This window comes from Mchenga conophoros, linkage group LG14 (assembly GCF_057382185.1).
Source record: "Mchenga conophoros isolate Kocher_MC1m ecotype Shallow Benthic linkage group LG14, M_conophoros_male_GT1.1, whole genome shotgun sequence".
Classification (NCBI taxonomy): Eukaryota; Metazoa; Chordata; class Actinopteri; order Cichliformes; family Cichlidae; genus Mchenga; species Mchenga conophoros.
Window position 1 is genome coordinate 27,467,492 of NC_140539.1, and position 124,985 is coordinate 27,592,476.

Here is a 124,985-nt window from a genome sequence, read left to right on the forward strand (position 1 = left end):
TAATGGCTGACCAAACTGACATTTCTTTTTTTCAGCATTACATATTTTGAATCAATATTCCTTCATGACTGGGGGACATAATGGAATGACTGTTTTTCAAATGGACAGCAAAACAGTTATGATGACACTGCACACAGTTACAAGCATTACAGGGATCCTTTTGCGCTTCAACAATGGAGAATCTGTATGAGGAAAAACACAAAAAACATCAGGACTTGCATTTTTATACTGAAAAATGTTGCATATTTAAAGGGAAAGAGGCCCATGGGGGGTTTGTTGGCTTTTGTCAAAGCAAAACATTACAGGTACATACAGTTAGAAGAGTGGATTTTCAGAGAAAAGGCTGCGCCCGAGGTGGTAAAGAGTAACTAAGACTATGTAGGCATGACTTCTAGACTTCTCTCGCCTCTTTTCTCAGTTCATACATCTTCAGTTCCTGTAAATCCCTCTCACCATACATGCAAATTGAGGACAAGACATAAGGAGAGAGTTGTCTTTAAAGCTGTGCCAAATAAATAAACTAATAAATAGTTTTTCAAGCCCAACTATATTTTATGATATCAAATGTGATTGGAGTTTAACAGTGTTTCTGAGAACTTGTATGTGGAGCTTCTTTTGATCATATTCACATCAAAATGTCAGGATATCGGATATCAAACCAACTTTTCCTACACCAAATCATCTTTAAAACCTAAAAAAAAAAACTGAGTACTTGTTAGCATGTCTTCTACTTCCTGTCATGGTTTTATGTCTTATCTCGTTTATGCTTCACTGTTTAAAACATAAAGGATGCACCTATACACCCTGCATTAGAGCTCTATTTCAACTGTTCTATTTTATGCAGAGGAAGAATCAAACAATATGTGGATGCGCACGGACCCTGAAGCCGAAAGCTCAGGTTAACAAAGAGACAATGCCACTGTGATGATACCTAACACTGTAGTTTTAGGTTGATCTAGTGCAAAGAAGTCCAACTAGCTTTGTAGTATGCGCCTATGATTGGTTAAGGTGGAGAAGCTGATTGGCCAGCATCTGGTACATTCAGGAAGTAATGATGTATCACCGTTACAAGTTTAGCTGTGAAGCAAACTGGCTGAAGATGATTTGCAGTTAGATATTTTCTCGAATGCTCCAGATGCAGGAGGTCAGAGTCTAAAGGAGCTGATTTGGTCAGCTAAACCAATGAGCTATTACCACAAAACACATAAAAAATGTTACTGAACTAAGGTGATACATGTGTAAATAGAGACTGTACATACACGTAAATACAGATACACATGTATATACGGTGCAGATATGAACATATGCAAACACAAGCCGGCAACAAATAAAAGACACTAATATAAAGCTTAAAAGACTTTTTAAAAGATGTTTGGTCATACAGCTTTAATACGCAGTGACACTGATTCTTAGGTATAATTCTTTGCAAGCAATTTAACACTTTTCTTTCAAAACGTATTCCTCCCATAGATGTGAAATTGCGTTGGTATTCAGTAACAAAGGACATCGCATGCATTTCCCATCATTTGATATGTGCACTACGAATGGAGGTATTGTCACCATTAGAGGTAACCACTCCCATCAGATGAGCTTTGTTTTATTTGAGGAAAAGGTCACGATTCAGAACAACATGGTACTGATTTACACTAAACGCTTCCATTTAAGACGCCAAGTGGACCAAACAATAGCAGCAAAGTGCCTCCGACAGGGCAGAGCAGAGCAAACAAAGCCCTCACTGTAGGGTTAAGGGTCTAATAGTATTCAAACATAACTTTTTCACATGTGAATAAACATACATGTAATTATTAACATTATAAACGAATGCCTGGATTTTTGTACTATTGTAACAAAAAATTTGTACAATTTTATGACATATTAAAATAAACTTGTGCAATTGGACCTTTCCCTTTCTTTTTGGTTTCAATATACTGGACCAGAGTGATTTAGTGGTTATGTTTTTTCTAAATTTGTGTTAGAAATTTCTGGTTAATTAAATGAAGTGCATCAAATTGTCCAATCAGAGCACTTTCCATGGAACAAGCTCATAACGGTTCAGAAAATATCTTCTGCTCTGTGCTCAGTTTGATGTTTGTCGTGATCTAAAAGTCCTCAACAATGAATTCATCCATTTCAATTAAACCTACATGACCATTTTATGAGTTGTGCAACTTCACACATCACATTCAACACAGATTCTTAGCATCAAAGACTGAGTCAGCTGGCAGATCTACAGAAAAATCTAAAGGAAAGAACACCAGTAATGTTAATTAACTGGTTCGTTTTAAAGCTAATTTTGCTTTTAAAAGAAAAATAAACTTTTGATCTAAAATCAAAAGAGCCAAAAACAAAACTGCAAAAAAAAGAGAAAGAAAATTAGCCTCAAAACATGCTTGAGCCTAACAATACAGGGCACACAATCTATTATAAATGTGTTAACAATGTTTTTCTTGCATTTATAAAATTCTACAACTAAAAATACATTTAAAAAATGCATTACTAAGAAAACAGAACAATTATGAAGTGAAGCAAAAATGTGTATTCAGAGGTTTTGGCCTGTTTTGAAACAGAGTGGCTATAAAGCTTTGAATTCTTGCTGTTATCGTGTAAATTTGTTAGAATTAGTTAGAATCAAAAGGATGCAACTGTGATAAGAAAACATACAGCAGCCTAACGGGTCTAAAAAATGACAATTTTTTAATTTAATTCTGACTGTTTGGAATGGATTCATAATGTGAAGCTTGAATGAATGAATCTGAATGCTCACGACTGAGCCTTCAGAGGGTTAATTTACCCCCAAAATATTGTAAATGTATATATTAACATATATAATACTGTCTATCTTCTACTTTGTTTCCTTTTATGTTTGTGCTGTTATTTACTGCCAAGTACGAAAGCATACCTATGCTACTCAACACAAGTGTCATTGCTTTCCTCCTCTGGCTTCTCACGTGGATGGCAGGTGAAGTTACTATAGTGCTCTCTGACACGTATTTGTTGACCTTTCTCTTGCACAGTCTCTCAGAAGATCCAAATTTCTGTCAAAAACATGAAAAACTGCAAAACAATCTTCAAACAGGTAATGGAAATGTTCACAGAACTGAGCAAAAGTTAAAGACATAATATTTTAAAGATCAAAGTCTATGAAGTGAACTTACAGACAGTAACGAGCGACGTTTAGACACCTCACAGAGTCTGGTGACACAAAGCAAATAGAAAGTGGAAACTGTCTCATACTCATTGTCCACCAATCTGAAGGCTTCAAAGGAGAAAAGCGCCTTTTGCGACACCCCATTGATCTCCACCATAGTTTGCGCATCCCGTGTATACCTAGTAAAATAATAAACATGTACTTGAGAAAGCTTGAAATGTGTCAGTGTGTAAATGGGTACATATTACATTTATCTCACTCACCACACAAACAGGCCATAATGGCCGCTTTGCATTGGACTTGGACTTGTTGTTGCAAAGCATCATTCCAGCAGCACATTGAACCTTTGAGAACATTGAACCTTTGAGAACAAACAGAGAGTTTTTTTTAAAAAAAGACAATTTAAAAAAAAAAAGTTATTAATGTAAATTTTAAAACTTGCCTGTCTTTTAGATTGATGGCTTTCACTTCAACATAAATCTTTGTCTTCACTTCAAGTCCTGTTTCTGGGATAGTTAAGATCTCTTGGTACTGTTTGTCCTGTTCCAGGGAAAATTAATAGAGAAAATGAAGTTTTAAAAGTATTTTTTTTTATATTCTAGTTAATTCTAAAAGATTTTAAAGATTACTTTGTAGAGCTGCAGACTCAGCATGTTGAATAATCTACCATCGTTGGATTTTATACTTGAAGTCCCACCAGATCTGCATTCAACCAAATAAACATATTATTTTAGAGTATGACAGATTCAGTTTGCAGGTATTACTCTGTGCGTCACATGGCATACTCACACACTCAGTTTGGTGTTGTTGAACAGATATTTCATCCGGTATGTGCAGGAGAAATTGTACCGGATCTGGGGCCTGTAGGTGATCATGCCCGCAACGCGGTCTATAGAAGTAACAGTGCCAAAGACAGTGACGTACTGGACATATGAGAAGTCTGAAAACTGTCCACTCCTAATATGACTGCTTATCTGCTGATGGAGAAATATGTTTTAGCATGACAGCTTTCAATAAATTTGTTAAAAAATTGAAACTGAAGTAAAAACTATTATATAGGTTACCTCAATATTATTACCGCAGAAAGAGAGAGAATTTGATTTATTGGAAAGCTGAATCTTAATCTTGGTGGGTCAACAGTGAAGTCAGCAGTCCCATAACATTTAGGATTATTTGTCTGATTATTGAGGACCACCCAGGACTCGTTGTAAAAAGCATTGTACATCGGGCAAAGGTAGATGCTCAGGTCTATGTGCTCAGGCCCGCAGGTCACAGATACATCTGAGTTCTCTGGGAGAGGAAAAATAAAAGATTTCAATCAAGTCGGTGGAAGATTGAGAATGGTTTTAAACTAGAGAACTCTCATTATGCTTGCTGCACAAAGCCTACAGTTACCTGATAAACAAACATTTAGCAGCTACAATGCCATATACTTGTTTCTGGAGTTGACAGAAACCCAAAAAGACTGTTAAAACAAAATGAATGGTGGAGTAAGTCTCTACTTTTATTTGTATTTTATGCACAAGACTTGTATCTGCTGTTCTGAGGCATCAAAATATCTGCTGTTGCTGGTCTGTGAATATACGCCGTTTTAAATGACTCTCTCAGAAACATACTCAGTATCCTTCTTCCACACTTAAAATTGTGAATGAAGCGATTTGGGAGATAATAATAATAATAACAATAGTCAGGGATATAGAAAGATGTTTAGATCTATAAGGACGACACAAATATGCAACTTGATAAATGTCAACAAGTATTTATTATTTAACATCAACATATTAGCTCCCTCTGCTGTCTGTTATGCAATAACAGGCAGCAAAAAGAAGAAAAAAACAAACAATGTAGCATGAGCAGCTACTTTTTTCACCATTCTCAACTCAAAAATCATTTAAAAGTTCATTGTCATTGATTTCAAGGTGCCATCATTCCTTATCAATAAGACTCTTGACAACCTGGTTCAAATCATTTATTTGCCATACACAGTTATTTTAAATTATTCTGAGCCCTTATCTCCCCATTAACAAACTATATGATTTATACTGAAGTTGCATGCTTAGATAACCACCGACCACCATGTAATATGTTTGTGAAATGGAAAAGCTACATAGAAATATGAAAAAGACCATGCACTGTTCCTTACTATTGTTCCCCATGACCTGTTTTATTATCTACTGTATAATGACCATGCATTGTAGATGATGAAATACTGCACTAGCAGTTTGGGAGATCGGTAAAAGGACTCCACTCTGAGTCAGAAGATATTAGAACTTTCTCTTTCTGCGCCCGATGTACATCCCAGTGTGAACGGTCAGGGCAGTGCTGAAAATATGGCGAAACACATGATGACAGCCACCAGAGGCCCATTGTAGCTGCCCCCATTATTCACACCTTTGTGAACAGGAAAAGAGAAAAGCATTAAGGTATTAAAACATTGTATATCTAATGAGTCAGCATTGCTTATTACAGACAGAATAAGTAACCCTTTCAGAATAAATTTGTACACACTAACACAGAAATGTCATACGTCAGAATTTTGATCTTCTCCTGTAAAAGTGAATCAAAAGTCATGGTCAGAAATGGATAGATTTCAAGCTTATTGTGCTGTTGAAAAAGAATTGCTTAGTTGCTTTTCTGAAAAAAGTCACACTAGAAAACTGAAAACACACTAGAAATCTCATAAACTGATGCTAGGTGCATTCAGGCTATGCAGGCAGCTTAGCATAAAGCCTGAAAACAGAGGAGAAATAACTTGGTTCAGACTCGACAGGGTAACCAAAATCTACCATCAAAGACTAAGTTTTGATAATTTTTTAAAAAATTGTGTCAGCGTTAATCTCGTTAAAATGACGTTAACGCCATAACCGCATTAACACGGCAAATCTCCGTTAGCGAGTTAGCGCGGACACGGGGCTAACTCGCTAACGGAGATTTGCCGCGTTACCGTCATTTTAACGAGATTAATGCTGACAGCACAATTTTTTTTTACATTGCGCAAAAATATTAATCTATTAATTGTAATTTAATGTAATCCTCTGTTTTCATCCACTAGCTGTATTGGCAGATTTGATCAGGTGAAAAATAATCTTTATTAAGCGGCATAAAAGGATAATAACACAAGAATACATATTTTATTGCAATTTGTTCTAAACACATACCAGTTTTCTGGTTGCCCACGACTATGATGGGAGAGGTGATTGTAGCATTGCTCGACACGGTCTCCACCTCTCTCTTTCTCCTAAGTCGGGGGGTGCCACAGTTCTATCGAAAATAAACAAAGACAAACAAAATACATTTTATTTATCTTAGTAATACAAAAAAAATGAATTCTTTCAAGATGTCTGGTAAAAACAAGTCACTTCCACTCACAGGCAGCAATGAGCTACATGTGGATGTCTCACAGAGTCTGGTGACACAGTGCAGGTAGAAAGCAGAAACTGTCCGATTTTTGTGCTCCACAAATCTGAAGGCCTCAAAGTTGAAGTTTGCAGTATGTGACACTCCGTTTTGTTCCACCACAGTCTGTGCATCCCGTGTACACCTAAAGTGAAACAAAATACATGCACTTGAGAAGGTTTCAGGGGCTCGCTTGAAATGAGTTTCAGTGTATGTCAATGATTAGATGAATTGTGGTTACATTTGTATAACTCACCCCACAAACAGATCATAAGAGGTGCTTTGCATGGGATATGGACTTGTTGTTGCAAAGCATCTGTCCAGCAGCACATTGAACCTTTGGGGACAGACAGAGATTTTTTTATGGGTCTTTTCTGTTAACGCAGCCAGTCTAATGTAAATAGTTAAAGCTTACTTCTTTGTTAGATTGGTGGCTTTCACTGAAACATAAATCTTCGTCTTCAAGTCAAGTCCTGTTTCTGGGATGGTTAAGATCTGTTGGTACTGTTGATCCTGTTCCACAGAAAAGTAACTGAGTAACTGAGTTTGAAAAGTTTTTTGGTAATCTTCCAAAAGTTTTAAAGGGTCTTACTCTGTAGAGTTGTATACTCAGTGTGCTGAGAAAGGTGCCATTGTTGTCTTTTATGGCCAGAGTCACACCAGATCTGTAGTTGATAAAAAAAAAAGACAATCATATTATGCTTTTATTTCTTTTTATTATTATTTTTAATGCTTTTAATATAACAGATACATTTGTGCACATATCTTTTGCATGTGGCATTACATACTCACACAGCCAAGTTTGTGTTGTTGAGCAGATATTGCATGGGGTATTTGCAGGAGAACTTATACAGGATCTGGGGCCTGTAGGTGATCGTGCCCGCAGCGGGGTCTATAGAAGTAACAGTGCCAGAGATGTTGACGAACTGGACATTTGAAAAGTCAGAAAACTGCCCAGTCCCAACTTGAGTGGTTATCTGTTGACAGAGAAGTAGTTTTTAGCTTGACAGCGTACAATAAATGTATTTTAAAAATGTATTATAAATCTGCAGCAAAAAGCTATTGCATAGGTTACCTCAAAATTATTATTGCAGAAAGATAGAGAGGTTGTATTTATGGGAAAGCTGAATCTTAATCTTGGTGGGACGGCAATGAAGTCAGCTGTCCCATAACATCTAGAATTGGTGATCTGATTATTGAGGACCATCAGGGACTCGTTGTAAAAAGCATTGTATATCGGGCAAAGGTAGATGCTCAAGTCCATATTCTCAGTGCCGCAGGTCACGGATATGTCAGAGTTCTCTGGGAGAGGAAAAATAAAAATATTTAGAACAAATTACTGGAAGTTTAAGAGTTTTTTTAAACTGGAGAACATGCTGCAGAAAATGATGATACAAACCTGGAGCTCTGTTTGTAGGACTTAAAGCACAAGCATCTGGTGTCTGAGCATCAGCCCTCAAAATTAGGCCAAGCTGGAATAGAAGAAGGAGCAGCTTCATTGTTCTCAGTGTGGACCTGTGAGAAAACACCAAAACAATGAGAATAAGGCATTCACCATTTTCTTTTAACAAAAAGTGTTTTTGGGAAGAAAAAAAAAAACTCTTCAAAAATGGACAGATTTCTTTTCTGTGTCAAAAACAACAGGGTAACCTCCCTCCAGGGCAAAGCTTACAGAGGTATTAGTTTCTTAAGGCTATTGTACAACACACAGTAAGCAGCCACTTGAGAGGAAAAACAGAATAAATTTTCAGTCAAGTTCATTAACATCAAATTGATAGCACATTCATAGTTGAGATGATTAAAAAGTAATTGTATTCTGCATAGACACATTCATCATGCTGTCTCAGTACAAAAACATCTCAAAATACTCACAATACACTCAATATTTCTCAGGTTTAACTTTTACAATTAATATTTTTCTCTGCTAATACATAAAAATATTTTTCCTGATGCAGACACATTAATTTGAATAATTTTCATAAATAGATTTTTTTTTTTTTTTTAATTGTGAGACTCACCGATAAGCCTTCATCTGGGGTCTTCTTCCTCTCAGCTTCCAGATTCCAGATCCTATTTATACCGTTGTCCCCACAGGGGCGGGTGATGGAAGACAATAGTGTAACCTGAACACTGAGCCTTGAACATGAATATCTTCTTTTTTTCAAATCATTTTGGCTTCTTCTTTTAAAATACATTTTGATCTTGAAGAAAATATCATCAAAGTATTTTTAGGATTGTGTAGAATTGAACATCGAGCTCTGGCTTATTTTGACAACAATAACAAATGGAATACTGCATCTTCAGGCACCATAATGTCAGACTTTTACTTCATTAGCAGTGGCACTATTGCATATTATGCTGCCCTTTAATTTAAGTTCCACATAATAAAGTTAGTCTATTAATTAAAATCATCCGATACACTTTCTTTATTAAAATGTTGACATTTATGCCAAGGAATTATAGTATCACCTATGGTATCACCTTGTGTTCTTGTTATATTAATTTGGTTATTTTATTAATTTCATCTTTTTTTTTATCTGAAGTGAAACATCATATTTAGTTTCATAGCCAAAAAACAAACTGCACTATAGGATTTGGTAGGAGTGTCAACATGTTGTATAAAGACTCATTAAACTGTGCTGTTTAACATAACGTAACATATATGATCTATTTTAAATTAATACATTTATGGATTTGAAAAACACTTAATTGCTGTCTTGGGTATAAGCGGAGTACGTGTTGCCTAGGAAACATATACAAACAAATAGCATTCTGTTTTCAAAGGTGTCTGAAAAGCCATGATCAGTGATTTGATCACAAGTTTGTGGAGATCTTATAATGTGATAAAAACAGAAGTAACTGTCGTCAGAGTTTTGTAATGGGTCGTTTTTTGTTTTGGCCTCAGGCGCTAAACTGAAAATAGAACGTTCAGCACTGTTGTGTACAGTCTCTAACTTAAAGACACACCTATCTCAGAGGAAAACCAAGGTCTTTTGTGAAGCATCAAGACACGAAAGGGACTCCCCAAAGAACACCACCATAATACAACATGAAGGGACAACCTGAGAAAGATTACTTTACAGGGATCTAATGTCAAATGCCGGTTATAATCTCTTCTTTGTTGTGAAAAAAAAAGCATTTGTCTGCAAGCAACACCATCAGTGTTACTCAAGGCATTGCTAGGTGAAAACCTGGACCCCTTGGGAAAAACTATTAACCTGGTTCAGGCCTGTGGCAGATTTGCAATAGGAACTGTCCTCAAAAATAGGTTGTTCTAAAAGAGTGCGATTGTCTGTAAGTCTGTGACACTCAAGTTGTTTCTGTAAAACGGGCTCAGTTTCAGTAATAAAAGTATGATTGCTGTGATACTTGATTATGAAACAAATCTTAATCTGTATCTGATTCTCTAAAAACTAAAAAAAAAAAATACAACAAAGGGACACACTGAAAATGAGCAAACAATATTTTCGGAAGCACAGCCAAGGGATCCCTGGCGATTAGTAACCTGAGGATACATGCTTTATGGGAAAAACAAACAAAGACACATATAGTGCGTTTAGGTGTGACGCATAGATTCTACACCTAGCTTATCATGGACGTAGCAGTGCAAGTATGCAGATCATCAGACTTTAAGCGCAGTTTGGATGAAGACCCTTTAGGTGATCACTGATTGTATGTTAGATTAAATTCTGAACAGTATTTTAGGAGTAGTGAGTCAGGTCAGATCAGTAGGATCCATATATGACAGGGTAGTACATACATTTACTAGTATTACCTGGTCAATCAGAGCCTGGGATGTTCACTGATGGTCCGCTTGTTGGTCCACACTTTACCTTTCAGCTTAAACTATGTGTTAGCTGTTGGGAACTTGACAGATTTCTAAAAATCTAAGTCAAAGTTGATTTACTTTCATTTCATATTGTCTTCTTAAATGGGTCAGCCACTATCAGATGGTAAAACTGGGTTTACCGGTGTCACACAATTGCATTTTAAGGCAAATAATACCAATTTAAATGAGCTGGTCTTGATAAAGTTGATCCCAGTGATGAAGTTCACACAGGCTTTGGTTGCAATAATCACATTTAAATTGTTGTAAAATGTGTTTACTTTATATAAGAATGCATTTATACTTCAACTTGGGCTGTAACACATTTCCATTTCCTCTAATACAAAACGTTACATTTGTCATGCTTTTCATGCTTGTTTTTGCTTTAATGGAACAAGCAAGGTATTTTTGTCCACTGGGTCCACACTAATTGTTATTTAACATTCAGATTTATGGTAAAAAATAAATAAATAAATAAATAAATTAAATGTAATGCTTATAATTACTTAGAATGTCTTTTTAACACATGGACTTTGAATTTAAAATATGTCTATGCAGATCACTAAAATATAATCATTTTTCTTTTTGTCAGTGTTATGTGTGAAGTTGTTAACCTTGTCCCAAAGAATTGTATACTGTCCCTAACAGTGCATACCTTGAATTATGTTATAGAAAATATAAGTAAAATATATATGTAACATTACCTTATTTTTGTATAGCTTCTATATCCCATGCTTGTGATACTGATGGAAGCATACGGATACACTTTGTTACAGGCATAAATTTTGTGTAGCTTGTTGCAGGATGTGCCCTAAACAGTCAATGACATACATCCTGGAGGTTATATTGTATAAATATAGAAATGGGAAAAAAAATTATATATTTTATTATGTGTCTGATTTGACATGATTTACATGATTTTCAAAATGCAAATAAATTGATTACTTCTATTTTTAATGACAGTTTCACAGTTTCTATATTTTCTTTATAATTGTAACTTTATAGGGTAAAATTAATCTAAAAGCATTGAATCGTTTAGTACCACACCTACTGACTGCAGTTACTCCCTGCTTTATTGCAAAGCCATGAATATATGCAACACCTGAGCAGTATCATAACATTTTTGTAACACAGGAGGTGTCCTTTTTTTGTTTAAAAGGTCATATCAGAGCACAGCACTACCTCATACTGTACTGGTAAACCAACCCCAGGATTTTTTTACCATTATTTTTTTATAAAGCTTGATTATCTGTGACCCACTTGTGCATTTTTAAGAACTACACCCTGATCTCAGTGTCTGTTCTCACATAAATTTTGGGTGTTGGTTCAGGTTGTGTACTTTAGAGGAAGCCTCCAGCTATGTCCTTAATACTTATTTAGCAATAGCACATAGAGGCGTGGTTAAGCGAATGCTTTCTGGTTCAGTCTGTACTTCACAGACTGCAAAGAGTAACATTCTTTCACTTTCTGATATTTACTTACTAATCGTACTTACTAATTGTACTTACTAATCGTACCACAGCATACTACAATGTTAAAAAACAAACAAAAATAAACTTCTTCCAGAAGAAAAACAAAATGTAATATTAGCATTTAGAGCACCTGGTCTTTATCATTAGTTAATTAGTTAAATACAACCTCAGATTAACATTCAAAATGCCATATTATACTGTCATTATTTTTTTAACAGAAAATAAATCAAAATGCAGAAGCAGTGAGTGGAAAACTACAAGGACACTCTTTCTGCTTCCATTAAGAGAGTCGAATTAAGACAATAAGTAGCAGCTAGATGCCGCGAATCACATGTACTTGATTAATTGAGCATGTGCAAGTACGACCACCTCTATAAAAGCAGGTGTTTTGGCACTTCTTTGGACTAAAGCATTCAGTTGTGTGTTGACTCAATATCAATGAGGAAAGACATCAGCAATGATCTTAGTTGATAACTGTTGCTTTCCATCAGTATAGGAAGAGTTATAAGGTAATTTTACAGTGAGAGACATTATTCATAAATGAAAAACTTTCAAAAAAAATGAAAATTATTCTAGAGTCAAAGGTGAGACCATGTGTCCAACAGCTAAAGCTTGAATGAAATTGAATCACAGACCAAATCTACAACAGAATGTCTGAAAAAGAAAACATCTTCACATTGCTATCAGCTGGGAATTTATCACAATTGTGGTCTTCCTCTCCTTCTTACCCACCACTGTGTCTGGTCGGTTGGAACACCAACAAATCAGAATGTAGTTTGGTTATTATTCTGGCTGATGGTGGTTCTATACACACTACTTGTGCATTTTGGATTAGGGTTTGTTAAATAAATGAATGACATGATGTTATATGTCGTGTTTTGTTTTTACCTCATTTTCAGACATGTCACTGAACCAGAACCTGGCATGTTCAATTCAAAACCTCAGAAATGAATGAGAATGGGTGTGCTTGTTTTTTTTTCTTACCATGACTGTATATACTGTTAAGAGCTGGAAGATAATGTAAAGTCACCATATGTTTTCTATGCAAATGTATAATTTGTAAACTCTACCCACCAGGTGAATATAGTTTTAAAATACTTAGTTTTATGATGATTTTTAATCAAATGATTAAATAGTACTAACTTGATGTCACCTACTTCAAAATTTGTGTGTAAAAATAAATACCTCCCCCTTAACAAACTTAAAAACGGTTACCTTTAATGAGAACTTTAAAAAACTTGAATATGAAATGACACATCACCTCAGAACTTCTTCTAGTTTCTATGTTTTCTGCTGTTTTAAGACCATCTGGTCTTGGGTCATAGTATCCACAGGGATTTTCTGCTCAGCTCACAGACTCAGAATAAAAACATTTAAGCCAAAGGTGTCCTGTGTGCACTTTACTGACAGAGTTTCTCATTGTGGTTTATTAGGAAAAGGCTTTTTGGGCAACAGGGGATTTAATAGTGTGAGTGTAAGTCAAGTGGAAAAACTGCCTGTGGAACTGAGTGACAGCTCTTTCGCTGAATCCAACATTGCAGTAGGGTGACCAGATCTGAAGACCAGATATGAGTAGTATTATTGTAGTTTATTAGTGCTTTGTATTTTACTTTAATTCAACTTCCTAACTCCCTCTTAAATACATGCAATACTTTGAAGGGTTTGTTATTTTGTTTTTGTTTTTAAGAGCTCATGCAAGACGTTAACTATTCTTAACTATTGCTAATTGCTCTTCTATCAGGTAATCAAGTTCAGGTTTCTGTGACAATCTCATCCATTAACGAGCCACATATTTTTGGCTTATGTAACTGGCTTATATAAACTAGATACAGGACACTGTGTTGTTATGTGGGCAAAGTGGACACATGCCCAGGACCCTGGAGACAATAAGGCCCTCTGATAAGCTGTGCACTCCTCCTGTTCAGATAAGGACTCCAGCACTGAGACCAAACTTATTCTAGTTAAGTAAAACTAAACTAAAACAAGGAGAATGGTCCTCTTGAAATGTTCAAGATGACAGGAAAATAATTAAGGACAACATTTTAAGGGGCACCTGTCACTTATGGACATTGAAACTGAACTATGTGGCAGCTGGACTTTAGGAACTATTATATTTTAATTATTAAAAATTCTTGCTATGCACATGCATACTATTTACATAAAATACCACAACCACAGCCTAGACTCCTAAAACAAATGCTTTCAAAAGCTTGGAAAAAAAGACAGTCAAGGTTGATGTATTTCTGAGGTCACTTGGGAAATCATTCCAGAATCTTGGTGCAAGGTCAGCAAAGATGCCCCTTTTGAAATAAGCTTGGGCTGCAGGTCTAGAATGATTGGGAAGCAGACTTTAATGATCCTGTGGCAGCAGGTGCAAAACCAATTAAAACTTTAAATACAGTGCCAAAAAGACGCCAAAAGATTTTTAAAATGTATTTGACTCCTTCAGGTTTACGTAATGTTCTGATTCTAAATGTATATATATATAATAAACATTATGAGCTGCAAGCATAATCGTATTACTGTATTGTGTAATTGTACTGGTGTATGTATAGGTTGCATTGTGTTGCATGTTCTGTGTCTGTGGTTATGAGAGGGGAAAGAAATGTTGCCCTTGTCATGTAGCATATATACACATTGTACTTTGGGGGAAAATTTGTCCCCCAAAGTTGACATTGAGTGATGATGAGCAGGTATTGATGTTTCTAAACAGGAAAATTAAGAAAAAGAGAATGCAGCAGCAGGGGAAATTCATTGTTTCATCCAGGAGTTGAAGCTGTATCACAGCAGATTTCATACATATATCAGTATGCCAGTGGGGTAGTTTGAACTCTTGGTGGCAGAGTGGGGACCACATCTGAGGAGGCAGAAATAACTTCAGAGCGCCTATTCATCTGGAGCAGTACAGGTGGATGGATTGATCAATTGTCAATATTGTTGTTATTTAGTGGTCATTAAAATGTCTATAGAATCTAAAAAACTGATGATGATTCATTTCATAAGTCATGACACATTGTTCTCTACATAAGCTACTTTTATAAGTTAGAAGTATCCGTATTGGTATTGGCAATACTGGCCAAGTATTCGCTTAGTATCAGATCGCAGTAGCGCACCACTACAGAGCAGTGCCTAGCTGTGCGTCTGAGGTAAAATGGTAGTATTTCACAATTTGTGTATATAGTACTGGTGTGCTTTTTGAGCAACAAGTGCACTTGTTGCCTAATGTCTAATAAACTATGCTTCCTATGATGTAACTGGAAACTCCTTTTAACCCTTTGCTGTAACCTTCCACACAACCTGAAGAGTACCTACTCATGAGTCAATGACAGCTTTCCTTGAGAAGTCTAAATCAAGTTTAATGCAATGGTCTGGTCAGATCTGTTTTTTAGGATCTAAAAATTAAGCTTGCTTTGAAAAGTTAAATGCTGCAAAATCAACCAGTGAAATTAAGCAGTGAAATTAAGCAGTTGGTGTGAATGGCTGAATTAGGTATAACTGAATCCAAGAAATATTTGTAACGCCGAAAGATTTTATAATGACACAAAGACTACAGATAGCAAGTTTGTGTGCTTAAATCTAGCAAATTTTCCACAATGAACAAAGAGGGAAAAGCTGCCTACAAGGTCACTTTTGCCCAGGTCGCCATATCAGGTAACTCACTCAATCAAAATAACTCCTTCAGGAGTACCTGAGGCGGGAACCTGTGGAATAATCCAGAAACTGTTTGGCACTGCTGGATCATTCTCCTCAGTGAGTTTGCTAGTAATTGCTAGAAACGAAACTTCAACTTTAGTTTTTTTTTTTTCATTCTCTGTATTTTCCTGATAGCAACTGCTTTGGAAATCTGCTGACGGTATTTTTAATTGGACCGCTGGTCGAGGCAGTTGAAACTGACGGGAGAGGATTGGCCAGCATCGCTCCTCCTGTGTTCTAGAGAGTTCGGAGTGGGAATGATATTGAGGAGGTCCGGCCGCTCCCACACACATACACACACACTACTGACTGATACCGGGGATCAGGACCCGTCACACCCAGTCACTCAGGGCAAAGGCAACCTGCGCCACAGTAGGAAAACAACAGAGGTGAGTATAGAGAGGAGAAGCGTGTGGCATGCTGACGTCAAGTGGTTAGCGTCACGTTAACATCATTAACGGCTGCAGTGTTTTAAGGTAACATCTAAGCTAGTTGGTGCTTTTTTTTGCTGTTGTTTTGTTATTAGGTTTATCTTACTGCCACACATCCTTAAGTATGCATGTTAAGTGTAGCTTAACCGATAAGATGCTTGACAGTTAAAATGACAAACAACAGGTAGAAACTGCTACTGCTGCTGCATGTTCCGTCTTACTCAAAACGGTCGGGATGAAGTTTCTAATATGCGTTAAAGTTACATAAAGTGGGAAGAAAGATCCAGAAAGTTCGCAGGCTTCTGAAGAATGAAAGGGCACGCCCACTCGCACTGCTGCTGATAGACTGGCATGTACTTGCTGCTGCACAGTCACTCTTTCCCATCATCACTCCCAAAACAAATGCAATGCAGTGTCCATAAACAGTGTTAGCGAAGCACATCAGTATAAACAAGAGTCAGTGCAATTTGCAAATAAAGTTGCTTTGCATTATCCAAAGCAAGCACCTGTATAAGTTGTCATATTTTGCAAATTAAGAATGCAAGCTAAAACCTACCCGTCATTATCTTTATCAATATAGGAATGTTCATGCGGACTGTAATAAAGCATAGCTAAAATCAACCCACTGTTAACCACAGTCCAAATATATTTATATATCAATCAGCTCTACTTTTTGCTAACCCAAGCCATAAAGCCCTGGCTCTTATCAAACTGCCAGTCTCCACATTTCTGCTGCACCACAACTGGCAGCATGCCCCACAGGAGGAACCCAGCCACCCACTGGCATGAAAAGTTTGTTATAATGACCTCCCATGTGGTTTAAGATTAGGGTATCATTACAGTGTGTTGGTAATCTGCTACTGTAGCAACAGTAAACATGGCTTTTCCTATTTAGCTGTTTTCCCAACATTTTCCACATAGTTTCACTCAGAAATGTATTGATAGAGAATCCCTTTTGTAGTTTATATTTTTGAGATTATAAAACAGAATATAGAATATTAGTGTCTTGTAATGGCCACTAGAGGTGATTTTGGATGGCGCATTCTTGTTAGACCAACAGCAGTCTGCACACTAAAAACACAGAGATAAAAATTTTGATTTTGATTATAGGTGTCCAAATACCTTATTCTTGGAAGAGGCCCATGCTTCCCTGTCGTTCCTTGTTAATGTAATAAAGGCACTTAATACCAAGTTCTCAGAAAGGAGGAGGCCTAGTAACAGGTGTGGTGGACTTAACTTTCACTGAAACCATTTGTTTGAACAGCTCAGACTCTGATAATAGCCTCATTACCCCATACTACAAGAGTGCATCATGGTATCCCCACCCCACCAGTGCTTAGAGCTGAAGTTACTCATCTGCCACATATCCACACTGTCACTTTAGTGCCAGTCTGTGATTAACAACTATAAATAATGATCTTATTCTCAGGAACCATGTCCAAGGGACCAGCAGTTGGTATTGACCTGGGCACTACCTACTCCTGTGTTGGAGTTTTTCAGCATGGCAAAGTGGAAATCATTGCCAATGACCAGGGAAACAGGACTACACCCAGCTATGTTGCATTCACTGACACAGAGAGGCTGATTGGGGATGCAGCCAAGAACCAAGTGGCCTTGAACCCAAACAACACAATATTTGGTATGCTTTTTTCCCCCTAGAAAATTCAAGAATAGAAGATGAGCTTTGATGTTTCTGCGTATTAATCCTTTATTGCTTCCCAGATGCCAAACGTCTCATTGGACGCCGGTTTGATGACAGCGTTGTCCAGTCAGACATGAAACATTGGCCCTTTACAGTGATCAATGATGCTTCACGACCCAAAGTAAAGGTGGAATACAAGGGTGAGGCCAAGACGTTTTACCCAGAGGAGATCTCCTCCATGGTGCTGCTTAAAATGAAGGAGATTGCAGAAGCATACCTTGGCAAGGTACTTCTGAGCAAAAAGATTTATAATCTTTTATTTTAAGTCTCTCTTTCCCAGCAAGACACAGAAATGTCAACAGCAGACTTCACTGCTTGTGTCATGTTTACTTTTACAGCCTAGATACCTCCTGGTTTAAAATCAACTAAAAAAAACCTGCTCATCACAGTTCTCATTGATAGTCTTATTAAAATTTCCAGACGGTAACAAGTGTCGTAGTGACTGTGCCTGCCTACTTCAACGACTCTCAGCGCCAGGCCACCAAAGATGCAGGGACCATTTCTGGGCTTAATGTCCTTCGTATCATCAATGAGCCCACCGCTGCTGCCATTGCCTATGGCCTGGACAAAAAGGTATGCTAGAGTTTTTTGATGTTGTGTAGAAAGCCCTAAAGTTTGTCTGAATAAAAAAAATAAAAATGTAGTAAATCCACAATCTACAAATTACGATTAAATGCTACATTTTTAGGTTGGATCAGAGAGAAATGTTCTCATCTTCGATCTGGGCGGCGGCACATTTGACGTCTCGATCCTGACAATTGAAGACGGCATCTTTGAAGTGAAGTCCACAGCGGGTGACACTCACTTGGGCGGTGAAGACTTTGACAACCGCATGGTGAACCACTTCATCTCCGAGTTCAAACGCAAGTACAAAAAAGACATTAGCGACAACAAGAGGGCGGTGCGTCGTCTGCGCACGGCATGTGAGAGGGCCAAGCGCACCCTGTCATCCAGCACTCAGGCTAGCATTGAAATTGACTCTCTGTACGAGGGCATCGATTTCTACACCTCCATCACCAGAGCCCGGTTTGAGGAGCTGAACGCAGATCTGTTCCGAGGAACCCTGGAGCCTGTGGAAAAGGCTCTCCGTGATGCCAAGATGGATAAGGCCCAAATCCATGACATTGTGCTAGTGGGGGGTTCTACTCGTATTCCTAAGATCCAGAAGCTCTTGCAAGATTTCTTCAATGGGAAGGAACTCAATAAGAGCATTAACCCTGATGAGGCAGTGGCCTACGGTGCAGGTATGGCCCCTGTGTGCTTAGAAATAGAACAACAACTGTCTTGCACTACAGAGCTACTAATGAGCAACATTTTAAAACTTGATTTCACTTTTCTTTTTTCTTTTTTTTTCTGCAGCTGTGCAGGCAGCCATCTTGGCAGGTGACAAATCTGAGAATGTGCAGGATCTCCTGCTGCTGGATGTGACCCCCTTGTCTCTGGGCATCGAGACTGCTGGAGGAGTCATGACTGTGCTGATCAAGAGAAACACCACAATCCCCACAAAGCAGACCCAAACCTTTACCACCTATTCAGACAACCAGCCTGGTGTGCTCATTCAGGTAAAACTACAACCTCAGTCCCCTCTTCCATTTGTTTACTAAAATGTAAGACTGAAACATTGAAAATGCTTTTTTGATGTTTTGTCATCAGGTGTTTGAGGGTGAAAGAGCGATGACAAAAGACAACAACCTCTTGGGGAAATTTGAGCTCACCGGAATCCCGCCAGCCCCACGTGGGGTTCCACAGATTGAGGTGACATTCGATATCGACGCCAACGGCATTATGAATGTGTCTGCAGTCGACAAGAGCACCGGCAAGGAGAACAAGATCACAATCACCAATGACAAAGGTAACTAGGAAGTGAACTGTATCCAGATTGTGAAAATCGAGTTCTTTGCATTTAAGCCATCTTATTGCTCTGCTACTCAGGTCGCTTGAGCAAAGAGGACATCGAGCGCATGGTCCAGGAAGCTGAGAAGTACAAAGCTGAGGACGACGTGCAAAGACAGAAGGTCTCTGCCAAGAACGGTCTGGAGTCTTACGCCTTCAACATGAAGTCCGCTGTGGAGGATGAGAAGCTAAAGGGCAAGATCAGCGACGAAGACAAACAGAAGATTTTGGATAAATGTAACGAGGTCATCAGCTGGCTGGATAGAAACCAGGTATGAGTTTGTGCTGAACTGTGATTAGAAACCTTGAAAACAAATGCTCAGAATAAACTTGCATTTGACTCCCTCTTGTTACTTCTCTACAGACGGCAGAAAAAGATGAGTTTGAACATCAGCAGAAAGAGCTGGAGAAGCTGTGCAACCCCATCATGACCAAGCTGTACCAAAGTGCAGGTGGGGTTCCAGGGGGCATGCCCGGCGGCTTCCCCGGGGGTGGTGCTGCTCCTGGAGGAGGAGGATCCTCCGGCCCCACCATTGAGGAGGTCGACTAAGCCGCAGCTTGAACAGATGTGCATGAGCCTGTTCCCTTTGTTCTTGAAACGTTCGTGTGAGAGTAACACCATTCATGTTATCGCAGTATTATGTAAATACTCAAAACCATTAACTTCCATTCTCTGTTGACTGTTTTGACTTTTTTCTTCTTCTTTTTTTTTTAACTTTGTTTTGTATGCCAGGCTTAAGGCTGTATCTGCACTGTGACTTTATTGATTAACAGTTTCTCTTGGAAGTGAAGTTCCTTTGAGTTTAGTTCACATTTGCATTCCCAGTGTTTTTCTGGGTTGATATATGAAGCTAAAACTGTTGTTTATTGCACAACGATTAGCTAAATTAAACCAAATGAAATATTTTCATGATTTCCGAGTCATTTATTTATTGCCTCAAAGCTTTTCTGTGAAATTGAGCAGCACTATGGAGTGTTTTCTCAGGCATGGCTTTCAGCCTGCACGTTTAAATCTGAAACTGCATCAAAGCCGATGACTAAGCAGACATGCTTGTAGTTTTTCAAGGCTTCCTTTGTGTTTTTGTGGGTAGTTTACCATCAAAGTTTATTTGCTGGTCCTGATAGTGTGCACAATAATAGAGCAGAGACAAGACAGGCAACAACATTTTTCTCATTTATTTTGCTTAGTCGTGACTACTTAAGATGTTGGAAAGTTCATGGGGGTGTATTGGTTCCTCTTGGTCGCAGGTTATGGACCATTGCTGGTACACGTGTGAGAACATATGTTGAAGTGTTCGGCAGGTCAGCGCGAGTTAGAGTTTCTTGGGCATTCGTGCATCCGGTAGGCACACATGTAGAAGATACCTGAAACAGGGTAGGGTAAATAGTTCAGTTAAAAATAAAAAACACATAACACTTAAAGCATCATGAGATCCAAACCTGAGAAGAACGTGAGCACCACTGCCACCCAGCCCATTATATAGGACCAGGAGAATCGCCAGCTGCCATAACGTTTGCCGTAGTAGTTCACCGTCACCCCTGTGTACACAGCCATCGCCAGCAACACAAAGAAGCCTGCACAAAAAGATAGCGTAAGTACCGGAGGTGCTAATTCTCTGCTATACCAGGAAAGCTTTTATATGACTGCATGTGAGGAGCTCACAGGAGATAAAGAAGAGGATGCCAGCTGCAAATGTCTTGTCAAACCCGTCGAAGGAGGAGTAGTGGATGAAGGCCATGACGCCAATCACAATGCCAATGAAACAAGCCAGCAGGGAAAGGATCATGAAGGCCCGGGTGGCATCCCAGTATGCTGTGAGCCAGAGCGAGACAGGCCAGACTTAATAAATGCAGACTTTAGAAGTATGTTTATTCTTTGTTACACATTCAGTTTGTGAAGTTATATGTTGCCTGTATTTGTGCTTGTCCTAATGTAGGAGACAGATCTAGCTTGCCATCTAGAGCATGTCAAAAAATGTGATGAAGTAAGAGAGAAAATGGAAAGCTGTTTTATGTTGTGTTGCTGGTGCAAATAAAAGCATATGAAGAAATCTCACACACAGGCTCCCCACCAAAAATAGATTTCCTAATAACATCTGTGCCACTAGTGTGACTCGCAACCTACTTGAGGTGGAAGCACAATTTCGCAGTCCCCCTGTATGGAGGACTGAAAGTGCCAAAGCCAGAAATAAATGAATAAATAATTCAATGCAAGCCTTTCGCGTCTTTATTATATTATTTTCAATTTTGAAATAGTTCCCTTATTTTTAATGCTCTTTTTACATCACTCCCCGCATTCCTACTTTATTACCAAACATCAAAATATGTTGTGGGTTCAGGGAGTTTTTTTATTTGTCGATCAACACTAGGTTCAGAAATGTTTGCCAACAAATAAAGCAGTTTGTCTGGACTGTGCACGCTTTTATGAGTGCACATAAAGAAGTGTAGATGTGATGTTTTCTCAGGGTGGGTTTCAAAGTCAAATAATTTTATATTTATGCAAACAGAGGTAAAAAGGAAAGGGGAAATGTTTTTAAAATGAATGTATCTATATTCATTAATAAATGTTATTAACCACTTAATTTTAGAGATAAATAATTGCTGGTGCTATTTAAAGCATAAATGTTTTGGCATTTTACAATTAGTTAATGGCTATATGTATTATTTTTTCATCTACTGTGATATTTTTTAGTCAGTGAGTCATTTATTCATTTTATTGATTAATTAATTTTTATTTTTACATTTTGGTTTTGTTTTTTTTTCAGATTGGGTTTTTAAGTTTCAGTCATCCCTACCCATGAACCTAAAGGGAGTAACCATAGTGAAAATTGGAACTAACAAAATATATTGATTAAATAACAAAGAAATTTTTTTTTTTCATCGTTTTTTGTAACACCAAAGTATATTATTTTATTTTATTTTGGAAGTTTTGGTTCTCCATACTCATAAAGAAGAGAGGGGAAGTATTCCAGTGTTGATCAAGGTTCTGGACTAATTGTGAGCCAACTAAGACGTATTAATGAGGGTAAGCCTGTCTGTAGACATGCAGTGTAAGACAACCAGCAGGTCTTACCAATACTGTCTGTATGTGTCATGCATTTCCCAGGCACACAGTACCGCCACAGGCCCTGGTGCATGTAATTGCTGGAGTGCCGATACTGCATCCAGTAGTCAGTTGCCGTGGAGACAATGAGGAGTATGTTTCCAACTCCGGCACAGAACAACCCACCTCCCATGAAGCTGTACATCCTGCCAAAAAACACTGACTGACACGTAGACAAAAAACAGGTCAAGGCCTCACCACCACATCTGAGCCCCGGCTATACCAATTAGAGCAAGTACTTCCTGTTACAGAGAGGAGTAACAGTGGGCATGAATAAAACAATATCTAAATACATTCAGCGGCATGCCACAAATGCGATGCTGGAGCTATCGACAGATCTGATTGCATATATATGAAAAAGAAAAAAAGAACTGTCTTATAAGACATGAACAAGCAGCAGGCTCAATCTGACAAATCATTAACCTCTAACTCTGCTGCATCAGGAAGTGTCTATATCTTTAAAAGCACATGCAGGGCTGATAAACATTTTTCAAAGCCAGATATATTTATGTTAAATTATACCCAAGTCTGCCAAACATGGTACAGTGAACAGTGTGTAAATGATGCACACGAGCTCGGGAATTTTATTCCATCTAGATTCAGTGGTGCATCCGTAACACATGGCATATTGTTTAAATATTTTATATAAAGTGGGCTTTTCCACTCTGTTTTAAATTTAATTGAAGTGAAATTTAAGAGAAGCAAGGATTCACCCACTGAACTTAATTCAAACAACACTAAAAAGGACTTTCTTATTCCATACAAAATACAGTTAATTGCACTGTGTTTCCATATTGATCACATACCTCTTTTTCCCCTTAGAAAAAGTCAGAGATTCCAATAATTCGGGTTGTCAAAGCACGGAGGAGCCCAATATTGCCCAGGATGGCAGGAAAGTTTTGTTTGTGCATAGGAAACCAAGCGAACAAACGGGCTGACGGAACAATGGAGCATGCTGAGCCACAACCAATCACAGAGGATGAGTTTTGTGTTTTAGGGAATCTGCTGAAAATACAAAACCGTTAAAGCGCTGCGCACATCTCGGCAATACTGATGACACAGGGCTTTTAATTCAAAATGCTCCACAACCATACACAGCAAACCCGTGGCCTGCGCTGCTCAACCATAGTACTGTTGAAAGAGAGATTATTTAACATAGTGCAAAATGTAGAAACAGAATCCTCTGCAGTGTTGAATTATGTAATGTGACTTTGGTAAATCATTTTGCCCATTATTCACATGTTAAAGTTTTGTTTTTAATAAATATTGGGCTCTTTCTCTCTTCAATATAGACTTTCATAAAATTCAAATTGTACAACTCACAAAAACTTTTATAAGGCTCATAACATAGATGATAAATCAACCATCTCATCATCATTTTAGTTCCACTAAAATGTTGAAAGTACAAATTATGATCATCTAAATAAATTTATATACACACACACACACACACACACACACACATATATATATATATATATATATATATATATATATTTATTTATTTATTTATTTAGCACTAGCGAGCCCAGAGGAATTCATTTAATTATAGATGAAATAAACAAAATAAATTGCTGGACCATATGCATGCAGTTGGCGTGAAAGCGTGATGAGTGTGGCTAATAAAACTGTATAATGTGGGTAAAGAAGCTGCAGCACAAGTGGTTTATCTTTGCTGTAGCACCTGGCAGAAAGAGCGGGCTGTAAAAGAGAGGGTTGCGTGTCAGAAATTAATATTTCATTCGGTTGCTTGATAGTGTAGCATATTCTATACGAAAAGGTGTTACTGTTGAAAGAGTCAGGACAGATGAGTTTCTAATCAGGAGCACAATCAGAGGGTCAATTATGAAGAGTTTGTTTTCCAAGAGTTTGGAATAAATAAGTAAAGCAAAGCAAAGTCATTCCAAGTCTGGCATATTTCTTGTCTTAGCTCTTCCTTTCCTGTATCGTTGATGGTGTGTTTTGACGCCTCAGTATCGAATGAAGGCCAAAAAGCAAAATAGGTCTCAGGCTTTTTCCAGTGGGTTCTCCAGTTAGGCGTAGCCACCCTTAATAACTTGTGATGCACACCGAGTCACTTTGTTCTGGAGGCAGGTCTGAAATATGACAGAAACCACTCAGTTCAGAAAAGACAAACAAGAGTTACACCTAGCAAGTGTCCAATGTGGAAAGAGTGAAGGCAGACGTTAACGTAGCACACAACTAATTATTTATTGGTACGGTTACTTAGAATAGAATAGAATAGAATAGAATAGAATTCAACTTTATTGTCATTGCACATGCACAGGTACAGGGCAACGAAATGCAGTTTGCATCCATCCAGAAGTGCTTAGTGATATAGATATATTACAATATATATTAGCAATAATATAGATATGTAAGTATATTACAGAAATGGGTCTATTATGGTATGTTATAATGTACACGGTATGAAGTATGTTGTGAATATTCTATAACTATAAGTATGTACAGGCTGTAGTGAGTACAAGCTATGTACAGGATATGGACAGGATATAAATATGAAAAACTATACAGAATATGAAATAAATAACTTTACAGGAATCTGAGATATACAGCTATACAGAAATGGGAACTATGCAAGTTGTAAACAGTTGTAGGGTTAAAAATTATCGTATGTACAGAATGATTGTTTACACAGAGCTATACAGTAGTGCAGTTAAGATAAGTGAGGGTGTGGATAATTTCTACAGAGGCTATATAAAGTGCTAGTGGTTGTGAGTGGTGGTTCACTCCATGTTATTATTGTGTGTTTGAGGGTACAGTTGTCCATTGTGTGTGTGTGTGTATGTTCAGTCCATGAGTTAACGTGGGTCAGATGTCAGGAGGCAGAGTTCTTATTCACAACACAATAAAAAAAAACAACCTTTGAACTTTTTTTATAAGGACAGGAGGGAAACTGTCACACTGTGATATGTACATGTAGATTTAGGCCCATGAGGAGACGCCTAAATTCTTAAAAACTCAGCACAATCTCTCTAACAATAAACAAGATAAAATACATAAGATAATAAAAAAGATCTAAACAATTTAACTTCCTCAAACTGAATCATATTTTATATCAATCTCAGCTCTGTCCCATCTGGTGTATCCAAATCGTGTTTAACCCCACATAACAGAGCTATAAAAACATGACAATAGTAGTTAATTAACAGTAGTTAATAGTTTGAGTCATGCTGAACAATGATGGAATTTATTTAAGTATAATGTGTAAGAAAATAAGTGGGTGGAGTTTATGTAAAGGTGGTTATTTAATTTCTTTAGTCAGAGTCACTGGCTATTTCCATAAAGGTCATTTAGAGCACACACAGGTGTACACAATGAAAATGGATTCAGCAGCCTGGTTCAGCAGCCTGGTTCAGCATTGTTCATTAGTGAGCTTGGCCTGCACAGGGCCACTGGTAGCACAAGAATAGGATAAAATCCATTTATGAAATATTTTGTTTGAGGATTGTTTGCATTTCAATCATTTTATTATGGTTTACGCAAACCCCTTTTAACATATTTATGTTTATTCAGAGCAAATTTAGGTTTTAATGCAATCTATAAAACTCAAAGGTTGAACCCATGTTAAATGTGTTGGTACTAACATGTCTGCTGCTGTGACATCTTCAATCAAGTAGCACAGCAGCAGTTATCTTCATATCCCCCTTGACAATGAGCTTCAAAGGACAACAAGCTAATATGTCTGTACTTTTAGTTGCTATAAATACAAGTGGACCTGCTCTGAATTTAATCCTAATTTCACAAAAAGCATTCACACATTTAAGTTCTCAAGCATTTACTGGGAACCATGTAAAGGAAAAGGTAAATAGTATAATAGTAACTGAGTAATAACTGAGTCAAAGGCCATCACATGCTTGACTCAGTTATTACCACTAGGTGGTGCATTTTATTTAATCTTGCACCAAACACTGACTCATTAGCTGCATTTTGACTTACAGAAATATACCAATGTGCTGTACTCTTAATTTTCTCTTAAATGCACACTAACTTACCTACCTATATTAGGTTTACATTGCAGTTTGGGTATCCAATGCTCCATACAGTAAGTAAGGTTAATGTATTAATGTCATAGTCCCGGGTCTGTGACCCAGTGTTTTGAGTTTAGTGGGTTTTCTAGTTTTGTTTGCTTATGAATCCTACGGTTGTGTAATGTGTATATTGTTTCTTGTAGTTCTCCCCTTGGTATATTTAGTCTTCTTCTGTTATACATTGTGTTAGAATAATTCCTCCCTCATTGTTCCCCATCCTCTTGTGTCTTGTTTCCTGTGTTAGTCATTGATGCCTCCCTGTGAAGTCAGTCTTGTCTCGTTGCTAAGCTGTCTTTTTCGCTCTCATCACTCAGTGTCTCTTCCCAGTCTCCTCTTGTCCTCTGCCAGATCGTTAGTTCTCCCCCAATGTGTCTCATCCATGTTCCACGTTCGCAGCTTCAGGTTTCATGTTTCACATCCTTAGTGTTTAGTTTCTTCCCAGTTTAGTGTTAGTGAAAGTCTTTGCCTTTTGTTTTGTGTTTTGTTTGATTTTGTGCAGCCTTAAAATGTGGTTTGCTTTAGCTACTGTCCGCTTTTGGGTCCTTACTTCAAATACATGATGTGCGCCTGCAGATGACAATTAATCCCACATTGATTGGATTTTTACTATTGCCCTTCACATATTAAAAATCCCCTATACAAAAAATAGTGTTCGCTATTGTTAACTAAAGCACTCTGTTGTGTACACATTGATGCATGAACAGGTCTAAACACTTAAACTGTTTTTACCTTACTCTGGGAAAGCTTCTTCAAATTCATCTTCAGTCCCTATTCAAGACGGGTTACTTTTGCTCGTACATCACAGCCACTTTTTGCTCCAATTTCCAGTTGTTCATATTATAGTTATCATGCATGTGCACTTTTTTATATAGACGAGAAGAGAGAACTACATTTCCAACAAGGGAAAGTATCGTTCTACAGCTAAAAATGACAAATCTACTGTCGACCTAATGTTGTACATTTTTAGATACATGTGAAGTGGTCTCTTTTACAAACTGAGCCTGTGTGCGTGTGGGAGGGGTCAGCAAACCACACAGACCCTAATCCACGCAACAGGGCTAAAAGCATAAATTTGTCGAACCCTTCTAAATTGCATAACCTATTCAAATTGCATCGGATTACCATTATCATCCTAGCCTGGTGGGACCCAGCGTGTATTTGCCGAAGGCAATGGAGTCCAACTCGCTTTCCACGCCATCCACTGTCTCCCTGCCAAAACACTGTAGTGCTTCCACTAATAAGATCTGCACAAAAGAGGCACATGCAGCAGCTGACGGTGCAGACACGAGGAAAAGCCTTTTATATCTCGCTGCTGTCACGTTTCAGGAGACATACAGAAAGATGAAGGCTTCCTCCGCTCATTAAACCGCATTCAAAAACAGGCATTTTCAGAATACTGCAATCCGTAGAAGGCATCAAATCACACACAGTGTAGTATTAGACATTTTACAGGGAGCATGATATAACAATATCCAAGTTCATTCAAACCTCAGGGACATTTCGCCATTTTCCTTTTTCCTCACTCTGCTCTTTAAAACCTTCTCCTGATCACATTGCTTGCATTACAAAATGGTTGTGTTTAAATTATTCAGGGTGTCTTTAATCGTTATCAATCATTATTTAAACATACAAAGTCCAAGATGATTTCTTTCAGTTTGGTTCGAATTTATTTTTATCGTTCACAAGGTCAGCCCAGCAATCTATAGACTTCCAAGGAACCTTGAGAGGACTGTTGTTATGTATTAGGTGTGTATAAACAAGGCTAAATTGAGAACAATTGAATTCAGTCAGCAAGCACTTGGCAGCAGTGGGGAGAAAGAACTGTCCTTTAACAGGAACTGACTGAATGAAGAGGTAAGAGAAGCATAAAGAGACAACATATAGCAAACAGGACAATAATGCACACCACACAACATGTTAATGACATGCAGCAGCCTCATAGGGAAAACAAAGGGAGTTAAGAAATTCTCAGTGCACTGGAGTTCCTCCAGTGGCCTGAGCCTACAGCCATAATTACTGGCCTAGTCACACTAGAGAAAAAGTAGGGCAGTAACCTCCAAGGAACTAGGAAAAGTCGGCAGGTGCTGTTGGTTACTGCATTGAATCTTTCAGCATTTTGCAAATACTTGCAGTGACCAACTGTTTACCCAGAGGCTGAGGGTGTTGCATGCTCATGGGATATCATTTTTGATTGGAGGTTGCACAGGTCGCCTGGTGGGAAGCAACCTCTGTGTAAACAATTACAGTCTAACTTGGACCGACTGCAGTTGCTCTCAGGCAGATTGGAGAAGTTTGCGACTAATTGCCATCTTATTTATAAATGCAGACGGATTGCCAACACATTCACTGAGTCAGACTATACCGATGAACATAACCTATCTGCAACGTGTCTATTGGCAATTGGGGACTTGACTCAGCTGGTCCCTAATTGGTAATATTCATAGACTACATAAAAATAAGTGGTCTGTGTTACTTTGCAGTTACATTGCTTTGCAGAATTCACATTAATGCAAATTTCTGTGCACGTAGACAGCAACAGATGTCAATTGCCATAATACCACAAACAGATTTCATGTAACTGTTAAATGGATCCCATGCAATCTTGTTGCTGTTCTGTCATCATCTTGATGCTCCACAGTTATTTAAAGGCATCAACTAAGAGTAGTCGCACAAACCTGATCCCCATTTTTCAATCAACCATTTCAAAGGCAGTGAGATCAAGTTCATTTCACACCGCTGCAATAATTTTGGTTATTGTGGTTATTGTGCTCCCAAACCTCTTTTTTTTCCACAGTGGCTGTACCAAGAATGGTTGAGAGTCCCACAATCCAGCTCCACCTATAAGTTTGATCAAAAAGGTAATCTTGAAGATAAACATTCACAAACATTCCCATATTAGCGGCTTTAAACTAAATGCAAGCGTATTGTTATTTATTGATTAGTGCATATATTACTGTTTACCACCTCAGTTTACTGTGTTAGTACTGCTGAGATGTACTAATTTAAGTAAAACACAACATACAGGTGAGGAGAAGCTTTGCAGGTGTTAATAATTTATTTTATTTGCACAAAGCCAATTCACAGCAGCAGTCTTCTCGGGATACTATTGTATCACACAGCAAAGCTCCTGCGTCCTGGAGAGAAAGAACAAAAGAAAGCACACATTTCATTCCACTTAAACATTTAGAAAATGTGTGCTGTTTAATTAATAATTTACATGCTTGATTTAGCATAGCTTTTTAACTTCATGGTAAATTTCTTGTCTCATATGAACCCCTCAGACTCGCTTGGATTTAATAAGGTTTTTATTTTGATCTTTCGCTACCAAATACTCATTATGAGTTTGGCCGTTAAACACAGTTTGGTGACTCTTTAATGATGACTGTGGATATCGTTATCGAAAAGCAAAAATACGGCATTAAATCAACGCTCACTCATGTGTGCACATAAAGAGGGCCGAGTGTGCACAGATCACCATCATTCAGTATAACTCAGAGATAGATGGAAACGTTTTTCTAACAAATGCTTTATTGGTCGGTTTAAAAATGAACACACCGGTGATCTACAGGAGTACCACGGTACACAGTCACACAAAGATTACAGAAAAAACAGTAGCACACACAAACACAACACACATGCACGCGCACGCACACCGACATGATGGGTTATTAGCACATTATCTGCCTCGTGACGTCTCCCATCAGTATGGTTTGATGGTTCAGGAGTAAACAGAAGATACATTCAATAATCAGCTGTACAACAATGTAATACTTGGATTCAACCCTACCCACCCCCACAATTTGTTAAAAATACAATATTTTCCCGCAGATCTGCAGATTTTTGTAATATATTTAACCATATCTTTTAAAAAAATTGGAAAGATGTCTATATACACAGAGGAGGAGTAACGGAAATCACAAAAAATAAAGATTAAACCAATAAAATAAGATTAAAAAAAAAAAAATAGAAATAGTTTGTGAAAAGGCAGATGGCAAGCCTCGACACGTTCCCTTTTGTCTTCAGTTTTTCAGCAGATACCATGGCAACAGATTGATGGTTCGCAAAGACGGGAAATCAGGGAGGAAAAATGGACGGTGTCACATGGCGTAATCGGCGACTGTCTACATGAGATTCTGGAAAGAAAAGACACAACAAAGATTAATGGGACAACAGTGTATGACTGCACAGATCAGCATCATTTAAATACAGTTTACAACAAGCACGAGCCTGAATGATTGAATGATCTTTTTGAAAGCTGAGGCTATATATGATATTTTAACTGCAGTTGTTTAGTGGGTAGTGCATGAAAACTGCTCATTCTTTAAAAAACTGTTTAAAAAAGACAAATTGCTAAAATTAATATACTTTGAGGAATCCCAAAAACAATAACTCAGATGACATTGTGTTTTTTTTAGATGTATTTCTTAAATATTCCCAACTATATTACATTTTATTCCCAAAGACTCTGAAAAAAAATATATACACCAGATATATTGAATCATATCTCAATAACAGGCACCAAATCATGCTCCGAAAATGAGATTTGAAAAGTGATTGTGGACATACCAGGCAGGGGGATGGCTAGAAAGTAAGAGGATTATATTTGGGCACTTCAACTTCACCACACTCCTTACAATTAAGGCCTCACTCACACAGGACTAGAGACCAGTTGGCAAACCTCTTGGTCGTTTGGGAAAAATGTGTGTCCCCTGATTCATTTCTGTTGGCCAGTGATTGCTGGCAGTCACAAAGTGAAATTAGCCACAACCAAAAACCTTCCTTGTAATTTCTTTAGTAGCTAGCAGACAGTCACACGTCTGCACACTGAGTGGCAGTGAAACTGGAAAGAAACTTGTGTTTGACCCAATGAGCAAGCAGTTTCACAGCCAGACTACTCCTCTTTGTCACATCGGTAAAAACGATAATCTCAAGGCTGACATCACTGGAGCCACATCCATCTTTTATTCTGTCTATGCAACCACGATGTTTTAAAAAAAAGTGCAACTGTAACTTTGAAGGCAAACATTCTGCATTTTTAGTTTGTGTCATGCTGTTCACAGTTAGTTAGCTATGCAAACTACGGGAGCAATCACAGAGAGGTTTTTTCCCTAGTGACCTGTGGCTGTCAGAGCTCAGTCACGCAGTCTCTAGGGCTGTGACTGAGCAAACAACAAACAGGCTAAACTTTTAAGCCTAAAGATAGCGACTTTAATTAGAAAAAGACAGATTTCAGGGAATGAGTGCGTTGCATACTCATTGGTAAAGCATAGAATTATTTCAACTGTATCTATTCACCTGTCTGTAGGTCTTTTTTAGGTTGTTTAAAAATCACCACATTTATAGATATATACTTCTACTTTGGATTCAGAGATTTTCCTGAGAAACTGCAGTACTTTTTTGAGTTTTAGATAACTATTTGTATCTCTCCTCTAAAACCTGCAGTAAACTTTTGCCATTCACTGTCTCAGCCTGCCCTCAGGTTGCTGTTGAACGGACTGTGCACCACATTATAAAGGCTATGTCTGTTCAGTGGTTTCAGCCCCAGTGTACCTCATTTCTCCTAAGACCAGCACTAGATGGTTGCTGAAACACTCCTCCACCAAGGGACCCGTAGTTTGACGTCTGGACGTTGGGCACGATGCTTGACTGTCCGTACGGGATTACATTCTCATCTGCAGATGACAAACAGATAACTCAAAGTCACAGCTGTATTTATATAGGTTAAACCCAGAGTGATGGAGCACAGTGCAAATAGACCCCCTGCTACTAAAAGCAAGGCTGCTTGACTATGGGATGATAAGTGTGCAAACATTCGGTGGCAGTTGTTTCTTTCTCAGCCCAAAGGGATTTGCATGGAGCATCACAATAACATTAATACATATCAGTTGAGGTCCAGCTGTTGAAGCTAGGCGGCATGCGATGCAAAGACAGATGTTGCTCTTTTATCTTTTTGCTGAATGATGCTCCAGGATGCTGCATTATGTGCTTACCCTGCGATAACCACTTTGTAGATCCTCTCCTCTTCTGTAGAGTGGGTGAGTCACTCCCCTCTTTGTCTGCTCGACTGCGGCTCAACACATCAGCCAAGAGCTGCAGGGAGTCATCTGTGCGGAGAGGAGCCGGTGGAGGGGGGAGCTCTGCGCATGATTGATAATTGATGATTAAAAAAATAAATAAACAGAGTATTTTGACTTTAAAGAAATAGTTTGACATTTTGGGGAAAAGACGCTTAATTGCTTTCTTGCCAAGAGTTAGATGAGAGGATACCACTGTCTGTTTATTATATATGAAGCTAAACATAGTAGTGCACACAGTAATCTTTGCACAAAGACTGGAAACAGTAGGGAATGGTTAACTTAGTGCTGCTCTAAAGCAGCAGCAGCAGTGCCTCTAAGGCTAACTGATTATATCTTGTTTGTTAAATTAGTTAACTACAAATGGCGATTTTACATGGTGCTATTAGCCAAATTCACAGAAGAGAATGCATTATTTAAAACTCTCAGGGAGTAAATTAACGATCATATTTGCCAAAAAGTTACTACTTTATAAATAAGCTTTACTAAACATTTACAAATATCAGAAAGAACAGAAATAATCCAAAGTGAATTCTTGCACTTGATTATGAAGTCTGCTGCCATGCTAGCCACTCTGGGGTGCTTTACTGGGATAAGTGCTAACACCAGAATGCTGTTATGCTCACAATAATAATGATGACCTTCCGAGGGGTCGCCAAGTATAATGTTCGAGGTATTGAAAGTCTTAAAGCAGTATATTAGCATAATGATATTTGTTAATTAACTGTAAGGTGTGATAAGTTAGATAACTTATAAAACTGAATAGACTATGGTGCCTTATATTCACCAAAGCAATTAGAATCCAGTCTCTGGGGAAAATGAAGGTCAGGAAAAAATCAAAAAAGTCAATTTGGCAGTCCAGCCAGCAGCTGTTGAGATATTTAAGTCAGTTAACTACAAAACATCACAAATTGATTACATTTGAAAGGCTGAAGTTCAGTAGGCAAAGGCATCACGTTGCATTAAAGACTATAAACTCTTTAGAAAGATGTATACAGAGGCCATAAATTAAGTGTACCCTGTTCTTTGGACTTCTATATAGCTCGTCAACCTTCAGCAGCAAAAGAGCCAAAAGAGCCATTTTAGCCCCAAATTAATTTTTTTTTTACATAATTATTTTTCAAAGCTTGTGGGAACAGCAGCTGAAGGGCTAAAGAGCCGCATGAGGCTCGTAAACCACAGGTTACCAACTTCCGTTCTCTAAAATCAGACTTCTTTTTGAACCTGTGAGACTCGCCCCCTGCTGGCCACTAGAAAGAATTCACATTTGAGCCACTTCCTCACTGGCTTCTCTTTTCAGATCTGGAGGCTACAATCATTTTTATACACAGTCTTAATTGGTGACCGAACACTCTAACAGAGCACTCCAGAGAGCCAAGCTGCCAGAGTGGTTAATATGCCTCATTCAGCCTAAAACAGAAATTAGAAGCATGCGGTGGAGCACATCATACCTGCTTCACTCTGCAGATCTCTCTTGTTTGGTCCATCCTTGGGCGTTTTCTTCTTACTCTTGGATCTGTGCGCCGGGGCTGTGGGGCTCGACTCTGCAGCTGTAACAGGAAATTGTCCTGACGGGAAAGAACACTGATGTCATCCTCAGGAACACGAACAGGGAAAACTAAGAAACGCTGAGCGCCACTCTGAATAAATGCAACATGATTTTCGTGTACAAATTCTCTCCGTTTAGTTACATCATAAACTAAATTATACATGACACTATGTGGTTGTGTGTGGATGCTGTGAAGCATTAAGCTGAATTCAAACTGACCTTTACCAAGGCTTTCCCCCTTGAAATCATCTACCCACTGGCTAGTGCGGTATACCTCACTGCCATCCTGGGCCTTCATGTTGGTAAACAGATCGGGGTTAGACTGGGAGACCAAGTGGTGACGTGCCAAGAGGTCAAAATGCTGCAGCCGTGGACTGTCATTAGGCTTGGATGCATCTTGCTGGTGGGGAGATGTCAAAGTTGCAGTGTAGGACAGCTCATCTGGTTTAGAGGGCAGGCTGGGGAGTTCCTCCCTGGAAGTGTCCATCAGGTAGGTTCTGGCTGGCAGAGGAGGACACCAGTCATCGTCCTCCTCCTCAGAGCTAAGGGACAAGAGAAGGCAGTGAGTGTGCATCTTTGAGGAAATTACCACATATAAAAACTAGCTTATAAACAACAGTCCAGATGTGAGTGAATGGCTGAACTAACCACCAATCCGTGTCATCAGTTTAAACTAATCATGTTTTACTGAATATTTTAAGTATCATACGGTTTTGTGCAAAAGTCTTGAGCCACCCTTTATCTCTTTATAATTTGCCAGGATGGTATTAGATGGTTGATAAAAGGCTGATGATAATTTTCTGTGTTCATAATTCCATCAATTTTGACAATATCTCCAACACCACTGGCTGGAATGCTCCAACCCATGACAGAGTGTCCACCATGTTTTAAAGATGGCTGTAGACACTCACTGTTGTGCCTCTCTTCTTTGGGTTCATTAGTCCATTCAAGTTCTCGTTTGAGTTGTGGCAAGCACCAAGCAACCAAAAAACGTTGCTTTGAAAGTGGTCAGGTACAAGGAGTAGTCTGAAACACGCCACGGTAAAAAACCAAAAACCTTTGAAAACCCTCCAGAAAGCCAGCACTTTAGAAAGGAAGGGTGACTCAAGACTTTTACAAAGTACCGCACAGTATTAAACAATCAGAGATGTAAAGCTACCTGCTGTGGCGACAGAAAAACAAAAGCAATGTAATGTTTTTTTACTCCCATGAACCTGCATTTTATTCACACAGACAACTAAGTTCAAACATTCGGTATGTTTGAACTTATAAGTAAAATATCAGCTCATTTAGAACTTAATGCCAGCCTTACTTTTGTTGAAGTGGGATCGTTAGAAACTGAACAAATTATGGAAAACAACATTTTTTTTTAAATTCACTGTTTACTTTTTTCCTCATAGCAGAGGCTTCACAGACCAGCATGTTGAGAAAAGAAGCTGAAATGAGCCAAGATTTTAGACTTTAAACATATAATTAGTGTTTTGCGCTTACAGCTACTACAGATGCGTGCGTTTACTTGTTGATTTTTCCGTCTATGAGGATTTTGTGATAATCTGCAAACTAAAACACACAAATGTCAAGCTGCTAGATCACACAAGCTTGTAACATGTCAAAACAAACATCTGGTGTTGAGATACTTCCAATAACTGTGCACAGAAATACCACTAACACCACTATATATGTAAAAAATATTCAAATCAATTCAGTTTTATTTATATAGCACCAAATCACAACAACAGTCACCTCAAGGCGCTTTATACTGCAACTTAAAGACCCTTCAATAATAATATATATTAAAAAAATAATAACCTAATTTCAAGTCCTTGTGGGAAAAGGGAACCAGTGTAGCATTCCCGAAGACCAGAGCCACCTCCATAATTTCTGTTGTCACTTCAATGCCGTCAGGGCTAATTTAATGAACGATGTGTCATTGAAAAGGCAAAGTACTAATCCACCCTGTCAGATGGTGGCTAATGTCGTTAGGAAAGACACGGCACAGTCAGACCAGCCCTCCGATATGTCCGCAATCTAATCTGTCAGAACTAGTTAGAATGGACGCTCCCTTCTGCAGCCCCAAAGCACGATCTACTCACTGCCCGCAGACACAGCTGTTAATGTGAAAACTCCCCAGACTCCAAACTTCACTCAAGTTTTGCTTGGCAGTCACAGCACAGTTCTAGGGCAGTTTTGATATCCATCTGCCTTAACTGCCTCTGTCATATAGGTGAAGGCAGAGGCCTCCATGCTAAAAATAAACTGACTGATCACACAAAAATAAATGCCACTGTTCTTGGAGGGGGGTAAAGAAGTGGCCTTAACAACAACCTGACATTTAACAGTGCAGTGATTTGTCTCACCTGTGCTGCTCATCTTCTTTGTGTGTTTTTGTATGGTGTCCATCTTTATTGGTGGGAAGAGGTAGAGACAAGACATCCACCCAGGTGAGAGGACCTGACTTGGATGATGTCCCAGTAGACCTCTGCTTTACCAGTTTGTCTAAAAAAAACCCAAACAATGTGTGAGCCATAATCGTTGTGTTACTCGTTTCCACACTAAAGCTCAAACTGCTTGCTAAGTAAAGGTTTTTAAATACGTCCTTTCTGTGTCCACAGCTGTTAGCGCCTCAAAGAATTTTCCTTTTACTGACCATTTTATATCTTCAAGGGCACCTTAAGCTTCTGTAGAATCACTGGATATCAAAAGGAATGAAGCACTTAACCTCCGCATACCTTTCCATTCACACAGTATGTTTCAAAGTTTCAGAGCATGGCAGGCTTATTCACAAAGCACCTTTCAATAAGCCAATTCAAAGCCCAGGATATTGGATATAAAAGGGCATTTAAGTACAGGGAGTGCAGAATTATTAGGCAAGTTGTATTTTTGAGGAATAATTTTATTATTGAACAACAACCATGTTCTCAATGAACCCAAAAAACACATTAATATCAAAGCTGAATGTTTTTGGAAGTAGGTTTTAGTTTGTTTTTAGTTTTAGCTATTTTAGGGGGATATCTGTGTGTGGAGGTGACTATTACTGTGCATAATTATTAGGCAACTTAACAAAAAACAAATATATACCCATTTCAATTACTTACTTTTACCAGTGACACCAATATAACATCTCCACATTCACAAATATACATTTCTGACATTCAAAAACAAAACAAAAACAAATCAGCGACCAATATAGCCACCTTTCTTTGCAAGGACACTCAAAAGCCTGCCATCCATGGATCCTGTCAGTGTTTTGATCTGTTCACCATCAACATTGCGTGCAGCAGCAACCACAGCCTCCCAGACACTGTTCAGAGAGGTGTACTGTTTTCCCTCCTTGTAAATCTCACATTTGATGATGGACCACAGGTTCTCAATGGGGTTCAGATCAGGTGAACAAGGAGGCCATGTCATTAGTTTTTCTTCTTTTATACCCTTTCTTGCCAGCCACGCTGTGGAGTACTTGGACGCGTGTGATGGAGCATTGCCCTGCATGAAAATCATGTTTTTCTTGAAGGATGCAGACTTCTTCCTGTACCACTGCTTGAAGAAGGTGTCTTCCAGAAACTGGCAGTAGGACTGGGAGTTGAGCTTGACTCCATCCTCAACCCGAAAAGGCCCCACAAGCTCATCTTTGATGATACCAGCCCAAACCAGTACTCCACCTCCACCTTGCTGGCGTCTGAGTCGGACTGGAGCTCTCTGCCCTTTACCAATCCAGCCACGGGCCCATCCATCTGGCCCATCAAGACTCACTCTCATTTCATCAGTGCATAAAACCTTAGAAAAACCAGTCTTGAGATATTTCTTGGCCCAGTCTTGACGTTTCAGCTTGTGTGTCTTGTTCAGTGGTGGTCGTCTTTCAGCCTTTCTTACCTTGGCCATGTCTCTGAGTATTGCACACCTTGTGCTTTTGGGCACTCCAGTGATGTTGCAGCTCTGAAATATGGCCAAACTGGTGGCAAGTGGCATCTTGGCAGCTGCACGCTTGACTTTTCTCAGTTCATGGGCAGTTATTTTGCACCTTGGTTTTTCCACACGCTTCTTGTGACCCTGTTGACTATTTTGAATGAAACGCTTGATTGTTCGATGATCACGCTTCAGAAGCTTTGCAATTTTGAGACTGCTGCATCCCTCTGCAAGATATCTCACTATTTTTGACTTTTCTGAGCCTGTCAAGTCCTTCTTTTGACCCATTTTGTCAAAGGAAAGGATGTTGCCTAATAATTATGCACACCTGATATAGGGTGTTGATGTCATTAGACCACACCCCTTCTCATTACAGAGATGCACATCACCTAATATGCTTAATTGGTAGTAGGCTTTCGAGCCTATACAGCTTGGAGTAAGACAACATGCATGAAGAGGATGATGTGGACAAAATACTCATTTGCCTAATAATTCTGCACTCCCTGTATATATCATATGTGAGTTAATGAAGCTGCCCAAGCTTTCACATGTGGGTGGAAGTATACGTGTTGTAGGTGGTTACAACACTTGCATATAAGAAAAGAGATGAAAACATTGCACTATGGCAGCCATATAAACTATCTATAAAACAAAGCACTATTGGCCAATGTCAAGCTACAGAAAAAAAAGGCAGCTCACTAATATTTCCTTTTTAAGGTTGCAGTGCTCTAATAAATGTAATTACACAAGCAACGTCTCAGATTGTTACACGTAATCACAAGTCTACACAGTTTTATGAAGTTAACTTATTACTATGGAACTGCAGTGCGTTCAGAAAATGAAAAAAGATGAATGCAGACCTTCCCGTGTAATCATGTCGTTCTATATCGTCCAAGAAAAGATCTCATTACTGTGCAATCTCGTAATTAAAACATCTTAAAAAGGTTAAGGTGGTTACAAATGATCCATTTTGAATAACAGAACAGGTGTTTTCTTTCCCGCAAAATTAAATGAATGTGTGATTTTCAAATGGTCATTAACCGTCTCAACAGATTTTCAAGAAGCATAATGATGCCATAACCACAACTACAGAAAATTATTTTTCTCATGACTGCGTATAAAGAGCCAGACAGACAACCACATTTCCAGTTAAGCTGTCCAAAGATACATTTTTAGATCTTTTCCGCTTCCACAAAATTCTCACCGTTGCTCTTCTTGCTGTACTGAAGCTTGGCGTATTCAGATCCAGAGTGACCAGACTTTATGGTCCAATGATCCAGGTCCTGCTCCAGACCTCCAAACCCACTGTTTGACAGTATTGGGTTGCTGCTGTAAGGGTCTGGACCCTGGTTGTAGGACGTGCTCGAGTAGGTGTCGTAGTACGCCAGGAGGTCGTCTTCAGCCGTTGTGTTGATGGTGCTGTAGATGGGACTGTCGTTGGACGCCGCGCTGTGCTTCTCTGACTGGTTTGGGTAGTTTATGATCCCAACAGCTGCACAGCAAATGACTATGTTACATTAACAAGGACAATCTTTTATTCAGCACTCTAGCATTTCACATCAGAGAGCTCTTACTGTTGTAATATCTCTCTGAATCCAGTTTGCCAGAGCAGCAGTTGACCGAGTCTTTGCTGTTGTGAGTCAGGTTTGGAGTGGGCCAAGAGTCTGCCAGCCAGGGGTAGTTGCCCATATTTGATCCCAACAAGCCAGGCCTGGGAAGAAAGATGAGATTATATCAATACTGCTTCTATGAAACACACAGTGACACTAATCATCTGATGAATCAAATCATAACGTAGAGTTTACCCTCCATTAATGATTCCTGATCCCTCACTGTGAGCGAAGCCAACTGCAAGAGGAAAAAAGAGCAAAGTTATAAATTTGGAAAACAGCAAAGAAGATAAAGCTTTTGCTTTAAGCCCCTTTTTTCCCAAAGAGCCACTGAAAGATAAAGATGTTTTGGACCGAATTATCATGCTCCATAACCAAATAAACAGTTTATCCCACACGGGGGTTTAAGAAAGCAGATTTGAATTGATATTTTATGAGGGTGCACTGTTGACCTACATACACCAAGAGGAACACAGCAGATCTATATAGCGTATGCCTGCAATACATAAAAATGCAGATGTCATTTTTCTGCTGCTGTATCTGGAGTTAGGGATGGTTAAAATCCATTTTTAATTAAATAAAGAAATCCATACCATAAAGTGAAAGACATACATGCAACATTATGAAATATTAATGCGAAAATTAAATTGCATATTTGCTCCTAAGGCCTTGAGCCATTATTGAGCAAATACATCTCAAAGTCAGACAAGAACTGAGAACTGATGTGCTGTGTGCTTCTGAGCCAAAGGGCATCAAGTAAAGTGTGCGCTGAGCTTTTTACATATGCTTCAGAGTGTCTCTTGAGGGTTTTTTTTTCTTTTTTTCCCTTTGCTCCTGCCATGAAGACTACCCAGTGGGAATAAATATATTTTAATTAACTGAATATGCGATTAAAGTGCAGGCATCGCTTTGCAAAGTACAAACTAAAATTGAAAACATTCATCACTGCTCCAGATATCCCCGGAGGTCTATTAAGAACTTTGTCACTGTCATTGGATGAAAACAAAATCTGATGGTTTGCGTCTTTTTTTCTCTTTTATGTCTCCGTTACATAATGAGTCGTCTGTGACAGGGTTCATCAAATCATCTCGAGTCCTGTGACGATAACCTCTCCTGCTTTTTACTTTTTTTTCTCTACCTAAAGCAGGTAAGTAAGTCATAGTTAATCCCTCCTCCCCCCCTCACCTGCTGGGGTGTATGCGAAGGATGTGGTATAGTGTCCCAGCTGCTTCCTCCTTCGGTGGCGACAGTATAGCCACCCGCTGAAGCCCATCAGCACCAACCACGCAGCCACACCCAGCCCAGCGATGAAGGCTGGCTGGCGGATGACGCTTGTGATCTGCTCTGCTATGCTGAGGTCATCGCCCTTAGTCACGGTCGTTGAAGTCTTCTCAAGCGGGGGAGCTGAAAGAGAAGCGATCCAGTTAATGGAGCCACATGATACACAGCCAAAGCAGAGAGCTGTCAGTCACTTCAGAGTAGAAAAAAAACAAGCTTTTTAAATGGTTTTGTTTCCTCACATATCATTCAGGGTGATTAAATAGTAAACTGAGTAAATTCTTCTTTTAATGGGCCAGCACAGTCGAGGGGATTAGGATCAAATTGGGGCATTAAAGCACTTGAAAACTGGTTAAACGTGAAGGAAGTTATATTGATTTTATTTGTGGACATACTTCCTGCCTGCACAGACACGCATTAGGAGATGTGCCGGAGACGCCCCAAAGGAACAACAGGTGGAAAGTTACAACTTACAAGCAGTTTATCTTAGCCATATATAATTAGTCTGCCATCTATAATCCAGTTTTGAGATCCTTTCCCAGATGCCTTAACGCCCACTCACATCCTGGGCCATTTGACCTCAGGAAATAGGGTGGGGCCAGGTTTCACAGTGGATTCACCCGAAACCTTGGCTGTCTGTGACCCACACCTGTTTTAACACCTTGGCTCGTGTGATTAGGTAGAGGATCAATAGGGGGTCCATGACCCTCTTGTCGGACACTCCCATAGGGCTTAAAATCTGTTGCTCTGGTGGAGAGTCCCAAGTTCACTACACATGGTTGCAATTATTTTAGGGTTGTAAATTATCTTTCCCTAGTTTGACTGTATCATAAAACTGTAACTTGTGTTGGTACGGATTAAACAAGACATAGAAGACATGCTAGTTTTTCCACCTTTGGTGTTTTTAGACTTTTTGATAAGCCAAGTTAGATCCAACAGAAGAAGTGAGAAGATCTCACCTAACTTTCATCAATAACTCAAATAGGTAAGTTTCCCATGTTTTCTGTAAAAGGGTTACAAGTAAAAGAAAAACATTTCAGGAAACACTGGAAGCAAAACATGTTCTTTGGAAGCAACACATCTTCTCTGACTATGTGACTAATATAGCCAAGTAAATTAAAAAGCAGAGCCACAGAGACACAAAACTAAACAAAATAAATGGCAAACTTATTATGCAATCACAACTACTGACTCAAATTCGTGACAAACACCTGCAAAAGTTAGTGTTGGTGATGCACCAGCTTTAATCGTATTCATGCAGCGCAGTCAACTCTCCACATACACATTTTACATGTGGTAAAGTCAGCTTGCAGAGTGCGTCTTGGCATATTTCGGCGTGTGTAGTAACTGTAACAGTTTGACTGACTCACTGAGAAGCAGGCTGACAGGCGGACTCTGAGCGCCCACACCCAGGCTGGTGACAGCAGCCACCATCACGGTGTAACGGACTTCAGGCAGCAGGCCCGTCAGCAGGATGGACAGGACTGCTCCATCCACGGTTCGGTTTATTTGGTTCTCCTGCTCAACGCCGCTGCCCAGACACCAGACCTGTGTGACACCAAAGTTTAAGGTCCTCACAATTTAGGCAACTCGCACATGAAAGTTGCTCTACAATGGTACAAGACTACTATCCATAGGATATAAGCAACAGGTACAAGGAGTGCTTAGTATGTAAAATCTTCCCTTCCAAGACTTCGCACCACCTCTGCCATAATCCCCACACCTGTCCACATTCATCAACACTGAGTAAACCTTTTATTTATTCTAAATCTCCTATAGAGCATTTGTGATGAAGACACTGGGAGTTACAATGAAAATGTGTCAGGTAATACTGTGCAATATTTTCTTACGTCAGCCTTTGAGGGCTTGAACAAAATATTGGGTGTATTTCTGAGAAATTGAAATATTTAAGGGGATTAAATATGATCCCTGCCTTTGGCTGATGATCCATCACACATTCAGAAGAATATGGATTCTCATGATCAGACTCATAACTGTCTACGTGTAGACACAAGACAGCGAGAGGGAATCAAAACAATAGTACTCCATGTTCTATTTTGATGTTTTTTTCCACGCTCTGCATAAGCAGCCTGATGATTAGTAATCAGTGTTGCGCTCATTCTAAGAGACAGATAATGAGAACTCTGTTTTTTTTCACAGAGCTAACAGATGACAGGGATGGTGACTGTTCAGCCGAGAATCTGATGACACAAAACCGAGCAGCATCGCAAGTACTGGCAACACATAAAAGGCAATGACTAATTACTAATTGTTCATTAAAATCTGTGTTTTTCACAAGCATCTAAACAACCAAACCTAGGAAACACTGAGTAATGCCTGCACACAGATGCAAATCGAAAGAACAATTTGCTTTACTGACGAGCTTAACAACAGAAATAAACACCAGAGAAGAAGACAAACAGTAAAATGCGGCCTCACCTTGTACTCTCTAATTATGCCGCTCTGAATATTATGAGGCGGCGGCTCCCAGGACACGCTGATACTGGTGCTGTTGGTGAGCTGCACCACTGATACAGCCTGTGGAGGGGCACACAAAACTGCAAACAGAGATAAGAAAAAATGAGATGTTACTATAGTTATTAATACATACCAGAGCTGTGATAAGACTGTGTTTACAGGTCCATAATTCCTGCACAATTTCCTGCAAATAACAGATATAATTTATAGAAACTAGAAAAACCTGAAAGAAAATAATCCTTAATTACTTATTTATAAGCATTCTATATAAGAAAATTAAACAGTGTCTTTATTTTTCAAAATTAGGAGGTTATTTCAGATTTTTTGCTAAATTAATTAGAACTCATTCATTCCTTTGTTGTCTGATAATCTAACTCCACTGGAAAAATACTGTTTTTAAAGGATTTCTTTGCCTCATCTAAAGCACTTTAAACTGTGTAACTAATAAATCCCTCCACATTGATAAATGTGACTAAATATTATAAATAAAAAATAGTTCATAATAAATGAAAGAGCTTTAATCAGTTTTGGAAGGAAACATGTTATTTTACTTTCTTGGCAGCAGTCCTTCACCTTGCTCAACAAAAGCTGGACACAAGCGGCTTGATCTAGAGATTATGGTTAAAATCATACCTCTAAAGCTCCTAAACTAACATAATACTAACCACTTTTTATTAAACCTCTATCTATGAGTTTTTGAGTCCAGGCTAACTATTGTTATTTCCAGTTTCTATGCAAAGCTAAGCTGCTGGCTGTTGCTTCACATCGACTACAAAGAAACAAAACAGGATTTAACTGGTATCTCAAATTTGTTTAAACACATATGCTACTGTCCGGAAGCCATGAGCCATTCCTAATTTTTTCAACATTTTTGCTGGGAAAATGAAAAACAGGTGCAGCAACTGAGTAAAATATAAGACAGAAACAGAGTTTGTAAAATTGTATCAAGCCTGAAAGTCAACATTTGGAATGAAGACCTTTATTCTTCAACACAGCCTGAACTCTGTTAGGCAAGATTTCTTTTAATTTCATTAAGTAGTCTTCTGATTTAATTTCCACACGATATTGATATGTAGATCAAAATCTGATGGTACTTCCATCCATGTTCATAATTCCATCAATTTTGACAAGATTCCCAACACCACTGGCTGAAATGCAGCCCCAAGTAATGACAGAGCCTCTACAGATTTCTGTCCACATTAACCTCTTTCCTGACATCCTCTGTATAAACCGATGATTTGAACAAAAAAAAAAAAAGTAAATTTGGATTCTTTGCTCCATAAGACGTCTCCGCTGGTTTTCAGTTCTTGTGTAATTTGGCACAGCTCAGCCTTTTCTCATTTTTTCTCTTCCTTAAAAATGGCATTTTGACAGCCAACCTTCCACTGAGACCATTTGGGACGAGGCTTCAGCGATCAACTGAAGGTTGAGATGCATTTTCTGGGTCCTATGTCAGGTCTGGATATTTTTTTCAGTCTCATAAGGACATAGCTTTCAGATACTCTCCCTCTGATGTAGATCTGTATAGGTTTTTGCAACAGGCCGCTAATAACCAAGTGCATGAAAATACAGTAAGTTATGGCTCATTCTTTGAGTTCAGTGCCTTTTTTATGCTTGAATGAGTCAATGAATAAGTGGCTTAATAAGCTCTGAACATGCTCAGGTACAAGGACTGGACTGAGTTAGAAAGCAGCTAATGTCCAAAGAAAAACTGTGAAAGACCTTGAGAAAGGATTATTAGTCAAGACCACTTAGAAAAAGTACAATAGAGTTTGGCTGCTGTGCAAACATAAAGAACTGTGGGGTGTCTTAAGACTTTTGCACAGTACTGTACTTGCTTACTACTAGTTAGCATTACTTGCTACTGATTAGGTTATTAATACACATTCCTTACCCTCCTCCGAGGTACGCAGGAGAACCATGAGGCTGTCATGCCCTTGTAACTCATTGAAGTAAGGCCGGATCTTGACCTCGTACTCGGTACCACTGTGCAGATCTGCTAAGATGGTACTGTAGTCAGATGTGGCCTCCACATCTTGGACCAGCCAGGAGCTGCCAATCGTTCGATAAAATATACGGTAACCCTGAACGTACCGTGACTGACGGGCAACCTAAAGAAGGTGGAAGACAAAAAGCACAAAAACATGGTCTCACATTTAAATCAGTTATCAAAAGCAGGGAAGCGTAACCAGCTGTTTCTCTACACGTTGATCTATTGGCGTCATATAATGCTGAGCAGAGTTTCTGAAGCTAATGTTTGGAGATTAGCCTGTCCTCCACACATTACAAGCTGACTTTGAAACCCATCAGTATTAATCTCACACTCCAAGAAATCTTGGCGCTCGTAGGAGACAGAACCATCGGCTTCTGCAGGTAGACAGACACCTCTCCCAGCTCTCTCTGCACCTGTCTGTGGTCCACTCCCTGTTCAGTCGGACTCCCATCTAAGACAGCAAAGAAATCTAATCAGTCCAGCCTGGCAACATGAAAACAAAACAGCTGAATAGCAGAAATTCAGCAAAAGCAGGGAACAACTTTTTGATGAAATTCAACATTGCTCCCGGCAGAAGAGCATCACACTGAGAAAGCAATTAGTTTTGAGACTGCACATGCAAAGCAAGTTTTATTTTTCCAAAGCATGTAGCACATTATCTCTGCCTCAGCTCTACATCCAGTATCTAAAATATACTGCCTCATGGAAACTGAAACCAAGACTGAACTGTGAAGAATCTAATGAAAACCATTACATCAAAAAAGGATTTTTTTGTCTTTCATCTTATGTAACTCACCCTGTGTCCTGACAGGCTCGGAGATCGGACTGGGGTCGCTGAGGCCGTACGAGTTGACTGCTCTGACGATAAAGAGATAAACGGTGTTGGGGAAGAGTCCGACAACAGTGTGCCTCTCCTGCTTCACATGGTCCGCTACGGTCTGCCAGGTACTGCCCACTGATTGGCTGCAAGACGGATAACGTCAAAGAAAACGACTATATTAAAATTGAATTTCTTGTGATGAAGATCTGACTGTCAGAGTGAACGACTGAGATCAAAACAAGAGTGTGTGAACATGACTTAAAGGGTAGGTCAAGTCTTTATCGGGAGCGTGTTTGCTGCCTGAAAGAGTTCGGATAACTGCATGTAAAGTTGGCGCGAGGACTACAATAAACAGCTTCAAGAGATGCTTCTTTTCTCTCTCGTTATCTGTCGTGTTACCATGAGATAACAAGGTAATAGGCTTGATCACAGCTCTTCTGCTCATGCCCTAATTGCACAGACAGATGAAAGTAGAGCAGCCAGGAGAGATGTCAGGAGAGATCTGAATTTTGCATACTTAGGAAATATGGCAACTGCAGTTACGGTAGTCACCCTCATTAAGGGGTAAATACATTTTTTAATCTTGCGAGCATAAGAAAATGAAGTGTGATATCTCAAAGCAAGAATAGAAATAACCCGGAGAAAGAAAGCTATAAATATGAGCCATAGCTGTTTTTTTCTCTTCTTAATTAAATGGTAAATTATTTTGTCAGAAGAAAAAAAATAACAAAAATGCAAAAAAAAAAAGTTAAATCTCTTTTAAGCAGTTTCATATCTATTTTTTTTAGATATACTTTAGATACACTTATTTTATTAAGTACACCTATTCTTAAAAATATCCAATTAGCCAATCACAAAGCAGTAAGTAAAAGCTGTTCTGCATGGAGATAAGGTCGAGATGATGTGCTAAGGTTCAAGCCAAACAAGAGAATGAGGAAGAAAGGTGATATAAGTGACCTTAAATATCGTATGCTTGTTGGTGCCAGACGAGCTGGGATTACTATTGTTTTTCAGGGAATGGTCTGAAGAAGATAAAATATCTAGTAAGCGGCAGTTCTCTACGCGAAAATATCTTGCTGATGTCAGAGATCACAGGATAACAGCCAGGGTGCCAGCACTAACTCAAATAAACACTTGTTACAACCATGCAGAAGTGCCTCTCTGAACATCGAAGCAGATTAGCTGCAGCAGCAGAAGACCACAGCAGGTTCCACTACTGCTAAAAAACAGGAAATTAAAGTGGACAAAATGAGTAGATAAGTGTTGTCTGGGGCTCAGTTTCTCCTGCAACATTTGGATGGTAGAGACAGAATTTTACATAAACATCATGACAGGACTGATCATCCTGCCTTGTACTGTATCAATGGTTCAGGCTGCTGCTGGTGGCCCCTTAGTACCAACTGAACATTGTTTAAACACCACAGCCTGCCTGAGTACTGTCACTACCCAACAGGAGATTTATTCCGCAGTGACTGTGTGACGCTATCATGTCAATAAGGACCAAAGTCTCAGAGGAATGTTCCCAGCACCGTGTTCAATCTCTGCCATGAAGAATTAAGGCAGTTCTGAAGGCAACATGGGATCTTAAGCGCATTTCTTTACAGTGCTGCAGTGGTTAGCACTGATGGCTCACAGCAAAGCGGTTCTGTGTTTGAATCTGTGTGGTTTGCATGTGCTTACTCCAGCTTCCTCCCACAGTAAAATGACACACGTGTTAGGTTAATCGGTGAATAAAACTTGGCTGCAAGTATGGCTGTGAAGGGTTGTCTGTGTCTGTATTTTAATCCTATGATAGACTACCCAGGGAGTACCCCGACTATCACCCAATGACAGCTGGGATAGGCTCCAACCCCCCTCCCTCTGTGATATTTAAAATGGAAAACAGTGAATAATTTCTTCTAATCTCCTAAAAAGAAAACTAAAATAGAAAACTGACACCACAGTCTTAATGCAAATCAGTGCTAATCTTCTTCTGGCTGCAGCCCCATATTAAATGAACAGATATCAATCTTCTCGCTTGACGCTCAGCAGGCACGTGAACAAGAAATGTTTCAGCAGCCTCTGTTGAATGAGCAAACAAATTAAAGAAATCACCAGTCGCTTCTTGGATTCACGAGTTTCTGTTCATTGGAAGAAAAAAAAAACCCTCATAGCTGCTTCTCTCAGCTTGCTAACAAAGTTTTATTCCGTCTTTAATTGCAGCAGGTTATAATGATGACTACTGAATGAGCCCGGCGAGGATACAACAGCTTTATGCTGTGCAGGTACGGGCACTATCAAGCAGCATGAGTGCAGTTTAACATTTTCCTCAACTCCATGGAGGAGGAAATGGCGAGGCAATTACATCAAGCAGGTCACAGCTTTTTCTCCTTTCTTCTGTGGCTTTTTTCTCAACAAATGTTCTCCAGAGAAACAGTTTTGCCATTTCTTTTTTTTTTTTTAACCTTTTTTTGTGGTTTTGTTTTCAGTGAAAAAGGAAAATGTAACTGCTACATTTATGTAGTAAATACTCCATCTAGACTGCCTCCCTTTTAAAATCAAAAACATAACTCTTGCTATGTTTGGTATAAAAAGGCATACTGCAATCATAAAAGTGTTTCTTTCTTTGTTCCTTCTGATCCACAAAAACAAACAACTCATTGGAGTTGGAGCGTGTAGCACTGAATGGATTTTTATCAGCTCTGTGTGCAAGTGTGCCAGACTGAGCTTTCTGCCTGCACAGAAAGAAATATATGCGTGCTCGTGTGCGTGCATGTTTGTGTCTATACACTTTTTCTGTACCCCCCGTCCTGTTTCTATAATGAGTGAACTTCCAGCTCGGCTCACATCCCCTCCTGCCATTGCCCCAGGACAGGACGGAGCTGCCAAGCTGACCACTGCAGTAATTGTCTCCTCTTTCACTCTCCCTGTCTCGCTCAGGACTCTAGTTGGTTGTTAGGGCTGCTATGGCTCTCCTCGGAAAAGCCGCGGCTAAACACTGATGTGGTGGGTTTCACTTTGCAACGTGTGGTAACAGAAGTGTCTCTCCCTCAGGCAGAGATGAGTCATTTCCAAAGTCTAATGAGTCTAAATGAAGAAGACTTCATTATCTGGGAAGAGTCAGTCAGACAGTGAGACCTTTATCAAGGGTGGAAAGTTAAGTCGAGGCTGCCTGTTTAACTTTAAGTCAGGAAGACAGTATATTACGGTAATAAATAAATTAAGTAGATAAAATTCAAAAACCAAAATAATATGTGTTCTACTGCAGCTCCTTTCAGTTTGTCCTTGTTTGTGGGTCTCTCTGCCATTGAAGAGTTTTCCATTTCTCCATTTGAATTTGCCTGAATCTGAGCACAGAGTATAGCCCTGTGTCCATCACCTGTATTCATCCTGCTACTTTGGTCAGCAGTCACATCATCAATAAACATCAGTGATCCAGTTTCACTGTTAGCCATACACGCCCATGACATTGCCTCCACTATGTTTGACAGGTGATGTCACGTCGGATCGTGACCTGTTCTCTCTTTTGCAATTTTTTTCTTTTCCCCTCATTCTGGTTCATTTGAATTTCTTAGAAAGGTTTGTAGTCTTTTTAAATATTCAGTCTAACCTCTGGCTTGAACCTTGTTGTAAACTTTGTATTTCCATTCATGAGGGCGTCTTTTGGTTGTCAGCAATGATAAAGCTACCACATCGAAAGTGTTTGTAATTTGTTTTTGTTTTTTCTTAACCATGGAAATAATTCTGTCATCACTCATTTTAGCTGTCTTTAGTGATTTGTGACAGATGGATAGCAGCAAGTGTAAAAGGGAAGGTTAACAAGATGGTAATAAGACCGTCTATGATGTATGATTTGGAGACAGGAGGCCAAGCTGGAGGTGGCATAGTTGATTTTTCTTAGGCGTGACTGGGATGACAAGTGAGTACATCAGAGGGACAGCTCGGCTCACCTCAGCGGTTGGAAGACAAAGTTAGAGGGGCAATGCTCAGATGGTTTGGACATGTGCAGAGGGGAATAATGGATATATTTGACAAAGGATGTTGCATATGGAGCTATCATGCAGGAGGAAGAGGAAGACCACAAAGAAGATTTATGCATGCAGTAAAACGGACATGCAGAGCGCTGTTGGGGACAGGGAGGGAGATTATCTGCTGTGACAACCTCGAAAGGAAGCAGCCGTAAGAAAAAGAAGTGGATTTGGGCACTCCAAAAGTTTTTGCTGTCTCTAATTGGTTTATTTTGGGTGGGTGGGGGTGGGGTTCCATCCAGTAATAGCCTTAACTTGCACTAAAATCTCTTCAGGCCTCATAATCAAAATTACAGCCAAATGTAGAAAATACAAATATAATTACACTTTTAATGAACTTCACATGACTTCATTTGCCACGAAGTAACAAGGGAACAGGCCTCACTTTGCCACGAAACTGCTCGTCAGTGCAGTTAATCGTGTGCCTCTGAAAATTGGGGACTCTATATATGAAAATGTCTGTAACTACTAAACAGTTTTTGTGAAACCTTTTGAATTAAAGCTGAAAGTCTGTATTTCTACCACTATAATCCATTATAGTGGAGTGCAGAGGCAAAGCTACCAGTATAAGGATTTAGAGCTTTAAAACACATTTCACCAGTTACACTTGTTAAAGCGTCTGGTAGCACCAGTAGTTTTTCATGGTCTTTCTTCATCTTCTATTAATGACATTCTGACTCAATATAGACCTGACCTCAGCAAGTCAACATGTGACCATTACTGGACAAAAAACCCCAACATCATCAAAAAGCATAAAAACCTTTCAGCAGTTTTTTTTTTTTCAAAGAGGACTGGGTGTGAAAAAGATTTCTGCCTTTCCTCTGATTTGAGGTTTTAGAAAATCTAACCCATGATGAGAGACTTTGGTCAGTCATGTTTCTTTTCAGACCAGATTTAGTGAAGGGTACAAATAGAGACAATGTCTGTGAGACAAGAAGAAGAAGATCTGAGAGTGGAAATGGTTAAGCAGAGGAAATTCACCATTATTAAGGGTTTAAATCTATGTACAGCAAAGCAAAAAGTTATTAATAAGCTTTACTACTATAACACATTTTTAAAAAGCTTTGTCGTGTTTTACATTTGACCAGAGCTTTGTTTTTGCATTTAGTTTAATGTGGAGGGATTGATGGATGGATGGATGGATGGATAGTTAGCCTGTATTTGCTGTGATCTAGAAATTTCAGATAAACTGAGACAAGTCCACAAAAGACTGAAAAACTAAAGTATGCTCCTGTTTTGAAAACTCACCTGAAGGCTTCGATAATGTAGGAGGTGACAGCGGCCCCGCCTTCATGGGGATTGGACTGCCAGGTGAGGGTGACTGTGTTTTTGGTCACCTCTGTTATGACAGGCTTCTGTGGAGGTCCTGGAAGCTGGATGAACTCAGAAGCTCTGGACACTGAAGAACCTCCATCTTTCATTACAGAAACACACACACACAAAAAAAACATAATTACATCATATCAGTGGGCTAAGTTTGATTAACATTTTATCTCAAACTGTACTTTGTCTTGTGGAAGCTACAGATTGTGCTCCTATGAAGAACACTGGCAGACTAAGTAGTTTCTTGGGAAAGGAGGTGTAGTTGAGGAGTGACAGAGTGTGAAGTGTAACAGACAGAGAGACTGTGGCGAGTTTCAGTCTAAGTACCTCTGACAGTCAACATCCCACTCCAGCTCGACTCTCCTGTGGTGCTGGAAACCACGCACGTGTACATACCCGAGTCCGTGTCCTGTTAAACAGCAGTCAGCATTTGAGACAGACTTGAAAAAAAATAACACAATAAATGCCACAAACACTTTCACTTTTTCAGCAATTTCTGCTAATTTTCATTTTATGCTTCTACTCCACTAGACTTTTACGACATGTCAAAAAGCAGTTTCATACATAGAAGAAGTTATATAAGGCATGAGCTAGCCATAGCATCCACCACAGCAGTAGTGAAGTAAATCAAAAATAAAGAAGCTAAGCCTGCAAGCTAGTTCAGGCAGCTTGAGTTGCACAGCTTTTCATACATCACACACCAAACTCATCCTCCCTTATTGGTTTGTTTAAGCTGTAAATGTAGCGTGTCACTGCTGCTACCCCGCATCATTACCTGCTCTTTCAACCCCTTCACCACCCCAACATCCACCTGTAAGCTCCAAGGGTGATTCATACTCATCTCTGCCCTGTTGCTACATGTAAATACTGCAGGGAGCGAGGAGCTTGCAGACAGCACGCTCTAACTGTTGCTACGGGCCTGCTGTGATTTTGACCTTGGCGCTGTGTCTTGTTCTTTCTTCAGTAGTAGATGCCACCCACTTTCGTGCAACTGACTCTACTCAGCTATTGAGCCAAAGTACTTAAGACCAGAGAGAAGAGAGCTCCAGTGCTAGAGAGGCTTTTTTGGTTTTGAAGCTCGTGAGCTGTTTGTGTTGTTGGTCATTAACCTTTTTAATTTGTGCTTTTGTTTAGTGACTCCTGGGCTTTGCTATGTTTCTCTTCTTTTGAGTTGGATAGCAGCTCGTCCATCTCTGTCTGTTTAATTATTAATCAAAAGCTTTACTTTCATATTTTGCCTTCATCTCTCTTTCATCAACACTTTTTTTGTAACTTTACCTTTTTAGGGGAATGTAACATTATAATGAAGCTTATGTGTGAGTAATATCAGTAATCACTCATCTGCCTGCTTTCCTGGGTCTATTACATCACTTCCTCTTTCCCACAGTGTCAAATTCAATGCCAGCATCGCTATAGTCCATCTAGTCCAATCATTTTCTTGCATGTCTCTTAAGAGCCAATCATGTCTCTGTCAGCGTACTTTAAATCTCAGCGATCTTCTGTCACTCTGCCTTTCAGGCCCTTGCAGCCCACCTCCTCCTCCCCCATCTCTACCTCACCCTGGTCACTCAGCGCCCCATCCACGCCTCCATCTTCATCTTCACCCTCAGCTATACTCTAGTGGAGTCCTATCATAATTCCTATCATTGTTCGGATAAACCATCCTGCTGTGATGGTTTATCAGAGTCTAATCGCCACACAGCTTGTTAATCAAATTCTGTATCTTAATAAATCATGTTCATTTTTTTCCAAGTGACCTCTCTTTATCTAACTCATCACAGCTTAAAAGGAAAGACTTAAACAGTTTTAACTTTGATGCGATTTCGAATCTAATTTACCAAATTTGAGCCAACAAAGTCAAAAATTAATCAAAAGTAACATTCAGCCACTATAAATATAGTTTTTCTTTTCATGAATAAAATGAATAAATGTAATTTTGCATTTTAATCAATAAATAGCAATGTGCTTTCCTATAATTTTCTCCTTTTTGAAAAAACCCCCCAAATAATTAGATTATTATGGTAATTATATTTTAGCAAAATGTCATTTTGTATGTTCTGGCAGACTAACTATTACAGAAACATAAAAAGAATGATTTTGATGGCATAAACCTTACACTGAACATTTTATGTCAGTAACAATCTCTCACTTGAGAAAGCATTAGTTCTTAATAGCTAATAAATCGAGAGTTTAAACAACTTTAGTTAATGTGTTGCTGTGTCTCTCTTTGGGGCCGCATCAAGACGAGCATCTGGCGGGAAAATCTGCCAAATCAAACATGCAGAATTACCCGCTGTGGCGACCCCTTACAAATGAGGGAGCAGCTGAAAGTAGCTTTAGCTTTAATTAGAACAACTTTAGCAATTAATAGTTTTGCATCACAACAAAATGATCATAAATAATGGCTACAGTGATTGTTATTGGTGTAATAGTGTTTATTTGCTTATGTGATGAAAATAGCAGTGATTAATTATATATTGCTTGTGCATTGGCTCAGTGCAGTAGCGCTTTATGCATCTGCCAACCAAGTTAAAGATCTGTGATCAGATTTTGGGCGGAGACACAAATCCTTGTGGGGAAGGGCATCTGTCATTAGAATCCGCCAAATCAAACATGCTGAGCTACCTGCTGTGATGACCCCTTGTGAATAAGGGAGCAGCCAAAAGAAGCATTATATGCTGTGTTGTGTCCGACATCAACTATTAAAAGACTGTGATTAAATTCTGATGACATCAGAATAACAAGATATCTTATGTAGGATGTATTTATTTAGGATTAATAGATGTTAGCAAGAGTTTTTACTGAGCAGTGTGATCACTGTAACTCCTACGATGTTAAATGCTGCCACATAGTCAAAACCGCTGCAGTCTTTTTTCTTCTTTGGCTTCAGTCCTGCGATACAAGCAAAGAGCTTTTAACACAAACAGTTCCTAAGTCTGATCAAGAGGATGGTGCCTAAATCTGACCAAACAGCGAACAAAAACCAAAGTGACTGAAAGCTAAACTAAAGAATGAGCGAAAACCGCAGAAACCACGGTCTCCGGGACTTCCTGGGTGACCCCAACTGCCCACTTATATGCTCTTTCAGTTGATGCAATAATTTATTGGAAATGATAGTTGCCTGACTGAAATTTCATAATGATGTCCATTCGATGCTCTGTGAAGAGCAGTTTTATAATTATACACAGAATATTAATGTCCTTGAGAGGGCTGCTTCATTTAAACCCAGATAATTATTCTTTCATTGTTAATGCTGTATTTCTCACATAATGTGCTGTTTTTCTGCGAGGTGAGCTGACCCTCCGCTGGAAATCATTACAGCAATTGTGCTAGAGTCTAATTAGTACCAAAATATAAATGCAGATCTTTCTATCAGTTGTTTTGGACATTTTTGTGAGGAAACTATTAAGTGTCTCACTTCAGCCTGCAAAAGCATTTAAATAAGAAGCGAGCAGTAAACAAATCATACGTGTCGTTATATTAGCGATGACATTATAAACGCATACAACACGCTTCTCTGTGATGTCTGCAACCATCGGTTACGTAGCACATCAACGCTTATTTGGAGGTGTCTGCCATTTGGTGCATTTTCACTGACAACGAGTGCGAGATGCTGATGAGAGCAGTGAGACGCAACCAGCACAGTTAACACAGTGAAAGACACCCAAAAAAAGATTATCTTCAGAGTTGAGTGCAGCTGCAGAATAAGGTGATAATTTTAATAAATTTCAGCTCCGTCACAAGTGCCAGCCTTTCTCACAGCACGCACAGACATTTGAATTATTGTTAAGATAAAAATACGATAATGCCGCTGACAAATTTAAAATGCTAGACCTGCTTGCAACTGTTGTTCAGCTTTAAGCTCCTACGCTTCAATAAATTACTCAAAAGGCATATTTAAAGGTTTGCTACAAAAAAGCAAAAACACGTTTTAAAAAATATTTAAAAAATGTAAAAATTGGCACTTATACCTTTAAGCTCCAGGTGAAACTGGACCCAATTAAGCAGCCATGTTTGTGCAATTAAATGCAAGCCACGCACACTCCATCCACATTAAGCAACTGTCACCGAGCGACACTACACCCCACCCGACCTTCTTTTTATGTTATGAAGTGTACAGTATGTGCCTGCATGCTTCACTGATACGCTTGCTGTTCGCTCTGGCCGTGTCCTGGCTGAGAGCCAGTCTGCTGGAACTATCCTCAGACCGTATGAGATCATCCACCGCAGTGTTGACCTCTGGCTCACAGACCGCACAGCTTGTGGGCAGGTGAACTTCTTCAGATGACTCCAACTACAGCTAAAATATTGATGGTGGGTTGGGCAGCAGCAGGGTAAATATATTTAGTCCCTCACTCATCATCTCCGTGTCCCCATTTTTCCCCCCTTTGTCAACCCCTTGATGCCACACTAATGCATCTCTTCTGTTCCATTGAGCACATTGGCATGGCAGATTTCCCCTGCCTCAGCGGTGCACCGGACCAAACCTTAATGCTCCAAGTTAGCTGAGCACCACTGCTGAGAAAAAGGATGAAGGAGGACGTGAATAAGCACATTCCAGCCAGGAGATTTAATTAAAAGCCGGTTAGATGATGAATCATCTATCGCCAGTCAATTAATGTAAATGATGCTGCCTTTGCTCTGTCCTGCACAGGCTCGCTGACCTCCAGGTGGGGTTATAGCACAAAGGGGTTTCTGACTGCTCTTCCATCAAAGCAGAACACATTAGCATTTACAAACAAGCACCTTCATTAACATTACAATTACACACCGCATGAGCACATAATTACACTGGAGAGATACGCACCGCCTTAGAGAGATTGGTCTTTTTAACTCAGACTCACTTTAATTTTACAAACAGAAATGGAATTGCTGATGGAAATGAGGAAGAAATGGGTTACTATGAGGGCTGCGGGGAAGGTGACAGACGGTCAGAGATCACACAGGTATTTTATTCTCCACAGTTTTTTTTTTATATATAATTTCCATCTTTCCGTGCACACTCCGTCTTTCCTTCCGCTCCTTCCATTTAAGAGCAACTGCCTTTCAGAAGTCGCTTGTTACGTGCCCTTTCCAACAAATGCCTCATCCGCACACACCCAAACACATACACACCTTTACGTCTGCGATTTGCAACGTGCCATTTTCCATCAAGGTCAGTCGAGGTGTATTTCCCTGAAGTCTCTCTCCGTCCTTCTCCCATGAAATCTCGACTGATGTACCTCCATTTACACGGCAATAGAGCTGTGCCGTTGCACCCCGAGATACGGTCTGATTGGCTGGGCCTTGGCGAATGATTGGCGGGATACGACCTGAAGGACCTGCCAGTTTGAGTGAAGAAGAGGCAGAGTATTATGTTAGGGGTGATATCCTTGTTCCAATTAGATCACAGTGCAGAAAAGTCAAGATGGACAGATAACATTAGGAAGGCATATAAAAGGTCTGCAGGAAGGACGGCTTTATAAAGTCGCCAGCAGCTGGAGAGCAAAGGGTAAAAATACTTAAGATGCTTAGTAAGCAGAAAACAATAGGCTGTATAAGGAGTAAAAGAAAGCTTAAATCTGGTGCTTACAAGCTGCCTGTGGGAAAACATTAAGCCTTCAATTCATTGCTCATCCAGCATGGGGTCTCTAACTGCGCACCGTCTCTGTCTGCATGAGCCTCATTGTTGTGCACCTACTAAGTAATTAATATGTTTTCCCCTCATTAGCTGATGGTGCAGAACAAAGAATCAACCCCTCAGGTTTAAAAGTAACTGTACCTATTGAGGTCTTACCTCCCTCCACCTCCAGCAGTGCCTTGGTCAGAACACTTCCTGCTACACTGATGGCCTGGCAGATATAAAAGCCCGAGTCCTCAGGGTGGACATCTGTGATGGTCAGCTCTCCATTCATGGAAACAGAGTAACGACCAGACTGGGAAGGCGGCTGGCCGGGGAACAACAACATCTAAACAGAAAAATGCATGCAGCAAAAAGTAAATCAATGTTTTTATTGTCAAATCATTTACCTCAGCTATTTGAGTAAGTTTATAGAAAAGGAAATAGGACTAGAACAATTTTAGTCGCAATTTCCTGCAGCTCAAATTGGCTGTTTGAAATGGCTGGTTGTGTCTAAGGAAAACTTTAATGTGGACCCAAATAAAACTGAAAAACAAAGCCAAAGCGTCATATTTAAAAGGCTATGTTCAGCCGCAATCACAAATTCCCAGAAATCCACTCATCAAAAGCATATGTTTTATTTTTAGATCAGTCTGTGGAAGCTTCATTCTTTCTCTTTGAGTCATGCACAAAAGCATGTACTGCAGTTCAGATTTTTCTTTTGCCAATGTTCTTCTCATACACTCCAGGACAACCTCACTAACATTGCCAAAAAAGTAAAAAAAAAAACACACACACACTGATATCCCACTCCTCACCCTGTGCACCACATTCAGGCTTGGACACATCAGGACTTATATCGCTCCACGTTTTAGATTTTGGAGAACTCTAAAAATAGCAGCACATTTGAAAGTGTCCCAGAGGTGCTGATGGAGGTGACCTTGAAGTGGAGCACTGGCCACATTTAAGTCAGGTAAGATTCAAGAGCTTCACCTTCCCATGGTCACCAAGTGTTTGCTCATAGGGGGGGTCATCGGATTGTTGGTGTTTTCTCTGTATTATTATAAGTCCTTGTTTTTTACAATATAAAGTGCCTCGAAGCCACTGTTGTTGTGAATTAACGGAATCAAATTGAATTCAAAATGAATTTATGATCCCACCTTAAACGAATAACTCATGGACTCAAGTCCCTGAAAAATATTACAGATATTCATGTGCAGCTCCAGATTAGTTATTATTATTTGGTGATCCTGTAACTTCTCATGCAACACCACCATAAGATCAAAATGAAATTTGTCGCCGTGCCTAATGAATAAAAACCTGCAAAGCTAATGACATTCCCATCAGACTCAGCTCTGCTTGTACTTTTACTGCTAATTAGTACATCTTCCATTAATTACATCCTCCCAGAGATGAGCTGTGGATCCTTACTTTTAGTTGATGAATTGTGTAAAGAATTAATAAATCATTAAAGTAAAACTGTTGTCAAATTAGTTTTGACACATTATTTTACATGTTTTCACCCGAATCCGGGGCTCAAACTATTAACTTCTAATGATAATCTCACATTTGAAAAAAGAAAAAACCCTGAAAGACTCTGGTTGTTGTGTTGTTTTTTTGGGGGGGATGATGCCTGTGAAACTGACATTTTATAGCTATCCCATCTTGTTTTCCTGTAAGTGAGATGGATGGGAACAAGGGGGAGGGATGCATCAATCCATTCAGCCATCTATTTCATTTCCTCTAAGAGGCTTAGACTCCAGTGGAGGGACCGAGGTTATAAGGCTACAGATAATCCCACATATACAGCAAAAAGCCCTACAAACAGCCAAGCAAGGCATCAACCTATCCTGCCGACTGAAGCTTATTCACAAAATCAGTAGCTCAACTTCCTGTTTGCTCTGTGGAACCTTTCCGAAAACACCTGAAGCTTCTCCTCCACTCCTGAGTCAGTGAACCCAGCTGCCATTAAGCAACATGGCATTTGTGGTCAGGAATAATGTGGAAGGAGGGCAGCATTCGTCTGCAATCCTGGCCTGAAGAAGCAATTTCCACACCTGGTGTGCTTCCTGGAAGCCCTCTTTCAGTCTCTTCTACTTTCTCTTCCCTCTCCTGTCGACTCCCCCAAAACCAGAGTGGCACGCAAACAGGAGAAAGATTTCTCGCCAACGCAATGTCTTCCAACACTTTGTCTCTGCGCATATCTCTGAGCCAAATGCAAATGTGCTGCATTATCTCGCTCGCCTCTCGCTTATTTCGCCTGGAAAAATGTGTCTTGATCAATGTGGGCAACTCTAAAAAAGAGGTGTCAGAAAAAGTAAGATTAAATCAGACAAAAAAACCTGCTCCCATTGTGGTGAGTCGTTCTCGCCTTTTAAACAAAGAAGGTGTGAAACTCTTGACTATTGATGTGATAAAGAATACTTGAAGTAAAGTTTACAAAGAATGCGCCAAGTGCTCATGAAGAGCAAGCCCGGGCTTGTTAGGGGAGCAAATGTATTTATATTCACTCATTTGGTGTCCTGGATGTCTCTGCTGCTGCAGTATTTAGCATTAGAGAGCGCCTTGTGCTTTGCTCCAGCCTCTTACCTGGCTGCCCTCTTTCTGCCAGAAGATGGCAGGTGGAGGGTTTCCCGTGGTGCCGCATTGGAAGGTGATGCTCCTCCCCTGGGTGGCAATCTGGTCTCGGGGCTTTGTAGCAATCTGAGGTGGTACTGGAAGAGAAGGAGGAGTGTGACCACCCATTAAAAGTCATACTTGTGCATGAAATGGCCTGCTTTATGAACGCTCCCTTTCTGCTGAAAAGCCAACCCAATTTTCTCCTCTATAATTTATCAGTGGGAAAGTGTTCATTTAATTTGAATGGGAAGGAACCATTCTGAATCCAATATGGCAAACCATTTTAAAGACGCCAACACTATAGCAACAATATTTCTTTACTTCCCCCTTTTCCTTAGGAATGCAAACACAGCAAAATGGTAGTTTCTTACTCTTTGTGCCATCCATAAGGGCGCATACTTGCTGATTCGCTGTATTCGGCACATTATTTTCACAGCAGCAAACAAACTGCTTCTAAGCAGTTGTAGCTGCTTGAACCAGTTTTAAATATATATTCGATTTGGAAGCCAGGATGAGAAACTGCCAAAGAGGAACTCTCTGAAGACCTAAGTTGCTTAATGAAGCAGGAAGGAAGCAAACAGTTGCCAAGTAAATGTAGTGAAGTAAAATAAAGTAATATAATAAAGTGGATCTATAAAACGTAATGATATTGAAATACTGAACGTCTCTCGGTTTAGTTATTTTCCAAAACCGCTGTTAACCCCGAGCTGGATCGATAAAGCGCTCGTTAGCTGTTAACGAGTGAGATTTAAGAGTCTTTTCTTTGACCTTCTGAGTTTTTTGATCTGTTGCTACATACTCATCATTATCACCCTCTCGTCCTTAATGAGAAAAATCACCTCCATGTCCTCTTAAAGAGAAAAATGGGGGGCGGGGGGGGATGAAAGAAAATCATGGCAGCAAAAGCCAGCGTCATTCTGATGACATTTACTGAGTTATTTTGGGAAAGGTCTGAGAAGAGCTGCCAATTTCCAGCTTGGGTCAGATCACCATGTTATCCACATCATCACATCCTCTGTAGATTTACACTGACCACTGCATTCTGCCCCCGCCTGAATAATTGGCTCTCACTTCCCACCAAATGGGAAGCTTCTCTAGCCTGGATGCATCCTCTCTACAAATCTCTGCATAGTGCATATGGTGCATATGTAGCTGCACACACAAACACACACACACACACACACTTGTATTAGGGCGCACAAATGCATATTTGGCTCAATACACAAGACAACTGAGTCATCTGTGTCGTGTCTTAATATTCTCACCGAGAGCATTTTCCCAGCCGCAGAACATCTTTTATCATTATAGTGTTGTGATGATCTTTCTGTGAAGTTTTTTTTCTCTTTCTTCAGATGTTATAATGTCTTTCAGCAGATCTGATGTGTTAGTCACATATAGCACAAGATTGCTCTCATTTATTTCATATTCACTTTGGCGCTACTTGTGGCTGTTTTTTATCATGGAGTCTTAAAGTGACTCTAAACCATTTTAAAGATTTTATGTAGATTTTGAATAAGATTTGCAATGTATATCAGTTTAATTCTGTAAGTCCTGTTTTAGTTAGAAGTCTAGCAGCTGGTGCAAAGTAGTCCGTCTGGGAGAAAGGATATTGGGAATATGAGCTCTTGGCTTTATGTCCCAATTAGAGATTTAACTGTGTGTTACTGTTGTCTAGCTGAAACATGATAGTTCAACTGGTTTAAATCTATTTTTAAATCTCCAGCACTGTGTTGCCAGCCAGCTTGTTGGTGCAAAAATTCTATTTTATGCCTGTCAGTCTTTGCTATCTTTGCCATTTTTCCTAAATTCACATAAAGACATGACAAGACGTAATGTGTTTTTGCAGCAGGTTGCAAGCAGCAAAGTGCCTAAAGATACTATTTAAAATCGGTTCTTCAAAATCTCTGTGCAGACATGTTGTTGGTTTCCTTGAGTTTGATGTCTTTTTCTGCACTTAAATGATTCATAGGTCAGTGTTAAGGTGCTTCTTTCTTGGTCAGTTCCAAGGACTGGGCTGAAAATGATTGAAAAATCAACCAGTGTCCAAAGAAAACCCTTGAATGACCTTCAGAAAGCCTGGAGAACTGATGCACAAGACCACTTTCAAAATATTACAGGAAAATCTGGCTCTTTCAAAGCTAAATATAAAGACATGAAGGGTACCTTTTGCAAGTACTGTGTGTCCTTTACTGGGGTTTTATAAAGCAGAAATAAGAAGGTGAGTTTGATCTGGACCTGATTTATTGAGAAAATAAGCCTAATGATGTCATATTGATGCCATCAGTCTTATCTTGACTAAAGGCCAAAATTAGAAGCTTACACAAAAAAACAAATTCATAAAAAAGTTGGAGTTTGAGGAGTATTGTGGGAAATGTAGGCAACACTGTTTTTGAAACTTGACCCAAATTAGGCGCTTGACAAAAGCACAATAAATATCAAGGTAATTGTGATCTTGATGGTCAAAAGCTTGATGCATCGCCACCAAACATATTGCTAGTACTAAGTCTAATGATAGAATATTAGTTTAAGTGCTCTGTAATAATGGATGAGGTCAAATACGTTGTTATTTCAGCCTCAGTTTAGTTGTAATTAAAAGCCTTTCAGCTGCATTTTGAACTCCTCCAGCTGCAAAAGAGAGAAGGATTTAGAAACTATGGTGCTACACTCTTCTCAACACAGCAGATGTGTGTTTGATAGGAGTCCTTAATCTGCTGTACATTAAGTCACTGTGTCTGGGGCTTACTTAATGCCTGACTGCAGCAACAGGCATGTTGTCAACATGTCAGTACCTAATGGAGGAACTCATTTACACCATTAGGCATTTATAGTTGCTTTTAAAAACCATTAAGAACGTCATACAGAAAATATTTTTTTCTAGACAAATGAGCAACATAAATGCCCTTCTGTGGAGAAGAATTAGATGGAAAGTGAACTCACAGAGCCGGCCGACCGGAATGATGATAGAGTTTGAAACGGAGAGAGATGGAGAATTAATGAGATGGATGAAACGCTGAGCAACTAAACGGAAAGTATAGCATGTAAAAGCACAAAGAAACAAAACAGAAAAGTGTGAACAGAAAACCGCTTGGTTCGGATTTCATTTACACTGAAAAAGGCATTAGCGGATGAAGTCGTCTGAGACTATTTAAACCAAGACACCGAGTGAGTGAAAAGGACGAGGAGGGAGGAGGGAGATAAAGAGACAGGAAGAGAGGAGGTGGGGGAGTCATGTCTTATTAATATTGAGACTGCTCTCTGGCAGTGAGTTAACCCACACATCTACCAAACATCTGTCAAATGGCGTAATCCATACGGTTTAGCATAAGCTCCTGGCAGCACCGCTGGACAGGGACTGATATAACACAGTGAGCGTTGGACATCAAGTGGGAACAGGCTTTGCATGATGCAGCTGCCATGTGACTCTACCTTATACGTGAAAATGGCCCTGAATTGAGAGCTTTTTTATGCATGTCTAAGTGTGTGAGTGTGTATATGTGTGTGTGTGAGTTTGTATACAATATGCATGATGTGCTTCTCACCGTGCACCTGCAGCATGGCTGAAGCCTCCGTCTTGCCCACACTGTTCTCTGATGTGCAGGTATACGTCCCTTCATCCTGCTCTTTCACGCGGAACAAACGGAGGTTGTTGCCGTTGCGGATTTCAAACCTGTGAATAAAAAGCGAGTTAATGAAAGATCTGGCGGATGCATAGCAAAATAAATAAATAAGTAACCATAATAATCTCCACAAAGTGAAAAATTCTGCCAGTGGTTTGGGGTAATGGAATTTCTTGTCCTTAGAAGGATTTCTTTGCTATCAGGTGGCATTATCTTGAAACCGGTGGAACAATGTGTCTTATCTGCTTTAGATATTGTCACAGGCTCCAGGAAAATGACTGAAACTGATGAAAATCAATTAGAAAGAAATGAGATTACCTCAACACATCGAAGGATTTTTCACTTGGTTTTGTACGGGCAGTAGATTAAATATAAAGACAGAGCAGAATTATTTATATTATGTACAGTGTAGCTCTCTTTGTCTACGCAAGGCGTACAATTACTGAAACACAAAGAGTAAAATCTGCTTAAATTCCATTTATTTCATGGATCAGTGAGCAACCAAAGGAAGACATGAAATGGAAAAAGATGAAAGACAGAAAGGCTCTTTGCAAACATGAAACAACAATCTTCATCATCCTGTTGCCAAGTGGACAAATAAACTCTTACACCGCAGTCACCGTGACTTTGCTTTTTGTGCAGGTTTTGCCAAAATTGTTCAGGACATACATTTAAGCATTTGGTCTCCCATTAATGGATAATACAGTATATGGACACGTTTAATGAGACGTATATGAGTAGCATTTTAAAATGTCTCTATAAAGACTCTTACACCAGGCTTATGCAGGGATCACCAAGTTTAAAGTAAGACTTCCCAATTCACAGAAAAATCACAGACCTGTCATACTTAATATGAATATTTATTCATTTATGAAATATTACCGACTATCACATTTTGCTACAATCCCCAGTGTGTGCAGGTCATGTTCAATATAAGAATATAATAATTAATAAATCAAGGGCCATATGTTTGACACAGTTTTGTGAAACTGTTGGAAAATAGTCAAAGCCAGTTAGCTTTCCCCCATTTCCAGTAACACATCCCTTTAGTGGCTGCTATCACAAGCTTCAAATTAAGCTGTAATCTGTAAAAGACTCTAACAGCAGCAGCCATTGTGGAGCAGGACTGCATTAACTCACTAAATTGAAAATAAGTAAGTAAAATTATATCTACATAAAATGTGAAAATTCTTTATGTGAAGTTCATATCTCTGCTGTTTAAGTCATTAAGCTGTTAAGTTTCAAAATAATAGAATTATTTATCAGTTTTGGCTAAAAATGATTATTATAGCGCCATTACCATAAGAAAGCATGAAACTTCTCTCCATTAAATTCTTGCAGTCTTTTCATTTTTTATGAAGTTTTGAAACAAGATGTGACTAAAGTACAGACTTTCATCACTAATTCAAGGTGTTTAACACAAACTGATCAAGAATTAAAACTGGTTTTTACACAAAATCCACTTTTTTCAGAGGCTCAGAATTAATGTGACAAACTAAAGTCTAGATTTCATGGTCACCGCCAAACGCTGTGTTTCCTCCCTTAAGATGCTCTGCCAGGCCTTTCCTGCAGCCGCCTACACTCGCTGCTTGTTTGTGGGTCTTTCTGCCTTTGTTTCTGTCTTCAGTAACTGAAAAGCACGCTGTGTTGGATTGGGATCAAATGGCTGACTTAGCCATTGAACATTATCCCATTTCTTTGGCTTGAGAACCTCTTGGGCTGTTTTTGCAGTATGCTTTAGACTAGTATTCATTTGTACTGTGAAGTGCGGCCCAACCAGTTTTGCAGCATTTGGCTGAATCTGAGCAGAAAGTATATCTCTGTACACGTAAGAATTCATCCTGCTACTTCTAGCAGCGCTCACATCATCAGTAAACATTAGTGATGTTTCCACTGGCAGGTATACGGGCCTATGCCTTAACACTGCCTCCAACCATGTTTGACAGATGATGTGGTACGCTGGATCAGACCGCCAAAGTACGCTTCTTCATACTTTTCTCGTCCGGTCATTCTGATACATCTCGGCTTCATCTGTCCAAATAATTTTTTCAGAGTCTAATCTGGCCTTGCTGCTCTTCCTGTTGAGTGTAACCAGTGGTTTATTGTTCTCTGTATTTCCATTCACAAAGGCATCTCATTGCAAACTTGACATGGACAGTCTACCTTTTGATTTAGTTGGATTTTCAGGGAAGTAATTTTTCAGTTCCATCTGTGGTCTTTCAGTCCATTTAGTATTTCTAAGGTGGCCAGTTTTTTTTAAAGAATGTAGCAGAATGTTGATCTGGCCACTGCTAAAGTTTTTGCTGTCTCTCTTATTCTGATTTATTTTGTTTTTTTAAACTTTGCCTTCCTTCACTTGGATACACATCTCTTTGGCTCTCATGTTGATAGTTCCAGTGAAAAGATACCAAATGCAATATCATTACTTGGAATCAATTCCAGGACTTTTAACTGCTTAATTTTTGATGGTATAACAACAGAGCCGGCCTCATGTGGCCATGGAAATGCTTGTCAGTAAATGATCCAGCCTCTGAAAACTGGAGAAGTTTTAATTCCTAAACACTTAATTCAGTACTTTTGTCAATCCTGTTGAATCAAAGCTGAAAACCTGCAGTTCAATCACAGCTTGATAGTTTGATTTAAAAGCCACTGTGGTGGTGTGCAGATATAGTTACAAAAATTGCAATTGTCCAAATAGTCATGTATTTAGTCTAGATAGATAGATAGATAGATAGATAGATAGATAGATAGATAGATAGATAGATAGATAGATAGATAGATAGATAGATAGATAGATAGATAGATAGATAGATAGATAGATAGATAGATAGATAGATAGATAGATAGATAGATAGATAGATAGATAGATAGACAGATTAAAAAAAGAGTGATTAAAAACAAAATTGCTAAAGAGAGATTGCTAAAGAGAGTAAAAGTAGGAATGACTTGTAAGAGAGAGGTGTTCATAAATAATATGAACACTATAAATCTGAGAAAACAGCTGCATGAAGACATAATACAAAAATCTGTTTGGGATCTTATGCCTGACTGGTGTGATCACCTGTCACAAAATGAACGGTGTTATACGGTTTTATAGAGAACGGTAGGAATGATTTCTCGATGTGTTCATTATGGCTGCGAGGTGGAATCAGTCTGAGGGAGAAGGCGCGCTGCTGCCTCAGAAGTGCGATGTGATGCGGGTGTGATATGTAACAGAAAGACATGAGTTAATAAACAGCTCCTGCACATATTTACGTTTTCTGGGGCACGTGTGTTAACACAAGAGTGCTCTCAGGCTGTGTGTGCATCAACAGTCTGTCTCTCTATTTGTCTGCGGTCATGCCCATCAGCTCACCTCCTGCGGGGAAGCTCTCCTTCTTCTCGCCGCCACCGCACAGTAGGAGCAGGATCCCCGTGGACCTCACATAGAAAGTCAACAGTCTCTTCCTCCATGACCACCTGGTTAACAGGCCTTCGCACCAACACGGGGCGCTCTGCTAGACAACAGATGCCTTTAAACATGACCACTTTATGCTCTTCGAAGGACTGACTACGTAACTGTTTGAACCTCACCATACACCACCAGCTCTGCAGGATCACTGTCCCTCTCTCCAACCATGTTACTGCCCACGCAGACGTACATGCCTGCATCGCTCTTCCTGGTGTGAGAGATCATCAGTTTGCCACCACGCATCTGAAAAACACAATGGCACGTTTAGTTATGTTTGCACTGATGCAAAGATCATTAATCGCTCATATTCAAAACACTGTATGAGTCACTGTAGGTGTACGTGTATACGTTGCTGTGATGTTTATTTTCTACCTACATTCTTATGCTTGAGGTTCTCAGCACAGATTTACTTGAAATTAAGTTCAGTTTAAAGCTCCTGCTTGAGCTACTGACGTAAACAATATCTTTCATCCGCCTGTGACTTCTCACAGTTCCAAATCTATTTTTCAACAACCAGAGATTGTGTCCAGCTGTTGTTTTTACACATGAGAGGACAGAAGAAAAGCGACAGCAGAATCAGAGACACTTTACGCTCTGCAGCGTACGAAGGTGTCCGCATTAAATGATAGTCAACAGAAACTGTTGTCAGTCTGAATTGATATCTCTCCCACCTGTACAACAGAGTTTTTCTAGACCATTTGAGGGAATATTTATCAGTCCTGAGGAAAGAAAGACAAACCAGAATCTATCCACACAGGTCTTTGCTCACAGTTGTACACGTTAAAGTTTAAATTAATTTTGTTTGGTCATTTTCCTTTTTGAACACCTCTTTAACCTTAAAATTTCAACTTATTCCTACCCCAGGTACTCAAAGTCTACCTTTGCAGTCTGTAGTGACTCTGTAATAAATCACAGATGTTTATTGCTTTTTTAATTTTTTAAGTAAAATAATGAAAGACAGATTTTAATTAAGTGTGACTCAGTCAGAAGTGAAACTGTACCTTTGTGAACTATTTTCAGAGATGGATTCATACGCATTTGGAGCACTGCAAAGTACTCACATCACTAGAGAGTATGTGGGATTAACTCAAAATAAACTTCAGGGCTCGTGTTCATTTCAAATGTAGGTCTCTATTGTATTTTTAATAGTTTTTGGCAACAATTGAGCCTCACAGCACAGACCAATAATATTTATCACACTTCATGTATAAAGGCTATGGCCATTATTAAGCACAGTTCGATGTTGGTTTTCATTGGATTTATATCCAGAATTATTGATCATGGATGTTAGGAATTGGAAACTACAGCAGGTCTATAATAAACGAATCAGTAAGAAAGTAACAAGGATCCGATCACTGTGCCTCTGGCTGCCACCTGATCCACAAAGCACCAAACTCCTATGACTCCTCCTTCAGCTGGTGGCCCACAGGACAGCCCACAGGTACGTCTTTCTTTCTCGTGGGTATACCAATCCCTCCTCCCCAATATTTAGGAGCTCTGTCATTTGGGAGAGGCTCAGGGTAGAGCCGCTACTCCTCCAAAAAGAGCCAGTTAAAGTGGTTTAGGCATCTGATTAGATGAGGTGGTTGAAGCGTGTCCTAAAGGGAGGAGACCCCGAGACAGGCTCAGGACATGCAGGAAAGATTGGATCTATTAGCTTTGAAGGCCACCTGAAATCCACCGCCTGGGGCACATGTTCAATCATCATAATTTTGAGATGTCCGCGCAGCCCCTCGTGATCACTGTCTGATGACAAAATCCAAAAAACAGACATCCATCTTCCTCTACCTCTTCTGCCAGGGAGGTTGGTATGATGTTTTTGGTTGTTTGTTTAGCAGGACAACTGAAAACATTCTGGAGTGAGATTTTTACCAGAGGTGAGACTGCATCCAACTTAAAACTGGTTAACCGTTTGAGGTCTGAGTCATCATTGGTGATGGGCAGAACTCTAACCCTAGGCACACAAGCTTAAAATTTTGTTTTCTTTAGTCACTCCCCAAAGTCTTTGCAATCAGAGAACAAAGAAAATCATCATTCTTACTTACACAGATCAAAAAATATTTACAAAAGAAAGTAAATTTTGGCTTTCTCCCAAATATATGGTTAGGTTTAGGTTACCAGCTATGACTACTTTGACCTCTGAGGTCTTGATTTTTGAGATGATCCAGAGATGTAAAGATTAATGCAGTGGAGTTTATCGGGTTTACAAATCGCTGTTTTTTTCGCAAAAAATGAACGTTTTTTCTAATGATTGTTGAACTTACAGTGACGCGCTCATCTTTGGTGCTGACTCGGACGTTGTTGCGTTTCCAGGACACGGTGGGCTCGGGGTGACCTCGTGGAGGTACACACTCCAACACAGCAGGCTCACCGGCAGCTACCACCACGTCACTCGGGGCCTGCCGGAAATCATCTCTCAGGACTAAAAAGAAAACACAAAGAAATCTAATTAGCTTCAGAAGGCCCTGTATGAGTAATGTATTTAAAACAAAGACTGGAAATCAGACTCACAGATCAGCAAACAGGCACACAGCCATATAACCAGTATCAACAAATGAAGCACCAATTTGTCTTGGAAGTAATTAAGGCTGCTTTCTCCCAGGTGAACCATCTTTCTGCTGAGAGTTTTCTGAACACGTTTTTTTTTTTTATAGAGAAAGTCAATTATTGTGTCTGCATGTGCCTGACTGCTTACATCCCCAGCATTGTCCTTGTTAGTCTGTGCTTGGTTTTAAAGCCTGCATCCTACTCTGATGTCTCTCCTGTCAGAACAGATGAATAATGCACATCTCTCATTCCAACATGGAGTAAACAAATAACAGCACATTCATAATTTAGCCCGTGTGCAGGGGAGAGAAAGAAGAAATAGTGCCTCTGAATCAACGAGAGGATTGTGTCTCTGATTCAAGAGCTATCTTACAAATCTTCAGCACATCTCTGAGTCAAGAGAAATCAGCACCGACCGAGCAAAGCCTTTCCGCTCGTGTCATTTCTAAAGTTTGAGCTCCCGCCACCCTGTGGATGACGACAGAACTTTGACACGGCGACCTCTGATATCTTCTAATCTTGTGCTGTGATTGACAGATGAAAGCCTCAGTGAGAGCTGCGAACTGAACACTCTCAAGAGACCGGCTGTACAATTGAACTGAATTGACAGGCTCGCATTTTCAATAGACACACTCCTACAGGATCCTTTCTGAACCAAAGTGTATTATTCCAGTATAATCAATCGGTCTGCTTTTACACGGTAATGAATATTTCATCGATCTTTCTGAGATGCAAAGATAAAAGATCTTGGGCTTTTCTGCCAATCTTCACTCAATGACTGCCTTTGTAACAGACCAAACACAAATCATTTAACACCTCTCTGCTGGCCAAGCGAGACATTTGGAAAGGGTTTTTTTTTAAGTCTTTACAAGGCAAAACAAGTGTAAAAAAAAAGAAATGTGAGTTCACTTGCTCCAATCAAGTGCTAAGAACTGAAGTTCTCTGAATGTCTGCTGTGGCTGACTCATCAATGATAAGAGCCTTCTTCTGAATATCGGGCTATTTCTGGCTCTGCCCTGCACTTAGGGTTAGGGTTATTGATTTTGGCAAGTTTAGCCAACACTCCAGCAATGAAAGCCCAAATTTACCTTAGAGTAGGGGTGGCCAATTTTCCCAAATCATTTTCTCAAGGGGCCACATGAGAAACTGGCACTGCTGTGGAGGGCTGCACTAATAAGCTGAATTCAATGCTGCTCAATATTATTTGGTTCTATTTATAAACTGCTAGTCGATGTTACAATTAGGCCCCTTGGGAAAATTAATTACTCACCTCTGCCTTTGAGTCACAATTGATAAAAACTTGCTTATAGCTTTTTCAAAATAAGTGTCAACATCAGTGTTGGGCAAGTTACTTTGAAAAGGTAATTATAGTTACTAGTTACGTCTTCAAAAAATAACTGAGTTAGTAACTGAGTTACAATATTCTAAAAGTAATTAATTACTTGAAAAATAACTATTGCGTTACTTTAAAAAAAAAAAACGTTTAACCCTCTGGGGTCCAGGGTATACTTGGCCATTTTTCACTACTTTTGATTTTCCCTCCACATTTTACCTTTTTTTTTTTTTTTTTTTTGGCCTGTCCCGTTTGGCTCTTTTGCCATCAGAATTGTTGTCTAAAGGCAAAGAAAGATGCCCAACGGATTTACTTTACCAAACTGACCATCCCAGCCTTGCCATAATGGTCCATTTGATTCACCTTTTATTGTTTATTTTATTTTCACTTACTGAATACGGGACAGACTTGACTGGGGGAAAGAAGGGGAGAAAGAAAGAGGGAAAGAGAAACAGCTGAGAAGAGGGACGGGGGAGAAGGGCAAAAGACAAAAACCAACAGAACGGGCAGAGAAAAAAAAATGCATATATCAATCACCTGGATCACCTGCTGAGAAAGAAAAAAGAAAGCAAGCAGAAGAGAACAAGAGTAATAGAATAAACAACATCACAATGATATATGGGAATATGACAGTAAATACTAAATGTTAAACATTATTGTGCAGCACATAAGATCAACAGAACACAGTGTGCTTTGAGGTAGGAGCCAAAAAGGGTGTAGTTTGTGGGTGTGATCACCCGTGTGTACACCTGTGAGCATGGACGCGCTTGTTTTTTGTTTTTTTAAAAGGTTCCTTCATGTAATAATCTGCTAGAGGGTGTGGGGGGGCCACAGCCCCGTCCTCCAGGGCTTGAAGCAGGTGTGGAGGAGATCAAAACTCCAGACATCCAGAGGCCCCCAGAACACAAGAGACCAAGGAAGACCAACAGAGGGGCAGCTGCGCCACTGTCCCGGAAAGAGCTGAGGAGAGTCCCAGATGAGGGCTCACTCAGCAGCCGCGGAGCAGAAGCCAGGGGGAGTTGCAGTGACGCGCCCGTGAGCTCCGCCGGCAGCCAGCTGCGCCTGAGTGACCGAGCCCCAGGCCGAGAGGCCGGGGGCACCCCACCTCCGAAGTGGCCCGAGCGAGCCCCAGGCTCCAGGCCCCGATAAGCGGCCGCCAAGGAGTGAGCCGGTGTGTACCTGGACGCCCATCCCCGGACACAAAGAACCACCAACGCACCGATGTCTGAGGGGGTCCGCCACTGGCAGGGGAAGTGGTGGTAGGGGGAGATAGGCCTCCAAACCTTGGAGGGCCTGAGATGTCCCCAGAGAGGTGGCGCCTGACACCCAACCTGACATATAGACACAGACATACAGGCACACACAGATACAAACATCCATTCCCACCCTCATGCTCTCATATGCACTTACTCCACACTCAACCAACGTGGAGACAGACATAAAGAGACGTTGTACACACGATCACACTCCCCAAGCGTACTCTACAAACCGGGTCTAGGTGCCCCCGCCCCTGGAGGGGGGAACTGCACCCAGACCCAGGTGGTGTTTCCCTTTTCCCTGCGGTGGGGGGAGGCAGACCTCCACATTTTACCTTTAAAAACTATTTACTTTGCCCTGTTTGGTATCATTCTTTTCAGCACAACCTCACGTGTCTGAATTTACAGTTTTCATTTTGACACACTGTACTAACACAACTGATCTAAAATCAGACAAAAAACATAAAATCCAAGTAGAAAAGGTTATATTTTTACTGTAACAACCACAAACATGTTTAATGAATCATATTTTAAATACAAACTTTAAATACAAATATAAATTGTCAATTTTAAAATCATATGCATGTTTTGCAAACAAAGTTTAAATACAAACTTTAAATACAAATATAAATTGTCAATTTTAAAATCATATGCATGTTTTGCAAACAAAGTTATTTGCATCCATTAACTTTTTACCCTTTTTTAAAATAACCATTTCAAACTATTTACAGAACAATCAGCTGTTCTGCATTCAATAAGATGCCACACAAATTATTTGTGCCACTCCAAAAAAATAATTTCTGTCCACTGTAAAGGAGAACATCACAGCCTGCAGGTCTGACAGCAGCAAAGTGTATCACTCCTCCTGTTTCTACCTGGAGACAGCAGTTGCCTCATTGTTCTGACACACAACACAAAACTATCTACAACACTACACACTAACTACACAAGACAACACATTAACTACACGCTCCAAACACGCTAAACGTCACAAATCTCTCACATCTCAAAACACAATTTAAAAACTGGTATATATCACCTTGTTGCTTTGTCTTTAAGTGGTCATGTGACTGGCCGACTACTTTATTCTTCCTCAGTCAAACAGCAGCGCTCATGCGATTGTTTTGCCCCCTTAGCTCCAGGTGTTGTGCTAGACAGTGATCGTGATTACCGTCCGCGGGAGCGCGCGCAGCAGCTTAAAGCTGTAGCGCCCAGATTACTTACAGCTACTTCCGTGCAACTGATATAAGATGCGGTTGAAAAACAGTAACGGACAGCATTTTCTTGTTACTAACTGTAACGATAGGCATAGTAATTAGTTAGATTACTCGTTACTGAAAAAAAGTAACGGCGTTACTGGTCAACCATCACTGGTCAACACACAGTTAAAGTTGAGTGTCGAGCACTGGTAGCATCATTGGTTATATTCATTAGGTTTAAAGTCTCCATTCATTAGGTGGTTGACATCCACGAGTAAACCACTGGTGGTTGTCAGGGGGGTCACACATCCTTAACTCTGATGCAATGGTAGAGGAAACACTAAGTAATAAGTTTGCCTGCTGCAAGTCAAGAGAACATAATATCCCAGTGGCCATCACTTGCATATCAGAGCTAATCTCTTGCTTTTTTAGAGGTTATTTCAAAAACCTTTGGTCATTTGTAAGTATTTGCAATCCCACTATTAGAATACTAAAACCCTCTTATCTCGGTTGAAAAATATTTTGCCTCTTGGATTGTTAAATTAATACTTTTCAAGGTGTTTTTTTTTTTTTCATTTGTTCAGAATTATAGCATAACACTTTTGCAATCTTTTTCTACTCCTGTTATTTTTTGCATGAGTGGCTCCATAGTAGTAGTAGTTCACACATTCACTTAACAAGCAAAAAGTCATTCAAGAATTCAAGAAGAAAAGACACAAATCCCTTTGGGGTTGTGTCATGAAGGGCAGCTAGTGTAAAGATCTGCCAAAACAAACTTGCAGAGCTAAAAGTTGCTTTTCTCTGTGTTTTTATAGATTGCTTCTGGTTTATTAACTTGCAGAATAAATATGTTTCAGTCTGGACCTAAAATAAGCATACCTTGCTATTCAACAGCTTATTAATGAAATATCATTATGTGTGTTTTTAAAAAAGAAATTATATTAAAATATTAATTTCTTTAATCTGAAATGACTTGCAGCTTTTTTCACTTGTGTGAAAATTAAGATTGGCAGAACTTTAAATTTCCAATAAAACTGGTTTTCACTGTAAACTGTTGAGCTGCAGAAAGTGGTATATGGAAGCTAGTGGCGTCTTTAGTCACTGAGAATTGTGACATTTCTGTAAGCCACCTTAAATCGACTTGCACTTAGTTTATTCTCAGCCAATTACTCTGAGTACCTGACTAAATCTATGCAACATTAATTATCCACCAGCATGCCTGACAGGTCCGTGTTGACATGGTAGCCCTGGCCTTTTAATACAGCATCAATATTCAGATCCACTGGGCTTGAATAAAATCTCATTTGAAATCACTTTATCGCAGCTGTTTAAAGACGGAAAATCATTTCTCACTCTTGTTCAACAGGCACGATTGTCTTGGGGTAATCAGCAATAAATATTCAATACTTAGTCAAGTGCCAGACAGTCAATTCATTTACCTTCTCTGCCCATCTCTCTTTAACTCAGGCTGTATTGTAACTAAATTGCATTGAAAACAAAGAGGAAGTTTACCCTCTTTACCGACTGAAATCATTTTTTTCCCCCAATTTCTTTTTGTTTCATGCTACGAGATTTGAAGTGAGAAGTCTTTTGGAAATTAAGACTTCTGACCCCTTTGACATCATCAAATTTCTCATTTACCATCAGTGATATACTAATTATTATTCACAGTCAATCAATGCGGTACAGAAGCTCTTTATGTATCCACGGACCAAAGATCTGCTACAAAGAAAAATACCCTCCACAAAATTCCCAACACAACATTTGGGAACTTCAGCAAAACCAAACACAAAGAAAGAAACACAATATTATATATAGACCAAAACTATCATATGTGTAGATACAATATATACATGGTGTTTAATATGAGGTATGTACAAGAAGAAGAAAGTGTGTACATTATTGTACTTTTATTGAGCCCCGTGGGGAAATTGCTCTCTGTATTTAACCCATTCACTCAGTGAAGCAGTGGGCAGCCATTGGGCGCCCGGGGAGCAGTGTGTAGGGACGGTACCTTGCTCAGGGGTACCTCAGGGTAGCTGTTAAGGGGAATCGAACCCCCGACCTTCCGATCATGGGGCAACCACTCTACCTACTGAGCTATCCCTGCCCTACAAGTTGGCTCTGTTGTCGCTCTTCATTCCTGGATGAGTGCAGCTTACGGCTGTGGATCATTGGTTGTGTCTGCCTCTTATTAGTGCACCAACCCAGCATCTTGGATAGGAAGCATATAGGGACTAGCTTTGCTCTTGATCCAGAAAGGTCTGCAGCACTCTGCCAGTGTGGCCTGGGCACAATATCCTGCTGCAGGGCATGGTCTGTGGCAGGTCGCGATCTAGTCATGATCATTATGTTTTTTAATTGTGCTGTTTGAATTTTGTTTTCGTGTTCCTCAACATGAATTTCCCAATTATTTTGTGTCCCCTGAACATCAGTATAGTTTCATATGTACTCATTAAAAGGCAAAAAAAAGAGTCCACATTTAGTGGTTGGATGTTTGGTGGAGGAGTAAGCTCTGTTGGCTTTCATGCCTGTTACATAAGTTCAAGTCATACTTTTTTTTTAACAAATGTGCAGTTCGGTTAAGTTTAGCTGTTAAACGATTTGGTTAGATTTAGAAAAATACAATACGTTTTCACTTCGTTTAAAACTTTTTTTTCCCTTGCTGCCATGCAATCATCTCTCGGCTGCTTCTGGAAACCTGCTTCTGACACAAAACATGTTTCCTATTGAAATGCATTACTTATAAATTTGTGTTCAATTACATAAAAAGTTATTATTCATGTCCATGAAGCTGAAAAAAGGCACAACTTCAGGTTGGAGCACCTCACCTTGGTACCTCTGGTATTGCTAAGAGCAATCAGATCAAAGATGGTATTCTTTTTTCCCACTCCTATGTGGTATTGACAATGGTATCAAGTATTTTCTTTGGTATCAGCAACGACTTTGAAATACTGGCATCATGACAACCTTTGGTCTGAGTCTACTGCTTAAAAATGCAGTAAACTGAACAAATTCTGAGGCGTACGAGTGAGCTCATTTGTGTTCAATAAACAAATTACCAATCCCACCACTGACTAAAAGCAAGCAGCGTGAATTGAAAACTACTCACAGAATATGTCTGGGTTTTCTAAGATATTAAAATGGATGGAGTACAACCAAAAACGATATTTCTTACAACAGTCTGTTCATCAAATAACCCTGAAGCTGCTCACTTGGCTGCATATTTGAAATGCTTTGCAGAGCTGAAGGGCTAATTGAAAGTGCTGCATTATTTTTAGACTTCAGTCTGCAAGGCCTGGTGAGATAGGAGCACTGAGGCCTTTGTTTCACTGCCACAGTGACTGAAGTGAAAAAGTTATGGGCAAGGAGCTAATCCCTGAACTGTACATATGCACACACACACACACACACACACACACACAGACATGAGTTCGCACAGAAAGCCCATGCACGTACACACCTTTAGCATTTAAGTCCTAGAGTCCCCAGGCACAGTCTCACAGAAAGTGGGACATTTGAGGGTCGAAACGAACGCCAGAGAGCAGAATTTCTGCCACCATTACCCCCAAACACTACAACACAAGCTCCGAAATGTTCTTTGAAGTTCAAGTTAATGTGATCCTTCCTTGCTCTGACTTTAAAGGCTGCCATGCCAAACAGTTTCCCATGGATGTTTGTATGCAATGACGGTCCCACCACAAAATCGACAAACTTCTTCAGAAACACAGATGAACCGCATCTCCTGAGGGGCTGCTGTCCCTAATATAACTTCTCAGACATAATGCGACTGGGTCTAGCAAGCAATCTTCCAAACCAGGCCCCACACTCTCTCCTCTATCCATTCACACTGGGCTCAGACAAGCAGTGTGGTTACTGCAGGGCAGTTAAGAGTTGACCCTGCCTCTGCTCAGACAAATCCTCATATTCCCCAAGGCACTTTCTGTCAGCTTAGACAATACAAAAGCAGACCTAAATGACTTTTGGTGGTATATTCTTTTATGTGCTGAGTATTCCAGGAGCGCCCGTTCATTTCAACTACTTTAATATTTCAGGGATATACAGATTAAGAGACTTAATCTCCCCGAAAATATTCATCACTTGATTTTTAAGTGATATTATAGACTTGAGCAGATGAGAGCTAAACACTGCAGAAAGGCCATCTGTTAATGTTTTTTTGGAAACATGAACAATAGCGATTAATCATATGAAAATGCCTTTGTATTGCATATTGTATATGGATGACTAGCAGTCCATGGATTCTTTATACGCAGCGGCTGAAAAAAAGCAACACATGACGCGTGAGTGTGACAGACAGGAGAGTGGGGGGGGGGGGAATCTGCAGAGGTTTTGTGCAAAACATGAGGTGACAGCGAGTGTGGGAAGGAGACACAGTAGACAGCATTGGCCTTGACAGATGTGTGAACGCACAACTAGCTCTGTGTTTTCATGGCTGACAGGTAGGAGGGTGGACAGAAGGGTAAAAGGTCAGCAGCAAGCGCACATTTCGGAGAGTTGCAGACGACCCGCTGCTTGACTTCGATTGTTCTTTTATTCCGGAGAGCAGAAAAGCCGTTAGGGAGGTGGTCTAATCCCATTGCTGTGATACTGCCCTGTCATAGCTAATGGAGACTTTGCCTACAGCGAAGAGAGATTGCTTTAATCCACCCATTGTCTGATGGTGTTGATGGGTGATGAGAAGGCACTCCAGGGCAAACAGCCATTATGACAAAGACTTGGTCATGAATCCTTCCATTTTCCAAAAATGCAATGCTGTTTCAATTACAAATCGGCACTGAGTGAAGACATTTTTGCAATATTAGTAATCCCTGACAGGATTCATATAAATCATGCCAGTGGTTCATATTTGCACAACTGCATATTAAAATTTAGCCTGACTGATTTCATGCACCAAAAAACAAATATTCTATAAACTGTATTCATCAGAGATAATACCTGCACATTCTTTATGCTGAAAGGAAAACAGAAAGCAGGAGAAGCCAAGAAGCAAGATGTAAGCAGAACTTTGATTCCTTCATAATCCCTCATCAGGAGTAAGAGGAACATCTGGCTCTAAAGCCTTTTAAGCAAGTTTTATTTTTTTATTTGTCCTACTTTATTCTAATCCTGGCACACCATGTGACTTTCTCCTTGCCGAGACAGCCAGACATTCACATTCATGATTTCTAAATAGGCACAACTACTACTCCCCCCCCCCCCCCCTTGTTTTTCTTTCTTTCTTTTTTAAGCAAAAAAAGCTGCTTTGGAAGAATAAGGGAATGGATTTCAGTCCACTCCTACCGTCTCATTATTCTGGTTTTTCAACAGGCAGGCAAGGCAGCCGGTTACTGGCAGCACTACGGTGAAAAGAGACGGAAAAAAGGCAGAATTATGACTGCTGTTGGCATTTCGCAGCTGTGCACGTTCCTTACTACAAGGTACTCTGGAAGAGAGCAACAGCAGCTACACAAAAACCATAACTTCTGGACCACAGGTGCAAAAAATGCATAGTATAATATAAAAATAATTACTTAAACAGCAAATTTGCATCAAATAGGAATAGTCCTGAAGACAGAACTCTAAATTTTTAGATAATTTTAATGAATTATGGATAGATCTCATGGTTCAGTGAAGCCAGCAGTCATTTCTGCTACACTTTACATATTCATCTCTTTTGTGTGAATCAAGGCCACAACTTCTTCTTTTTTTTCCTTTTTTTTTTTGCCTATCCCATTTGGTTCTTTAGCCGTCAGAATTGTTGTCTGAAGACCAACAAGGATACCCAATGGATTTACTTTGCCAAATGGATCATCACGGCCTTGCCGTATTGGTCCATTTGATCAACCTTTGTTGTTATTGTTTATTTTATTTTATTTTCAGTTGTTACAGACGGGACAGACATGACTGAGGGATAGGAAAGGGAGATTGAAAGATGAAGGAAAAGAAAAACAGAAGGGAAGAGGGACAGTGAGAAAGGGCACTTAAAAAGGGAAAGAGAAAAAAAAATCTCCTGGATCACCTGTTGAGAGAAAAAGAAGAGAAAACAAGCAAAAAAACCAAAAAACAGAGAAACATACTAAACACAACACCATCACGTTAATCTAGCTAAGTGTAAATAGCAGTAAATACTAAATATTGAATGTTGTTGTGTAGCAAGCAGGACCGACAGCACATAATGTGCTTGGAAATAGCAGCCAATAAAGGTGTAGTTTATGTCTATGAACAGTGAACACCCGTGTGCACACCTGTGTGGATCAGAGCGCTTGTATTCAAAAGGTTTCCCCATGTAATGGTCTGCTAGAGGATGTAGGGAGCTATAGCCCTGTCCCCCAGGGCATGAAGCACACTGTTCCAAAAAAATAGTACCGTAATGTCAAAGTATCTTACTGTATATTTTACAGTTTTGTACTGTCTTTCTAGAATATCATTAAATTTACATAAGTAGACTGTGATTTTACATGTCAAAGGTAAAATAACATAACATCAACATAACATAACATAACATTTTGTAAATATATTTTTTGTACATATGCATATTTAGATTGTTAAAATACATTCAGAAATGTATCATGATTTCACAAATATTTGTCCGTTATTTGAAAGATCGAACTGTTGAATTCAAATGTAATGCTATGGAAAAGTATATAACATGATTCCTATAAGCTTGTGTTACATCACATAAGTATTATTATCATTGCTATTTAGGGCGATTGTGGCTCAAGAGTTGGCAGTTCGAGCCCCGGCTCGGACACTCTCGGTATTGTGTCCGTGGTCAAGACTCTTCACCTACTGGTGATGGCCAGAAGGGCTGATGGTGCAATATGGCAGAAAAGGCAGAATCCCATGTAAAATTAGCGCAACAAACTCTATTTTCATTACTGAAAATAACCATATTTTCATGGGAAAGTTATTTTCTGTTATTTTACGGTAGTATTTTGGCGCCCCAGCTGCTGGAATATTACCGTTTTTTTAACAGTGCAGGCATGGAGGAGATCCAGCCTCCAGACATCCAGAGGCCCCAGAGCGTGAGAGCCCAAGGAGGACCACCGGAGGGGCATCCATGCCACCCTCCTGGAAAGAGCCCCAGATGAGGGGTCACCCAGTAGCCATGGAGCAGAAGCCAGAGGGGGCTGCAGTGGCGTGCCCGCCAGCTCTGCCAGCAGCCAGCTGTGCCAGAGTGAACCGAGCCGCAGGCCCAGAGGCCGGAGGCCCGAGGGCCACAACTTCAAGTGTTCTACTATAGAAACCTCTTTCTTAGAGTTTCTGTGGAAACATGAGCTCTGCAAAGAAAACCTGTTACATCTTAAAATGGCTAGTAGCTAATGTGATCAGGCCTTTTTCTTCTACTGGAAAGTACTGCAACAACAACAATGGGGTAATGACCCCGAACAGTTTTCAAAAGGTGTCAAATTGAAAAGCTAAGTCTTTAATTGTATATCCAAACTTCGGTTTTAGTAGTTCTAGCAGGGAAATTATTTTAACATTTTAAGAGCACACCACTTATAGCTGATTCTCCAAATCATGTTGAAGTACATGCCTTCATTTCTGAGCCATCATTCACACGCTGCTTCTAAAATTAGAGGCTGAGTAAGGACCAGAACACACGTCAGTGATGTACTAGGCTCAAAATCCATTATAATTCACAAGTTACTGCAACTAAATGTTACCTTGACCTTGAGCAATATTTTGGTGAATACCTATTAAGTGATCACTATGTGCAAGTTTGATTAGATTCTGACCAATGCTACAGGAGCAGTAGCAATTCTTATTAACTGTGGGTGGATGGAGCCTCGACCGGATGAGCTAAATATGGAGAAAAATCTTTTTACTGATCAACTGATCAAAATAGGATCGAGATTAAAATCCATTATCCTGTTGCATTTCCAGTTTACTCATTAGCAAAACAATGTTTAAACATTAAAACATACAACACTAGCATGCTTTAACTAAGTATTAACAGCTTAGTTATAGAAAGGTTTTTTAACAAATGAAAAACTGGAACAACGACACATTTATAAGGAGATTTCAGCCTCGGTTTCAGAACTGCTGCTGTTACACAATTGTTCGATAGATATTTGCTAGCATTAGTTTCTAACTGCTAGCATAGCCTGCTAAGATAGCTTCTTAGCACAGCTCACACAGAAACGTTTGTATCTCAGTGCAAATAGATTTCACTAATGTTGTTATGTTTTCCCCTCTAGTGGACATGTTTCAGTGCACTCTGTCTCTGTCCCATCAGTTGCAACCAGCTGCAGAATACTCATTTAGTCACGTGGTCACATGTCTGCAAAATCTCAATATGAAAGTAAAGCCTACATCATTTTTCAGTTAAATTGCCATCCTGTAGCAACTACTCAGTATTTGTTGAGGAATTTATGAATTTCTATTTCAAATTTGTACTCATAGTAGGGAATGTGAATAGATTATGTGCACCTTGGCATAAGCTACTTCCAGTGGGGAAACTCCTGTAGAACGCTTCGTTTCAGGTGTGATATTCGCTCCTTGTTTACGGTCGGTTTTTCCAAAACAAATCAACCAAATGGATGAATCAAGCGGCGATTTACATTTCTCAAGATGTCTTGGGCATTTACCGAATATATCTGTAGATGATGTTTGTCGATGTGTCGATATTTTCCCCCGCCCCTCAGAACAAAAGAGAAAAAGGATTCAAATTTTATATTTCTCAGCGTTTGTATACAGTGGTCCCTCGTTTATCGCGGGTGTTATGTTCTAAAAATAACCAGCGATAGGTGAAATCCGCAAAGTAGCCAACTTTATTTTTTACAATTAGATGTTTTAAGACCGTAAAGTCCCTCACTACACACTTAATACACTTTTCTCAGACAGGCATGAACATTTTCACACTTTTCTCTCTTGTTTAAAACTCTAAAGTTCAAAACTTTGTAGAAAAATAAGTCCAGTATTATAGAATGAAACCAAAGATCAAACCCTGTTTTCAGTTCCAGAACACGGAATAGAGCAGCTGCGAGAGAATTCAACGTCAATGAATCATTAATGAATCAATGAATCAGCGATCGATGTAGCGATTCTGTACTGTACAGGAGAGACGGCACAGAGGAGATGGACAGTGGTCTGCAGCTGATCAGGACGCAGAACACAATGAGCTGTTAAAAAAAATGCTGTGTTAAGTGTGTTCTTGGCTAACTGATATCGACATAACGGGAGAAACATTTGACTGTTGTTCACCTGTAGATTGAATACTGAACATTTGCCTGTTTAAATCATAAGAACTGTCACTATACAGAGATGTGCTTCTGAATCTGGACAATATGTGTCTTCTAATTTTTGTAACGCAATTCTGCTTATGTTGAGTGATGTGTAAGGACAAGAAAGACATTGTGGACAAAACAAGACACCCCCCATAATCTTTAGTGACAATATTGTAGTTAGTTAAATGGTCTGATTGTTCAAATCTGTATTTTCTTTGATTGTGGAAAAATAATGTGTGCCCCAGTCTCCAAAAATGACATAGTTCAGGAAGCGTAGTTATTCCTCCGTTACACCACAAGAGGGAGTATCCCCTAAAATGAGCAGCTCTAGCGGGAGTAAAGAAGCCAGCCACTACCCATAAGGCAGTGCGCCTATAAGCGTTGTGTGAGACTGCAAAAGTGTGTAACGTTGTGCTATGTCCATGTATATAATTGTAGGTAAGCAGATACAAGATGGTAAATAACTTAAAATGTATCTACATATGAGTCCACGGGGTTGCAGAGAATGTGGGAAAGTTGGCCGTTAATCCCCACTATGTGTTATTAGTGTATAAGTTATTGGTAGCGATGTGAATTAGCCGTGATGCTAACGATTAGCAGCAGCTAGATCTGATTCATTAGTTTGTGCGGAAACCTCGTGGCACTTTTGTGGATTTATACCTGTACCGGGCTGTAATCACAGCAGATATAGACTGGTGGATCACACTATCTTTTGTTTATGTTTATTCCATTGTTACACTGTAAGAAATATTAGTGATTTGTAGTGATGGCCAAATGAAGCTTTCCGAAGCACTGAAGCTTGTATTGAAAAACGGTTCATTACTCGAAGCTTTTCAACACAGTCCTCTCCGGTGACATCTGGTGGTGAAAATTTTGAAGAGCAGCTTGAATCTGCAAAATAAAACGGACTGCTCAATTATCACTGCTCACTCAAGAGTGGAGTTCTCGCTGATATTGGGCCACCGTTCCGTTGCTTTGAACATGTAATTGGTTTTGTTTTCTCGATTGGGGGGGCTGAAAAAAATGTAATGCGTATTTGCGTAATACATTTTGATCAATAAACTTTCCCTATTTAAACATGCACTATGGTGGCCTTTCTTTGCTCATAACTCCTTGATGTTGGTAAATACAATAAGTGAGCAATATATATAATATACATATGATAATGCACAGCACATTATGGAGTATGCCCCTGCTATGAAGTCCTGCCTCCATCTACTTGTCGTTTAACCACTGGACAGCTTGACAGGTTCATACAAAATATTAGATTAGGCCAATTGTCCTATACATATTTTTGACCTAGGGGTGGGATTGATTGTGAACTGGAAAGGGAAAATGCTTAGGAAGCTGAGTACGGCTGCATCGTCACTGATTTGTAGAATCATTTTGATTCGATACAGGATCCGATTCAATTTGATTGGAATCTGGAAAGTTTTGCCTCAGTCAGAAATATTACAAGTCTGATCATTTAACAGTATATATCCATAATTTCGTATCTATTAAAAGAAAGCTGACACATGTGAGACTTAATTAGAGATGTAAACAGAGAGTTATGAAACCTGCAGCTGCAGAAGCCAGCGAAGAAAAAAGAGGCAAACACAGCGCGGACCTGACGACACACCAAAATCTGACTCTGACGCGTCGGGTCCGCGCTCTGTGTTCACGTTTGTATGCAGAATCCGTAAACCTGCTCCCAGTTACTGTTTTAGCTGCATGGTGTTTGACGACATGTTGTGAGGTTTAACCTGAGATGCTGGCGTTTCAGGCATAATAACGTTAATTTACAAATCGACACGGGATTTTAATGAATCGATATCACTTTATTCAATTTAGCATGGATTGTAATCAGAAAAGCGATAATCAAAACCCACCCCTAATCAAGAACTTGCAAAGTAAAAACATGATCAATGTAAGGTAGCCCTTTTGTTATTTACATTTAAAAAGAGGATTCGTGTTACTGTGCGCTGGCTGAGTCTGTTTCTTTTCTTAGAAATAGTTTCTCCTGCCCTGGAGAAAATCCACTTGCATGGAACAGAAGAGGCTGTGGAGTGCAGGAACTACACTGCAAGTTGGTAGATATGCAGGTATTCCTGGGTCCTGCAGACTATCACCTAAAAACAATAAACAAAATGATTTTCTAAACTGTGTAGCAATGTAATGTACGTATAGTGTCAAATACATTGTTGTAGTCTTCATTAGCTTTAATTCACATGGAAGTGTTCCTAAAGTCATATGCTGTAATGATATTTACATTATGAAAACATGATTTTGGACATTTCAAGTTTTTCACTTCGGCAGATAAAATGAATTGAGCAAAATCAACTCAAAATATTCCCACACGCCAGAACGTCCTCTCTTCCTCGCTGGCTCCATATCTGTCAGTGGAATGATCACCTCGTCGCTATCTGTCACCATCAACACACTCCACGAATCCCGTGGATGATTCACTTCCTTATATCTGTTTGAATCAGGTACCGAAGCAGTTACGTGCGTAATGAAGCTTCGGACGTCACTGGTCACGTGACTTTTGCCAAACGAAGCAAGCCTCGACACAGTGCTTCTGAACCAGTGTGTTGTTTTTTTCGACACACGCTCCGGAGCGTCAGCTTCAAGCGGGCCATCACTAGTGATTTGAGTTTAAAGACTACCCATAAGGCAGTGCGCCTATAAGAGTTGTGTGAGACTGCAAAAGTGTGTAACGTTGTGCTATGTCCATGTATATAATTGCAGATGCAGTAAAGGCGAACTCACAAAGCCACACTGGTTTCAATTCATTTTAATCCAAGTGTGCAACAGATGTAAACAACCAATCGATGTACACGCTTCAATCGTCAAAATTGATCATTTGATTTTTTTTATGACACAGCAGTGGTGAGTGTTCCCACCTCTGCTCTTCGTACCTTAACGCGATCTTTCAGTTTTCGTGTTTTGGACATGATTTTGGAGTCCATCTTCGCAGTAGTGATTGACCGCAAAATAAAGCTACCGGAAATGTACAACCCTACATCCAGTCTTAAAACGGGAAGTTAGCATTTTTTCGTGCACAGGGTCTATTTCTGTGCATGTAGACAACAACGGATTTGCAATTTTCATTGGATTTTCACAGTTCATGCCAACTTTAACCCATTCATTTGCAAATTGATGGCACACTGACTTGATCACAAAGTTGTTCTGAAGACAGCACCTGACTCCATGTAATTGCACACCTGGTCCCAAACTTCAAAGCCATCATTTTAAAAGTAACAATATCACAAGTTCATTGGCCACAACCACAGGCTCCAACCACAGTCTTCCCTAATTTGACTGCAGAACAGATGGGCAAAATATCAGTCCCTGAACCATTTCAAACCAACCTTCAAACTAAACTATCTAAAGAGCGTTATGCTAAGAAATAATTAAATTCAGTTATTCAATTTGTGACACTCTGGAAAGAAATGTCGCCCACATAAAATGCAAATTGGTGAGTGACAGCAAATTATTAGCTGTCTTTTTTTATTATTTTACATGTTCTTGGCAGCCTTTAGTCTTTATTTGACCGTGCACAGCAGAGACTGACAGACAAGAGAGCAGGGAAATGACATGCAGTTAGAAGCCGCTAGGCCCTGAACCAGCAATTCTGTTCCTAAGGGCTTTTTAGCCCATGTGATATGTACCCTGCCACTGGGTCGCGCCCATAGTCAGCTCTCTTAACACATCCATGGTTTCCCCTGGGAAGAAGCATTGCATGAATGAAACCAACCACAGCGGAAAAAATGTGGAAAAATAATAAAATGGAAATGTGCTTCACCCCAGTGTCAGCAAACAAATACTTCTGTGAAAGAATTTAAACGTATCAGTGTGAATGAACAGAAAGATGAAACAATGGGCACAATGTTAAGCATCTCTAATTTAGTTTTCTGTGATCAGCTAGAATTTAATTTGTAGCAGTGGTGCTCTGAAAAAATGTGGCTTACGTTCCAAAAATGTTTCCAAATATGATTCACGTGGGCTTCTACAAGTCTTCGAGCCCTACAGTTATCCATGACACCCTGCAGTTCAGAGGAATAAGAACAATTTGCCCAAGTAGTTCAAGCAAAAGTACGGCATGTGGCTAGTGCACTACAGATAAAAGTCTTAGTCATGCAGCCAAATGCATTATGCATCATTCACCGGCAATAAATGAGTAATTAATGTGGTGAAAACCAGGTTAGTGTCAGCACTCCTGCTCCCTGTTCTGAGCTGCAGCATTCACACAGATGCATCCGTATTCATTTCTGCTCAGTGGGAGGTTTAAGCTCTTCCTCCTCCCACCTGTTGTCTCTCAGACTCCTGCCACCGAGCCACAACCGACACACATTTCTGCAAGGCCACCAGCTTAAAACTGGCCTCTCATTAACACTGCAGACTCCCCCCGCCCCCGATGCCAGTGCTAATTGGGTCACTATTTACCCCACAGTCAGCACAACCTCACACAGACGGGAGGGGGAATCCAAGACCACCATCATGCTGTCCTAGCATATGCCCTGGTAGGCTGCAGGCACTGAGATTAGAGCAAAACAGGCACTTATTAATACTGTTAGTCACTCGGTGCCTGCAGGTGAATCATCCCTTCACCAGTATGACTGCACTGTAATCAGCAGCACACAAAGCTACATTTATTATCAGCAACTCAAAAGAGGCAATATGACAGCCTTATATCTCCTCCCAGCTTGGATATCTGCATTACTTGCAGACACTTATGGTTGTCAATATGCAGGATATCTGCGGAGGCTGTCCCTATTTTTGGACCCAAGCCACAGATGAGGTCAGCCAGCCGTGAGCGCTCACACACACACACTGCTGGAAAAGAAGCCTCAGTATGGAGGCAGATAAGGCCTTGCTCAAATTGCTGTTTTGTGTTTTTTAACGAGGACAATTCAACCTTGCTAATCTGTTAGGCTCCTTCCCCTAATCAACCCACTGACTAATCCATTTTCTCGTGCCAAAGAGAGCCGCAGTTCAGCCCAGGGCCGAGCCACGCCGGCGCAACGAGGAGAGGGGGAAGACAATGGCACGTGTCCTGGACGGGGGAGAAAAAATAACAGACACGGCTCCATGAGGGAGTCTTTTTTTCCACTTCAGTGCACTTCCACCAACAGATGAGGAAGCTCACACTCTGTACTGCTCAGCAGCAAGCTAATAAATAACAAAGCTTTAAAGGCATACTCTCCTGATCTTGTTTGTACACACTGACTCTGAGGTGAGGAGATGGCAATCTAACTGCCACAGAGAAGTCCAGTACAGCCGACATAAACATTTATCAGTGCAGCCCCAACAGAAAAGATGAGTAATGCCTTATCTTCTGTATCGGCTGTAAAAATCCTCATATTTCACCACTTCCGATTGCTCAAATATGAGGAGTTTGACGAAATGACATTTGAAGACGTGAACTTAGATTTAGGAAATTGTAATGGAGAATTTTCTGGCATTTCCTTCACTAAATGTTAAATCCATTAAGACAGAAAAGAGAGGGAGAGTAATTAGCAAATAATGATTATCTACATTTTTTTATTTTTTTGGCTCAGGTTTTCCTTAAGTAGTTTGTAGACTTGAACTATAGCAACATAATGATCTTATTTTATCAAAGCATAATTTATGTCAGCCTGGCATTATTTCCTAAAATTTGGCTCCATGGGTCATGCTGGGTGTATGCTTGCTTGCAATTACCAAAATGGCCAATCAGTGCTGCTAATTTCAGTCACAATTGTTTGAGAAGCTGCAGGGACCTTGCACTTTGAAAACCAACAGAAGCACAATTCAAAGCCACGTTACAGGAACCATGCCAGGCTGAAATCAGCTACAAACACCCTTTATAATAGTATTTATCAACCCAGAAATGCTTTATTAGGAGACTGACTTTAGTACGTACCAATTTCTCTAATTCTATCACATACAATTATAATGTTTGTACACATAATCATACGTATTGTAATTTTTTTTTTTTTTTTTTTTTGGATTAATTCCTCTAAATGGTGAGGTCTCACAAAAAAAAGGAGTGAGAAACGTGATGACCTCCTTGATGGTTCTGGGCGCTTCGGCTCTCAGACAAAAGTCTCATTCACAGTGATCTGTAGACACAATAGTGTCAGAGTATAAGAAGCATGGCAAACATACAACCATGCATCTCCTGAACAGTTACATTCATCTCCGTAAGTGAGCAGATAATTGCACTTTTTTGTAATGTTGGCCTCCGTACACAACTACACTGTTCTAAATTAAGCAATCAAGATCTGATTGAAGCGCAAACTTTCAACTTTGATTCAAGTGATTAAAAAAAAATCTTTTGTTTTTCAGAGACGCAAAAGTAACTGAAGAAACTCAAAAAAATGTAAAATATAATAGTTGTTCTTAATCTCGGATGAAGGTCATTTGGCTGAATCTGAGCAGAGAGTATATCCCTGTACACTACAGAATTCATCCTGCTGCTTCTATCAGCAGTCACAGCATCCATAAACACCGGTGACTCGGTTCCACTGGGAGCCATACATACCCGTGCAGTCACGTCTCCCCCATCATGTTTGACAGATGATGCGATATGCTTCGCATAATGAGCCGTTTGCCTCCTTCATGCTTTTCTCTTCCCATCATTCAGGTACAAGTTTATCTTGGCTTCAGGTGTCCAAAGATTTGTTGCAGAAATGTGCAGGCTCTTATAAATGTTTAGATGTTTGCCTTGTGGTGTGGGTCAACTGAGCATTTTTCAAAAGAATATGTCTTAAAGAGTGTTTGAGGTGTGGAGCTGGAAATTCACAGTGCTTATTATAAATGTTTAATCTTTGGAGAATAGAATTTTTTGCGCAACTTGGAGAAAATTCTAAAAATTTGCTGATTTGCGATGGAATGATACAGCTTTTAGAACAACAGATGCACTCATCAAGACAACGTCTTTTCCAGGGAAATCTTTTCAAAAACTTTTAAGGACAATACTGAAATTCACATCACAACAGCGTGGCTTCGTAAAGATGAATTTACCTGCCCGCAGCCCAGGCAGAAAACATTTTACACATCATGAAATGAAAAATACAATAAAGAAAAACCGTACTACTGCTACTATCAAATATAACATTTGCTAATATTTTTTGAAGGCACATTTTTCACTGATAACAGCACTAATAAAACACATTTTATGCAGTTATGCAGAAACAGTGCAAGCTGCAGCCAAAGAACGAGCTGTCAAAGATGGGTGTTGTTCTGCAGATGAGTACGGAGTTGGGGGACTGAAGCTTCATCAGCCGCAATGGGTGACTGAGTTTGCCTTCTTTTTAGCAAATGTGTAATAAACAGTTTTGCATCTGTGGAGATTTTGGTCGACACAATAGTGCAGAATGGAGCCACAGATGCATCATTCAATAAATCCAGATGTTTGATTAAAGATGAAATGTCACAAACTCCACTAACTATGGTCAGCATCCACACTCAGCTGCACCCATTACATTATATACCACAGTTTCACTTCCAAAAACTGAAATTATTTTCATGTGTTGTGTATTGTTATATCTTAATATTTATGGATAGTAGCTAAGCTGCCTAATGTGGCACAAAATGATTGCATGCCTGCCTCTTCTAAAAGTGCTATTAAACAACTAACACACACAGACTTCAAGACAAATTGCATCACTGTTGCCAAAGTAGCCAAAAAATAAGGACGAATCCACAGGCCATTACTTATCACTGATTTTAGCTACACCTCAATATTTTTAGAAGTCGCTTCCTACTGTGTATTTCATGTCATTATTTTTAAGCACCACTTCTCCAGTGAACCTCCACAAAGTTGGCAGGCAGCTGCAAAAAGATCTGGGACACAACTGTGAGGCATCTGTGTACACATAACATACATATCAAGATATAATGCAAAAGGAACCACAAACACTGTTAGCACGATGATCAATAACACAAGGCCTTACCGGCAACTTCCAGTGAAGCGTTGCGACTAATGGCCTCTCCCAGGTAGTTGCGGGCCACACAGGTGTAAACGCCCTCGTCTGGTTTGCTCCGTCGGCCGTGCACGATGCGCAAGAAGAAAAGGGAGCCGCTGGGCAGGAGCATGCGGTGAGAACGCGGGTCATCTTTGTCTGTCTCCACACGTTCACCATCTTTGTACCATTCAATGCTGGGGATGGGGCGGCCCTCTGCCTTGCAGTTGAGGGTGGCAGGCTCCCCCTTGGAGACAATCAAATCCGAGGGGTCCTCCGCAATCCGCGGCGGGCTGTCTTCAAAACGCGGCCGAGACCCTGTGAAGCCGAGATGAAGGTGAGATGTTATCTATCGGGATGACCTGCTGTCATTCATGGAAACAGTTTCTTTGTGAGAGGACAGACAAAAGCAAAACCTTTTTGAAAGGAGAGAAAAAGCTTCTTTCGGAGATGCTTGATAAATTTGTGTGGTGAAGGGGAAAATCATCAGTAATCTCTGTTTGAAGTTCAAAGTAAGATGCTACATTTTCCCACAACAACAACAACCTGTGCGTTTCAGATAAATAAATCAATTTGACATCTATCTGCTCTTTCTATATTCTCTAAACAGCAGGACACAGTGTACATACGCTGCAGAGAAAGCCACCAGCAAAGCCACCGGCAGCACAGAGGATTCAATCAGCCATATGATATGGTAATAGCCAATCTCTGTGTCAGGCAGGATAGTGGTAGAGATGATAGCTGGCTGAACGTTGAGTATAAGATAAGGTCTTTGCATTTGAAGGAAAAAGACTAAAGTTAAAGGAAGAAGCTACGCAGACTGACATACTTAGATAACTCCCATATCCCCTTCTCTCTGGGGGATCCATTACTATCTTCGCTCGGTTGTGAGAGAAAGTCACACTTCTTCAGGACCCAAGGTAAGCTTTTAGACCACGACCAAATGTCTCTAACAATGTGCTTCGTTTTAAAAAATGAATAATTCAAAAGACTGCCGCTTTTAGTTCGGTTCTGAGGAGCAGATGGTCTGCCGCTCAAGTTCCCCCAACCACAAAAAAAGGCAGAAAGAAAGAGAGAAAATGAAATGGTCACTGTGCCACTGATTATTGTGCTGCTCTTTCTGAGGCATTATTCTTAGCACATAATCTAGACTGCATGAAAATCCTACATTATCATTGGAGAGGAACAGACAGGACCTAACCTAATGACACACATGCTGCTGCTACATTACACTTAAATCAGGAGGCTTCAGGATAAATCCTCACTTTTAGCTATAAGCAGATTTATGGTTGTTGTGTTTTTTTCATGGGCTGAAGTCGCTGCTATGGCACAAACCTGAAGTAAACATCTAAAGCGCGATCCGAGCACTCGCAGCGCCAGGGTCACAAACCAGGACAGCTCAAAACACTAATGCGGATGTGGATGAATGCTAGCAGAGCCATTAAAATAAGATATGGCACCTTTACTGAGTACTGATGCGAAAACACACTTTGTTTACATATATTATATTGTTATATTATACACAGGATAATATATATTATATTGAAACTGAGACATTGGAACAATATTTGATAAAGGGAGGATCTGCAGCCCAGCGATGTCCTGGTGTTGAACCTTGTTTGCAAGCACATAAAGGATTTCTAATCCCAGATCATGTAATACAGTTACATCACTCTGTGCTCACTTCCTCTTGAGTGATAACTGCATTTTATTTTATTTTTAAAAAGCACTATGTATACATGTACTTGAGAGAGACCAGACTTCTTAAAAGAGGTCCCAGGAGCTCAGTGCTGCATTTCAACTGAGGTGGAAATATAAATCATAAAGTAAAGGTCAAAGCAGTAAAAGGCCAAGCTCTACTGCTGAGGCACTTTTAATGAGTAACTCTTGTTTAAAAAAAAAAAAAAAAAAGCAAAACAAAACCCTTAAACCGGCACCGCGTAGTGCAAGCATATTTGAATAGATTCCACCTTTCCACATCCACGGGTTCAGGTGCATGTTGCATTGATGACAAGATGGTGCCCCAGTTATTTGAACACGAGTTGCTCAGTGGTGCATATATCAAAAAATAAATTCCAAGCTTCCTCCGTGTTCCTCACGCTTCCGTAATTTTGGGCCCATAGAGCACAGCATCTCTCCAAGTCAAGCTGGTAGAGTGTACGTGCGACTGAAACGACCGGCCAGATTTCCATCATTATGGAAACAATGGATTCTGATTAGATTAAGAGCCATTTCAAAGGAGATATATATATATATATATATATATATATATATATATATATATATATATATATATATATATATATATATATATTACGGAAGCGTGAGGAACACGGAGGAAGCTTGGAATTTATTTTTTGATATATGCAAAAAATATATATATATATATATACATATATATATATATATATATATATATATATATATATATATATATATATATATATGTTTTGCTTCTTATGCTTATATGTTTTGCTTGTTATGCTTACAAGCAAAACAAGGGTAAGCTGGATTCTAAGTGTACAAAAGGGATTTTTGTAGGCTACGACAAAAACAGTCCAGCATACAAGGTTTATTTCCCAGACAGCGCCAAAGTGCAAAAGTTTAGGCTGGTTAAGTTTGTAACCAAACACAATGAGGAAAAGCAAACACAAACTGATACGACATCTGAGGATGAAGACATACAGGTGAGGGAGAGACCAAACGTGAACAGGGAAAGCCCCAGTACCAGTTCACAGGAACCAGATACTGACATTACATGACTATTTGATAGAGAACGGTTTCATGCAGAGTCCTGTAGATCATTGTGTTTACACAAGGAAAACAGGAAAAGAAAAAGTGATCATGATCATATGGGTTGATGATATTATTATTGCAGCCAGTGATGAAAGGGTTTTGAAAACTGTGAAGGAAATGCTAACTGCAAGATTCAAAATGAAAGATATGGGGAAACTCAAACATTTTCTTGGTATTGATTTTGAGCAAACCCAAGATTGTGTAAAAATGTTACAAGAGAGATATGTAGAAAACATACTGGAAAGATTTCAAATGCAAGACTGTAAACCAAGATCAACTCCTTGTGAACAAAGGTTGAACTACAATGATGATGCTGAGAAAATGAACAATGTCAGAATGTACAGAGAGGCAGTAGGTAGCCTTATTTACTTGACCTCTTGCACACGACCAGATTTGAGTTTTGTTGTAAGTAAGCTGTCACAGCACTTCAAAGAACCAGCTGTGGAACATTGGACTACTGTGAAACATGTTCTAAGGTACCTGAAACAATCAAAAGACAAGACATTGTGCTACAGGAAAAGTGACAAAGATTTGAGAGTACAAGGTCACAGTGACTCAGACTGGGCTGCGGATGTGACTGACAGGAGGAGTACTACAGGTTACTGCGTAAGCCTGAATGAAGGAGGTACTTTGGTGTCATGGCGAACAAAGAAGCAGCCAACTGTTGCCTTGTCAACTTGTGAAGCAGAGTACATAGCTTTGGCAGCAACAACACAAGAATGTTTGTACTTGACACAACTGTTGCAAAGCATGTATGAGCATCAAAAGAGACCGCCAAAGATTTTTGAGGACAATCAAGGGACTATTGCATTGGCAAAGAATCCTGTTAACAGACAGAGGTGTAAGCATATCGATATCAAATATCATTTTGTGAGATCAACAGTTAATGCTGGAAATTTGATATTGGAGTATTGTCCGACAGGTCTGATGGTGGCCGATGTTATGACAAAGCCAGCAACAAAGGGGAAGTTATTGAAGTTTGAGAAATATATGTTTGGAGTGTAAACAAATAGTAAAGAAAAACTGTTTCTTTTGGAATGCATGTAAAGCTGACAACGTGAGTGCAAGTGGGGGTGTTGAGCTAGTTAATAGGTATGCCCTCGTTGTCATCTGTTGTGATTTTATTTTGAAAGGATGCTTCCTGTTATGCTGCAGAGTGCACGCGAGAGTTCAATAATAAAAACTAAGTGTTGTTCCGGTGAAAAGCCGATGCCCCACGTGTGATTATTCCTCCGTCTAGACAATATAAGTATCTTCAATATTCATGCAGATTCCGCTGGAAGACCCGTCTCTGCTAACACGAACTATTAAATTCTACTGTTTACTGTTCAATTATTGTTGAAGGCAAATCTTTAATAAAAGACAGACCTTCAATTTAATCAAACATGGACGGATGAACTCTGTGCACTTTCAAAGCAAACTCAAACTGTATTGGAAAATTAGAGAGAGCAAGGAAAATGACATCTAATGTTGGTATATGCAACTTTAACATGTGACAAGTAACTCTTAATAAATCCTGAAGTTATAGAACAAAGCTCACTTGACAGACACAAGTCAAAACATCCTTTATGCTCCGTTTTTGTTCACCACCTCTGGAGTGAAATCGCGCACTGGCTCATCAGCTACAAGATGCCCCGTTTTGTTCTGCAGCTAGTTGCTAGCAGCATCAATCACTCAGTACGGTACTTGGCAGGTTTATGAAAAAGAGCATTTTTGGTAAAAACTGTTGGCTGATATGAACTGTACAACACTGTGGACAGGAGAGCTAAACAATGAGCTGAACATGTTGAGAGGAAGTGTGCTGTTGGCTGGTGATTCTCAGTGGGTTTCTCACTAAGAGTGACCCTTTTGCACATCCACTCTTCACATCAATAATATATCGGTGCAGCTTTAATGCTTTCTTTAATGCAGTTTGAGTGGAACACGTTTTTTCCTCTGTGGGACACGCTTATGTGTATAATATTTGTCATTTTGATGGATCGTGGCATGGGAACAGATGCACACGGGACCTCTCTTGCAGAGGACATTTTGATGTTGAATGAGTGCCCTATGTATTTCTAATTTTGTGTTCAAGACAAAGCTCCTTCAGGGTGATGAAGTCTCATCTAATATTATCTAAACTAAATAAAGCTTTGCTAATAACAAAAACTCTTGGAGCCGTTTATTTCTGTGAATATCTACAATTATGTCTCCAAGAAGAACAGATAAGAAGTCAGATTAATACAGACAAATGACATTATGTATATTTACAGTAATACCAGCTAATCTCAGCGATTACCTCATCATTTCGCCTACTGCATAAAGCCATCCGTCTGCCATTAATAATGCTATCAACTGTTAACAGGGGTCATTTTAATCCCTTTATTGTGAGTGTATAATACCGTAGTTAAAGCTCTCTATTCTGCAATGTTGAGCTGTCCTTGTACTCACTGTGCCCTCGCCCCATTCAGTTGATTTGAATAGCCAAATGTCACTGTGACAAATCTTTGTCTTCGTTTTCTCATATTTGAATAGGATACTTTTCAAAATCCTGAAATCAAATTCAGTGCTTTCATTTTGGGAAACTCAGCCCAGCTGTGTCTTAAAGTGCATTAGAGGCAACGTTTTCCAACCAAAGCCAGCTTTGGTATTATTAATAAGAGTCAACGGGCACTTACTACAGATAACAGAATCAGCGTGGCACCATGCTGATGTGTTACAGACAAAATAGTCTCGTCAAAGCAGAAAAATAACAGCAAAACAGCTTCAGGTGGCCAAAGTGACAAGCAGCAACCTGCTCCCGCGACAAGTGTGCAATCAGTGAAAAGTCTACGCCGCTATGAGCATGACAGCAGCACATTTTCTTTGTGAGAAATAATACTTTCACAGCAACGTTTGCCTCGTGACAAGAAGATTGCGGTGCGGCGGTTGAAAGCACCTTTCGGCAAAAAAAAGAAACTCTGTCAACCTGTTTGTGTCGTGGAAAAATAAATGTCACCGCTGATAATGGGGACCTCAGAGAAGGTATGTTTTTAGTCGGATCATAAACACGGCACATTGGAGCCAGCAGGTCCTCGGAGATCTCCGAGTGCATAGGGGAATTTAGAATGTGACTTGATTTGTGTGAAAATTTTTAATTTGGCGCATCCTGGTGTGAAATGACTTAATTTACAAGAGATGAACAAGTTAGAAAGTGCACTGGCTAAGCACGCTGTATGGCAGACTTTTAAAATAAGCACAGAAAATGCAAAGCTTTGACATGAGTCTGTTGCAGCATTTAGTGCACAGACTCCCATTTATGAGAGCAGCTATTTTAAAGAACCGAGGGTTAAAGCTCTCAGCAGAAAGTACAGCTAAAATCAACAGGACACCGGCAGATATCAGCTCCACACTGGTGAAATATCCAATTTAACGTGCATGTTGATCCAGCAACCCTCAATTGTAAGTTAAAGCAGAAAACAAAACCTTGTTAGGCCCCCTGTAGCCACTAAACGCGTTTCATCGCTGCGCTGCGGCGTCAGAGCGGACAAATCAATGAGAAGCTTTTAAACATGTTAACTTCTGCAAGCATGAAGGGCAATGCGGAGGTAAGTTGAGCCATAAGCGTGAATGGCAGTCAACCTTGAGCTGACGTCCAATATGACGGGAGCTTTATTTAAACGAGAGTGTGCCGCCCCCCTGCAAGGTTATCACACTCTGTAATACTCTCAAGGCTAACCGGTAAACACACAAATGTATCAGAGCAAGAGGTGCTTTACAGAGAGAAATGCAGTAAATTCCATCTGATACATGTTTACACTTCAACATGAAAAAAGATATTTTCGCTCTTAAATGAAACGCTTCAATAAATATCGGCCGTATCAGTATCCTTATGGTCATTTATTTATAATCAGCTCTTAAAAATATTGAAAAGTGTGCCTATTTACACTTAGGGTCCAATATTCAGTCTCAGTTTTGTTATTATTATTATTTTTTTAAAAAGAACATTGCGGTTTTGCATAAAAGTTATTTACTGCCTGTAGAGAGTAATTTGTTTCACTACTTGTGACATTATCTTGCACTGCCACGGAAGTCTCAGACACTTTGATGTTATATATGGCCACGGATCAGCATAAATCCATTCAAAATTGATCCTTCTTTAAAGTCACCACAAACCAACAGCAAAGTCAGCAAAAACAAGCCCACAAACCACCACCACTCATGTTAAACCAGGTGTGGTGCTGTAAGCCGGTTCATCGTAGCTTTTGTTACCCTTTCAAAAACCAAGCTTCGGGTTATGGCACTGGCACGCTCAAATGTGGAGCATCACTTTGCATCGGGGGTTTTCTGTCAGTAGCTTGGTGTTTGGGAAGCTTTGATGCAGTTTTTGCAGAAGTGGATGGTGGATTACAGCCTGGCTTTTTTGCCCACACATGAACAGCAGCTTTTGAAAAAGCTCCGTAAGATGAAGTTCTCTGTGTTTGCTTGCGGATGACGGCAACAAAGATTTTGTCTCGCAATGTCAGAGGTGCGCACATTTATCTCACTGTGCGTCGTGTTATTGCTTGGATGAGAAGATTTTCTTTAGTGATGGAGAAAATCTTGAGACATTGCAGACTGGACTTTTGTTGACCTTATGACTTCCCCCACCCCAGGCTTCTGGCCTATAAAAACAACTTGTATATGTGGAAAAAGTCAGAGTACAGTTTGTAATGTTTGTACCTATGCACAGAAAATTAAAGGTTATGTGCATGTGTGTGTACACATAAAGGCACATTAGGTTTTTATCATGCTGGAGAGATTATGTCCCTCTGGTGCGGGGGTCTGAGCATCTCTGCTGAAACTGCTTTTCTGGTAACCAGGCAAAAAAATGGATGGAGTAACTGTAATATGATTACTTAATTTAGGAGCAGTGTTGCCTGACATTAGTGCATTAAACAGAAATGTAATGCCATTACTGACGTATTACAAAGTAACACTGCTGACAGTGGAGCTTAAAGCTTTGTTTTCCTGAAAAAGACAGCCCAGTGCAGCTGCGAAACATTTACGACACATGTACGCACTGACCTGAAACCTGAACCCTTCGGGGTGTCAAAGTGTCATTTCTCAGAATATTAATTAAGTTCTACCTTAAGTAAATATGATAAAACAGGCTAATTTTAGCAATAACCACAATAGCACCATACATTCAAGTAACCTGGTTTTACTTGAGCTGTTGGAAGTTCTTGGGGTTAGCAATATAGCCCACATGCTTCAAGGGTTGTCATGTTGTGCGTTCGGAGACGCTCCTCGTCTGCCTTGGTTGTAACGAGTGGTTATTTGACTTGCTGTTGTCTTCCCAGCAGCTCAAAGCAGTCTGGCCATTCGCTTCTGACCTCTAACATCAATAAGGCATTTTCACCCAGAGAACTGCCGCTCGCTGGATATTTTCTCTTTTTCTGACTATCCTCTGTAAACCCTCGGGACGGTTGTTTCTGAAATACTCAGGCCAGCATGTCTGGCACCTAGAAACATGCCACCTTCAAAGTCACTTAAATCACATTTCTTCCCCATTCTGATCATTTGATAGTTGGGATTTTCTCTTTACCTTACAATATAAAGTGCCTTGAGGTGACTGTTGTTGTTACTTGATGCCATATAAACAGAACTATACTGCAGGACATCTTAAGCTGTGCCTAAATGCACAGTTTCTGCCATGTGATTGGCTGATTGGATATTTATATTACTGAGCAGTTAAACAGGCGTACCTAAAAAAGTGGTTTGTGAGTGTTATCATGTCCAGTATCTGCAACACACAACATAAATTCATGCAGGATTTTTTGTTTTCTTTTCAGTGGTATTAAAAAAAATCTAAGCAGATTTAGAGCTGATACAGATTTAACTCGTTATGAACTGATGATCCGTGATGAATCATCCATGATGATTAGATGGAATAATTGTAATAACTGCAACTGATGTCTTTTATACACAAAGAAAAGGAAAAAACAAAAAACCGAGAAAGAAATCCAGAGAAAGCGTGCAACCACAGTTTAATGAAAGCTCATTAATGCCACAGGCAGATCTGATAGACAAGTTATTGCATTGGTCCTAATTCTCTCTCTCTGACACACGCCCACATGTTTGCTCAAGGCGTCTCCTACATCTCTGCCTCATCTAACACGCAAAGTAAGCCGGGTAGGAGCTGAGAGGGAGATCACGATTGCATTTTACAAGCTGGTTATTCGGGCTATATCTGGCGTTTCTTGGCTCCTAGCTGTGGTGTTTCATAAGGCTGGGGGCTGCTTTCATTAATTAGTATTTACAAATATTAACCCCGCATCCTCCCCAGGGGCAGAAGTGTACTGCAGTCATGCTAATGTGTGAAAACAACAGAGACACCGAGGGGACGTCCTGTTTTGCTTCATATCTCAGAGCCTTTTATCAACACCCAGGCTCGGAGTTAAACACACACACACGAAAACACCTGGACCTGTCTCAGCTCACAGCTTTATATCTGGTGGGAAAAACAAAAACAGAAACACAACCTGCAGAAAGCTCAGAGGCGAACTTTACACGAAAGTTAAAGTGAGACAGCAGCAGAAGGCTGGCAGCTTGTAGTTGGGGCTCGTGGCTGTCTGCTGAAATTCACTCATGTCTTTTTCTTTTCTTTTTTTTCTCATTTCAATTCATTTACATACTTAAAAGGGCCAAAACATTCAAGGAGTTCTTGTGACATTGCCAAGTAATCTCTGCGGGAGGGTGATAACATGTCACAGCAGACTACATTTCAAAGCCGATGAGTCGGGTTTGATTTTCTTCTGGCATCAGACTGAGAACTGAAGCCTTTGTTTAGCAACCGTCCTCCTCTTCCATCATCTAAACTCTAAATGATGTCATCAGCCACTGTACCAGAAGTGGGACATCATCAGCATCCGGCAACATGACTCGAGGCTGTGGCACATTAGACGACTACCTCCCCTCTGCAGTGGTTTCATCATCTGTGTTCTTTTTATCAAGAAGTACTATAGGAAGCTTTAGTCAGCCCTGAGCCACATTTGTCGCTAAGTAATGACCGCAGGGATCGGAGCGGACACAAATCACCAGCTAAGGATTGTTTAGCATCGATTAGTTCTGCAGCAAGCACCACAACAGCTGAGTCTGAATACAGCTCGAGATAACAGAAATTTCAATGAGACGTATTGAAGTCTATTAATTGAGGTTCGGTTTGCATGTCTGCGTGAGAGGCGAGCTGCTGGGCTGAATTACATGCACATTGTGAGGCAGGCCATTGTTGTTCGCAATCACACGGAGGCTTTGTGAAAAACTGCTAGGCTGTGTGTACCGGTGGTGTTTTTGTCTGAGCGCGGTTCAAGCAGGAGTCATGAAGCCTGTTCGAATCCTTTTCACAAATGCTTTTATGAAAATACATATGGGAACACGCTGTATCGTAGAGGCGGGACAAGAGGAAATACCCACTCCAGATCAATAGATGTGGGCAGATGGTGTGGGTGTTGAGAAGTACCTTTAATGTTCAGAGGTGGTTCCAGTTTACAATAATGAAGCAATGTGGGTTGCAAGCAAAGTTACTGGGGTTAAAGAGCTCAGGGTTTGAAGCAATTTTTTTTGTTTATGACTGAAGACATTGTAAAATAGAGCTGCGCTTGGTTTTATGGCCCAAAACTTTAACATTTACCAGCAATGCGAGTAAAACCCCTGGGTGCTATAACTTGCCAGCATAAACAAGCGTGCAAGCACAGTTTAGCAGCAGAAGACAAATCCTTTACCCCCCAGAGTTGGTCAGAACTAAACAAAACAACAGGTGATTAGTTAAAAATGTATAGACAGGTGAGTGGTTGCTATAAATGGTGAGGTGAAATTGGTTGCAAAGAGGAATTTTGTGCTTGCAGGGAAGATGACGACTTGTTTGCAAACAGTCACCAACCAAGAGACGGAAAACATTTGCCTTCAAAGCAAGTCTTTGCAAATAAGTTAGCTTCTTCCATGCTAACTAATGAATGTGGCAGTTTGCTAGTAACCAAAGCAATTCTTTGGAGGATTTTGATGCAGCACGCCCTTTTGCTACAGTCAGTAACCTTCAGCAACCAATCACTAAATAAGAACACGTATTTTTTCTTCTTCTTCTTTGTAACTGGAGGTTGCCAACCAGTCTCTAGGCCTGTGACGTCATAATGATTCAAACAGATGTTGTAAACCAAACTGAATGTGTTACTTTAAAGGCTTAATAATCATTTTTGTCAAAAAAGCAACAAAAGGTTTCCTGTGAAGCATTTTCTCTGCACGTAATTTTGGGGATATGTGTAGACATTGTTGCAACTGTACACAAGGGTTTTAAATGTTTCCATCATTAACTCTAAAAGTTTTCTGAGGACTGTTTTCAGGATTAACCATCTTTGAGTCCAGTTATTAAATCTAATATAATCCTGACTAACATCAGTGTCACAAACTGTCAGTGAAGCCATCCAAGTAAACTATACAACAAAAAGTTCTACAGCAGCACCACTGGATCCCTTTGGAGGTCTAGTTTAAATAATTCCAGAACTGTCTGTGTATTTTTTTTAATCTTTCTTTGAACTCTAAAATATCAGTGTTTCCACTGGCTGTGCAAATCCAGTATTAATGAGGCTTTGGTCTAAAATGTAAATACATCATTTAATCAAGAGAGATTTATTTCCTTTCATGTCCACTGAGTCGAAATTTAATTTCCTTAACATTAAATTTTTTTAGCCCCATTGAGAATGAAAAAACAAAACAAAACATCTGCACTCTCATGAATTGTTTTTTTTTTCTGAGCCCTGCTTTTATTTATGCTTTGGATTAAGGCTTGGAAATTTAAGCTGTTACTAGAGCAACGATTAAAATATAATCCTTTTGTCAAAGGTAATCAAAAATGATCTTTTAAAAGCATCTTTGGTAATGTGTGTGCGCCTCTATAAGCACGCCTGGAGGGTGGTGGCTTGTCAGCCTATTGCACTACCCCTCACAATTTCTGCGCTCACAGCTGGATTAAAAGTGAGAGTTTAATGGTTTCGCTTTTGCTTGAGTGGAGCTTCTTTTGACCTCTGCTGTGGTCTAATGGTTTCGCTGTGTGGCCACTTCAGGGACCAAGGGGACACTGAGAACATGAGAGTCTTGCTGGCATTCATCGGTGGTATTAAAATAATGAAATAAAAATGAATGCACATGTGACATTTCCAGTTTAAAATCCATCTGTTGTTGGGGAGGATGTGTTCAGTTCCCACAGCTGTAGGGGTGTTTGAAATGAAGCTAAACACAACATCTACACCCATCTGGAGGGACAGAAAACACGATAAGAAAAGCCAAGCACAACTAGGAGGCAGTCACGCCATATGAGCTGTTAGTGCGCGTGCACGTGTGCGTGTGAGAAAGAGCCAGTTATACGAGACTTTTGTAGAATTAACATCGTTTTACCTGAAGAAACGCTGACGAAGGAGACAGTCACTAGTAGTAAATTGGCAACGTTCATCTCCTCACTCTCCCGGTGCCAAATCCGCCGGAGTCTGCAGCTCTCTTGAGGGACTCAGCGTCAAAATGATCAGTTAAACCAAAACTCCAGTCATGGAAAAAAGAAAAGAAAAGAAAAGAAAAGAAAAGAAAAGAAAAAACGGATTTTACTAAAGAAAACTGGCCGAGCTGATGGCTTTGAAAACGAAGTCTCAGCTGGAATATTCAAACGTTTGAGATCAGCCCGAAAAAAAACTTTGATGTCACTCCCAGGAACCCATGACAGCAGCAGGATCAGCATCAGCATCAGCACCGCCCGGGAGGAGAAACCTAATAACAAAACTCAGCAGCATCACTTCTTAGTGTCCGCATGGTCGCTCACACGCACAGCGACTTCTTCCTAAGATGCTCCCTCTGCTGCTGCCGAAAACAAAACAAAAAAAACAAAAAAAATAAAATAAAAAAGAGGGGGTGGGGGGGCTTAACTATATTTAGCCCGGTCATAAATAAAACAATTCCTCTCCTCTTCCTCTGCTCAGAGTCGGGCACTTGCGGGTTGCAGCGTCAGTTTGAGCGAATATGAAGCGCTGAACATGCCGAGCCGAGCTGCGCACTCCCAGATCCGCAACAATCCTCGCCAACCTCCAGGAGTCTGTGTTTTAAAGAGACAGACACGACATCTGCGCTCTCAAAGTGTACTCACAGGACGGGAGCGTGAAATAAAACTTGCAGAAGGGGCACAGCTGCTGGTCTTATTATGAACTGTGGTAGTATAAGCGTCAGTGTGGAAGTCACTTTTATTAGAAATGATACTTGTGTTTCAGGTAAAGGGTGTGCTTTTAATGTCTATATTGGCTAATGACAAAAATACTGAAAACTAATTATGGCTAATAATGTGAAGATCTTAAAGGTGGTTTTATGTCTAATATTAATGTAAGCCAATAGAAATGCTCTTGGGTTGTAATGTAGGGCAGCATTACAATTTCAGGGTCACACAAAAAGGTTGAGAACCAGAACGAGTGGGTTAGAGGGTAAATCCTAGACTTAATGTTCAGATTCCAAGATCTAAACTCTCAGTAGAATAAGTTACATGGCAAATATGGGGATTTTTAATGCCTTGGCATCAGCATAGCTTGGCCAGAACTGCATTGCATTTTTGACTTGTGAGTCCATCCATCTCTTTAACGCCTGAATAAAAATGTCCCCAAATTTGTAACAAACAAATACTTGGACCTGGAAGATATAACTTCCTTTAATTTTGGTGATTCAGGTCAAAAGTTCCTTTAGTAATAAAAATTAATTTTGGCTGCAGCTCAATAATCTATGAAAAACTACAGACATTTTTAGATCAACATCCCAGGATAAAGTGCTGAAGTGTTGACGCTTTTCTGGTCATTTAATCCGTGCGGTAACTTGGTAACAGCAGGACAAGTTAAATTCAGTTTTATTTATTTAGTTTTAGTTCACAGCCACAGTCATCGAGCAGCACTTTATATTGAAAGATAAAGACATATATAGACCAATGTTACAGAAGAAACACCGCCAATCAGACCATCTCTACTGAGCTAGCACTTGAGGACAGTGGGAAGGAAGAAGTCCTTTTTCACAGGAAGAAATCTCCAAGAAAATCAAGCCCAAACGGTACAGTGGGTGCAGGAGCAGTCTGAGATTAAGAGAAAAGATTTCGCTGATGACAGAGAGATGATAAATAGAAAAAGGACAGACTACAGCAGTTACTGACATGAAGTTGTGAAAATAATAAGAGGAAAGTGGAGGAAAATACTCAGAGCGTCATGGGTCCTCAGCAGAAGCAGAGACTATAGCAGAATAACCAAGGGATGTTTCATGGCCACCTGATCCGGCCATCCAGACATCATTTTAGTAGTAGACAGGGTGTCTGTCTCCTGAACCCAAACTGGGAGCTGGAGAGAGGAGCCTGGTAGTTTGTTCTACTTTTAGAAACTAGGAACCGCAAGAAGCCTGCTCTCTGAGAAGGAAGCGCTCTGTTGGGACCATATGATACTCTGAGGTCTTTAAGATATGATACTGTCTGATCATCTAAGATTTTGTATGCGGGGAAAAGGATTTTCAAGTTAAATCTGGGCTTAACTGGGAGCCAATGACGAGACAATAATAAGAGAGAAATATGATCTCTCTTTCTAGCTTCCATTAGTACTCTGTGTACTTCAGTGTGTTGAATCAACTTAAGGCTTTTCAGGGAGCTTTTAGGACAATAGCCCTAAATACAGTAGAATAGTTTTTCATAAATCTGATTCAGGATGTTTCTAATTTTGGCACTTTTGTTTTCCATCAACTTCCATCCAGGGATACAACCTGGACCAGATGGTAGTCTATTACAGGGCAAACACAGAGAGACAGACAACCATTTACACCTACAGACGATTTAGAATCAGCCTGTAACCTAACATGGATATTTTTGGACTGTGGGAGGAAGCGTGGGAGAACAAGGTACCGGCAGAACATGAAAAATCCACACAGAAGAGGCTCAGCACCAGGTGGATTCAAGCCCAGACCGTGCTCTAACCACACCACTGCACCATGCCGCCTAACATTAACTTAATTATTTATCAGTCATCACTACAGATGTTATAAGAGTCTGGGCAGACATGGACATAAAAGCATTTTGGGATTCAGAGTCTTGCTCAGGAACACTGATTTGTGACTCCATGCTCTGCACAATGCTATTTTAAGTTTCCTCAACCTCAATAAAAGCTAAATTTATTCAAGTAAAAGGCTCTGTTTTCCTTTAAAGTGACACCAAAACAGTGTCAGTGAGGTAAAGTTTTTAATGATTAAAACTTAAATTGAGTTTTTTCATTTCTATTATCACCTATTAAATTGATATTTGAGTCATTTTTAGCCACTAGTTGTTGTATTCACTTTATTAGTTCCTTTTTCTTGACACTTCACATACATGAGTCTCAGTTTCTGGAGGCTCACAAAGATGAAACTTGTTCCTCATGCTTGCTTGTGCATTTTCCCCTTTTGCTATAAAGCCCCTAATGAGAGGTGCTTCCGACATAGAAGTAACAATCTGAATTCGCGACAACTGCCATTGTTTATCCGTAATCACTCCAACACCTCAGCACAGCCATAATCACTCTCTCACTTTCATCATCACTGTCGCTGCTGCTGAGGCTGATAATGATGACAGAGAGCGTCAACCGTGTGTGCTAACATGTCCTGCGTCCTCTCCACTTCACATCATCTCAGTCTTGCTGTTTGTCATCCACTCCCTCATGTCGAGATTTGTTCAGCAGCTGCTGTTTCACACCCACTCTTCCACAATCTGGCCCTGCTGTAGCCTCTAGAGTTTGGCCGGGGTCTTTCTCTCAGGGAGCTCTGGACACAAACAGCTCCCTTGGGGCGGGGCCCAGACCCATTCCTCGGTGCTGTTGCTTCATCTCCCTCCACCTCATTGTGCTCATGTCAGGTTGTGAAAGTCCAGCATGATTGAGAGTGACTTTTGGATGCTTGATGCCTGCTTTCCTTTGTCCCTTTCAATAGGACTGGAAATTGTGCAACAGAAGAGGGGGTCCAGATGTCTGTTGCATGGCAGGAGACAAAGAGGGGCCCCACAATAGATTCGATCTCTGCTTCTGTGGAAGTGTGGACCTTATTAAGGGCCACAATGGCGAAGTAGGTATAACACAGAGGCATCTCAACAAGAGAGTGGCCAGAGTCCTGGAGGTATCAGGTGGAAATAAAGATCTTATTTTCCGTGGAAAACCTCAGAGAAGTCATCAGTAAATAATGCTGACCCGATTAACAACATTCTGCTTAGATGTAGTTAGAGTTGTGTCTTTGATGTTTTCCTTTCTCCTTTGTGAACATGCAAAGATAATACAGGAGTACTTCCGAAACTCCCCTGTTTTACTTGTTTGTGCATCTTTCATTAAATCGGAGTTCTTATGAATCAGTTTGTTTTTCAGCGCATTAGTGAATAATCAGTGATAGTCATTAGACATTCAGCCAAGGCTGTAGTTATTTGTACATGCCTGCTGATCAGCTCAGCTTTGAAACATTTCAATTAAAGGAGCAGATGCTGTGGGAGAGAGTGTTGCACCTATTGTGTTCAGAAGGTCGTGGAGCTCATTCAACAATAAGGTTCGACACTGGCCGGGTTTCTGTTTGAATGTGTTGTAATTACAACAAAATTTTGGGGAAAATGTGAAAAAGAAAATTTGAATGAATTATGTGTGACCACTGATATTACAGTTTTTCTCGATTGGTTTGGGTCATTTCTTGAAACCGAGATGACAATCTCAAAACCATAAGGTCATTTGGCCAAACAGTCTTACAGTTCTGCCCAACAGTATAGCTCACTAGCAAAATCAAATATCCTTCCCCAAACTCTTCGTCCATGCTTCAAAAGCAGATTCCTTTCCCATATAAAAGGTCAGTACAGTCAAAATAGCACAGATCCTTCTCAATTGCCTTGGCACATGTGCATTCATTTAGTGCTTTTGTCAAAATAACCTGGATGGTTTAGCACAACACCATGGATCCCCTGCAAAAGCTCACACCTCTCCCAAAAGAGTTTATCCATGTGTCAAAACTAAATATCCTTCTCATATAAATAGTCAATGCCCCCAAAATGCATTATACCTTTGGCATTGTTTAAGCACTGCAAGTCAAAATGCTTAGACGTTCTGTCACTGAGGCACAGGTCTAGCAACAGAATACCACTATGAATAAAACTAAAAGATGTTACAGTAAAATCAGCCTCCAGTAAACCACTCATACTCAAGGAAACTGTAAACATACTTATCCGTACAAAGAAATGTTAACATTAGAGAACATACTGTGAAAAGAAAACATATACAGGATTCTGTAAATGTGAACAGTTATAAACACAAACAAAAAACAAAAAAAAACAAAAAGAACTCTAGCCTACCATACTGTAAATAAGGTTTCAGAACTATAGTACAGTAATATTTTCAGTGGTCGCCATTGTCACCCTCTCCTTCCTGGCCACCATCCTCATCCCCCTGGCCATCGACGCGCTGCTCACTGTCAGGCCATAAATTCTCATCCATATCGTAACGGATATTTTCCCTTGCGATGCAGCGAGGGAAGAAACGGCGTGAAGGTCTCAACCATCCCCTACATTGATCCCCTGTGATGTCCTCACATGCAGCATCCATTGCATGCAGCAGGGCCCTCTGGTCTTGAGCCTGATGCTCATACACCCTCCACCTTCAAGCTGAAAAAAAAAAACCCTCAATTGGATTTAGGAAAGGAGAGTAAGGTGGAAGAAACTCCATCAGCATCCGGGGATGGGTGGTGAACCAGGTTCTGATGCGTGGGTCGTGGTGGAAGTTCACATTATCCCACACAATGACACTGTCATGGTCCTGGGTCGGTGACCCAGCGCTTTTAGTTCGTTATCATTTTCTTGATGATGATTGTTTAAGTTCTATGTGTTATATTCAGTCTGCCTCTGAGTCCGCGTCTGTATCTGTCTGTCTATGGTGTCACCCCATCTGTTTGTGAATCTGTCTGTTTAGTTCAATGTCTTGTCTGGTTCCATGTGTCTGAGTTTCCTGTTTTATTGTGAAGGTCTGTGTCATATGTGAGTGTGCTCAGTTTACGTTTCCCCTGTCCCGTCAGCTCAGATTCCTCCCAGCTGTGTTGCCCTCCTGTCTCTCATCCCCTGATTACTGGTGTATGTATTTAAGCCCTGTGTGTTCTCCTGCCTGTTGCCGGTTCGTCTGTGTAACGCCGTGTCAGTCTGTTACCCTGTGTTCCACGGTGTCCTGTTCGTCGTCTGCGTCTCTCTGCTTCTCATCCCGTTGTCATATGCTCCCAGGTCTGTTATTTTTAGTTCTCCCAGTTTAGGTGTCTTTAGTTATTTGTTATGCCCCACTGTTTGTTTGCCACTACACCTCTGTAAATAAAACCACCGGTATCTCATCCACTGCCTGCATCTTGGGTCCTTCTTCCAACTCCACACGGCTCGCCTCGGCAGCCGTGACAGACATAATGTGGTAGCTGAGGTCCTTCTTCACCTCTCATTTTCTGGGATCAGATCAGTATAAAGGTGGTCCAAAAAATTGAGGAGCTTTTGCGTATTGTAGGGCCCTAAACTGGGAATGTGTGTGGCCACACCTCTTTCTGATATGGCGGCACACATTGTTATATTTGCTCCTCGCTGGCCTGGGACATCCACAGTGGCTCGGTGGCCAATGATGTTACGGCCACGCCTTCGACCTTTGGCCAGGTTGAAGCCAGCTTCATCAACGAACACTAGGATGTGAGGGGTTTCGTTGCCTTCTAATGCCATTATTCTCTACAATAGAATAGAAATAAATCTAATCAGTCAAGTAGAGACAGATACTGCAGGGAGGATCTAAAGTACTGTAAAAACAGGGAGTGGACAACTGAAGACAATTTCTAGGCAAAATGCTCTAGTCACACAAAGCTGGATTCTGAAGGTAAAAAGGATAACGCAAAACAAAAAAACAGTGGTAACCATGTCTTACTGTAATAGTGTTACAATGATAGACAACCAGTAGTTGACTTACATGCACATACTGGTACCGCAGCCCTTTCACTCCGTCAGTTTCTCTCAAATGGTACCCCGTAAATCTGTTTCATGGTCATCTGAGATGTGGGAAACTGCTCCTTCGTTAGTTCTACTTTCACCTGATTGATTGTCAAGTACTGTCGTAACTTTATCAAATGTTCCAAGACATACTTTCATGGTATTATATCTCTGACTAATTTTGACAGTTGAACAGACAATTGTGCATATGATGACTTATACACTGAAACCATGCTGATATGTTTTGGAGTGAGTGACCATTTCACTGAAAAATCAACTAATCAGTTTAGATCACCAAGATCTATTTATTTGGAAAATGTGCTAAATGTGGGCTCATTGTGCTAACTGTAGCTACTTGTACATAATCATTTCTCATTGGTTTTATCAAATTGCAAATGCTTTAGTACATGTCTCAAGTGACTCTGTGCTTCTTTTCAAATGACATTCTGTTGTGAACAATTGCAAGGTGGTTTGGAGATTTGTCCATGTTATTTTGAGAATGTCATCTCGGTTTCAAGAAATGAGCCAAACCAATCGAGAAAAACTGTAAAACAAAAAAGGAGTCACGCAGACAGCGTCAAAAACTCAAAAAGTATGGGGAGAACTTGATGGGAACTTTTACAATGGTGCCAGGTGTTAATTATGAGTTTTTAAAGTCAAAGTTAATGTAAGATTAATGTAAGATTATTTTATTAGCTTAAGTTTTGAAGAACTTGTTGTTCTAACACACTCATATATAGATAGATAGATAGATAGTAGGGGTGCAACGATACACAAAATTCACGGTTTGTTTCAGTTCGATACTTTGGTGTCAAGGTTCGATATTTTTTCGATACAAAAAATGTTCATGCTTTTTTAATTTGTCATTTATTAAAATTATAAATATATATTTTAACTCAAAAGTACAGTTTTTAAATTTAATGTTGCTGAAACAACAAAGGGATAAAATAATAAATCTATCTGATCGAGAAATCCCTCATCTTTGGAAAAGAGAGTTTATTACAGAGAAATGGCTCTTTCCAAAATAAAAGCTATACTATACTCTTCTTCTGGGCTATATTCTCAGCAGCATATTAAACATATCATGTCCCCATAAGGAGAATCATGTGCTAACGGCTGTCTAAACGACTCGGGTAAAGTTTGTAGCATGCGTGCTTGTTGTTTTTGTCTGCTTCCACTTGTCTTTGCACTAAGATGATGTCGGCGTAAATGTGCAGTCATATTAATTTTGTTCCCACTAGTTCTGTCAGCGTTAATCTGAAATGACGTTAATGCCACAACACGGCAAATCTCAGTTAACGAGCTACCGCGGATCGCCCCGTGCATGGGGCTGGACGGCGTCAACACGTTAACAAGCTAACTGCGCTAACGCACTAGTTCCCACAAATTGAGCATTGCGTGGCACATCCAACATACTGTTTTACTTTTGTCCATGACGCGCTTACCTTCAGGGTCTATGGAGCCCCGCAAGGGACATGGGAGAAAAAAAAATTAAGAAAAAAATTAAGACGGACTTTTGCGAGATCTCGCAAAACAAACTCGGGATCTCGCATTCTTCGGAGGCCAACCGGGAGGTCAAGGCACGATGTGCCGGGAGAGCGGTGTTCCTCCCGGCTGTAGTAGGTCTCAACCTCCCGTTAGCTTCAAGATGGTGGGTGTCAGATCTCCGAAAACGTCGGAGCACTTTTGCAAATATGTGATGTCTTGTAAACCGAGCAGATATCTGACGTTTACACAACTACATTCATGCCTCAAAATATCTTAAAAGTGTATTTTGTGACCCAGAAAGAGTAATATTACAACTAAGTAGCTGCCGCCATTGTTGGAATTCAACTTTTGCGAGATCCCGAGTTTGTTTTGCGAGATCTCGCAAAACTTTTGCAAGATCCCGAGTTAGTTTTGCGAGATCTCGCAAAAGTCCGTCTTAATTTTCTTTTTCTCCTATGTCCCCTGCGGGGCTCCGTAAGGGTCATACTTCACATGAAGACCAAAATAGTTCCAAAGGCCAGATCTGAATGAGGGTGGGGGAGGTTCAATTTGCCATGTTGCAATGAGCTTAGCTTCTGTCTTGCTAGCTTGCACTGTGCTCAGTGGATCTGCGCTCGACAGTGCAGCCTAGGCAGAGTAGTCGAACGGAGATCCACTGAGCTCTCAACACAGACAGCATCGTCAGAAGGAAAGTTGATGAAATAAATTAAAAATGTTGTATTGTTCGATACATATGCGTACCGAACTGAAAGCACTGTATCGAACGGTTCAATATCGATACGAGTATCGTTGCACCCCTAATAGATAGATAGATAGATTTCCCAAGATTGTGTGTGTATATATGTGCGTGTTAATCCTTGTAACACTCAACAAGGGGGTCTTTTCTTTTCTTTCTACTCAGTATCTTTTTTCCCCTTTTAGGATTAAGCAGGATTTAAGGTGACACTTGGTCTTTTTTTCCCTTTTGCTGTAGGTGTGTGTGTATATGTGTGAGTATATGTGTGTATATGTGTGTGCTGACAGTACAGGGAGGTACAGATGGTGGGATGTGGCAGTCTGTCTGACTGCGGTGAAGAATGTGAGATTCAGCTGTCGGCCTCTCACCACCCCCCCGGCTCTGACCTTATGTGGCTCTGATCACCGTCTGGCTCCATCTCATTATGACAAACTCCATACTGTTTCACTTTCGCAGCAGCCACAGCACTTACCAAAAAAAAAAGAAAAGTCTCGAATCTTGCTGATAAAAGCTGACATCCCTCTCAGGATGTTTGGATCCCATTCGCTGCCACTAATTAAGCTCCTCTTATCTCTTTTTACATGATCGAGGGTCCTCTAGCTGCTGACCTGCTAAGATATCTTGTCAGCAGATTTCATTAGTCACAGGAGCAGGGGTTTTGTTTCCCCGGTGTGTGTATGTGTGTGTGCTGTATGTGTGTGTGAGAAAATAGCCGGGGGGACTGTAGAGTTTATTTATAGGCTGAGTGTCACAGCAGCACGGGGCCAACAGCAGAAAGTCATTTACATTCAATGCACCAGAGTGCAAAGGTAAGCAGCTACTACTGCACCAACATTTGACTCAAGAGCTTTTTTTTGTCTTCTTAAATCTGCTGCGACCCTGACCAGCAGAGGGAGCAATACATGGCAACGTGGCTCCCCCTTTGTCACGCTCTTAAATGGTGCTGTCACATTATATTGTTTTAGAGTGGTTTGAACTGAGCACGTGGCTGGAAGAGCCCTGGAGGAGCCCTGGCTCCTGCTGCATCTGATAAGCTTATATAAAAGGAGCCTGCATGCGGCTGCTTACAGTACAGTGCACTGTGTGATGAATGTTACAGCTTCTATCTGCTCATTTAACATGTATTTTTAATCCCAAGCCATCATTCATGCACTTCAGACAGAATGACAGACAGGCACTGCAGAGATCAATAATTTGCAGTGTGCTGCCTTCACTTTAAATAATTGTCTTTCCCAGTAGTCACATCTTCTCCATCAGAACTCTTATAATGCCTAAATAGATTAAAAGTTAGTCTTTATGAAAACAAATAAAGTCGAATTACCAGCTCATAAGTCTTACTTATTAATTCATTACTGCTCCTTTAATGACTTTCATATTAGGAGGAGATTCGGTTACCAGCTCATAATTTTGATTTACTGGGGATCCACATTAGAATCTGTTGGACGTTAGTTTTACTAAAAGATGCAACTTATCAGCTTAACATAAAAAACATGAGCAAAAAAGCTGCGTGAAAATTTGATGTTGTGCCATTCTTCTGGCTTAATTAAACGAAGCACTGACAGTGTAGTTTTGTTGGTTCTTTCAGCTTCATTAAGATGGTTTGTTTGCTCAAGCCTCAGTCGTATTTAATTTCCGGTTTATTTGATTTATCGGATTATTTGATTCATCTATTTACTGAATTTTGTTAGTTGTTTGAACTTACGAAAATTGATTTCAACACAGCTTGTGTCACGTGATGGGGCGGATTTAACAACCACAGTCCTGTTTAAAAAAGAAGGCTTTCCCAGGACTCTGTGGGGAAAAAGCTAAGTGCAGATCTACTGCTTCCATAGGAATTAAGAGTGTCAGAGGCAGCCAAAATCTGCCAGCTAATCACTTGACTTGAAGTGTGAGCACCTGTATAAACGCAGAGGTTTTGGGAGTTTGCTGATCTCTAGCATTCAGGTGTAAGTGAATGCTACTTTTCCAAGAGTGGATGTCCCAGAAAATTCACCCATGTGACGCTCAGACAAACTGCAGAAATCCCAAGAGATAAATCTTAAAACAACAGCACGAAAAGAAAAAGACTGCGGAAGTATGACTTGTTCACATGGGTTGGCAGGAGAAACCGTTAGATTAGATTTGCAAAGTCACTGAACAAACCACAAGACGTCTGGAACAAGGTCCTTTGGAGGGTTTGTTTTGCAGACACAGGATCTGGGCACCTCGCAGTCATTGAGTCAACCATGAGCTCCTCAAGAGTCAAATGTGAGCCTGTCCAACAGCAACAACGATCACATGCACGGGCAGTAAATCTACAACAGAATGGATGAAAATCACGTTCCTGCAATGACCCATGATCAAAGACCTGAGCCTGATTGAAATGTTGTCGTGCGAGAGCTGTGCATAAACGAATACCAACAATCTTCAATGAACTGAAGCAACTTTATAAAGAAGAGTGGGCGAAAATTCCTCTGCAACGATGTGAGAGACTGATGAAATCACACAGAACACAATTACTTCAGATTATTGGTGCTAAACGTGGTTCTACAAGCAACTGAATCAGAGAGAAACTTTTCTAAGAACCGCGTCGAGTCCTGTGAAAGCTTCTTTTGTATATGACTGCATAACATCACATTGATTAAAGGCTGTAAATATACATCAGGAAGAACTTGTAGCTGCTCCTCTTGGAGCTTTGAATCACTCTAAGCACATCCATCTCTCAGTTTTTACAGGGGGCTCAATCAAATTAACTTTCATCGTGGTTAGTACTGTGTTTATTATTATGCAAAGATGCAACAAAGATGTACCGAAAACAAACTTGCTTTCATTGTGAATGTTTTCTTCTAACTACAAAAAAAAATTCAACCTTTAAATTTAACCTTTACCCAAGAATATACGGTGGGGAGTAAATCTGCGTCTTTTACCAGAATGAGTCAAGTGAATTCTCAGTAGTTTATTCATTCGGTTGATCGTTTCAAGGTAAAGGTGAGAACAGTTTGTGTTTATCACTCCAGAAGTATCTCTTAAACACAAATTATGATGTGTTGAAGTTATTTTTTTTAAATAAGTAACACGAAAAACCAACCTTGGGATGTCTCCAAGTCAGAAGATTACAGGTTAGCAGGTTGATTAACAGCAGAAACTTGCTGGAGAAAAAGGTTTGTTTTTGGCATGTTTCAATTCATTGATTGGATCTGCTTACAGAGCAAAGGGACGCTGGGAGAGAAGCTATAGTAGTTGGAATATATAGGCAAATAAACTGAATGTATACAGACCAAAATAATGTAAGTAGTAGTCAAAAATTGGTCTATTTTTGTCAAGTAAAAATAAAAATGTCTGCATTTATATCTTTCTTTTCCAGGCAGAAAATTGGCTCCATCTCCTTGTCTTATCTCTGTTGCTACACAAGCTGTAATCCATACATCCATGCATGCATATTTACAGCTTAAAATTCACATCATCAGCGCCTCATTTCTGTCACAAACGTCCCGCCATAACATACGATAACATACGTGGTTCTGAGCTTTTTGTTATATACATATTCAGGGGCTCAGACAGCAGTTTGCAGTGTAAGTTTTTTCCTGTTGTTTTAGGGGAAATCATGTTTTATGGAAAAGCAATTAAAATGTAACTTGTTTTACGGGATTGTGAAACGCAGACTAGATTCGATGAGCTCCACTTAACAGTATCTACTGAATCTGATATTTGCAGAAATGAAGGGAAAAAAGTGTTCTCAGTTTCCAGATCTTCAGCCACTGATTGCTTGGTACAAATAGAACTCTCATGTAATTGCCACTTATATTTGAGAGCCCATTTATCTCATCTGCCAGATTGCATCACGGGCCTCAAGTCTTGCTTCTCCACCATGTTTCACAGTGATAATACTGTCAGTGTATCACATATGTAATATGTAATACATTTGCCAGATATAAAACACACACCATGTGCTGTGCGTGGACATGTTTTTCTCTGTTTTTCTTTTTTGTGTGTTTTCTGCAGCAGTTGTGTGAAGCCAACAATGACCTTGTGCAACAAGGCTCACGAAGGAGTGAAAGAATAAACAACAAAAGGGAGGAAAGGGTCTTTTCAGAGTGCACACTAAGCAGCAGCTGATTCCAGCAGAGGCTCAGGGGAGTCCTCTGCTGGCCTCAATTCACAAGTGCACCTGTTTTCTTTGACACGGAGGCTGCATAATCTCACCGAGGTACCAGCACTGCTACAGCTCTGATTGGTTTCCATGCTTGCACTAGTTGTCAAATGTCCCTTCTAAGAATATCTCATTATTGGGAAATTAATAATCTGCTCACAAAACCCAGAGGCATCAATAAATATCAGCATGCGTGCATGCAGGAAACAACAGCAGAGATGCTACCAACAGATTTTCATTATCACTTAATTAGAAAATGGAGAAACTGACTTATTCAAAGTAAACTGATAGAATTACTTACAATTCTATCATTTTGGGAACAAAATTATGAACAATGGATCTTAAATATATCCATGTTTTAGTAATGTAACAGTAATGTGAATGTGAAGCCATAAAAATGTTATAAAAATTTGAAGATGTAATTTTAACAGTTAGTTTTCTTTGGTTTTTGAGAGTTATGTACATTTTATCATTATTGGGGGGGTTTGTTACTTTTATTGCTTTAAGCTTGCATTGCATTTGGCATTTTTGTATCACATTAATTTGCATGATTTATATCAGAATATTTCTTACAGTTCAATAATCACAGAAGCTTGGCCATCAGATCAATTTACTTTTGATGAGTGAAAAAGAACTACATAGAAACCCTGCAGCAAGCATACATTAAAAAACAAATTTTAATTTAATTCATTAGCAATTAAAAGCAGGTAGTAAAGCAGGTCATGAATTATCATTAAGAAGGAGCAGATTTTTCAAAGCTTGTGGTAACAGTCGATAACCATGTGCTAACTGACCAAGGATCTGAAAAACCGATCCCTATAATTCAGGGAGAGGATATTAAAAGTCACCGCAGTGCTTTCAACATGAAATTTCCAATGTTTGAAATGTCACAGAGAAAGCAAAAACAATGTGAGCTGTGGATGCCAAAATCTGCAAGATCATGAAAACATCTATAAAGGAACTGCAGGATGGCTTAGGTAATACACTGTGGGGCACTTTTCTGCTGTACGGTTATGATACACAAACATCACCTACAAGGAAGAACCACCAAACAGAAACTTTTTTTACAACAGCACATGCGCAACGTAACATCCGAGTGGATAGATGTGCAAAAATCGCTTGAAAAACTGGGGGAAAAGCAAAGTGTTGACATATTGAATTTTGATTTATTTCATTATAGGCCAACGAAGGTTCTGCTCAGCAGTTCCTAGTATAAAGAATCAAACATGCATTGCAGCATACTGGAAACAAATAATGCACTGAAATTTAGTTGGTCTTACATCTACTAGCCACTTCATTAGTTACACCTATTCATCTGTTTGTTAACTAATATAAAATCAGCCAATCACACGGCAGCATGTCAGAGCATTTAGACAACAACATTTTGAAGCTCAAACTGAGAATCAGAATTGGGAGGAAATGGGATTTAATAGGCTGGATTGAGAGATATTGGAATCTTCCCACCCAATCATCTCTAAGGATTACAGACATTACTCTCAAAAGGAGAAAATACCCATGAGGAGCTGTTCTCTGGCTGAATAATGTTATAGAAGTATTGGTGTAAGGGATGTTTTCTGGCTTCTTAGTACTAACTAAGTATCTACAACCTACCTGAGTATTGCTGCTGTCGCCATCTTCTGATGGCTGCTTCCAGCAGGATAACACACTAAGTCACAAAGGTCAGATAATCTCAGACTGATTTCTTGAACATGACAGTGAGTTCAGTGTACTCAAATGACCTACACAGTCACCAGGCTTCAATCTAATAGAGCACCTTTAGGATAAGGTCCACAGGAGAGATCATGAATGTGCAGCAAACAAAGTGCTAACAAAGGCAATTTTTAGTTGTAAATACAGGAAACAAAACGGCTTCCAGAGCATCTATAGCTGTTCTTCATTTGTGCAACAGTAAACTGTACACTGTAAAAAAAAAATCCTAAAAAAACAGTAATATTCCAGCAGCTGGGTGTTATTTTAATACCAGAAAATAACAGAAAATAACTTTCTCATAAAAATACGGTTATTTTCAGTAATGACAATACAGTTTGTTGCCCTAATTGTACATGGGATTTTGCCTTTTTCAAGTGCTTTTAAATATTAAAGTAGGAACATTTTAATGTGATCAAACAATGAGATTACCTATAAACAAGGTCAATGAATGCAGCAATATGAATAATAATACTTAAATGTACAGAAATATACAGTTGGTTTAAATAATAATGGATTGCATTTATATAGCGCTTTTCGAGACCCTCAAAGCGCTTTACAATGCCACTATTCATTCACTCTCACATTCACACACTGGTGGAGGCAAGCTACAGTTGTAGCCACAGCTGCCCTGGGGCAGACTGACAGAGGCAAGGCTGCCATATCGCACCATCGGCCCCTCTGGCCATCACCAGTAGGTGGTAGGTGAAGTGTCTTGCCCAAGGACACAACGACCCAGACTGTCCAAGCCGGGGCTCGAACCGGCAACCTTCTGATTACAAGGCGAACTGCCAACTCTTGAGCCACGATCGCCCTAAATAACAATGATAATAATAATTATTTGATGTAAAAAAAATTTGATTTTATATATTTTTCCATAGCATTACATTTGAATTTAACAGTTCAATCTTTCAAATAACAGACAAATATTTGTGAAATTATGATACATTTGTGAATGTATTTTGACAATCTAAATATGCATATGTACAGACGAATACATTTAAAAAACAAGAAAATTGTGTTTTATTACATTTACAGTGATTTTACGTTAATTTACACTTGAAATGTAAAATCACAGTCTATTTATGTAAATTTAATGATATTCTTAAAAAAACAATATAAAACTGTAAAATACACAGTAAAAACACTTTTATATTACAATTTTTTTACAGTGTAGTTATTTGGGTTTTGGTCAAACAAAACAAAACATTTAAACATGTAGTTTTTTATCTCATGATACTCAGAAGCTGCACAGATTCCTTTAACCATTTTATGACACAATGTTATAGACCAAATGATTAGGTATGTAATAGTCTAATTGAGAAAATAATGACACATAATAAGCCCAGGTTTTTGATACTGTGACAGCGTGTCTCCTTCTTTCCTCAAACAATCACTCTTTTATTTTTTCACAAAAGAAAAAACAGAAAATTGGGCTCTTTCAGAGACTTCTCCTCCCATTGCACAAGCAGCATCTGTACTGAAATGTGTCATTTTGCCCAGTATTGTATCGACATGTACAGCGAGTGCACTTTTTTCTATCTATCTCAGCTCACTGCCAGCAACTTTCAGATAGAAGTTATTAAGAAGGGGCTGCTGTAAAGGACAGACATTTTAATTGACTCAGAGTACAATTGACAAAGCTCAGAGGGCAGTTCTCATATTAGGAATGTCTTTATGTGCTGTTTTTGTTACCCCTGGAGTTTAATCTAGTCTGAAGGAAATACTTTGAAGGAACAGATTTGGGTTCAGTGTTAGGAAGGCGAGTCTCAGATAGGAGCATTTGTTTTATTTCAGGCTCTCTGACACGTGCGGCATCACAGGGAGAGCTCAAACAGATGCACTGCTAGCATGAAGCAAATTGCCTATTAAGATTAAATCAGAATGTTTTCAGCCTTTGGAGAGAAACTGAACAAGGATGGTGCACTTTCACAGCATGACTTTCCTGACTCACATTACAGTAGACTTACTTCTGACTACAATTAATGTAAATTGCACATTCAAACTTACAGAGAAGGGTTGGGAATGTGAGACACTGTGCTGCACAAGTAGAACTGTATTATCTCCCTTTGGAGGGAAAAAAAACACAAAAACAAAACTTAGATGCATGTCTCCGGCTCAAACAAGGTCATTTTGTATATTCTGTATGCTCGTCAAAATCTAATCTTCTCTGTAGTGACGGTAAAGAGTGATAAATGATAGAGGGCCTATTATACTCAGGGTTCATATCAGAAAACCTGTGGCAGACATCCAGCTTCACACACACAAACACACACACACAGCTTCTGTTAGAGTGCTGTGTCCAGGCTGCACAATATGAGCTTGTCACTGTGACTCATACATTTTTAATGGAAATGTAGGAGGGAAGCAGTCGATGTCCACAGTAAACTAATAGCTCTAACAGTGAGAATTCCTCAAACTCCTGTCATCTCTACACTCTGATGTTTCCAGCATGTTATCGGGAACAAAGGAGGAGTTAGTCTTTGTATGCAAATGTACAGAGCTGTGCCACTCTTTGTTTTTTTTAATATTTGCTTGGAAAATGGGAAATAAGTGGAGCAGTTTATTTTTAAAAAATGTGTAAAAAAGCACAGAAATACAGTATTTAAGGAAAAAACTGAGCTTTTACAATCCTAACAAGCTTGAAATATTTGGTATGACCACCTTTATTCTTCAGCACAACCTGAACACTCTCAGGCAAGCTTTCTTGTAATTTCTAGGGAGGTCAATCCATGACTGATCCATGAAATATTTGGCATACATCAGTGTTTTCGTCCTGTTTTCCTTCTTTATAAGTGGCTTCTTGACAGCCAGCCTTCCACTGACAATGTATCTGATAAGGTCAGATGCATCTCTCAGGTCCTGTGTCAGGTGTTATTTTCCTGTTCCTGAATTAAAATAGTTTTCAGATGCTGTTCATTTACTATGGACACTTATTCGTTTGTCCTCCACTTGTCCTGTTGTCTAAAAATATAGCAGGTTTTCAGATAATAGCTTTTTGGGAATCAGAGAACAAATGATGTAGTTTTTGCCACAGGCTGCTGGTAACAACCTGCCTAAAGATATATTGGTTTTGTGCTAAGATGCCTGTTATGTTTACCACAATACCCGTTTATCCCTCGAGTTAGGACCTTTTTTTTCTTGAATGAATCATAGGTCAATCTTAAGTGGCTCAACAAACAGAAAAAGGCAGGTACATACATGGTCAGGACAGAAAGAGGATGAAAAAGCAGCGGCTAGCTAAAGAAAGTGTGGACTATTGCTGACGAGCATAACAATTAGGCTGATTGGAGGCACAGTATAAAGTAATGTTTCTTAAATGTCTCTGCTTTTAGTGTGGGGAGATGTTAAAAGTTACCTATGCAGCACAAATTAAAGTGTTGCTTTCATTTTATGAAGGCCTGGCTGTTGAAAAGGTCATTGAAGTAACCATTGTCTGTGTATACAAAGATCTAGTGTAGGTGGATTTAGTGCCATTCTTCGAAATATCACATCCCTCAAAAAGCTATTATCATTATCTTTATTTATTCATTTTCAAATAAAATTGCAGCATGGGCAGAGGGTTGTCAGAAAAGCAGTTATCAATGAAAAGCCGCTTCTCTATCAGGACATATAAGGAGGCCAAAGCTGCTCCACGGAAATGTTCAAAGATCTGTAAGATCCCGTTTTAGTTGGGGAAATAGAAATTAAGCCACGACATGCAGTGAATGTGACACAGCATAACACAATAAGTCAACAGCATCGCAGAGGGGTAAAGAACAAATGTATTATCAGCGATACTAAACTGTAAATTTGATTATGTGTGGATCTAGAAAGCATTTGCATATTTGTTTTCTCTCTGATTTGAGGCCGGTGTTAATGTGGAGCATGAAATGCTATAGAAACATTAGACTCTTTCACAGGGCTTGAATTATTTCAGATGCTATTCGAGGAACTTAAAATGCACATTTCCTGCTCCCCAAATGTCAATTGTCCAAATGCTATATATGCTCATTTTAAATAAAAATATTCAAAGGCAAGAGAGCCTTTTATTTACACTGTGGATGCACTGTTTTATCAGATGGAAACACTGCTGTCTTCTGTCCTATTTTATACACTTAGCTCATTAAACAGCCTTAACTGGGTGTTTTAGTCCTGAAATATGTAAATGCCTCTTTGCGTGCTTTAATATTTGAGTTAGCGTTAGCAACAGCACTGTGCATGTTGTCATGATAATGTTAGCATTTAGCTCTAATGCTAACTTTATTTAGTACATACACACTTACAGAAATTGGCAGGTTTGAGAAACCAGTGTTGGTTTCAGACTCTTATTCTTCAGATCTGCCACCAATGAAATGCTTGCTTTCATCAGTCATAACTATTTCTACAAATCACATCAAGGCCACAAAGTGTTGAGGTGAGATAAACAACTTTTCAGTTTTGCACTTTAGAAAAAAAGAGCGATGCCAGAGAGCGTTTTAATTTTAGCTGATGGAGATCAGATTCCGTTTTTAATATAAAAATTTGAAGTCTGTGATAAATAATGCTAACTAGCTAACATTATTTTAGGTTTTTCATAATGTGGAAGGTTCAGGCTCCTTCAGCAAAAACTTACTTTGCATTTTACAATAATTTATATTAAATGCATTCATTGGTCACTTCATTAAGTATGCCTGTTCATCTGTTTCTCAATAGAAATATGCAATCATCTAGTCATGTGGCAGCAACTCAAAACATTTAGACGTGTTTAAAGTTCAAATCGAGCAACAGAATGTGGAAGAAGTTGATTTAAGTGAATTTGAACATGGTCGTTGGTGCCAGGCTGCTCTAAATATTTCCAAAACTGCTAATCTAGTGGGATTTTCTAGACTTTACAGAGAATGGTCCAGAAAAGAGGAAATTTCCAGTGAGTGGCAGTTCTTTGTGCAAAAATGCCTTGTGGATGCCAGAGATCAGTGGAAAATGGCAAGACTGCTTCAAGCTGATAGAAAGGCAATATTAGCCCAAACTTGTTACAACAAACGTAGATGCAGAAGAGTATCTCTGATTGAAAAAGCATAATGAACCTTTAAAGCATCAGGGGACCACACTGGGTGCCACATGTATTAGCCAAGTACAGGAAACTGAGGCTACAGTTATCAATGAGTCACAATAGATTGGACAATAGAAACATGAAAATGATGAGTCTCAGTTTCCGCTGCAACATTTAAATGATAAGGTCAAAAAGTGGGAGGCAGGATATTTATGCTTCTGCTCTACCACATTTTATAGCATTGTTATTATTACTATATTACATTTTTAATTTTAAAGCTATTTATTGTGGACAAAATTTTTTACTGATCACTAATAGTAATAATATTCCAGTAATATATACAGCACTTCTACATGTTTGCATTAGGTAGCTGAATTATATTTGATGCTTATACTTTTGTGTTAGGTGAAGTTTTATATGCAAGACTTCTATCTGCTTTATTGACAGTGACAGACTATGTATTAGCCTGGGAATGAGATCTATATTAAAGCTGAGATTTGATTTGCTCTGGTTGAAATAAAATAAAACCACCCACTCTTACTGACACAACACTGTAATCTTAATAGACACCAAACCCTGTTAGAATGAAATATGATTAAACCAAAGATCAAAATAAAATCAAGAACAGCACCTTCAGCCCACTGATTTCTGTTAAAAATACTTCATGGCATTAAAGTCTTCTTCTGTGAGTAGGATATAAAGTGAAGTTTCAGTGGTCAAAGACTGTGAATTAACAATAAAGTCAATAGGCGGAATCCCTGCTGTGGCCTTTTCTAAGAGGACATGTTCTCAGCGTGCTGTCACGTGGATTTCCTCTGGGTGTTTGTCCACAGACATTCAGGTCAGGACCTGACACTAAAAACTGCCAACAGGTACAAACATGAGCCTGAAAGATTGTCTGTCAATCTGTATAAGCCCTGTGAGGGACTGCTGACCTGTCCATGCTTTTATTTTTTCCTCCAGCCAAAAAAGGTAGAGGCGATGAGTAAACACACAGAGGCGCTGCTCCTGTGTTCTGGGTGTTCTCCACTGGGTGGCACAAAAGACTCAGCTGCCCTGAACACTTTGTAGAAATCCAAGCAATCCATCATATAGTGTTTTACAGTCTCCGAGGAGAGCAAAGTGCAAAGATGTCCAGTCATGCGATCTAGAAGTGTACAGTCAAGGCTAAGCCCGTTTTCTCAACCTGGCAGCGAGATAGCAGCACCTCTGACAGTCTTAACAATGGACACATTGAGGGAAACTGTCGGGAGGAAATTTCCTCATATAGATAGCCACAGAAAGAGACACAAATCAACCATAGAAATATTTCTCGGACTAAACGCCAGCCAAGATTAGATTCTGTCATTTCAGGGTCTTTTGTGCAGCCATTTATCACGTGCACACACTGCATGGAAGCACAGGTGTGGGAGTCGTCCAACATTTTTGCTGAATTAAGGTCTAAAATGTATCTGACCCACTGGAAATGTTGCTCATTGAAGGGGAACTGTATGCTTTAACATGCAAGCTGTGCAGTTTCGTACCAGTGCTTCTTTCACACCAGAATCAATTACTCACACATGACAGCTACATCGATTTTTTCTGATGCGTCTATGATTTCTACATCTTTCCCACTCACTGACACACAACGTGAACATAAAAGTCTGCAGTTAATACTCAACTCAGGCTGGTGTAAAACCAGTTTGTAAATATCTTAATATCGTAACTACTACATCAACAAAAATAAAAACTTTAGTTGAATTAATCTCAGTTCAATTCAGTTTTATTTATAATGCTGCCAAATCACAACACCTGCCTCAAGGTGCAGTCAAAAACCCCAACAATCTTAGAGACCCCCTCAAGACCCCTTATGAGCAACTCCTTTGGCGATAGCTGGAAGGAAAAACTCCCCTTAAACAGGAAGAAACTGCCAGCAGAACTAGTTACAGGTAGTAGCAATAGGAGTAGGAGATTAATAATAACTACTGATTAAATGCAGAGTGGTATGTAAATATAAACAGTAGGTGGAATAAAGGTGAAAGAAGAAGAAACGCTCAGTGAATCATGGGATGAGGCCACCAACACATTTTAAATAGACTTCTGTGTCAGGCTGAATAGCACTGAATCGTACTGTACGTGTGTATTCTGTATGGATAAGATGGCACTCACAAAGGGTTTTCAGTAGATCCAACAGAGGGAGGACAACAGACTCTGCAATATGAGAAGCACATAAATAAATCAGGTGTCTAACTTCCTGTATGACAGACGAAAATAAATTAAAAACCAAAACAACACAAACATGTTTCAGCCTTTGAATGAGCTGTGCCGCCCATCAAGCGTGTTTACTGGTGAACCTTGGTGCATGCTAAGATGATGGAGTGATATCACAGAGCTTAATATCATGTAATAAATCCATTATATTCCATTAAAAATGCAACACATTGACCCACCTGCATGAATATTTCACCTGGTAATGCATTTATTGTGAGAACAGCTTGGGTCTGTGACCACATTACATTACTCCTGTAGAAGTGGCTGGGTAGACTTTGTGCAACACTCACCTGTGACACGCGATTCTGCTCTGAATTAGACCTTGTAATGCATGAAATAATACATGA

The 124,985-nt window shown here is 39.8% G+C and overlaps 4 protein-coding genes and 1 pseudogene across 6 annotated transcripts; 1 reads left to right on the forward strand and 4 right to left on the reverse strand.

The window, feature by feature from the left end:
• Positions 1-2,183: 2,183 nt before the first annotated feature.
• Positions 2,184-5,304, reverse strand: LOC146559955 (zona pellucida-like domain-containing protein 1; annotated as a pseudogene).
• Positions 4,843-8,725, reverse strand: LOC146559956 (zona pellucida-like domain-containing protein 1). Its single transcript, XM_085244924.1, has 10 exons — positions 8,563-8,725; positions 7,944-8,059; positions 7,620-7,846; positions 7,337-7,521; positions 7,137-7,209; positions 6,960-7,057; positions 6,801-6,881; positions 6,518-6,689; positions 6,307-6,409; positions 4,843-5,539 (listed from the first exon to the last, which is right to left on the reverse strand). Exons 1-10 carry the CDS (start codon positions 8,574-8,576, stop codon positions 5,460-5,462), a joined length of 1,149 nt encoding a protein of 382 aa, XP_085101050.1. The 5' UTR covers positions 8,577-8,725; the 3' UTR covers positions 4,843-5,459.
• Positions 8,726-15,551: 6,826 nt separating this feature from the next.
• hspa8b (heat shock protein family A (Hsp70) member 8b) lies at positions 15,552-20,467 on the forward strand. Its single transcript, XM_085243704.1, has 9 exons — positions 15,552-15,924; positions 17,396-17,605; positions 17,689-17,894; positions 18,089-18,241; positions 18,357-18,912; positions 19,028-19,230; positions 19,322-19,520; positions 19,601-19,833; positions 19,926-20,467. Exons 2-9 carry the CDS (start codon positions 17,401-17,403, stop codon positions 20,109-20,111), a joined length of 1,941 nt encoding a protein of 646 aa, XP_085099830.1. The 5' UTR covers positions 15,552-15,924; positions 17,396-17,400; the 3' UTR covers positions 20,112-20,467.
• A 253-nt stretch (positions 20,468-20,720) lies between these two features.
• lim2.3 (lens intrinsic membrane protein 2.3) lies at positions 20,721-23,619 on the reverse strand. Of its 2 annotated transcripts, none has more exons than XM_085244925.1 (5): positions 23,471-23,619; positions 22,635-22,827; positions 21,225-21,374; positions 21,002-21,136; positions 20,721-20,926 (listed from the first exon to the last, which is right to left on the reverse strand). In XM_085244925.1, exons 2-5 carry the CDS (start codon positions 22,807-22,809, stop codon positions 20,865-20,867), a joined length of 522 nt encoding a protein of 173 aa, XP_085101051.1. In that variant the 5' UTR covers positions 22,810-22,827; positions 23,471-23,619; the 3' UTR covers positions 20,721-20,864. The 2 variants fall into 2 exon arrangements, with proteins under 2 accessions (XP_085101051.1, XP_085101052.1); XM_085244926.1 differs by having other exon boundaries at positions 22,635-22,823; positions 23,471-23,562.
• Positions 23,620-30,220: 6,601 nt separating this feature from the next.
• Positions 30,221-103,379, reverse strand: LOC146559959 (roundabout homolog 2). Of its 2 annotated transcripts, none has more exons than XM_085243705.1 (26): positions 102,717-103,379; positions 90,525-90,851; positions 69,302-69,459; positions 67,160-67,280; positions 66,942-67,083; positions 63,509-63,636; positions 59,940-60,064; positions 57,528-57,699; positions 56,867-57,072; positions 52,079-52,160; positions 51,677-51,842; positions 46,398-46,564; positions 45,931-46,052; positions 45,503-45,719; positions 43,570-43,688; positions 42,501-42,678; positions 41,038-41,256; positions 40,048-40,090; positions 39,817-39,953; positions 39,447-39,734; positions 36,697-36,835; positions 34,559-34,881; positions 34,242-34,358; positions 32,707-32,853; positions 32,267-32,388; positions 30,221-30,849 (listed from the first exon to the last, which is right to left on the reverse strand). In XM_085243705.1, exons 1-26 carry the CDS (start codon positions 102,769-102,771, stop codon positions 30,838-30,840), a joined length of 4,032 nt encoding a protein of 1,343 aa, XP_085099831.1. In that variant the 5' UTR covers positions 102,772-103,379; the 3' UTR covers positions 30,221-30,837. The 2 variants fall into 2 exon arrangements, with proteins under 2 accessions (XP_085099831.1, XP_085099832.1); XM_085243706.1 differs by having other exon boundaries at positions 66,942-67,080; positions 102,717-103,378.
• Between the last annotated feature and the right edge of the window lie 21,606 nt (positions 103,380-124,985).

Bases quoted from the DNA above. Each gene is read 5' to 3' on its own strand.
- LOC146559956 (XM_085244924.1), bottom strand. The intron at 7,847-7,943 runs GTTTGTATCATC...TTCCTCTCCCAG, and splicing joins TCCTACAAACAGAGCTCCAG to AGAACTCTGACATATCCGTG. The intron at 7,058-7,136 runs GTAAGACCCTTT...TCTGTGGAACAG, and splicing joins TGAGTATACAACTCTACAGA to GATCAACAGTACCAACAGAT.
- hspa8b (XM_085243704.1), top strand. From the start codon at position 17,401: ATGTCCAAGGGACCAGCAGTTGGTATTGACCTGGGCACTACCTACTCC. The intron at 18,242-18,356 runs GTATGCTAGAGT...CTACATTTTTAG, and splicing joins CCTATGGCCTGGACAAAAAG to GTTGGATCAGAGAGAAATGT. The intron at 18,913-19,027 runs GTATGGCCCCTG...TTTTTTCTGCAG, and splicing joins GGCAGTGGCCTACGGTGCAG to CTGTGCAGGCAGCCATCTTG.
- lim2.3 (XM_085244925.1), bottom strand. From the start codon at position 22,809: ATGTACAGCTTCATGGGAGGTGGGTTGTTCTGTGCCGGAGTTGGAAAC. The intron at 21,375-22,634 runs GTAAGACCTGCT...TCTGGCTCACAG, and splicing joins GACACATACAGACAGTATTG to CATACTGGGATGCCACCCGG. The intron at 21,137-21,224 runs GTGAGCTCCTCA...CTTTTTGTGCAG, and splicing joins CATCCTCTTCTTTATCTCCT to GCTTCTTTGTGTTGCTGGCG.
- LOC146559959 (XM_085243705.1), bottom strand. From the start codon at position 102,771: ATGAACGTTGCCAATTTACTACTAGTGACTGTCTCCTTCGTCAGCGTT. The intron at 90,852-102,716 runs GTAAAACGATGT...TCGGCTTCACAG, and splicing joins CTTCGTCAGCGTTTCTTCAG to GGTCTCGGCCGCGTTTTGAA. The intron at 39,735-39,816 runs GTAAGAGCTCTC...TTTGCTGTGCAG, and splicing joins TTCAGAGAGATATTACAACA to CTGTTGGGATCATAAACTAC.